Source organism: Amblyomma maculatum, chromosome 4, assembly GCF_055883805.1.
Source record: "Amblyomma maculatum isolate TAMU_Amacu chromosome 4, ASM5588380v1, whole genome shotgun sequence".
Taxonomy (NCBI): domain Eukaryota; kingdom Metazoa; phylum Arthropoda; class Arachnida; order Ixodida; family Ixodidae; genus Amblyomma; species Amblyomma maculatum.
The window spans coordinates 19,651,987-19,773,882 of NC_139347.1; the positions used below are offsets into that span (position 1 = coordinate 19,651,987).

At 43.4% G+C, this 121,896-nt stretch overlaps 4 protein-coding genes across 8 annotated transcripts; 1 reads left to right on the plus strand and 3 right to left on the minus strand.

The window, feature by feature from the left end:
• Positions 1-13,226: 13,226 nt before the first annotated feature.
• NUCB1 (Nucleobindin 1) lies at positions 13,227-30,711 on the minus strand. 3 transcript variants are annotated; one of them, XM_084600863.1, is made up of 13 exons: positions 30,553-30,711; positions 29,725-29,860; positions 29,529-29,630; positions 27,555-27,684; positions 27,293-27,387; positions 26,317-26,502; positions 24,906-24,996; positions 21,886-21,944; positions 21,705-21,797; positions 19,194-19,283; positions 18,091-18,277; positions 16,234-16,694; positions 13,227-14,733 (listed from the first exon to the last, which is right to left on the minus strand). In XM_084600863.1, the coding sequence occupies exons 2-13, from the start codon at positions 29,857-29,859 to the stop codon at positions 14,620-14,622; spliced, it is 1,743 nt and encodes a 580-aa protein (XP_084456989.1). In that variant the 5' UTR covers position 29,860; positions 30,553-30,711; the 3' UTR covers positions 13,227-14,619. The 3 variants fall into 3 exon arrangements, with proteins under 3 accessions (XP_084456989.1, XP_084456987.1, XP_084456988.1); XM_084600861.1 differs by having other exon boundaries at positions 27,293-27,390; XM_084600862.1 differs by lacking the exon at positions 30,553-30,711 and adding an exon at positions 30,060-30,401 and having other exon boundaries at positions 27,293-27,390.
• Positions 30,712-35,257: 4,546 nt separating this feature from the next.
• On the minus strand, positions 35,258-97,219 carry LOC146190389 (NPC intracellular cholesterol transporter 1-like). Its single transcript, XM_084600864.1, has 25 exons — positions 96,843-97,219; positions 89,901-90,060; positions 87,457-87,620; positions 85,264-85,489; positions 83,047-83,337; positions 76,423-76,702; positions 71,229-71,361; positions 70,411-70,616; positions 69,230-69,430; positions 66,502-66,562; positions 60,158-60,286; positions 59,100-59,282; positions 57,415-57,529; positions 56,001-56,128; positions 55,379-55,522; positions 53,428-53,517; positions 51,620-51,810; positions 46,525-46,643; positions 45,277-45,400; positions 43,133-43,194; positions 42,306-42,453; positions 41,503-41,734; positions 40,568-40,681; positions 37,411-37,573; positions 35,258-35,844 (listed from the first exon to the last, which is right to left on the minus strand). Exons 1-25 carry the CDS (start codon positions 96,885-96,887, stop codon positions 35,804-35,806), a joined length of 3,750 nt encoding a protein of 1,249 aa, XP_084456990.1. The 5' UTR covers positions 96,888-97,219; the 3' UTR covers positions 35,258-35,803.
• A 301-nt stretch (positions 97,220-97,520) lies between these two features.
• Positions 97,521-100,107, minus strand: LOC146190390 (elongation factor 1-alpha 1). Of its 2 annotated transcripts, none has more exons than XM_084600865.1 (5): positions 99,997-100,107; positions 99,306-99,474; positions 98,978-99,157; positions 98,059-98,899; positions 97,521-97,987 (listed from the first exon to the last, which is right to left on the minus strand). In XM_084600865.1, exons 2-5 carry the CDS (start codon positions 99,447-99,449, stop codon positions 97,764-97,766), a joined length of 1,389 nt encoding a protein of 462 aa, XP_084456991.1. In that variant the 5' UTR covers positions 99,450-99,474; positions 99,997-100,107; the 3' UTR covers positions 97,521-97,763. The 2 variants fall into 2 exon arrangements, with proteins under 2 accessions (XP_084456991.1, XP_084456992.1); XM_084600866.1 differs by having other exon boundaries at positions 99,929-100,013.
• A 94-nt stretch (positions 100,108-100,201) lies between these two features.
• mRpS14 (mitochondrial ribosomal protein S14) lies at positions 100,202-121,661 on the plus strand. 2 transcript variants are annotated; one of them, XM_084600868.1, is made up of 4 exons: positions 100,202-100,337; positions 100,636-100,797; positions 121,258-121,438; positions 121,481-121,661. In XM_084600868.1, coding segments are annotated over exons 1-4 (408 nt in total). In that variant the 5' UTR covers positions 100,202-100,274; the 3' UTR covers positions 121,483-121,661. The 2 variants fall into 2 exon arrangements, with proteins under 2 accessions (XP_084456994.1, XP_084456993.1); XM_084600867.1 differs by having other exon boundaries at positions 121,258-121,661.
• Positions 121,662-121,896: the final 235 nt, after the last annotated feature.

Consider the following 121,896-nt stretch of genomic DNA (forward strand, 5'->3'; position numbering starts at 1 on the left):
TGCATGCATGAAATAAGTGTGAATGCGTTAGCGCTGCTGTGCTGAGTCGCCAAGGGTATTTTTGCGGATTTGATACGCATGCGACCCTTAGTATCCTTGGCCAGCCGTGTCAAATAAACATCAGCTGTTATTCCAGCGCTGTTCTGCGTACTCCTTGTTGAGATTCCGTCTGTTTGCTGGTTCCAGTATGTTTTATTCGTGCCAACTGGCCCACATTGTCACCATTACTTCGAATAATATTTTCAGGTGCTAAATGTTATTCGCGGGGATTCCTAATCACCTTCTATATATTTAACTTTTTTATTTTTGTATTCCCTAAAGTATTCCCATAAACCCTGACTGCTCATTGGAGGGTCAAATTCTAAAGTTAAAGCTCAGCTACTTTGGTCATCTGATGAGAAGAGAGGAGTCGCTGGAGAAAGATTTGATGTTGGGAAGGTTGAGGGTTACCGGAGAAGGGGTAGGCAGCGAACGCGATGGTTAGATGGCATCCTCGAGGCGCTGCAGATGAAGTTATGTGATGTTAGGAAGATAGTGACAGACCGGAAAGCGTGGCGTGATATGGTCCATAGGGTCACGAAGAGTCGGACACAACTGAATGACTGAACTGAACTGAAAGTTGGCTCTGAGAAATATACTTCTTTAGGAATAATATACTATGGGTAGTATACTCTCAAAAGAAGGATTTATTGCGCGTTCTCTTGAACTCGCTTAAATAAAATAATTACCCTTACGGTGCGTTTATCATGGTGCCAGTAACCTTTTTTTTATTATTATTGTATTACCTCGCTTATTTTCAACCATGCCTTAGCCTTATGTCTTGTTTTATATCTTCTATCTTCTCCAGTTAAAGCGCCGTCTTTCAGCATTAACTATACTTAGTTGCTACGAACATAATTTAGTTGTGGGTTACTCACAGTGTGATGATATCGGTTACTTTATGTTACGCCTCCATCTGTATGCGACCGCTGCTGACTAACTTAACCCCCCCCCCCCCCCTTCCCTTTTGTGATCAGTAGGCAGAACGCCAGTGCCACTAAGTGACGGTGATGGACTAAGAAATTTAAGTACTACCGCATTACTTGCAAAGCGCCGACAACAGCAGTTGTGTAAGTCGACCTGTTCATTTTCAAAATGAATCTTAATACGCTATGCATCTACCTGCACAATTGTGCGGAACCATCGCGCTGCGCTTGTTTCGATAAGGGAACTCCTACCATAGCTAGAATATTGAAAGTCAAACTAGCTATCATTATGCGCCACCTTGCTACGCTCATAAAAGCTTAATAGGCATCAAAAAAGAACGACCTTGTAAACAATGCTCAACGCTTTGCGCACATGGTCTCGACGATGGCCAAAATTAGAAACTAAATTGATCCGTTTCTAGAACTTTATTTTCGTTATATAGGTCATGATACTGCAACATTTATTTTTGTAGTATCGTGTTTTGCTGCCCGTTTCCTTGAAGAGTTTCGATAGGAGGTCTCTGCCGGAGAAACTGCTGCTGGGCGCTTGGCATGGCAAGGGGAAGGGTGTCCAGGCAGCGCGGATTCTTTGCCGTTTTTTGTGCGCCACCGTACTTGATTTGCGCTTGTAAAGCAAGCTGCCGTGCCTGTATGTATTTTCATATGCCTTCTCCCTATCATGATCCGCTTTCTTCTCCCCTTCCCATAACCCAGTGCAGAATAGCAGGCCAGATTTTAATCGTTCTGGCCAACCTCTCTGCCTTTCCTTTCAATAAATCCATCTATCTATCTAACATTTATTGTTGTTGATGGCCGTATAGTGGTGCGAGGGGCAAGCGTTTGTAGCGTTGGTAGTGGACGCAGGATTGAACACAGAAAGACAGGCGTGATTGCGTGCGCCTGCGCATGGGCTTTGTGTGTGTGTGTGTGTGTGTGTGTGTGTGTGTGTGTGTGTGTGTGTGTGTGTGTGTGTGTGTGTGTGTGTGTGTGTGTGTGTGTGTGTGTGTGTGTGTGTGTGTGTGTGTGTGTGTGTGTGTGTGTGTGTGTGTGTGTGTGTGTGTGTGTGTGTGTGTGTGTGTGTGTGTGTGTGTGTGTGTGTGTGTGTGTGTGTGTGTGTGTGTGTGTGTGTGTGTGTGTGTGTGTGTGTGTGTGTGTGTGTGTGTGTGTGTGTGTGTGTGTGTGTGTGTGTGTGTGTGTGTGTGTGTGTGTGTGTGTGTGTGTGTGTGTGTGTGTGTGTGTGTGTGTGTGTGTGTGTGTGTGTGTGTGTGTGTGTGTGTGTGTGTGTGTGTGTGTGTGTGTGTGTGTGTGTGTGTGTGTGTGTGTGTGTGTGTGTGTGTGTGTGTGTGTGTGTGTGTGTGTGTGTGTGTGTGTGTGTGTGTGTGTGTGTGTGTGTGTGTGTGTGTGTGTGTGTGTGTGTGTGTGTGTGTGTGTGTGTGTGTGTGTGTGTGTGTGTGTGTGTGTGTGTGTGTGTGTGTGTGTGTGTGTGTGTGTGTGTGTGTGTGTGTGTGTGTGTGTGTGTGTGTGTGTGTGTGTGTGTGTGTGTGTGTGTGTGTGTGTGTGTGTGTGTGTGTGTGTGTGTGTGTGTGTGTGTGTGTGTGTGTGTGTGTGTGTGTGTGTGTGTGTGTGTGTGTGTGTGTGTGTGTGTGTGTGTGTGTGTGTGTGTGTGTGTGTGTGTGTGTGTGTGTGTGTGTGTGTGTGTGTGTGTGTGTGTGTGTGTGTGTGTGTGTGTGTGTGTGTGTGTGTGTGTGTGTGTGTGTGTGTGTGTGTGTGTGTGTGTGTCTGAGAGAGAGAGAGAAACTATTACGTATGCGTCGACATTCTGTTTCGATTTTATATCTTTATCCTCGCATTCTTCTCTCAATCTCAACAAAGGCTTGACAATGCCCCAAGAAGATTAATTGTATTTCAGACGTGGTTACCTGTCCACCAACAAAGCATGAATCGTACCTAAGCGGGGTGCAGATAGACGAACAAGCCCAGCTGAGACGTGCGCAACAGCTATATATACAAAAACAAAAGTTAAGCAAAAAGCAGAGAACTTCTGCGCATGCGCAGCGTTTCCCCGTCAAAACACGACTTGAATCTGAAGTGCGCTCTGATTCAAAAAAAAAAAAAAAGCCGTCACCTGCGTGTTTTCTTTCGTCCCTTAATTTTTGCCACACATTCAAGCGCAAAATACGTGATGCACTTTCGTTGAACCAACGTCATTTTTCAGCAGGAGCGAAGAAGGAAAGAAATCGCCTTATAATAAAAAAAAAAAAAGAAGAAATCGCCTTCGCCCGACACCTCGCTCTCGTTTGCCGCCTTTGTTCTTCAGAATTTTGAAAAAGCTTTACCTTTTTTTTTTTATTTTCGTCCTTGAAATTTTTGACAGGTAAAGCAGAAGGCCTCTAGGAAAGAGAAGGTGGAAAATGCTGAGAAAGTACTAGAACCAGCGTCGCGGCAAATCATTCTCCCTACGAATCAAAGCATAGCGCGCCACACAATGATTCGTGCTTTTTCTTAATCCTTTTTTTTCTTATTGGGCTTTCTTTCTAGCTATCCCCGTGCCAGTTGTACAAGATGAAAAAGGAAGAAATTCACAATTTCATTCCGCAAATAAAGCGAGAAGAAAAAAAGAAAAATAAGGCAACAGTTGTCACGGTCATTTCTGTCGCGACAGTCCAAAAGAGCAGACAATGCTGTCCGCAGTAATATTTGCGTATGTACGTTCTTGTTCTTTTTATTCTTTTCTTCCTGTGGACGCGGAGCAATTTGATGACAATCACTATACACCACTGCAATTCACACGCGCTCTCTGCGACAAAATAGGTTCACAAGAAAAATAAATGTATGGCACCGTGTACAGGCGTAATACGATGGAAGCAAGTAAAAACCTTACATTTTCTTACATAAGCGAAATGTTTCGGTCCTCTGGAGTGTTTCCTTGCCAGTTCTACCTGACGAGTTCCCTGCCCACTCCTGCAATAGCCTCACCGCGGCTGTGGTATTTCTAAATAAAGAAATAAATAAATTACTTCGAAGAGAGGGCGCACCCACACTGCCAACGTGGCTGGCCGAATGCCGCACTGCATACAGTTCCATGCGACCTGCCCCAAAAAAATCAACTTACAAGAGATTTTGAGGAACGCAAAATTCTGAGAGGTGGATGCGTTACATGTGCGAGGTGCCATATTCGCCCGCAGAAAACAGTGTGGACAAGGTAGCGTTTCTCCACCATGGGTAGTTCAAAGGCACTGGCTTTAGTCACTTTGCTGCGCACCTCGTTTAAGACGGAAGTCCACACCGAAGCTGCTATCCCACGTGCCTCATAATGCGTGCCAAGGAAGCGGATGGTGTTGCTGCGCGTAATTGGGCGCGCTTCTGGTCTGCCAATTAAAAAATATTTAATTTTTTCCAAAAATGAGAGCAGCCCCAGACACCTTGCCATATCTGTCAAAAAGTTGAACGCGGCGCAGCAGGCTCACTTCATCACACAGATACAACGCAATGTCATCCGCGTAAGCAGTCCCGCGCAGCGTCTGACACCCCGGGAGAACGAGGCCACGGATACTTTGGTCTGTAATGATGGCCCTCAAATAAGGCTCTAAGCTGAGACCAAGCAAAAGAGGCGGGAGGGGACAATACCTTGCCGGACACCGCGGGTCACAGGGAAAGGGGCATTTTCCCACCTATCCATCGCCAGTGTGCTTTGAATGCCATCCTTTTAATTAAACGTACGAAATTTCGCGGAAACTGAAAAGCATCCACAACGCCGAATATGTAGCCATGTATGCCTTTTCTTTATCTAAAGAAACAAGGATACCACTAGCTAAGCGTCTCTGCGTGTAATCAGTAATGTCTCGAGTGGCATACGACAACCTATGTATTTCCCTGCCAGGAACAGAGCGCACCTGATGACAACCCGTAAGGGAGGCCATCACATTCCTCAAGCGCCGAACCACGACGGCTGCGAGAGCCATGTAGTCTACGTTTAAAAGGGTGATCGGCCTCCACTCTTCTGGACGAGATGACCCAGGATAACGTTTTGGGATTAAAATTATTCGCCCTCTCCGAAAGCTGGACGGCAAATCTAAATGCTCGAAGCACTGCCGGAGAACATTGGTCAGTGCAGGACCGACAACCCAAATAATATTCCACAGGCAGCCCATCAGGCCCAGGCACTGACCCGCGCTTCATTGACTCTAAAGCTGACTTTACCTTTTCTAAAGAGGGAGGTGCACAAAGCACATCAAGCATCATTCGGGCTGACCAGCGGCAACCCAGCTAACATTGAATGCGTCTCTACAGCTCCTACATCAATCGTAATATCTGAAGACGCCATGTTTTTGAAGTGCGTCAAGAAACGCATACAATCCCGAGTTTCATGGGACGCAGAGGGGGGCGCTTCGACGAGCTGCAAAAAAGTTCTCTGAACTTAAATACTGGCGTAATGACTTCAGTTGCTTGCACTAAAATATTTTTTCTATATTATGCGGGTTACGTTCTTCATTTCACGCAAAATTTGGAGCTCTATAGATTATCAGATAAGTTCCCCACAAGGCTTAATGTCGCCCGAAATTTTAAAACAGCAAAAAAAGGGCAACTTTGATTCTAATTAAAAAAAAAAAAAAAAAAAAAAACCTTTGATTTTTATTAAAGTTCCCCTCAAGAATCCTCAGTACCTCATAAATATTACGGACTGAAATAGCGTTGCTTTGTATTGTTTGAATTGTAGTCGAAGTGTTGTCGCCGACACTTTTTCTATATATTATCCAGGCCTTGTTCTAAGTTTATTTATTTATTTTATTTATTTGATCATACTGCAGACCCAGTGAAGGGTCCTGGCAGGAGGGGCAACAATTCCAAAAGAAAACACAAAAGCATAAAGTGCAAAAACGTGAACATAAAATTTACACAAGTAAAAGCAAGATGCAGAAAAACAGCAAATCAATGCACGGCCTGTTCTAAAGAATCGAAGTCCTGAAGTGATGATAATGGCAGGTTATTCCATTCGGTTATGGTGCGCGGGAAAAAAATAAAATTTGAAGATGTTAGTTCTGGCAAAGTAAAGCGTTAGTGATTCGGTGTGCGTATTTCTTGTTGCCCTAGACGATGCCGGTTTAAGATACAAATCAGGAGCCAGTGATAATTTATTATTTTAGTAGAAAGAGGAATTTTAGCCTTTTTATTCTGCGCCGAGGTTCAAGGGACTGTATGTTATGTTTAAGCATTAGGGCAGATGGTGAGTCAGTGCTGCGATATTTAGAAAATATAAACCGAACAGCCTTGCGTTGAATTCTTTCGAGAGCATTAATGTTAGTTTTTGTGTGTGGATCCCAAACAGTGCACGCGAACTCAAGTTTAGGTCTAATCATGGTGTTATATGCTAGCTGTTTGACGTCGGAAGGAGCTTGTTTTAACTTATCTCTAAGAAAACGAAGGTTACGGAAGGAAGACGAGCATACAGTGTCAATATGTTTGTTCCAGCTAAGGTTATTCGTTAGTGTTGCACCGAGGTATCTGTAATCTTCGACTTCTAAAAGGTTCCGGGTGGGAAGACTCTATGAAAAAGAATGGCGGTTCTTTTTATTCGTAATCTGCATAAATACTGTCTTGTCAGCATTTAATTCCATTCCCCATTTATTACACCATTCGCTAATACTATATAAGTTATAATTAAGTAAAATCTGGTCGCCTGGAGCAATAATTTCATTATACAGAACACAATCATCGACAAACATTCTAATTTGAACAGGGTGAGTAATGACGTCGGTAATATCATTAATATAGATAAGAAAGAGTAGTGGCCCTAGAGGTTAAGAGAAAGAGGAGTTAGGCTCTAGAGTTGCCCGCTCTCTCTCCATATATGTTTAAATCGGCCAAAATCCAAGAATATCAAAAGATGGGCAACTGTGATCCGAAATTAAAAATCTACCCCGACTTCGATATTTAGCGATGTCAACTAAAAACAATCCTAAGTACTTTATAAATATCATCTACTAAAAAGTATTGTATTATGTAAAATAAAAATATAAAAATAAATACGAAACTTAACGCAATTTTTTATTCCATAAAGTGATCAGAGCTTCCCCTTAAGAAGTAGGCGTCAAACTTTGGACGTAGTATTTATTTACTTACATTTTATCTTATGCAGTATCCAAAACCATCTCAATGCTTTTAAAGTCGTTTTCCAGTTGTTGACAGGGTTGATGATGGCTTAAAAAGTAATAAATTAGCTTTTTTTTTTTTTTTTTGCAATTTCATGGGAGAACACAAGTGACGTTTGAACTTTTTCTCTGTCCCGTAATCACTTTTATTAAGGGGTGCCGTGCTATTCAATAAAATTCTTAATATCACTATTTCGTTTCTCGGTTATGACAAAAATTACCAATACTACATTTTTAAGACGATTTTTGTGATATTCACCTATGTACAATCATAAACAAAAAGCTTGGAAGCACGACAGTTTTGCTAGAATTAAATATTGATTTACGGAAGCAGCACGAATGAGTCGAGGTGGTGAGTATTCTTGTCGACAGAGCTATCTACTCACACATATTTCTGGACATCATAAGTGCGGAGAGAAAGCCGACCTTAATCATATCCTGTGGAATTGCTCAGAGGACCCGCCTCCCAAGGCTCTCATAGAAGCTCCCTCACTTGAATCCTGGAAGGAAGTGGTGCGTAACGCGAGCCCCGATATACCATTGGGCGCCGTAAACCGCGCTGAAGAAGTCGCCGCAAGCCACCAGCTAACGGCCACTTGGCTCTTCCACTAAGACCCAGTAAGACTACTCCCGACAATAAAGTTTTCTCTCTCTTCTATACCATAAAAAAATAGTTGTGGTTTAGCTTGTGGTTAAACTGCAAGATAGCGATTCACGATCACCAGTGCCCCGAACAGGCTGGTGTTCCAGGGGCTAGCTGGCACACCATTTGTAAGGGAGGACCCGTTGCGCTGGCCCCTCCCATGAGGAAGGCTTCTGCCCTCCCCCCCCCCCCCCCCCCCCACCACCTGCATTTTAATGGCCAATAAAGTTTACACTACTACTTGAGCTCGTCTGCACGCGACTGTTCCCCCTCTTCCTCATTCTCCTACGCGCGCACGCGCGGCTGCGCCTAGCACGCGCTCCCACGCGAGCGAGCTGCGCACTCCACAGACAGCCGTGCGCTGTGCGGCCGCGAGCTGCGCGTAGGCATGGCCTCCGAGATCACCCCCGCGCACGTGTCGCGCGGAGGTGATCTTGGAGGCCATGGCGTAGGTTTTGTAGTCCAGAAACCGAGCGCTGGCGTCGCGAAGCAAACTCCAGCTTTGGCCGCTGATACCGCTCCGACGGAGTACATTAGGTAACATACATGTTGCGCCGCGGCGCCCTAGAGCACATGATGTCCGTACGCTGTGGTGGCCGGAAGTGGAATCCTCTACACTGCGGCAACTGGAATGCGAAATGCGATCCAAGGACGTGAAAACGGCTGCAGAAAAAAAAAAAAAATGGGACAACACAAATAAAAATGTTTCCGCCCGGGATCGAACCGGGGACCTTGCGCGTGTGAGGCGCACGTGATAACCACACCGTGGTGTATGAACCAAAGCCAGGAAATACACCACGGAAACAAAGATGTGTGCCGATATTCTGTGTTCATTCTGGAGCTTGTGGATGATGGTGGTAGTAGTTGATTTATTTTTCTTTTTTTAATAATCAAAAAGAAGGAAAAGAGTATTCCGCCGCGGCAACTGCTATCTAAAAGAACTGAAGCACTTGAGCTGCGGCCGGCGGGAAGGAAAAGGGGATAGGGAGAGGATAGCGAGGGGAAGATACGACTGGTAATTTCGATGGCGTTGACAGTGTGTAAAGCATTGTTCTTGGTTGGTGGACAGTTATTGTGCCACAGTATTCCGAAGATATGAATTATTTATATAGTAATTAATTTCGCTCAATAAAAAATTATAGGACCTTTAGGTTTCTGGCGTGATTCGAACCCATGACCCATTACTTTGTGTGACAAGCCACACAGGGCACGTATGTACAGTTAGGGACAAGTTTTCGGAACGCAGATTTATGGAAAAACATTTCTTCGTTGCTTCGCTATTTTACCTTTTGATATATTTTTTTTTTTTCTGAATGGGGCGTGCATGTCCCCTCGCGATTCAGCACATTCTCCATATTTGCCATATTTCCATATTTTCCATAAACTCGCGTCCCGCAAACTTTTGTCCCTGACTGATGTACAGGTATAGTTGTCAATGCTGTGAAGCTGAGACATTAACAGGATACTTAAGCGCCGCTTTGACGATCCTTTTTTAATTACACATACTCATTAGCGCAGTCATAAAAATGTCGTGTGGAACTTGTTCCTTGCTGCAGCTTGGGATTTCTTGACCAGTATTGTAGTAGTAGTATAAAAGTTTATTCCGCAAAGTGGGAAGGGGTTCAGAGGTTGGGGTTTTGAGCTGCAGGTAGTGTTCCTAGGTACAGGATCCCACCAGCTTTTGCTTCTTCGCGTTCGCCCTCTGTCCCAAGCGACGGAAGGCCAGAGCTCAATTCCTGTCTCTTGTTAAAAGACCTTCAAAAAAACGATAATCAAGACAACTTGCCGAAAAACATGTAAAAAAAAAGGGGTGCGCTCATGATGACGTCATGCCAACACGGTTGCCATGGAGGCCGGTGACGCCATGGCGTATCCTAGCAACAACGTGACGTCATGGGAGAGTGCGCGGCGGCAGGGTGGAGACAGTGATGGCGCGATAGAAAAAAATCTGCCGCCGGTGACACCATGGCGTATCCTAGCACGTGACGTCATGGAAGAGGGCGGCGGTGAGAGTAGGCGCGATAGAAAATTTCCGCCGGCGGTGACGCCTTGGCCTCGCCTGGAGCCAAGGTGGAAACAGGGCACAATGACCAAAGAGGGCACAATATCAAGCCAGTGAGTGGTATAATTAACTGACCATTAACGCAGCATCATTACTGGCTGATTTTTAAATTGTTCGCATATCCCTTGCATGGAACGCACAGATTTCTTGCGTACTATAATTTCAATTACGTCGAAAACGCGTCGGTTAGGTAACTATCATTGTTGTAATCGAAACAAATGGCTTGCGTATACCTATTTCGTACTCGCGATTATTTTACGTACCGTCACGAGCAGCTCGCAGCCTCAGTTGTGCAATTAGGCTAATCAGTCATGCGCGGAGCCTTTTGCCATGCCACGACCGGCTTGCTTCATGCACAACAAAAAGAAGGCCACTGTTACTTGCCACCCCGGCGGGTGGCGCAGTGGTTACGGCGCTCAACCACTGTTCCCACGGACGCGGGATCGAATCCCGGCCTCGGCGGCGGCTTTTCGATGGAGGCGAAAAGCAAGGCGCCCGTGTGATGTGCGATGTCAGTGCACGTTAAAGAACCCCAGGTGGTCGAAATTTCCGGAGTCCTCCACTACGGCGTCTCTCATAGCCTGAGTTGCTTTGGGACGTTAAACCCCACAAACCACAAACCAAACTGTTACTTCCATGACGAGGAGCACACCCTATTTTTCTGAAAGGAACCTCTTAATTCGTGCTTTTTTTTTTTATTTTTTCGCGCTGATGACTACTGAAAATGACTATCGCTTCTGCACTATTCCCCCTTCCTCCTTTTAATTTATATTCCCTCACCCCTAACTCCTGGCCGCGGCGCATACACCCCGCGATTTCTCTGATCGTGTAGTATTCAACAGTATGAGATAGGTTTTAGCTATGCACAAATTCAAGAATGAAATCTTCGAGTGTAAAACCGAAAACAGAACAGAAACGCTGTACAGCAGACTCGCGATAAGTATCGCATATAAATCATACTTATAATACCAATTTCAGAATTCTGCTTGGCTGCGTATATTTTCAACATCAAAAGTTTGAAGCTGTTTAGTTCGTGCCGCGGTTTCTTTGTCTTGCTCCATGCTCCTGACGTACGAAAAAGCGGCGCCAAGGTCGCGTCCGGGGCACGCACGTCAATTTTGCAGTTCCGCGCGAGCTGAAAATTCTACCTCTTTAATCGATAATCTCAAACGGGGTCCGAAGGGGGCCTTATCGATGTCGGATAGGCACTCCAAAAAACTGCAGGCGACTGCGTAGATCCGTTCTTCTGAGGTTTGCTACCAGCCCGCGGGGAGCCATGCCCAGCTGCGCGCAGTTTCGAACGCCCTTCTATAGTCCACTAGCTCTTCCTCGCTTTCGTCCACGTGGTTCTTCCAATGCGGCCCAGAAATATCACAGGCTGCGCCGTTTGTGAAGTGAAGTCATCTTTACACGGATGCCACCGTTACCTCGGTGGCAGCGGAATTAAGGCAAAACTAATTTGCATCATTGGCTGGTATATGAGGTTCAACTACATGTACGTTCTAAAGTGACATTAGCTATGAAGGACATCTCAGTTGAGGGCTCCGGATAATTGCGACCACCTCAGGCTCTTTAATGCACACTGATGTCGCACAGTAGTACACGGGCGCCTTGTATTCGCCTTCATCTAAAAGCAGCCGCCACGGTCAGGATCGAACCCGGCTCCACTGCACCCTAATTACAGAGCAACCGTGGCTTTTTGCAAGTTTTTGTAGCCATCTGATGACTCAACCTTTGGATAATTTGAGCGTTTTTTCCATTCCCTCGAGGAGTATGGTACGGCTATATTGAGAGAGCAATGAATTACCAATCACTTTTTTAACACAGTTCGTTGGAGACTGCCAGTTGAGTAAGCAAGTCAGTGTCTTCCACCCACACTTAAATATTGTACTTGGTTGTAGCAGTGCTTGAACAAAAAAACAAAAACAAAAAAGTAAGGGTCCCAAAAGGCTTTTAGTATGCACAGATATATCTATAGTGAGAACCATATTTAGCTTTCAGTTGTATGGTGCACCTCTGATAATTCAAATCGAAGTATCTGATCCCCTCAAGTTTGAATTAACAAGTTTACTGCATTGTACTATCAGCTCCTGGATACATGTAAGATACCGCTTGCCACGTGCCACACAAAAGCATCCTCGAGTCAAATGACCCAGTTAAACAATCCATTTGTAAATTACATGCTGTTTTTGTGGCATCTGTGGCAATTCATGCTTTTTCTCGATTCAGCATTGCACACCTTTAGTGTTGTTAGTACTGGGTTTCTCACTGTGCTCCAAAAAAAGGCTATGACAGAATAAGAACATTTCACAAAGTTGCTGCCCCAGTATGAAATGTGGTTGACTGGCTCAACATTCTCAATGTTCCGGACTCCACTACCACGGTGTCAACAACGTCCCGAAACACAAAAAAATCAAAATCGTACCCTTCATTTAGGCCACAAATGTGAGTTGTGGCCAAGCCTACATTGCGATGTTCAGAGTACAGCGACGTCCTTATTGGTCGACCAGTCGCAATGTAAAGGCATGGTGTAAAGGCATGGTGTAAAGGCATGGTGCTCAGCTCTGCATGCTCATCAGTATACCGATAAAAGACACAGTTCATAGTACTTCAATACAGCAGCGGTTCAGCATGCTCAGTAAAGCTTTAAGGCATGCCTGCAAGGCATCTGCAGCAAAGACTTGGAATGAATGGTCAGCATCAGTATGAGCTCAAAGTAGTAGTATTGTAGTTTTCAATGCGTTAGCATTAGGGCTCCCATTGCAGCAATTCCTGTCCAGAGTTGTTTTCTAAAGGTACTAAAAGTGAACTCAATATAAAACTTGCCATACTTATGTCCACGAACAGGGTCCGTACCCGTGGCTGAGCTAACAGGCCAGCTTCACTAGCCAACAGCTTTAGACCGCTCAGCCATTACTGCCTTTCTTCCTAAACTGCCAGACTTCATGTTGTGCGTTGACCGCGGCAGTCTTTATCAGATGCCACTCGCGAGCACGCTAGTACAAACATAAGAGCATGAGGCCATTTACACGTGGGCACTAGTTTATGCAGCTGCGTCAACAGGACACAACACATGCACAGAGTGCAGCACACGCATAAGCTTGCGTCACTGTGCAGAGAAGGCGCCATGAGTCAGTGGACTCATGAAGTTAGAGTCCACATGCTAATACATTCCTAACTGCACAAATTGCAGTGAGCACCCGTTAATACCTTCTTTTTTCCTTTCTTCCTTGCAAGTTGGCACATGCATAAGCTCAGCATTTGAGAATGGTAAATAATAAAGTAATGGCCAAGGCTTGGTATATAATGGCATAGAATAAAAATAGGGAGAACAGTTGTTTACTTCACTAACAGCACTGAATGTAGTAGCTAACATGATTAATTGGAGACAAAGTAATGAGGCCATATTTGTAAGAACATATTTATTAAAATGTTTAGACCTCAGCATTTTCACGAGAATTGGCAACAGCAGCCTGCGAGAGAAAAAATAACTTTGATCCCTCTGAATTGATGTTCAATGGCGAGAGTGGGACCTACTGAGCAGCACCGTCCCAGTTTTGATCTCAGTGGCCTAGGCACACAAGTCCATCGACAGAACAAAAAGGCCGCAACTAATACGCCTAAAAATGTGTTCAGCCATTTAAGATGATACGTGACAGCTACACAAAACTGTTACCATGGCCAAAGATCAATAACCACAGTGAGCATAACTAAGCTTCAGTCCCAACATTAAATTACTAAAACGTTTCAGTGTGCAATTCTTTCTCAGCCACTGAGAGAACATAATAAAATGTCTTATCAACCGTCCCAAGTTTTCGAGACCGTTATTCAAGACAATTGTGATCTTACAAGCCAGCAACAAGGGCCTCTTAAAACCCAAGAAGAAGAGACATTGGCATCAGATGGAACCACCTGTGGAACATTGGAATAAAGCACAGGCGGCTATAACATGGTGCCATGTCTACAAAACCCATTATTTAGTCTGTAAACATGGCCCAGTAAAACAAGATATGAACACACGCAAATAATATCCCCATTACTATTTACAGTGTACTAGCTATAAAGCGTGCTTAAAGCCTGCATCATTTCACGTTAGTGTCAAGGTCACCCCCCATCACAGCAACCACTGCTGTGCAACAAAAAAAAATAAAAATCGGCATAAGTAGAAGTACATCCATCGAGCACTCCTCCCTTTTACATGATGCAGCCGATTCCACATTGTTAGTTCTTACACAAATTAGCAGTGCTTGAAAAGAATGGGCATGATGTTTAGAGATTTCTTCAAGCTGGCCGTATTACAAAAGCCTTGCAAAATTACCATGCATTTGTTATTCTAATGTGGCCCCAGTGTAAGAAAAGCAATGTCGTGCCTGTCAACAGAAGCTCAAATGTGCAGCAGTGCCTCCCCTCCTATACAGCTGCAGAATAAGACAGCACAAACCAGGCTGTGTTCATTTTGCCCTCAGACCTTCACCAGCGGTGTGGTAGAACACCTTAACAGTAACACTGTTTGTGCTACGTTCAAACAGATCCAGATGCAGCCGACCGCGGCTCTGACACTTAGTTCTGACAGCGAATGGACAGAGGGAGCGAGAGAAAAAAAAAAAGAATGAAATGCGTACTGTTCATGCTGCACTCAAAAACCTTCACAACCCAGCGCCCTGCATTTTTTGTTTACGAAAAACGTTGTAAATGAGAAGCCAGAAGACATCTTCTGTCTCGACGCAACCCGGGGCAAAAACAACAGCGACAGTTCACATTTAAAAGTAGGCAGTCCTTGAGTTTCTATCGATGCGAAGCTCAGTGATGCACCACAGTGGGAGCATCGTGTCCGGGGACGGCCTGCGCAGCTGGCGCTGCAGCCGATGGAACCTGAATTTGCTGCTGATGATGCTGCTGCTGTTGACTAACATCCTGCGAGGAGAACAGCACAGACCTTTGAACATACTTCTAAAATATGAACCTCAGTGTCGGCAATAATGGAATGCTATGGCTGCTAACAAGGCCACACCAAAACCTGTCTTCAAGAGTAAAAGGAGCACATTTCCTAGAATGTGGTACCGAAACAAAAGCAATACTGTGTTGTCAGGGTGTTGCAAAGTTTCCTACGATAGCTTATGCGTTCTGATTACTGCCCAAGTGCAACTGCATTGACATCAAGAAAATGACGATGTTATAAGTACAGCAATAGACAATGCTTTTTGTGGCATCTTGTGACATGACCACAACAGATGACATAAAACTGCTGATGGAAATGACACTGCCACAGTTGCACACACTCTATTACCAAACAGAAAAGCAATGCGCTTTGCCATGAGACAGGAGTGCACCCTCTTCGAGTTCAACACTGTTCACAAATCTTAAAGGCTATCAAGTCAGCTGTTGTTAGGAGCCCCATGTGCAAAGCATGCAACGTTACAACTAAAGCTCTTTGGCCTTGGCATAGACTGGAATAAGCAAATGACACTTGACCAGTTATCAAAACAGCTCACCCACAATGCAAGCGAATGCACAGGACTGTTAGCTTGATACATAGAACAGACTTTGAATGCAGACTACGTACAGCCACCCAAATCTTGAACTGGCGTGCGCAACGGCCGCCTTTTATATGCTCCTGCGCCTTAATACGGATAAAACATGCCAGAAAAGGTCAACATTATGCAAGGGCTTGGTAAGCCCTTGTTTATACTTGGATTTTCCGCAGGTTAGCTCCTGTGTCACGCTCAGAATCGCAGAAAATGCGGCAGTCACACACTCCAGTTAGAGATTTGGGCAGCTCTACATGTACTTTCTACAACATATTAATGGGCACTTCCCGCTATGCATGCCACTTCAAACTAACTTCGTGTTCCAGCACAACTGTTTTGTAACCTGCATTGCTCAATAACTGACACTGACTACGTACAGTATCCTATCGACAGTTAGATATGAGGTGCACTGCCTACTTTCGGCTCCATGACAAGGCAACAAATCACCAGTACGACAAAAAGTGCTCCTTTCTGACAAAGAACAGTGGTCTCTTCCACTTTGAGCACAGCTTGGCACTTAGTTTAACAAGATGTTGAAGTTGGCAATGAAAAACAAACCTTTGAGAGCACTGCAGAGATCTGCACTGGAGAAATGCGAAAGCATGTGTGCTGGCTGCTCTTTAGTAGCCCCTAAAGTATCATGACTCAGCACTTTTTTCATGGTAATGACTTTGACTTACACAAGTCCTGGATGATCTGGCTGGCTCATGACTAAACTATTATAACTCAGATGACATGACATTTATATTCCAATTGTCATTACATACACATTCATGACTACCAATCTCATCTTAATGTGACATCATATCACACATTGCATTTTGCTTCCACGTCTTGCAGACAAGTTTTCGCAAACACAGCCAAGTAAGACAAAAGAAAGACGCACCGGCACATGGTGGGACTGAGGTACGGGAATGCCGGGAGCTGCATGGGAAGCCACTGGTTGGCCCACATGAGGCTGCACGACTTGCTGCTGAACCACTGGTGCCTGGTGACCGACCCCAATGTGCTGTGGCTGGGCAACCCCCTGCTGCACCACATGCTGCTGCTGCTGCTGCTGGGCCAAATGCTGTTGCTGTTGTGCCAAATGCTGTTGCTGTTGTGCCAGATGCTGCTGCTGCTGCTGGGCTAGGTGCTGTTGCTGGGCCAAGTGCTGCTGCTGGACTGCCTGGTACTGCTGGGCTGCTGCATGCTGCTGCGCCAGCTGATCAGTTCCATGCGAAGGAGGCTGGGGAACACCACCAGATGGATGTGGCTGCTGCTGGTACTGGGTGTGGTGGGGCTGGTACTGACCCTGGAACTGCTGTACCGGCACCCCTTGCTGGTCTAGGTGGTTGTTGGGAACACCTGAGGAACAGAGATGAACAACGATAGCAGTCTGAAGCACTGCTAGCACATAAAGACGACAACTGATGCATAATCGAGACACCGGTGGGGTTGTGGACATGCTCACATTCCCAACAGCGCATTGCATTAGAAAGGACAAAAGGCAGGCACAGCTTGTAAAAACATAATTTTGTAAAACAGCAATAGTCAGTGTGTTGGTCTTTATACAACACTAGTCTCCCATTCTGTACGATTTGTAATTTCTTTGGGACAGCAAACAAAGAAGCATTAATGCAACATCTGCAGTCTAGACATCTGTCTGGCTTAAGTGATCAGTTGTGGGTGCCTTTTGCAACTGCAAAAATAGTCTAAATCAACTTTTTAAATATCTATGATAAGACTGTCTTGTTACCGAATAAGTCTTTATTCTACAGAACTAGGAAGCAAGGTATAAAAATTGCACAATAAAAATCCGAAATATATAACATTTCTAGGGGAGTGCGAATGTTTAAAATTTTGAATACAAATCAAATATGTTTGTCATTCAATTTGTATTCGAAAAACTGATCATTCAGAATTTTCGCATATTCCAAAATTACCGAATACACCGAAAATTTTTCGAATCCACCGAAGTTTCACCACACTGCGCGCTTCACCGCACTGCTTGACCGCGTGCAGTGAGGCATACTCAAAATGCGATGAGTCTGTTTTGCGGAGAGGGGCCTTCCCTTTTGTGAAAAGGGTCTTCCTGACAGTGTGCGCAATGTGAATAACTTAACCAGAAAAAAAGCATCACTCTCACTCGGGTTTCATCTCAGATGCAGACAATTGTCATGCAGGCATTCATCAGATAAAAATTACTGCAATGCAAACAGCTTTTTGGTGGTTTTTTTCCGGCCCATTCAACAAATCAAGCTTTCGGTTAACTTTTACATTTTTTCTAATCCCTTAAGGGTCGAATTTATGAGAGCTTGCTCTATCCAGCAGAAGTATGACTGCTCCACTCGGTTTCATGCAGGTCCATTCTATACAAAAAATCTGACATGTGGAATCCTGTATAAGTGCCCAGAGGATTTTCCAGTAGCGATATATGCGCTTCTGCGCAATTCTGGTTAAATTTTCAATTTTATTTGCATATACCATGTCAATTTTGAAATATATACGAGCTGAACAATGCTTGCTATTTTTAATTTACAATTATTTTTTCACTGATCAAGTATACATTTATTCGAAGGTATTTATTTCCCATATTCGTATTCAATTCGTATTTGAAAATTTCAACATTCCCTTAAATATTTTCCACTTTGCATTTTTTTTAAATTGTTCAAAGGAATAAAGTCTTTGTTTCAAAGGGCCCCACGGAACAAAACTGCACTGCTGGCTGCTATGGTAATACCCCTATGATGCCAGTCCTGACCTTGGTACTGGGCCCCCTGTGGTGGCATGTGCTGGTACTGCTGCGGGTGTCCCTGCTGCATGTGTGGTGGCGGAGGCATGGGACCACCATGATATGGAGGGTATTGCTGGTACGGGTACTGGTTCATATGTTGCTGCTGGTACTGGCGCAGGTCATCCTCCGAGTAAACTGGTTGCTCCTCGATGCTCTGACAGAGAGGCAGGGGAAACAAGTGCTCAGGTTAGCCACAATTAGTGTGTGCATCGTTGTACCACAGTGTACGGTGCATAAACCATGCACCTGATTTAAGGATAGCTCACTCCTGCTTGCATCAACACTACCTTTTTAATAACAGTACACAGTCCTTAATAATCATTTTTCTTTCATTTCATCAAAGTGGCATGACAAGCAGGATAATTTTCACTGTTGTAGCCTTTAAGGTTAAGAAAATCCAAAGCAACTTAGCAACTTGCCTGCAGCAAAATTCTTTAAACACTTTTAACGACATACTTGGCTGGTATTATCTAATTAAATTGATTATTTGCATCAGCATGAAAAAAAAATGCGTGAGAAATGAATGTGACCTCATTAATACAAAAGTTTAGTCCAAGATTCCATGGACTCCTTAAGTGAACGGAATGCCATCCAATCTTTTATCAATATTATATGCTATGATTCTTTGAGTAAGCAGGCGTTGGAAAGCAAAAGACACACTCATTGCAGAGAACATTGAATTTAAATATATCCCAGTCTCTCCACTAAACCAAGAAGAACTTCATATCAGTATTTTAAAGAGACCAGCATTGTAGCCTATCCTCTGGAATCCTCGCCCAAAAAGTTGTATTGACATATGCAATTACCTTGCAAAATTGGCCAGTGGTGGCAGCATCCACACTGTATATATCCTTTTTAGCTTTATACAAGTTCACACAAGACTGCTTGTATAAGCTCTGTTTTCATTGAAACCAGCATCATTGTCGTTAGAAAAGCGCTATTAACCTATCAATGCAAGCCAACATCCATTTATCCTCAGCATCGTTTCAAGTATTTTCGCATCCCTCGCAAGAATACTCAAGATAACCACATGAGCAACTTCTTCATTCATCAAGAAAAGGTGATCTTACCTTCCAGCCCTCATCTCTCTCAAAGTCTCGTCGATGAGTCATGTCCAAAAACTCCTGGTGGCTGAGAAGGCCGTCTCTGTTGGAGTCACCCTGAATGCAGAAAGAAAAGAAGAGAATGTAGATGCCCAAATTCAAGCTACTAGTACTTGGCAAAGCTATGATAAAAAAGAAGAAGAGAGAGAGAGCAAACTGAAAGTTTGCATACGTGGTTGCCAGACCTACATAAGATATAAGTGAAAGCAGTGTGTTTCTCAGAATCAACACTATAGACCACATTGCTAAAATTAGTTTAGATTAGTTTTGCTCATAGGGTTTAACGCCCTATAACTTGAGTTTGGACAGTGCAGGTTGAAAGCTTCAGATGGCTGTACATAACTTACTTTTCAAATGTTGGCGCATACTACATATACGGCAATCTACGGCAGAGTGCTTTTCTTTTCTCAGTGGATTGTCTAGTGTCTGCACTCATCAGTTACCATATGGTAGACTTCTTGAAAGGCATTTGATGTAGTCAACCACCATCTGTTACCACATAAACTAATTCCATTATGGAATTAGAGGAACAAGCCTATCTTTAATACAACCATCTCTCAAGTGCCATGTCAGGTCATCTAGCTTAGAACCTCTTTTGCTTGGAGTACTACAGAGCAGATTTTCATCTATTATATGTACTCGTGAAATATATATTATATATATATTATATATATATATTAAGACCAACAATGTCACAGTGATGCTGCCGTGTAATACTTCAAATTATTTACCGATCCATTGAAATCAATTTTATTACTTAAGAGGATGGGCTGAAAATAACTGTGTCACAGTAAATGCCAAAAAAATACAAATGCAATAATTTTCTCTCCAACGAAAAAACTAATGCAAATGAATTCTAACCTCAGTTGGGCAGCAGTATGATCAAAGTCAAATCAAGTGTAAAAAGTCAGAACGGTACTCACTGAAGCCCTTAACCGAGATAAACAAAAAAGGTCGCAGAATCCACAGGAAAATAAACTGAACTAACATTACCCTGTGTCACCATAGATATATGTTGCTAATGAAGATAGTAATTTACGTTGCATTTTTACTGCCAATTATTAATTACCGCTCAACTTTGTGCATGAATGAAAATTTGCCCGAGATATTGCTTGAACACATACAGCAGTGAGGTTAATTGCACTCAATAAAAGGTGTATCTGGAAAGCAAGAATACATTGTGTGCCAAATGCTAAGTTACAAAACTAGCCAAGGGCTAGATCATAAACTATGCATTTGCTTCTCGTGCTTAGAAGTATCACAATATCAATCAATACCCATCTTTTGCATTTCTGAAGACACTGCAGCAGTTCTGTAAATAAGCGTGAATTATATTGTAATGCACATACTACTTCTTACCACTGTCTATCAAACTTATTTTGCTGTATAAAGGCTGAGCTCTAGACAATGTTTCTGCTGCATGCTGCAGTACTTTATCTGAACCTAGAATATGTGAGCCTGTCTCCAATGCCCTTTTGACCAGTCTCCTCCTCACAAGGTAGTAAAGTGAGGAAAGGAAATAAATTTTCCATTAACTTCAAAATGTCACAAATCTATGTTAATGAAGCACTCTGCCTTACTTCTTTTGACTAGTTTAAGTTACCACATCCACTTTGCAAAGACATTTTATCTATGAACAGACACCATAGTCCCATGACATGCCCACACCAGAACTCGACTCCCACAGTAGCACTCCCGTTGCCGCAGCTTACAGTGGGCCTGCTGAAAGTTTTAGGACAGTTTCAGAAGTTTTTAAAACATTTTGAGCTGACAGTTGTATCACATTTCTCGGGAATTCTTTACCTCATAGTATGATAACAGCCTCATGCGTATCTTCATTTAAACATGCGCTCCGCTCATTTATTGTTTATTCTTAGTGCTATTTTTTCACCTTATACTATCTGGTTTGCTCCCTTCAATTGTACCTTATCAAAACTTTGCATTTTAGTGTATTGCCTGCTCTTTATAATGCTGTATTTTTTAAATTTCACTAACAAGTTTTAAATCATGCAATGCTGCTTCATGTTGTTATTTGTTCTTTTTTCCATTTGTACATAGAGGTCCCGGTACAGTGTCAAACTTTGGGACCTCTTTCTGTAACCTTCTGTATAATCAAAAGATTTGTACTATTTATTTCTGAATAAACTTTGAAAGTCCCCTCTTTTTGCCACAGCAAACCATTACAAGAAGAACATTACCAGAAAAATACCCACATATGTGTTCACACTCCAAACACACTCTACACATTCACACTCCAAACAAATGTTGTAATAACTTTAAAGACTTAGGATTAGCGCAAGATGCTTATTTCAAGAAGCTAAACCTCTCAGCCTCATTCTAGGCAAAACATTGCCATGAATATGCATCAGTCCTAAGGAAAAGATGTCTATTCCTTATAAGAAAATGTAGGATCAAAATCCCATCAGCAACTCCATATGAATGAGTGACTCCTCACAAAAGCTAGCTGCCCTGTCTTACCTCCTTCAGGACGTGCTCACGCATCCGCTCGACTTCTTCATTTCTTTCCTTCAGGTCAGTTTCATTATCACCTGGCTTGTAGAGCTTTTTCACCTGAAACACCAGAGCCATTTACTTTACAATACTCCCACTCATCACTAGAGTACAAATATAGGTGGAAAGCTGAAAAGAAAATCCGCACCTCCAAGTTCAAGACAGCAGCAATTTCATCTGGGTCCAAGTATCCATCTCCATTGAGGTCTGCAATGCAAAAATAAAAAAAAAAGGCATTCAGAGGCTTAAAGTATACATGACTGAGCACTGATGTTGACCTACAGCAATGACTTTTGCTTCTTACACTAAGAGAAAAAGCCGGGATGCCTAATTTAAGTTTCTTTTTTTTCTAAAACTGAAGTTAATTGACACACACACCCGCATGACACAGCCTTTGCCAAAACATACAGTACTTCTTCAATTGTAACGACACCACAATTGTAAACAAGGGCCGATTTTGTGGCAGCAAAACAGGAAAATGAAAAATGCAATTATAGCATGCGTGTCGATTGCATCCGCACAAAAAAAAGTTAAGTTCCACGAATGTAAAGAGAGGAATGAGACTGCGGTAATTGGGAAGATGGGCAAGGTCAATCTTACTAACAAACGTACCTAAAAAAGTAGTTTAACGTACCTTTTCTGTTTCAAGACAGCTGCACAAAATATATCATCAGATAAGGCTGATGCAAAAGTAATTATGAAGTCCCATTATACTGTCATCATGTAAACAATGCACTTTATAATCCCCGTAAAACAAAAAATTCTCCCAGTCACTTAAATTCATGGCGAGTCATGCTTCCTATATGTCTGCAGAAGCTGTCAGCAACATTTAACGTGTTCACTGCAGCAAATGGGTCACACGACTTACCACTGTGGTTTGAATCACCAATGGCTCACACAAAATGAAGAAGTGGGGCAGATTTTATTCTGTCCCGCTGCTTAAACGAGTGAACCGGTATACGCAGCTGCACAGCATGAATAAATGGCACCCATGCTGTCAAGGTGACCTATGCTGACAAGAACATGTTAAATAAGTCGTCGTTTTAGGACTGGGGCTGCCAGGCAAATTTCAGTGGAATACTCAAGTTCAGCGTCACCCAAAACTGCGTCAGTTACACATACAGAGGAAAGCAGCAACACTGCCTTTTTGCACATGTCAAGCTGTCCATTCAGCTGGAGCCAATTACCTCCGCCAGTGTGCAACATCAGTGACGCTACAAATGTTGAGAAAGTCTGCTGAACTTTGATGCAATAAACAAAGGCCTTTATGTCTCACACATTCTATTCCATTTCATGCATCAAATGCGCACTTAGTACACAAGTGCGCCACCTCCGGATGTATGTGCAATACCTCAATAGCTTCCATCTGTCAACCGATGCAACATCACAACTGCATCTTGTTTCCTTTTTTCATTCCCAGAAGTGTGGAGCAGACATGCCTAAAATGTCAACCAATAAGGGGGCAAATGTGGCATGGTGTGCACGTGTCTCTGCGTAACATTTTAATATAACACAGACAGGTGACTTTTTCCTTAAAATTATCTGGAAAAAAACCATGCCACATTCAAGTAACCACAACACAGTTTAAAGGAAAGACAATGGAATGGATGAATGCAATAATGAGAACAGTGAACAAACTGTAGCGAAAGCCTTTGTACAGTGATGCACCAACACATATCAAGGTGAGATTTACACAGCATAGAAAAACAAAAGACAGGCTGTGACAAGAAAAATTATGCCAACTTTTTTTCCTTGAAAATGAAAAAAATACTCCTTTTCACCAAAGAAAACACAGAACAGTGAACAGTTTGTTTCAAAGCATAAGATACGTTCATAAAACAATTCACCAGCTGCAAAGAAAAAAAGGCCACACCAGAGGCCAACTGCACATGAAAACTAATAATTGTTCCTATCCCGGAAGTGACAACACTGTGCAAAGAATTGAGTTTTCGAAAATGAATGAAGCGCAGCTCAATACCTCCACATCTGCGAAAATAACCAAGATTCCAAACGAAACATGCAAATGAACATTTGGAACCGATAGGTGGTGTATGAGAAATAATGATAGTGAAAATAGTGATGATAGGATTCATTTTATACTTTGCACAAAAGGCACTTCGAGCGTCATCCCAAACTTCCCTGGCTTACAGAGGCGAAAACATTACAGCACAAGACTGTTTCTCCTCTTTCGAGTTGGCCCCCTTTGCCAAGTTGAAAGTGTAATGAGCAAAGAATGTTACCAGAAAACTGTTAGGAAATTATGGTCTCACAGGGATGCAAGAATCAGGGCTTTGGATATCAGTTCAAAAACAACAGTGACTCGAAGCACTCTTCTGTGCTTGTGAGAAATTGGTACAGAAGAAGCATAGAGTTGACTGTATAAAGTGGCCAAGCCAGCCTGCTGAAATTATTGAAATGAAATATCACTGCATAGACTTCCTCCATTGTCTGAGGGACAAAAAAATGCAAACAGAGCTGAAAACATTTTGACCAGCTGGTGTAAGAGACAGCTTCCTGGACTCCACTCCTCGGCTTTGTCAAGCAGTGATCAGCAAAAGAGGCTTGCCCACGAAGTACTGACCACAGTACATTATTGCAAAAAGTCCCTTTTTGAAATTAGTCAGCCATTAGTAAATAAAATCTAGATTACAATATTGTTACACAGTGCAAGATGCAGGCCTTTTGGATAATTTGCTGTAGGAACAAACTGCTTAATACAGTAATATACTTGGTTGTGTATTGTGTAAAAGCTGCGACACAGTCTTCCAACTGCGCTCATGCTCAAGTTTCAGTTCAACAGAAAGAACTGAAGTCGGAAAACTGAAACGCCATACCTTTTTGTTTACTACAGCGCTATACTATGTAACTAAGTTGCATTACACTTCATTAGAAAGCACCAACATAGTAGCAGCACAACAAGTTGAGTCACTTTTCCGCACTATGAGAGAGACTCCTCCTTTTCATTAGATAAAGATATAATAAAACGAGACTTTGGTGAAGTAGATAAAAGAGGTCTTTCTCCTTTGCAGATATCAAAGATTATTCTGAAGCACCCTGCCCACAGAGCCAAGAAAGTAAAGAACCGATCTATATGACAAGCCTTTTTTTTCTCCCAGGACACGGGTGATGCACGCAATAATGCTTGGCATTGAAAGCAGTGCAACTCACCGTGCATGGCAAAGAAGGTGTTGGGGTTGAAGTCTTGAGGATCCATGTGATCCTGCTCCTGCCACACTTCTTCCAGTTGAGGCTTGCTGCCCTGCACAAAATCAAAGCGAAACAAAGTGAATGACCAAGTGCAACCAGTGATGAGGCTGCATTTCTCATGTGGTAGCCCCGTTTATTCAAGCAAATTGGGCACAGGTGATTAATGAGCTACCATACATAAAGATCAGCACCCCCGAATCAGTGTGGCCTGCCTGGTCTAAATACAGGCTAAAAAGGAAAAAGGATGCTCTGTGCCCTTAAGACTTCTATTTCCATCTACACGGTGTCCCTCGCTCCAGCAAATAAATGCTGTTCCCTCTCCCCCAAACATCAACTTTCCGCTCCTCCCTCGCTCTTCTCGGCACCTTTTAACTGCAGTTTGTCTCAATCTGCTTTTCTTCCCAGCATATTTTGCACACAGTGATCCAGAAAACTCCCATATGTGACAAGTATGTAAAATGAAAAATATTTCACTGAAATGGCATGAAGAGGCATGCATTTTTTTACTACGAATCACTTTTCTATTCAATTTGAGCGCAGTCTATATAGATTGCAACATGAGCTCATGTTGCATCATCCCTCTTATATTCACTCGTTTTACGCTCCTCTGAAAATGAATCTCACTTGACTCATCTGCTTTTCCACCCTGCGTAAAGCAGTTTTCCAATGAGTTGACAGAGCAATCCTTGCAAATCCTTATAAAACAAAAGCATGTAAACAGATATTTCATTAAAGAGACAGAGAAGCCCGTTAATGGTAATTTAAATTACTGTTGTTGAATTTACTGTTCTTAGCACTGTTTTTGAATTCTTGCTTATTGCTTTCAACCTTGCACTTAATGTTACACAATACTATTTTAAGTTACTAGTGAATTCAGAGCAGTGCCATGCACAGACCCCAGGCCCATTAGGAGTATTTCTTAACCCTCTAAGTTCCGCACCCAAGCATACACCAATGTACAGCTCTTGCAACGTCTCAGTATACTTGCCTGGCACCTTTCGCTTACTTCTTACAACTCTCTATTTTACTGGGACCAAACTAAATTTTGAACTGGTCCCATTATCTATAGCTATTCGCTAAAACACAAATCTATGCATACTTTCATACACCAAAGGCAGGTGTCGCTGTGATGTTTGCTGAGGTGATTTACACCAGTTGGTTCTTGAAAACCCGACTCTCAGAAAGCGGGTACTTCCGAAATACATGGCACTTGAGGAGTTAAGAACCTTTCTTCACCTCAAGGTACACGATCATAAGCTGAAAATAAAAAGCTGAAATTTGCACGCAGAAACCGAGAATAACGAAGCGGACACACTGCCCCATTGAATGTGACTCTAGCATCTAGCCAGCGTGGTTAACCAGCAGCACGCACCGGCTCGTGGACAACAGGGTGTTCCTTGTGCTTCTGGATGGTCTCATTGTGGTGCTGCTCAGTCTTCAACCGCTCCTCCTCGGTCATGTTAGCCAGGCTGTTGCGGTACTCGAGCTCCTTGCGAATCTCATACTCCTTGAACTCGGCCTTGCGCTGTTCGTCCAGTAGTTCCAGGTCTTTTGTTGCCTGTACATAACGTATTTAGCATGATCATTGCTGCACAATTAGCAGTTCATATCAAGTCAGGCAAGTAAAATAGAAGCTAGCAAAATTCTGAAAGCTAAGGTTGCATGCAGTCTACGACACACTGAAGTGGCTCTGCACCAGCTTCAGTGGCTTCAGCTTCTTGAACTTGGTATAAAAGCTCCCCTTCCCCTCATAATGTGGAGACTGCATCCAGGAAAGAAAACATGAATTTGTGTTCAGCAGCTGATTGTCGCCGGTTCCTTAGCAATAGTTAATAAGTAGCAATAAACAGTGAATTGTGGAAAGAATAAAACAAGTATAGATCAAGCACATTAAAATTTCAATAGCAGTAAATTTATATCAACCAAGAAATAGAATATAAGGCACATGAAGCAATCTCCGAGTAGAAGGTTGTCCAGGCACCTCCGATGGGTAGCCTTACACAGAAAATTTAGCAAAAGAGCATTTTCCTACTTATTGAGACAGGAGAAATTAAGTTCAGTCCTAATAATCGACCTCACAAACAAACAAAAATCTATGGAAATAGCAATAAAGCACTTCCTCTCACATAAGCAGCTCAAGCATTCACTGAGATCAAACCATATGGCCTTTCATAGTTTTTAAATCAGTACTAAATAAGGTGATTTCATAAGCAAGGCAATTACATGGATTCACAAGCATAACACTTTAGAAAGCAGCTGGTCCAAATGCGACCCCTCCCCACCCACCCCCTCACCTAATAGTCAAGAGTATGTTTACATATAAAAATAATGAAAAAATAGACACTTACACTGACAATCAACTTTTTCAGATCTTCAATTTCAAAGGAATGTGGGTTCTGGTGATCTACATGATGAGGCATCTTGACACTGCCACGATCCAGGCCTGCTAGGTAAAAGGAAGGCATGTAATTCAAAATGCACCAAGTTAAAGCAACCAATGATGGAAGGCTGACATCAAAGGAACTCAAATGTGATTGTAATTAAACCTGCAGGTGTGAAACAATAAATGTCAAATCTGAAATCGGAAGTATGCAGCAAAGGGTGACATACCAAGTTCTTGTTTCTCCATTGCCTGCACAGTGAGTTTTCGTAACCGGTCAAGCTCCACTCTCTTGAGCTCGTCCAGCCGGCTCCGAACATCATGCCTAACAAACTCGAGCTCCTCAGCCACTTTGCCACTCTTTTGGAAGAGATAATAAAAAACCAACATTAACAGCTGAATGCGCCAAACTTAAAACTCTTTCACGGTGCACTGCACACAACAAAATAACAAGTCTGAAAAGGTGGGCTCTCCACAGAATCAGGACATTCCGACTGCAGCCCACTAACACTTTTTTGAGAAAAGGCAAGGGACGAAGGAGTTGGCATTTGAATACCACTTCAGCATGCATTGAAGCTTTGCCTATATTCATGACTGCCACACAGGTCCTCCTATCAAAAAAAATATAATAATAATACCTCAGTTGTTCCAGCTTTCCTTGTCTTAGATGCCTCTGGCTTGTTTGTAAGGCATGCAAATACTAAATTCCTTCAATGCCATGAGTGTTTTGCAGAGGAATGCAGCAACCTGCAGTCCATGGGCAGCTGTACTAGTGAATCTTAGTACAGCACTTGAGACACAGTGACTGCTTACAATCTGCAGTACTGTGCTATGTGAACGCTTTTTCAAGAAGCCAAGAAAACAGAAGTCCTGGCTATACTTTCTTTTTAAAAAAAAATGCATCTGCGGTGAAAATTTATTTGCAGCAGCAATTTTTTCACAAAATTCCCAGGAAACTTCTGGTCCATAAAATACATTACCAGAACCAGAATCTAGAAAGAAGTGAGAGGAAGATGTACAGCTGAAATTCCTAAACACCTGCATTATCAATTAGGCATTCCATGGCTCGCCTAGGAATAGTTCAATACAAGCAACATTTCATTGCCTTTTTTATGTAGAGTTTTTGTCAAAAATATACGGCCCAAGAGATGTGCTTTTAAGCCCTGTAACAGGGCTCCTGGCAAGAATACTGGAATATATAAGTAAGCTAGAGAAGAGCAAGGACGTGATTTGTCATCTGCAAGATTTCTACGCTGGATATGCACATTGGGCTCAGTTATAGGGCTTCGAAGCAAATCCTTTGGGCCATATATTTTTGACAAAGACTAATTCTTAACATCATGCACCTTACAGTCTACAAGTGTAGCAAGAAAGTGCTGGACAGTTAAAACTTGCCAAGTAGAATGCAGCTGTTTGTGGTGGTAAGCTGTAGGTAACTAAATGCATAATACTAAGCAGAACCGCTATCATTCTTTTGTTGACGAAGTTTGAACTGAAGCCTGCCTACACATCCGCATCAATCGATCAACAAGTTTATTTCATTTTCCTGGTTTCCCTAAAATTGTATGTCTGGTCCAGTGCAGCACCAATACTATATGCTTTGATAAAGCACTGCAAAAGAAATGAAAAGAAGCATCACGACTGACATGTCATCTTTCAAGCACCACCGTTTGCAGCTATAGATAGCCTCATAACAAAAGAACAATGCAAAATTGCTCCCTGTCACACGTGAGTAGTGTATTCAATGTAAATGAATGAAATGAAATAGGATTAATTTTACATTGAGACTCGAGCAAAGCAAAGCCTGGGGATAATCTAGGCAGCTGTACATTTGGTTCAAGTCTGAATACACCGCACGTGCTAGCACCTACACTGTTACATTACGCTACATTTGCAAACAATTTTGAGCACAAAGCAATTATAACCCACTCTAACAGACAGACCATCCTTTCCATCTCTTCATGCGAGAAGATAGTGAACAGTGATATGCCCTAGTGAACAAAGCTCATTACTAGATTAAACAAAACCCCAGCATTATGCAACCATGAAAAAAAAGGTTTGTTGGTTGGTTTGTAGGGTTGAATGTCTAAAACAAAAGAAGGTGAACATTACAAAGCAAAACACAAAACAGCATGCATTCTATGCAAACAATGAAACGAAAGAATAACAGCATGTATTACATAATACAAAAATGTCGCATATACCTTTATGTCGTCTAAGTTGATACTCTTTAACTTGGCAGAAAAATCGGGGTCCTGCTCAAGCGCTTCTACAACTTGTCCAAGATAGCGGCTGTATTCCAAGCCCTGAACAAAGTAATTAGGACGGTAAGGTTAGCAACATTCGTCACCATGGCCGCATGTTTCAGGAACTAGCAGTAATAATTTTTCGCCAACATACGAAATCTTCAGGTTCTTCCACAGTATTCGCCTCTTTTGCCCCATGTTCTTTTTTCCTCTTGTCCACGGGCGGACCAACAACTCCTTGCAAGATAAGGAGCAGAAGACAAACTGCTTGGTATGCTTTCACAGCCATTCTGAAAAAACAACAAGATGGGAAAAACTGTATAGCTGATTCTTACCTGCGGGAAACACGAGGCATATTTAGGTCACAGGGTCAACAAACGTGCGTACAAACTGTTCATCCTCTGTCAAGCTACACGTACAACGGATGAATTCGACGATTCATACGTCACAGGAAGAAGCAATTTAAATCGTTGGCGCAAGGATTCGTACCTTACGCGCAATAGGTAGCCGGCAAGGGTACTATGCCACAACAGGGACTAAAACAGACCCGGCCGACCGTGATCAATCTGTTGACACTAGATCAGCTGACGTGTTTCTTCACTTCGTGAGGAGATCGACTTTAAAGAAGTCGACCTTCGGACTTCAGTGGCCTTCAGACGGAGATTTCCCACTTTCAAGACGAGACAAAGCGATGTCACAGGCTGATAAAACGCCGGCTAACCTAGTTTAACAATCCAAGGCAACGAAAACATGCGCATCTATCGACTGTAACACGACAGTCCTAAACCGGTTTCCTTCAACGCTGGAAACCCCCAGGCAGCTCCAGACAGTGACGGCTGACGACATTCAGGCAGATATCGCTTAACAGATGCTACACAACTAAGCTCAGCTGCAGCTCGCAAGTGTGAATGCGCGATCCGTCAAGTCACGGCCAAATCATCGCGCAGACAAAGACAGCTGTCTGGCAGCAGAAAGAACTCACACTTCTGATGAACTTTACGGAAGAGCGGGAACGGCGTGCTGTTCAAACAGCCGGCGAATACGAATATCACAGCCACACGACTCATACGCGACGTGGAACTAGCCACCGTCCTTCGGCACCCGCTGGGTTCATTGCGGACAGGTAGCAAAGGTAGCCGCCAGGTGTCGCCCCGCTCAAAACACTATTCATGTTTGAGGTGCTGCTCACTTTAAGCAGAGCAATATCTGCAAAGCATAGTAATAATTTTTTTTAATATTTGTTAAAACATGCATAATGCTTGAATATAACTAATTAAGAATGACAGGCATTTCAAGTGCAAAACACAGGCAAAACTTTGTTTCAGCGATAACGAACGATTCGCGCTCACTGACCTCAAGTTTCGGTTCCGAACTTTTTTTTTGTTTGTTTGTTTGCTTTTACGCGTGTTTCGATGTTCACATTTAGAAAGAGCGGCAAATATTTAAAAAAAATAACAACTTGCATACATAATCAAATGCCAAGTGAGTGCGCAGCACCGTTTAACCCTTTTATACTTTCTATGCATTTTACAGATTTTTCTGCTTTGTTTCGCTTTGATATAAACGTTCTCATTCATATGATTCAACTCTCTGCACATTGTTTATTCTAATAGGTTGTTTACTACACCTGAACAACGCCGTAAGGGAAAGGAGGAAGGTGTGGTTGAAAGCCGAAAGATGGCTTTGTTTGGTTTGGTTTATGGGCTTCTACGTCCCAAAGCGACCCAGGCTATGAGACGCCATAGTGGAGGGCTCCGGAAGTTTCGACCACGTGAGGTTCTTTAACGTGCACTGACATCGCACAGTACACGGAGAAAGTGGAGAGAAAGCGGTGTCGAAGTCTGGGCTTCTGGCGATCTTTAACGTGCACCGACATATCGCACAGCACACCGGACACCTCCTCGTTTCGCCTCTCTCGAAATGCAGCCACCGGCGGTCGAGATCAAACACGGGTAGCCACCCTAGCACGGGCAATCCGGTACAGCAATCGGACGCACCTTAACCACTGCATCACCGCGGCGGTGCCGTTGCCCGCCGCGGCGGGCGCGCGCGCGCGCTCAGTGGGCCGGTATACCTTTGTACAAAGACAAAAAGATTTGATTCAGTAGGTTCTCGTTCAAGAATGATGGCCTCCTTGCCTGTTCGGTGAGATGAGAGGTGAAAAGGGACGGTTTGTTCAAAAAGTGGAAGCTGCCTATTAAATAAAAATGAACTGTTGCTCGCCAAAATCATTTCTTGTGGGTTCATGAATACACCCACTGATTTTACTTAACCATTGCATTATAAAGCATGAATGTTCTTCCAACCCGTGGTTGAAGAGGTCGAAACATTAGCTATTGCCCCACTAGTGCATGAGCTTACTTCACAATAATTTACATCAAGACCACCGCAGCTTAAGTTCAGGCTTTGCAAAGGTATCTTCCGTCTAGAAAGAAAAGCTCAAACTTTCAATGGGATGATTATACCTATGAATAAACAAATGTGAGCAAGCGTTAGTTTTTGCCGTTGTCCTAAATGTGCTATTAGCTTCCAAGACTAATTCCTTAGCAAGTGCTAACCTTGTTAGCATTCCTGCCCAATAAGGCGGGGAGCGGTACAAAGAAACAATAATGCTTTAAAATTTGTTTTAGGGTTTCTTAACATTGTTTCGAATGTGTTAACACTGTTTATTTACACATGCGCATCACGTGCACTGCTTTAGCATCATCTGTGTTATCACAGCCAGCTGTGCACCTGCAATGCCAGTTCTCATAAAACTCCAAGTACAAACCTGGCGTCAGAACCAAAATACGAGACTAGCTTCTTCAGGCCAGCTTCTCAGCCTAGGTTCTTTTCAGATCTAACAGTTCCGCTGCCTCACAGACAATTCAGTGGGTGATACCTCAATGGATAGAAAACATGACTCTTATCTTCCAAGGTTTTTCAGTGGTAGATACCACTGTCCCAGAAAATTGCGTCTCACATGCCATTAGCTTTCATTCCACAGAGAACACGAATACTTATACAAGGATGTCATATAAAAACAATAACGCGTACTCTTCATATTCGACAGCTCAGAACATATTCACCGAGTATGCCATTGGTGCTCAATTCGTAGCGCTTAATGTTCCGTATTTCAAGCTTATACCAAAGATTAAGAGGGCAATCAAGCTCAGCCGTTAACCGTATGACGTGATTGTGTTTCACACACAAATCGATGATGGTTTGTACTTTTTATTTTTGGTTTGGTTTATGGGGTTTAACGTCTAAAAATGACTCAGGCTATCAAAGACGCCGTAGTGGAGGGCTCCGCAAATTTCGACCACACTGGGGTTTTTAACGGGCTCTGACAACAAACAGCACACAGGCTCCTTACTATTTTATTTAAAATTTTTATTTATTTTTTTAAATATACACCGATACTTTGCGTCGTCGAGCATTAGCTTTTCATTCTGAATATTTTGACACCTTTAAATTCATTTTTCCTAATTTTTTTCATTTATTTAATTAATCAAATATTCAATAATTACATTGATTTCATTAACTTGTCATCACCTGTTACACAACAATCTCAATTATCCATCACTAGAGCCAAAAATTACAATGCTACGATTTTTTTTATGCAGCCCCCAATATTACAGACATGTGTGAGACTCCTACTACTAAATACGCCAGCAGCTTTTCAACCGAACGAGCTGTATAAACTATCACTTGCAATGACTAATACCAATGATGCAGCATACGCCATGTGATAATAATTAAGAAATAGGCAAAAAAATGAGCGTTTCAAAGGGGACGCTCCTATATTCCATCCATCCATCCAGCAACACCACCACTTTGGGAGCCAATGTTTTTAGATTCTAAAAAATGTTGTTGGGAGCACATTTTCCTATGCCTGCGTGCCAGGGGTGGGGAGTACTGTACTCACTCTGGGTGCGCTCACTCACGCTGGCGGGACGGGCATGGTGGGGCACCGTCGCGCATGTTCTCTCGATTTTCTTCTCGCACATCATTTTTGATTGCAGATATTATCAGTGTTAATACAGCTAGCTTAAATATTTGTGCTTTGCAAAGAGGACATATGCGGTATACCTATTCGTCGCGCGCTTTTCTAGCTTTGGTAAATATTCATGGGCTCTCTACTTGCTTCAAAATTCACATGAAAACACTGATTCACTTCTCTTCGTTACTTTAATTAGAAGTGAAAATATGCACCCAGATTACTCCGTACAAGGAGATAGCATACAGCATCGAATGACATGGAACTAAAGCATGTTATCTGCATATATTCGTCATTTCATGTCTTGAACGGTGTTTGAGAGTATACATGGTCAGCAGTATTTGAAATAAAAAAAAAAGGAATCACAGCTTTCACATTGTGCGTTACATCAGTGGTTCTCAGCCATGGATGTGTCGAGACCCCTTGTGGCCAGTAGTTCATGGTAAAGTGGTGGACATTTAAGACTGAGGTGGGAGGGAAGCAATCGATTTTGTGCAGTCTGCTGCCGCAGTTCCGGGAGCAGCTTGCGAAATTGGTACTGAGTAGAGGTTAACAACGCGGATTGATAAGCCAGTGCGGCACGGACTGCAGAGGACATGGGGAAGAGGCGACACTCGGTACAAGAGATTCTACTCCTCTGAACAGAGCGCCGCTCACTCGACGGACACCCGAGAGGTTCTGCATTGCAGCCCCGTCCAGCAGCTCAACCAAATCCGGCGCTCGTGATTTGACAAGTCCACTCAAGCCGACGGCAGCATCAACAAATGCCGTAAACGCTTGCTCCCTCACTGCCTCTCTTTCTCTTGCTCGCGCTCTTGGTTCCCGCACTTCTCTCGCGTTTCTTTCGCTTTGAGAAACTAAAGTATGCTGTGAAAACCTCCGTGCTTAATTTTTAACCCCGCAAAACTGTCTAGCTATCGCGCAACCTTTCTCCCCCACCTTTTTTTTTTCATGTGTCTGTGGGTGTGGGTTTTAGAGGACCCCTGAAACTGCTTTGCGGAACCCCTGGGGTATTGGGGACCCCTATTTGAGAAAGATTGGTTTGGCTCTGGGGTTTAACGTCCGAAAGCGACTTAGGCTATGGGAGACTCCTATTTGAGAAAGAGTTACCACAAAATGCAGGTGGAGAAAAATAAATACCACTGACTTCGAATTTTAAGGAAAGAAAAAAGCAGGCAGCTTTCAAGGTAGCACAAGTTTAACAGTGTATGGTTAAGACATACGTCTCAAGACATTTTTCATCGCTCTGCACATAAAACAAGTGTAATTAAAAGATTCCAAATTCAAAAGGCACTGAAAATTTGTTTTAGTAGCAGCAATTTTGAACCCACATGAACCTTTCATGCTTATGCAGCTGCACAACCGAGGGCAATTGAGGCATCTGCGCAGGTGTCTCTAAACCTCACCCTAATTCATGAGTACTCATTGCAACAGCTGTGCGGGAAGAGATGAATGAACAAAGAAACACCCTACTGTCCATAACAGTGACCGCACAACCTACGTACAGAGTATAGCCTATTCGACGGTCTACAGATACAAGGTAGCGGACTGAAGAAAACCATGCCTGTGCATAGCACCAGCAACACCCCGATAACTGCCAGCTCAAGGCCACTGCATGCTTACAAACGATTCAACTGTAGGAAAAACTGACTCTGATCCCTAGATATGTGTGAGAAAATTTGGTACAAATACAAATGCAATAAAAGAATAACAGTTCAACAACTTTATTGCATAAAACGTCATGTGAGTAAGCATGCTAACCAGAAGACCTGAGATTATACAACCAAGGAGCTGTAAAAAAAAAAGAAACAAATTCTGTTCTCAGCACATAATTTAGCTATGTGCAGCCTAACACTTCGGTTTGAACTCGGTGTCCCAGGCACACATGCTCATTCAATTTTCAGCGGTGAAAAAGTGCGAACACGCTACCCGTACATTTTTAAGTATCTGTACACGAAGCGTGCCACTACGTTTCAAATCCCCTGGTTAGGAAAAGGTGTCACACAAAAATGCCCTCTTATATTAACTAATCTAAGAAGTGTCATGAGCAGTTGAGATCCTTACAATAAAATTGTTACTTCAGCAAATAAAAGGAACAAATATGCTGGAAAACAATGAAAAAGTAGTCACTAGATCAACATTCTCTGTGTGGCAACAAAATCCTAATCTACATATATCATTTGTACAATAAAAACATAGCTCTCTGTGCAGAGCGGCAAGATGAGGCTATATAGATTAGCCAGGCACTGGGCATTCACTGAGGTGGTGATGTATGAGGCTTGGACTTGAATGGCCCTGGAAAAAAAAAAAAAAAAAGTAAGTGAGGTTGACAGCACATAGTTTACAAAAGAAAACTTCAAATGCTATGATACTCATTCTTCTCGTCCTGACAATAAAGCTCTCAGGCTGGTCTGATGGTCTGCCTATACATCAATGCCACTTAGTGCTTGGGAGCAACCTCTAACCTTGCCTACGAGAAAGAGAACTTGTTTCCTTTGCATCTCAATATTTGAGATGCACACTCTTAAATATGGGTGCTGCACTGTTAAAACCCTGCAAAAGCAACATTTGATTGAATTTCATAAGGCTTATGGCGCTACAGTAGCACATTAACTTTTCAGGCTCCAAATATCTGAACTAGTGCGTCAAATAGTGTGTGATTTTGGAATATGTCGCAGAACTAGCATACAGCTCATAGGGGCTTGTACATTACTCACGAGTCACAATCAATATTTTGAGCTATGTCGAGACCAAAAGTTTGGTTTTTCAGACTTTTTTCAGACGAAAAAAGAAAAGTAACAAAAGAGTATCTCTGCCATAGTAAGGCCAACTCCTTGCCACCTGTGTACACAGATGCCGTCCGATGCCACCAGCACAAACAGCGCTTCTTTTAGAGAATCCGAACACCGTGGTCCTATGTAGCCACAGCATTGCTCTCTATCCTCATCTTGAATGAAGAATGCTTGTATAAAGTGGTGATATGGTTTGCAACATTGCCGCACACGCTTCTAATCCTCACATGAAGAAAGGATGATCCAGAATCATACATAAGCTAATATCGCTTGTGGGCAAAACATTGGTAGAAAGAAAAATTACTGATATTTTTCAAAAAATTTTATCTTAGTGAAACAATAGTTAGTACATCAAATTTTCAGACAGTTCAGTAAGTCGAACCATTTTTCTGAGTCCCACCAAGTCCGAGAAGTCAAGTGGCAACTGTATTGTAAACTGCAAAGTGGTAACCAAATTGCTCAATAAGCACTGTAGAAATCTCCTAAATATTTTGGCACACCCTCTCACAAGGTGACAAGTGGCAATAACTGTAGCACCAATGCAGAAGCTGCAATAGCATTTTAATAGAAGTATAAAATATAATGTATTCATTCAAGGTTGCAAACATCCCTCACATCTTGATTTAAGGTTTAGGGCAGCCAAGGAGCATGGTCTTGATGCTCATGAAATTATCTCCCTTAATAGAAAAAAATGTATTCGTAAAAATGTAAACAACCTATGGTCTGCTTCACACTAACTATGCTCTCATCAAAACAGCATCAGAGAGCTAATAAGGTCTGAATGAATTTTAGAAATTTCATTTAAAATAGGTGAATGTTAAGCCGCCCATCAATATCTCAATATCACCTAGAGCTTCCCTCTTGAAGACATATTCTCTTGGACAATTACTACTCTTGAGAACATATTCTTCTCTCCTTTATACAAGGTGAATGGACCAATTAATCTTATGAGACTGCAACATAAATTCATACCATTTGCACAATGCGAGAATGTCTTACGATTGCACTCTTTCCATGTCACGAATACACACATACATGCACAAACTACTCAACTAAGCCCACTACACACCTATGTAGCTCAGTAGGACAGGTAGGAAGACTAGCCCATGTGCTGCGCCCACCAGCACGATGGACAGGTACATGCGGAAGTAGAACACCCGGAACAGCTGCGACTTGGAAAAGGCTAGGACCACGACACCGCCAAACTTCGTCAGCGTAATGCCTGACAGCACCTGCAAATACACATGTACGTTGTGGGCCCTGTCATTTGCCATCACTAGGTTGCAGTGTGGAGGCTGCCCTCAAAAGCCAGGTCAGATTCCACTGCTTGAATGCTCGAGGTACACAGCTTATGCTTTAGGAGTTATGACATCAGCTAAGTGCCGAATGCTTATGCCTATTGCACACTGTTGATGCTTGGCTTGTTCGGTCATCCATCTTGGATCAAATTCTCGGACAAGGTGAACAATGTTAGATCATTGGCTGGTTTCTCATGCAACTCAATATATAAAAACAAAACAAGAAAAGAACTCTAAAGAAGTTCTGTTTTGTGCGTTCTTTGGTTAATTTGAAATTTCACAGCACCCCGGAACCACGGCAACCTCACATAACGGCGTTCATGGGATGTTCGCATGGCGCTGTAGCGAAAAAAAGATCTATGTGGCATATGCTCCGGCGCAAGAAAGCGCACTCCCACAAGATGGCTTCTGTACACCGTTGCAGAGAAGAACAGAAAAGCTGTCTTGCAGACGTAAGACAGCTAACTTCTTGGGGAGAAGCTTTCTTGCGGTGTGGAAAAAGCAGGACACCATCGCGTCTATGCTGTATTTGGACACGCTTGGCATGTTCATACTATAATGTTTTTAGGGGCTCTTCTGTTTAGATAAAGTTATAAAGAGATATACTTCTGATAAGATGAACTTGAAAGAGTCTACTGTAATTATACATCAGCACCATTTTTTCTGCCAGTGCCAGCAAGAAATATCGTAACCAGCTAATCCCTGCACATCGAAAAGGCATGGCAATAGCCAGATTAGCCTGACAATTCTTTCAAGCCTTAGTACTACCTGCAGCTGGCAAATCAAGTTACCAATCAATACACCAGGGCCACCTTTATAGTCACTGTTTCAATGCCTTGTAGACTGAGCAAGTGAAATCAATATCTGACAAAGAGACAACCAATAAACTGGCAAGCACATTTGAAGTTACCGAGCTTTTAGTCATTAAATTATGTACTAGAATATTTTGCCAGACAAAATTTTACTAAATCAAAAAATGTATCGTATAAAAGTGTGTAAGGGCAGCACTTTTTTTTCCAGATTCGAGGGCCAATTTTCGAGGTGCGGACCATACATGCAACATACGAAAAACAATTTTTTTTTTTTTCAAGTAAGAACAGACTAATCAGTGAATGTGTGGCATTTATTTCCCATTCAATTGTCACTCGCGAAGTCTTTCGACTCCGAGCTCCATTACTTTCAGTTTAATGCCTGCCGTGTACAGCGCATTGCACAATTAGAGGCGTGCTGTAGAATGCTTCTCTCAGCTAAACCATGGAATCCTCGCAGTTCAAATTTCACACAGACATGGGATTTTATCGTTAGTATTCTTTAATACGAAATTTGTTTGGGGTACTTGCCTGATTCAATCAAAAGAAGTCTGATGTTCTTACTATATGCGGCGGCGGCGAAGCAAAAGAAACCATCATCCCAATGCTAACACAAGAAGTGACATCTTGTGCTGTTTCCCCCAACCTGTCACAACAAAACAAGAGGCGACGGAAGATTATTGCACAAGATGGCGCCACCGGTGTTGTCATTGGGGCAATGGTTTCTTTTGCTTCGCCGCCGCCGCACACAGTAAGAACATCAGACTTCTTTTCATTGAATCAGGCAAACTTGGCATTAAAAAATACTAACGACAAAATGCCATTTCTGTGCGAAATTTGACCTGCGAGGATTCCGTGGTTTTTTATTTATTTATACTGTAAGCCTTTTGACAGGCTCATACAGGAGTGGGCAAAAAAAAGTCACAATTTCACAGACAGTGTACAATATATCCTAGAAGACAAAAAAAAAAAACAACAACAAAGGAATAACAGGGAACATTTTCGTACCGACAATCTATGCACATGAAATACACTCAAAGCACTCCGTGATTTGCTAGGGCAATCCGCATAAATGCCTCTGCTCACATTGTTGCAGTTTGCTGGGAAAAAATATTTCCACCTTGGTGATGAATTCATTTGCAGATGTGGAGGAGACAATGTCGAGTGGCAGATTATTCCAGACTTCTATGATGGACGGAAAGAAGGAATGTTTAAACGTGTTACAGCGGGTGATAAATGGCCTAATCGTCCTGTCATGGTTTGTTCTGGCTGAATGTTTGTATGGTGGTTTTAAGTATTCTTGTTTGTTGATATTAATACAGTCATGATAGAGAAGGTAAAAAAATTTTAAAGAAGCAATGCGTCGCCGGCTGTTCAAAGTTTGGACGTCTGCTCTGTTGCGCAGCGCGGTTGCCGAGACATGCCGCGAGTACTGCGAAAAAATGCACGGTTTAGTTGAGAGAAGCATTCTACAGTGCGCCTCTAATTGTGCAACACGCTATAGGTAGTAATATGTTTGCCCATCATGTTAGAATGACAACGCTCGACGGCAATTCAAGAAAAATAAAGCGGAGAGCCCACAAGAGTCGCAACTACAACATGCGACCACGCCAGCCATGCCGCCACTACTCAGGTGCCTTTGACAGTCGCATATCTAAGCCAGCCTTCTAGAACACTGTAGCCGGGCATAGAGTTTAACCGAGGCTGGCGATGCCGATATGGATTGCGGAAGCTCGCGGCAGAGAGAAAATATGATAGTGATGATGACCCGCGACTTTGGCCGCCATTCGTGGGAAGCATCTGGAAGTTCCTGTGCGTGTGTATTTTGAAAGCTATTCCGGCATGGGTGGTGGAAAGTTTGGGTGCAGCCATTAGACGGATTTTCTTTTTTCTTTTTTAATATCTGCTTCGGGAAATAGGGAGTGCGGCCTTTACACGCATTTATACAGTACACTAACATTTATCTCCAAACCATGGAATGGAAAAAAAGAAAAAATAACAATGAAGGCACACAGCATAGAGATCACGCCACATCAGCTATGCATAAAAGAAGAGGCTTAATTCTGTATGAAAAGAAAAGACAAAACAGTATTCTGTTTAAGAGAAAACAAGTACTCACAGAGCTGCCCATGGTAGCAAGAGATTCCTGCGACCGCATCACACGGCAGGGCTGTCCACTCACGAGGAAAGCCCGGACAATATGAGAGCAGAACTCTACTGATATGCCAACCGCCTGCATGAAGACGAAATCGAAACTGAAGTGCGGCATTCTTCAGGCCGGTAGGGGTCAATATACTGCCCCATATTTAAAAAAAGGATGGAAAGACCTTGAAACAAATCTTGCACGCATAATATTAAAATATGCCCGTCAGTGCTAATGGAGCTAGTTAAAGGAACGAGCCTTTTTTTTCGAAACCCCACAAAGCTAGAATGCAGAAGTTTCTTGTTGTTGTTTTTTTAGCATGCAAAATGCATGCGCCAACACTGACTGATGCTGCTTGCTGGAAAACCTCGCACTAAAATTAATGCCCCTCAAATATGCCAACATACTGCCTTCAAGGTTTCCAAAAAGCATATTGAAATAAAATGTAACATCCTCAAAGAAAGCAACTGTGGTTATTTTTACCCACTCCAGTATTCACGTTTGCGCATCTAAATTTTCTGGGACACATGCTAAAAGAGGATTTTAAGAGTTAGCCAAAAGTACTTATTCAAGACAATTTGCTTCCTTGTGACTTGGGAGGCTGGAAGGGGGGGGGGGGGGGGGGGGGGGGGAGTAGAGAGGCAGTGGCATGTAAGAAGCAAATATAAATAACAACAACCACTCATCCTTTGTTCCTTTCTCTCTGAATTAATCAAGCGACTCTCAAGTTCCTCGTTAGCCTGATGGCCTTGTGTGAGATATGGCCACACCTGCCACAAGGTACTGGACATAAATTGAAGTATACATTTCCTGCTGTGGTGTTTTCCAGACAGCTTTGTCAGGCATACAATACTCAGTGCTCAGTGCAAGCCAATGAATCTAAGCTTGCAGCATGCCTACAAAGTACTCACCATGACCAGGTTGACGAGCGAGATAGCGTTAAGTGCAATGTCCCAGAAGTACATGATGCCCAGCAGGTCGACAAGAATCATGACAATGGTGAAACAGATGATGATGGCTGCTTTCAGGTTCAGGTCCAGCAGCAGGAAGGTGATGCCGAAGATGCCCAGCAGCGAAATGCTCAAGTGCACCGCCGACTCGGTTTCTATGGTGAGGTACTGCTCGTAGAACACGTGGAATATACTGCGAGAAAGCAAGAACAGCAGTAGACACACAAGTGAACCTTAGCGCGCAGCTGGAGAGAAAGCATAATAGCTAGAGTGAGCGCGAATCAGTTTGACCATACACTGCTAAGCAACTACTCGGAGCTTTTGTATTTCAATGTTATCGAAAGCACCCGGAAATTAGGGCAAAGATGATCCTATGTTGAACAAGCGCAGGTTCTGAAAAGAAATATGGCAGTGAGACCTCTGCACAGAAAAAATCGATGAGAGCCACAAGTTATGTTAAATGAGACAACACTCTGCTTTGATTTCCTGCACAAGATTCAAATAATTGAAATTTATCAGTATCAGTACAAACTGCAGCTGACTGTTCATCGTAATCTGTGGAAAAAGGCTGACAAAAAAGAGACGAACTCAACATTGAATAAATTCTGTTCATAGCATTAGGCTAGCACTGCAATAAAAATTAAGGAGAAAATACTGTGAGGCAACCATAGCAACTGCTACCTCATCCTATGCCGCATTTGCCTATAAAGCTTTAAAAAAAGTGCAACACAAAATTATGCAAACAAGCAGAAATAAACACAAACCTGTAGGGAAACACTGTTGCATTATGAGCCGAAGAGAAAGCTTGCAATTCATGTGTGACATTGTCAGCCACAAACCGTGCCATTTTGAGTGCCAGTGTGAAATCCTCAGAGTTTGCCAGGGCTGTGTGGTAGGTCATGAACTGCGTAGCTGCAAAGAGTTTCAAATAAAAAGCAGGGATGGTGAGGACAGTGCAGATATGTGAAAATTATGGGGGGAAACTTAAGCTCCGCCTTTCAGGGTATGACGCACTAGTGTAGGCTATCAGCTATTTTCCAGAGGCAGGCAATAGCCCCAATAAAACAACAGTGAGGACAGTTTGGTTTATATCGTCTAACATGTCAAAGCGACTCAGGCTATGAGAAATTCCATGGTGGAGAGCTCCGGAAATTTTAAACTCCTGAGGCTTGTTAACATGCTATGGCATCGCACAGTACACAGGCACAAGTAGCTTGAGTTTCACAGCCATCGAAAAGAGGCCATCGTGGCCAGGCAGTCTCAAGAAAACGTGCTACACCCAAATCACAATCAGCAATGACCACTTCATTTAGAGACTTTTTCTGTTCGTCATAAGACAACCTTTACTGAGCGTAACAAGCAACCGTGCAGTAATCTCTCCCCTTCTTTCTGTAAAGCTCCAGGAAAAACATCAACGACCTGCAATGCTTACAAAAGTGGTTTAATGTTTGAAATAGAGAAGGGCAAGGGCGACCAATGCTGCTGAAACTGCACTATTACAGTTATCGTTCCTTAAAAAGGTCACAAGTTCAATTTTCAAAACATGATAAGACAAACAAAGATAGACAATATCAAAGAGCAAACAACTCACCTCCAATCTGTGAGGTGTTCTTATTGTAGACTTGTACAGCATTTGCAAAGGCTGCATGACCACTAATTGTGAGAGAAAAAAAAAAGAGGCAAGAAAAATTTATTTCAATGTACAGTACCATACCGGAGTAACGAGCATCCATAACAACAGCTACATGCGGAAGAGTTACTTGCACAGGTGAGCAGCGAAACTGATTAAAAAAAAGGTATCTTGCATATGTCTTATCCTTGAACAATTTAAGAGAGCAGCTTTTTACAGTACAGTTTTGCAGTTTACACCATATTGGTAAAGCCACCACTACAATATAAGCCACCCACAGGAGTTAAATTAAAAAATGGTGCATGGCCCAAGCAAAAAGTTTGGGGCCCTACCTCAATCCCCACTGGGCGTAGGGTGATGTGCAGACAAATGCAACAATGAAACTGATGCAAACACTCAAAGAAAATGTAATAGGAAACTCTAATGCTATAGTGTTCCCTCTCAAGGAGTCTTATGCGGCCATTTTGCCTTACACCATGCCACACCTCTTTACAGTGAGAAGCACTTCTTCAGCTCAACTGCTTTAATGTTCCTACTTTCTAGCCCACAAGATATATTTTTTTCAATGTGTTTAAGGAGAAATTTCCAAGGTAAATTGATCAAATAAATTAATAGCTGAAACTAGTCAGCTGCACTCATGTGAATATTAAGGCCATTATTCCTTTGTTTGTAACCATAGGCTGAAGAGAATCACAAAAAACCTTTTTACCTCAATAAAAGTTTGTTATAAGGATGGGCACACTTTGAGCACATAGATATATTTGACTCAATTTTGTTATATTTTCAGCCAAAGACAAGAGGAACATTATTGGGACACTGAGGACAAATTACAATTTACTTTATCTGCATCACTGCAGAAATCTCGGCAAGTTGGTAGGAATACGTAACTAACATGAGCGCACAAACATGGACAACAAAGACAGCGGTTGTTGTGTCCTTACATTCTCTGCATCCATGTTTATGCACTTATGTCAGCTATGTATCCATGTCACTATCACAAAGGGGCAATTTTTATTAAAGAAGCTTTAACAATCCACAATAAAGTGGGGATGAGGGAATATTTGGAACTTCAAATAGAGTTCAAACAGCTTTTGCTATATGATTCGATTCACGCCGACTTTTAGCTATTTGAACCTGAAATCATCCAGAAACTGCAAATTTTCCCTAAAACGGTGGCGAAACCCTGCAACACTTCCAAAAATGGCAATATCCTGGCCTTGTAACACCAGTTAAGGCCGCACCATGCAGCCCGTCACTATGTTTCCAGCTGACTGTGAACCCAATGCAAGCGATTCTCTCATTTTTTTAGATCACCACAATAACAGATGCAGTGCATACGAAAACAGCCTGACTTGTGTACGAAGAGGTGAGTTTGCGGTACTCACTCACAATTCATTCACAGCTAGAATCTACAAACTGTGCATCTCAGCCCACAATGGACAAAAAAAAAAAAAAAATTCAACAGAAGCACAAGCTCGAAACAAGATTGTGCAACCACACCACGTTCAGCGCAATGTGTGTACTGAGGCCCTGAACAGCCTAGAGCCCACTTTTAAATTTTTTTTCTTGTTGCAAATTTCTGAGGTTATGCCATTCACTTCCAAAAGACAATCATGCCATGCCGTTCTCTTCATTACTGACACTGGAAGGTAGGGAAGAGTGGAAGGTAGGGGAATAGTGCTCAGCTTTTAAAGTATGATTAGTACCTGTAATAAATGCAACTTTGGTCACCAAATAAGCACCAATATAGCTCCCAGGAGGAAGAATGATTTTTACTATGAACAAGAAGATGCAATTGTCACCACTTTAGCAACCATCACAACATAAAACAAACACAAATAAATTACATAATTATGACAACTGATTCTTCGCACGCCAGGGTTACAGTGTGAGTTAGTAAAGTAATTTTCATAATTTAGACCAGCTGCAGCATGCAGAGCAATGTCAGTAAATGAGTACATTTACTTGTTATTAGCTTCGAACAGAACCCAGCTCCCCTGTGGCCAATATCAAACTCACAAACTTGTGCCAAGAAACCAGGCCCCACAGAATGTAGGAGACATCTTTGTATGGTTCCCATGTGTAAAGGAGTCTAAAAACCATACCCTTTGGGGCAAGTGGCATCAGGATTGTCATCCAAGAAATCCAAAAGGAACCTTGAGAATGTACCTCCCACTGGGCGCTCCTGATGCTTCTGCTTGGACAAGCAGGGCACACATGACTTGCTCCCTACAAACATGGTGAATAAAGGAATCATTCCGATATTTGGGGAAAGAAAGAAAGGAACCAGTGTATCAACCTACAAAACGTTATGGGAAGAACAATCACCCCTGGATCCACATCAAATACTAGTGATCAAACAAAAGCAACTGCAGGAGGGATTACAACATACAATGCAGACCTCTCAAACCTGAGCACTACTGGTAAAATGAGTAAAAAAAAAAGCACTAGAAGTGGTGACAATGTGGCTATCCTGAATAATCCAATCAACTGTAGATGATCTTATGGCTTTTGTTTTCCTACAGTAAAATACAAGGACTAAAAACTGCTTCTGAAGAAAGGAAATGCACTGGAACTGATGCCTCTCGGTTGACACCCGAACTGCACCATGAGGGAAAATATGAAGAGGGGAGTGAAAGAAGAAAATAAGAAAGAAGTGCCATTGTGGAAGGCTCCGGATATGAATAAATGTCACCACCTCACATCGCACAACACCGTGCTGTTTCTTGCATTTCTCCTCTATCAAAACATGGCCACAACTGCCAGGACCTGAACCTACCTTCTAGGTCTCAGCGGCTAAGTTGGTTGACCATGACATTTCCCTACTGTAAGAACTGTATGATATGTGGAAAACTAATAACACACCAAAAGAACTGCTCAGTGAAATCTGATCCAGCTCCACGAGTACACTCGAGACACGCCTTAGCTTAGTGCCTCTACCTCAACTGTAGCATACTGAAGCCACAGTTCGGAAAAAGAACACCAATCATCTTTTGACAAGACTGATTTCCAGCCCATCTACATCCCAAAATGTATCACCATTAAAATGACCACAATCTACAATGGTGAAATGGGAACACTTCAACTGTGGGCCTTTGTCTTCTTAGCTACAAACTGTGGAAAGTGTTGCTAGATTAGCACCGCTCGGTTATACTGAAGGCTTTTGAAAAGAAAGCAATGCTTAGCCCCCTTTGTCACAATCTTTAGGCACTGCTTAATAACATGGCAAATACGGCGCATAACCAAACAGCCGCAACCTCACCTACTGCTATGAAGACCACAGTTCCTATAGTATTCTAAGATGAAATCAAAATCGCTCCTTGAATGAGCTCCCCATAGCAAGACTAACTTACTAGTGTGGTTGCGTGGGCAAAAGGCCATTGTGGCATTGTCCATTTCACAACAGGCCGGTGTCTTGGTCCACGTGAAGTAGTCGTCTATCCAGGAAAACGGGGGCTCACTAATTTTTGTCCTGTTGAAGAAATTGGCAACCTGTTAAAGTAATTCAAATGCAGACACCAGGTCTAAAAGCAGAAAATAAAAAAAAGGCAGGGTCAGAACAATATGACATTCGTCAAAAAAAAAAAAAAAAAAAAATCAGCCTACCCGAAGAGAGCATGAAAACAGGTCCATGTGTTCACCCAATTAGGTATGTATGTACTCCCCAACCCAATATTTCGAATGTTACTAAGGGATGTGGCAATACAGGCATCCATTCGGGCTCCCAATTTACCTAAATTTAGAGTTATGATGTTCCAGTCAAGTTTCATCACAGCCTGTAATGCTGCAATGTGCTGTAAAGCATATATACAGTAATATTTAGTTGATATGACCCTGTTAATACATTGACCCTGTTAATGCTCGACACCTTGTAGAAGCATTAATACATTTTTGTATGATTAATATGGTCATGAAAATATTATGACATACTCGAGATATTTCGAATTTCCCTCCAACAGCAGCAAAAAAATGTTATAGTAGCTGCAGTAACAGTAACGCTCCCGACCAATGTTTCTGTACAATCGGCTTGCATAATGAACCCCTCCTCCTACTTTTGTCCCGGAGAATTTATTTATTATTTTTTTTTCTTCAAATTTTTGTAACGGGTCCACGCCAATATTATCTCCAGAGCTCCTGCAAGGATTATGCTCTCGGCGAAGTTGGCAGAGCACCACATTTTAGACGCTCTTCCCAGCTTTGTCTCGAGTGCGGAGCTAAGCGACATACTAACTGTAACTTCTTTCTACAAGTCTCCGAAAAGCTTGCTTCTGGACCATGAGAAACAAAACAAAAACAAAAATAAAAGCAAGTTCTGTGCTAAGTATGTTTCGTTCGCAACCTTTTGGGGACTCTTTTGGATAATAACCCCTTCAGATGCCAATTAAATTTTCTGAAAGGAAAACTTTTTCTTGCACTATGCATGATCAGTAGGCCAGACAGAATTCAAATATTAAAGATTGTGCAAAAATGTTTATATTTTATTCGCATCCACATATATGGACATGGAGCCTCAAAGCTGCTATATGAATGAAAATATTGCAACATTTTTTGCATTTCTTACTAATCATTAAGCATGAATAAATATTTTCCTCTGATAATACCTTGACGCCTTCAAGATTGGGACACCTGCACTCAATCAGTGTATTACCTACTGCTCTTGCACAAATAACGAACTGCCACAGATAGAATGTGGCACTTTAACAATTTTGGCATTAAGACACAGTGTCCACATTTGTGGACGCGAAACGCTGAAAGTCCGCTGAAGCACTTTTTCTATGTCTAAGATAATGAAATCTAGCATGCAACATCTACATTCCCTTGAAGTATCCATTACAATAAATAGTATTATTAGACATCGGTTTAGAAAGAGGCATGCAAAAATAAGAGCTACTGATTCGTCCTGGCGTAAAACGCTGCAACATCCAACTTTACTTGCCGTTTACAAACACATTTCGCTGTTGCAACAAGAGATGGTGCCACGATTCGACAAGACGGGACCAAATGTTACGGGTGCCAAATTCAAAAGCGGAAATTCACACTCCTTGTAAAGATATAATGAAATTTAGGTCGTGTCCACACATATGGAAGCAGCGTCTGAAGGAATTAATATTATTTTTGGACAGCGCGTTTTAATTTCCAATCTCATAAAAATCGTATCAACGAGATTCCAATGTATTACAAAATATCCACTGCATAGCATACACTTCCTGTGCACCCTTGTTGCTTGTTGAACGTTTCCGGACTGGTTATTCAAGTCAGTTCTCTCAAGAAATGTCAAAATTAAACAGCACGTATCACCAGCACTGAATGCTTTTAGTAATGCACTATGTTTAAAAATCAGTTTCTAGACAAACTAAAAAAAAGAAAAAAAAAAAAGAAAGAAAAAAAAAAGAATAAAATGTTTGCTATTATTTGGTATATAAAGCCACAAATCATTTTGTTGCTTCTGTCCCTTGTCAACAGTGCTCATAATAGGCAGATACTACTACATCCATAGAACTGCCCGAACTCATTGACTGCTTGCTACTGCATGAGCAGCAGCTATACTGAAATGGGAATGCACTCCTCAACACAATTCCTACATCTCCTACACCTCCTACACAACAATTCCTACAATTCCTAGGAAGTTCCTCATCCCTCCAGGCCCTAGAAGCTTCCTAGTATCTCGCCTCGATACCATGCAGCTCCTGTCATCCATGCATGAAAGAATGTCTCAGTATTGAAATCCCCGATTTAAGGAATCTGCTGGTTAGTGCCAAGTCCAGTAACCCTTCAAGTGTCACACGTATTGTGCACATTTCACAAGCTCAGAACTTGAACAATACAGTCCAACGAAATTATTCAGTAATGTAAAACCAGACAAGAGAGGTCCAGCACGAGCTGTTCGTGAAGACCTGAAAAATAAAATCTGCGTCCACAGTCACTGTATGCTCAACTATAAGATCATGAAAACTACACTGAGGCTGCATTGTGATTTTTGCCCAAGCTCGGCCGATGCTAGTGGACACTGGGGTAGCATGGATTCCAAGCTGTAAGCAGTGAACGCCCTATCAGCTTTCCTCAGAGGACTACTCTGTAAGGCCCTGGTAAACAACCTGTGAAGGCGCGCCTACAAACTTCTGTGCAAGACTGTTACCTGAGCTGACAATAATTGCAAGAGATATGGGAGCCAGAACCCTGTGTTGTATGTTCCTTATAGAAAAATATAAAACGGAAAAGAGGTGAAAGCCACTAGTCATACTGCAGTATCGCTTCAGAAGCCCCGAGTTACTTCCCAGCTATAGGCTGCATGGAAAATCAGTCAGGAGCATACTGCATCTGTGCCATGATGGTTGGTAAAGACACCTAATCATGTTGTAGGTAACAAAAATGTGTCCCACAGTGTTATACTTCATTGTTGTCCTAATGCTAGAAACTTGGTTGCAATCAAGGTGTCAGCAGAAAGGCGACCACCACAGTACATCACACGGTACATCCGCATTTGCATGCACCATCATCTGCCAGCATCCACTGTACCAATGGGGACAAGGGCTGCTCTGTAAAGACCCACTGAAAGTGGAATGGCTACAAAGAAAAGAAATGACTGAAAGGCAGAAGGCAAAAGAAAAAAGATATGCTCTGGACACTTTGTTAGAAGTGGGAAAATTAAAAGCTATGATTATTCTCTCGCTCAATCAAGCATGCTTATTTTACCCATTTACAGTGCACAATACATCAGAAAAAAAAAAAAAAGGGAAAAAACAGCCATGCACGAGACTGACAAATACTAACAACCATACAAAGAAAAGATGCCACCCTGACCCTTGAAAATGTCAGTCACTCTGAATGCACAGCTGGATGGAGAGCAACGTACCGACAGCAACAGGTGTGCATACAATTGGAGCGAAGAATGGCAAAAGGAAGTAAAAAAAAAAAAAAGAAAAACGAAAGGTACCTGTCAACCTTTCAAAGGCATGAATGCCCTTTGCTCAAGGGGGATGCACTAGAGAACCTTGGTAAACAGTAGGTCTGTTCTATGCTGCGGAAGTTCGCTCCATATTCTCGAAGCCAACTCAAGAAAAGCAACCCACTAATATTCCACTGCCCAACCACGTGGTGAAAAGTCCACTTCTAGCGACAAACATGAGCACCATTAAAGGAAGGAACCACAGAAACTTCTTTCAAATGAACGAGATTTAAAAATAAAAAAAAGCTGTAAGAACAATGCAGAACCACAGCAGGGAGTCAGGTGCAGCCCTATTCAGTTTCTGCAAGAATACTACTTTGGCTAAGGGTGACTAAACCTGCGCAAATATTCCAACCATTTGGATGCAGATTTGCATAATGCTTAATTCAATTCGAAGCTTCAAATTAATGGCCTAATTCAATAACTGAACATTTGATTGGAAGGATGGCTTCATTGGCAAAAAGAGAAAAATATGCACCCTACGCACTGTATTCCACAAAAGCTACTATAACTAATTGACATGCTTTCCCTTTTCCTTCGCCTTAAAGAGATAAAGGCAAAGATGGGAGAGAAGACGACACACAAACATACACAGCAAGTGAGTGCCAGTAAGCATTCTGGTATTGATAAAACAACCAGCTGCACGTGAAAAAGGACCATGAGGCTTCTGCTCAAAATGCAGTCAGTATCCTATACCAAATGCCTACAGTCATGAGATTACTAGATGAGAAAAAGAACAACGGGAACACTTTAAACAGATGCAGTTTGTGATTTCATTTCATCCTGCATTTTATCATGCACACTCTCTTGGATAATTTCAAGGACAAACCGAACTAAACACTTTTCCTATATAGCTTGATGGATTCAATCTCCCAGTACTTTGTCCACCATAACAAGAGTGAAACTGTATTTGCTTTGATTTGAAGCTATCTAAAAGAAAATTATTTACTTCGATTCCCAAGAACCAGCAGTCAGCAATACCCTTAAAAAATACCAATACACTTGCTTATGTTCCACAAACACATAGTAAGCCTGCATCAAGTACATTTTAAACTACATGCCATGTACATTTTAAACTACAAGATATATTGCTGGATATATGTTTGTTTCGACGCATTTAAAATTCTGAAACCAAAATAGCAGTATACTTGGTATTTTGTAATTTGGTAATAAATAAAACAAAGTAAGAATAATTAATCATTTTTGAATATAAATAGCTTATGTAGATTTGAAGCTGAGCAAATATGCAGATACGAGACAAATAGCACCCAAGGAATATTGTCAGACTTCAGAACCATACTAACATATACTCTGAGAGCAGATATGATAGAATGCTCACTTTTTGTATAATATGAACAAAATTGCCAAACTAATACATACATGTGCTTATTTAACATTTCCTGTTTATGCCACAAAGCCAAAGAATTTTATCCACACTGAAGGTGCGTAAGCAATTAGTTGAATAAAATGCCCCAACACAAGGTGAAGAGATGGATGCTCACACATTGGGGTAGACAGCAGCCAAGCTGATCTGTGACTGCAGTGACTGGGAGCTGCAGCCTGGTGAGCCGCAGATGAGGCTCTGGTCCTCAAAGCGGGTGTAATTGTAGCCCGGCTGCACTACAAAGTAGAGCGGCGGACCCACGGCCAGCGCCGTCTTCTGCATATGGAAGTAGTCCTGCAGGTACGAGTCCTGCACAGAAGAGGAAAGTTGAAAGAGGATGATGTTCTACATCTGCAAGTGAAGACAGCGATTCAATTTCCAACTCAGTGGTAAATGGCACACAGAGTGAATTGAACACAAAGGAGAAGGAAGATGCCTTTCTTTGACTCCCATTTTCGTGATCTTTACCAGCTGCTTCCCTAAAGGAAAGCCTATGCTTGTCAAATAAAAAAAGAAGAAACTTGTACTACAATATGTGCACGAAAAATAGCCAAATTTAATTTAACTGATTTCAAAAAAGCATGCTTCCATACATGTTTGAGGCGTATGGGAGTAAAAGCCACTCAAAAGCAGCTTGACAAAGCTATCTCTTATCAGTTTGTTATCAGAAGTGCATCAAAAAAAGACATTCCAAGCATGCTGGTGTGTTCATATGTATGTTACATGAATACTATTCATAATGAATAAAATAGCCTTTCAAACGGAGTTTATTGCAATATTCATGAAGTTAGTTGAAAACGAAGCATGAAACAAGCTCGCATTATCTTGCATGAAGATCGTACTGGTCTAACTTTATTACCTTTCTTTAATCTTTTTTTTTTTCTCACTGTATCCCATAGCGGTTGCTATTTCTGTCCGCATTTTTTCATCTCGTCTTTGCTTTTTATCCTATTCTAGGTGTTTCAAAGGTGCCAGCACGGTAGCTGTGAGAGTCTCTTTATCTTGCTCTTTTTGCAGTCTAGCTGTTAAAAAATCCTTACCATCCACCACAGGCTATGCACAGGGCAATGCGGCACCAATATCTGGCCATCTCAGCACTGTGATAATGCGTATGGCAATGTCATATCAGTCAAAAATGCAGCCCCTGAGCTTTTAAGCCCCAAGACAAAGAGCAGGTGCATTTTGTGCTTAAATGTGTCTTTTTGACCGTAGGAAGCAACGGGCACACAATGCCGATATCAGACCATGTCAGATCTATGCACCGGCATGGCTGCGATGGTGCCCCGACTGTTTTTGCACTGGCAAATAAGCTTAGTCACGAAGTAACACTTCCACAAAATAGCTCTCCTGCAGTTTTACGTGAAGGTACGTGGAAACCATTTTGATATATATATTTTCATATATATTTTTCTTTGCCATGTGAATGTCCCATGAGTGCTGTTGCACAGGTTCGCCGTGGTTCACAATGTGCAAGTTATGTGATATTATGGGTGAACTGACAATGATGAATTTGTCAATTTTTGAATAATGAAAAAAAAAAAAAAAAAAAAAAAAAAAAACACTGGGCTGCAATTATTATAGTCAGAAAGTCACACACAAGGCATAAAAGCGACAACTTGCTTCCTGGATTGCCTTGCAAAAAGAGCAGCATTGAACAAGGGTAAGATTCAAATAACAAGGTTATCAAAATCACGTTGCTTACCAAGATTCTGCATAACAAAAGACAAAACTTTGGCTTGTAGCAATGACTGGCCCCAAGAGCGAATAAAAAACTAGAAATACTTTACTGACTTAGATGAATGACTGTTCGCCTCATAGGTAGCTCGTTTCACTAGCCCTTACACAACAGACTATCAACAGACAAGATACCGTTGAATGCCTGTACTGGTGATCTTCCTCACAGGCTGTGAATAACAAGCTGCTTACCAAAGGCATGGAGATCTCTTGATCCAAACCTATCCTAGTGTTCATTAGAGCTCCACATGAAAAGCATGTCCATGCAACAAACAGCAACAGCTGCAAAAAGATAATAAAAAATACGGAACAATTATGCAAACTGATTCTGATTTAGGCATGGAAAATTGCATTTCACAAAGCTATGAAGCACAACCAGTTTCAAACAAAACTGCTCATATCAGGGCACAGCTGAATTCAATTTTAGCCACAACAAATATAAAAGGTTGCATGAGTTGGTGATTCGTGATGATTAAACAGTGCAAACAAGATGAGCATTTACATAAGAGGGCCACTGAAGAAGTTCTAGCGTCTATGTTCTGGACATAACACAGAACTGTGCAAGATGTTTTGATCATGCCCTGGATAGAGGCATGCAGATGAGGATTGTACATTCATGAGCTCAATGTCTCGTTACTGGCAGAAAAAAAAAAGTTTTTTTTCGAGGTAATCTTAAGTATGAAAGTTCTTCGCATCTGCTGATTAATTCAAACAACAAACATACTTTCAAGTATGTTCACGCGAGAAACACTGAACTTTTCTACCACTTATAACATAACTAGGGGTGTGAGAATATTTAAAACCTTGATTACGGATTTAAACGTGTTTGTTATTCCTTCCACATTCGTATTAAAAAAAAAAAACTGACATTCAAATTTTTCCAAGCATTTGAAAATTACCGAATAGTACACCGAAAATTTTCGAATGCACCGCAGTTTCACTACACTGTGCGCTTCACCACAATGACTAACTACATTGACTGTGCAGTGAAGCATTCTCAAAACGCGATGGGGACATTTTGTGAAGAGGGACCTTCCCTTTTGATTGGTTTGGTTTGGTTTGGTTTGGTTTGCGAGTCTAACCTTCCAATGCGACTTAGGCTATGAGAGACGCCGTAGAGAAAAGCTCCGGAAATTTCAACCACCTGGGGTTCTTTGAGGCGCACTGACATGACATGGCACATGGACACCTTCCTTTTGGCCTCCACCGAAAAGCAGCCGTCGCGGCCAGAATCTGGTCCTGCATTCTTGGACACAGTAGTCGAGCGCCCTAACCACTACATCAGCAAGAGGGGCGCCCTTCCCTTAAGAGAAGAGCGCCTTCCCGACAGTGTGCGCGAAACAAGTGAAGTACTTAACTAAACTGGGAAAAAATGTCATCCTCACTTGGATTTTATCTCAAATGCGGACTATTGTGCAGGCATTCATCAGATATTATTACTGTGATGCAAGATATTTTTCAGCAGTTTTGAGGCCCATTCGACAATTTGAGCTTTCAGTTAATTCAGACATTTTTTTTCTTCAAGGTTCATTATTGAGAGTTTAGTGTATTCAGTAGCAATATGACAACTCCACCCCGTTTCATGAAGGTCATTCCTGCACAAAAACTGTATACAGGATCCTGTATAAAATTTATGCGGGATTTTTCAGTACGATATACACACCTCTGCAATTCTAGTTTAATTTTATTTGCATATAACGTGAATATTGAAATAATCAAGACAAACAATGTTTGCTATTTTTTTCTTTTTTTTTTTTTCACTTATCAGATATTTGGTATCCGAAGGCATTTTCCCCCCTCCCCATATTCGCATTCTATTCGTATTCGAAAATTTCAATATTTGTGCAACCCTAACCATAATGCCTCTTCAATATGAGTGAATTAGTCATACTTCAAACTGTCAGCAAACCATATCTGTTTCATGACTGTGATGGAACATTATGCACAGTGCAATAAAAATGCCAGAATTTCATATGGGGCACTTCACGGTGTGTGCAGAGTGGACATTTCTACATGGAGGTCTCAAATGATACACAATTTTTTAACATGACACAATGTTGACATCACTGTCCATGACTGCACTCCATGTTGGAGCAAGAAAGGAAAAAACAAAAAAGAGAGAGAAAATCTGCTCAATACTAACCACAGTGAGACGCACAGGACCCTTCATCAAGAAGGGAGCATAATGGTGAGCAAAACCCCTGTACAAAAACCCTTCAGACGATTCATCTTCGATCATAACTGACTTTGACCCAGAAATGCAGCAGCATACATCTAGACGCTGGCTCTGAAAAAAAAAAAAAAAAGGAAGGGGAGGGGAAAGGAGACAGAGAAGCCACTTTAAAAAACAGCAATGCAACTGAAAGGAAAAGAGCACAGAACAGAACAGTTATTGAAATGGTTGGATGGTTTGGTTTGGTTTATAGGGCTTAACGTCCCAAAGCGACTCGGGCTACGACTGAAGCAGTAGGGGGAGGGTTCTGGAAGTTTTGACCACCAGGGACTCTTTAGCGTGCACTGATATTGCACAGCACAAAGGCGCCTTGCTTTCTGCTTCCATCAAAAACCAGCAGCCACAGCCAGGATTTGATCCCCTGCCCTGGGTTCAGCAGTAGAGTTCCCCAACCACTGAGCCACCGTGGTGGCGCTGAAGTTAAAAACCTTTGTTCCATAGAAAGCATGAAGATACCTCGTTTAACCAAGTTCCACCTGCCTGCTTACCTCTCTGCTTTTTTTGCGAAGGTAACACGTGGGGAACAACTCACCCGTTGCCTTCGCGCATCGAGTGTGAGCAGAGCAACGAAGCAGGTCATCTGGAGTGCAAAGTCAAGCAGAAGTGCGAGCCCAGCATAGAGGGCAAAAGTCTTCACAGCTGGCATGGTGCTAAGGCCACCTGCAACATCCAGAGATCAGAAATACAGCAGGCTCCCTTTAGGACAAAGTAGAGGGGACCAGAAAACTTGTTTTATCAGAAATTTGTCTTGACAGAAGTGCCCCTAACAAAGATTTCATTCACGCAAGGTGTGTTCATATGTATTTTAAACAAGGAAGTGAATAAAACAGAGAGAGGGAAATTGCAAAAAGAGCCCTATGCATGAAATGAGATAAGAAAGAGTATGAAAGACACTCACGTTATCCTGCTTAAAGATGGCATTAGTTTACCCTTTGTTTTTCATTCCTTTTTTTTCTCTCACCGTATCCCAGCGGGGTAGCCGCACATACCTATCATATAGCTGCTATCAATGCCACAAGCAGGCACATTGCAAACCCGTCTGTATGGCGCAAGAAGTGTTTGTGGTGCCAATAAAACGTTCTGCAGCATATCTGTTGAAAATGTGGCCCTACAGTTTTCACGCCCCAAGTCAATGAGTAGGTGCGCACGCACCTTTTTTTGTGTGTGGGAGGCAATGTGTGGAAGTGTGTGATGTGTGTGTGATGATGATGATGTTTTTCCAGCACCAGCAATGAAGCTTTGCCCCAGAAACATGGGCTACTGCAAGGTGGCTTCTCAGCATTTTTGCTCGAAGGTGCGCAGAAGACATCTGGTAGGAGTTATTTTTATTGTGCAAAAGCATTTTATATATTTCTTTTTTCCATAGTGCTATGTGTACATCGCAGTGAGTGGGCTAGCCATAGTTCACTGTCTATGCAAGAGTTTCATCATAACCGAAGCACTACTAAATTCCTCTAAATGGACAGTGGGAAGATACCTAATCAGAAGAGCTGATAAAGTTAGAGTTTAAATTGTGAATAACATTAGTACTAGAGCATTGAAATAGTGCCTTTATTTGACATTTACACTTAGTTTCTTTGCTCACGCCCCTTACTGATGTAGGCTTAACCACTAGAGCACCTGATCAGCCAAACTTACTCTAGCACAAACTAATACTCCTACTCAACTAAGTCCACAAACCTTCACGAGCCAACAAATAATACATGTCTAACATTTACTGTGCAAAATATGCACATGTACAACAGTATGCACTGTGCAATGTTTCTCTATGACTAAGTAGATGAATAAAATCCCTACTACCCATATCTGCTACACTACTGCTAGTGTCCTGTTGCTACTACCACCACTACTGCTTACGCAGGCACTGCCACTCATATTACCTTCAGTAAGACAAAAAAAAAAAAAAAGGAGAGATGAGATGAGATGCAAATTTTACAACTCCCTACCCAAGAAAAAGCAGGTAGCCTCAGAGAAGCTGGCCAGAAGCAAAGATGGCCCCAGATTGCCCACCACTCGAGCCACTTTGTCCTCAATAGGTTCATCTTCTGAGCCATCGTCTCTCTAAAAAAAAGAAAAAGAAAGAAAATAAAATGGGGATGGATAGGAGCATAACTTATCTCACTGCCTACTATGACAGCAAGCAGGATCACTACAGCAAGTCTTTACAAAATGAGGCCACAGTATGATTGATTGTTCCGCAAACCTCTTGAAGAAGATTAAAGATTTCAATGGAATCTGGCTAGATACACAGGAGATATGTGGGTGAATAAGAAATGGAAATTCATTGAAGGGCAAGACTTCTGCAAGACTACAAGTTCATTTCAGCAGGGACCCTAAAGGATCAGCCTTCAGAGCTCTCCCAAGTGAGAACCATTACTCCAGACCTTGAAAGCAATCTCTCATCAAGAAGGTACATTAAAGAGAAACACTTTGCAGTTATTATGTGAAAAGAAACTTAAAAATTGATGAAGCAGAAATACCAACTAATGGCGCCATCGTAAGTGTCCCAGCCACTACCACCATTTTTTGTCACCTTGACCGCCAGAGCACTGAGAAGAGAAATGATTGCTTAAAACAAAATTGACAGCAACAAGAGAATCACCAAACTGCAGGTTCTTCAGGTTATAAGGTGCAATACATGAACATCCTGGGTTCAACCTGACCGTTCAAATGACACAGGATGCTGTTGCACTGAAAACACAGCTTCCATATACCAGAAAAAAAGTCTGAAAATATACTGAAGATACTGTCATCTCTGGCCATGCTAGCAAGCAAACTTTGGTGCAATACAGCAACCTTTTCTTGCACCAACACCCCAAGGCTAAGCTAAGCTAAGCCATCATACACTTCAAAATGATGATCTCCAGCCCCGACGTCAAGATTGGCCTGAAAATTTTCAAATGCAATTCTCCTACCAATAGGTGTGCCTTAGGCTGCTGGACAAATGCCAAAGTAGCCAGAAAGTATAATTTAGTACTGTCTTAAAAAAAAAACTGTTTAAAAAAAAAAAAGAGAAAAAAGAGAAAGTAAACATTGATGGAGTTGTTTTCTGTGTCCCTTTCAGTGCACCTGGTAAAAAACAAAAATGAGGATTGTGCACTCATTTCCATTGCACAAACTTTTATTAGAGCAAATAATACTGGACACTGCCTCACATTCATTTAAATGGTACTCCGCAGTGTATCTAAAAAAAAAAAAAGATATTTGTTTTCACACAAAAGTTAGCTTTTCAAGAAGCGAGTGCAGTGAATTATTGTCCGTTACACCTTAATGTGTGTGAACTTAAGTGCTGCCAGATGCCGTAGGTCCAGCAAGAGTTAGGCTTGAGCTAGTCTGTCATCATGACAGGCACAAGTAGCAAATACCACATTGCCTGCTTTTGTTAAAACAGCCAACAAAGTTTGAACAAACAAAACTAAGAGAGTTGCAGGTTCTGGTTAGCTTTTTTTCCCCCAGATCTGCAAGCCATTAGGTGCTCAGGGCTGTCTTATAATTGTGCTAGGACTACCGAGATCTCAATAATGAAACAAGGCATTGGAAAGCACAGACCAAATGCATTACAAAAAGTGTTTGGCTTCAACCCTCTGCAGATATTTCCCAGCAGTGATACCTATGCAGTGCTCTTTCTCACCTGAAATCCCTGGACGAGAATGAAGATATTGTCAACGCCGACAGCAAGCACGAGGAATGGGATGACTTCGATGATGATGAGAGTGGCTGGAGTGCCAAAGTAGCTGAACAGACCCAGAGAGGATGCTACAGATGCCAAAACTATCATCACACCAGCCAGGCCCAGGGTCACTTGGGAGTCCACCTGTACACACACAATAAAAGTCATTTACATAGCAATGACTAAGCCAAACAAAGGATTCACCAGTCTATTGCATCACAAGGCAGGTCTAATGCATGAAACACTTACTCTCCAAGGCATGTGATGACGTGCTGTACACAAAAGCATCCTACTGCACTAGTTTCTACAGTTCTTCATATTGCACAGGCAGAAAAAAGAATTTCAGGCATCAAATAAAACATAAATCAGCAATGGCTCAGACAAATCAAATGTTCTGTGATCAGCTATGGTTCATTAACAAATAAAAAAACTCACTATATGATTTCAGCACTCGATGAAGCAAAACTGAGTGCAGCTTCTAATGTATTTGAACCATATTTACACAAAACATGCAGTGCCCAAGAGTGAAGGTGCTATGCGTCCACTTCGGCAGTAGCTCATTTCACAGCAGCCATTACGGACGGCACTGACTGGGCATGTCCCAACCTACCGCTCTAACCATATCCTCCTCTTTCTCTTTCCTCCTACAACTCTTTGCTCCCTCGTACCTTGCTCTAAATTTCTCGTTGTGCTCTCTTTGCTATTGCTGTACCCTTCTACCCTGCCTCCTTTTCACACTCTCTTTATTGCCTTTGTGCTGCCATATTCCACTTGGCTCCTCGTTTGCTCCACCTATTCCGCTGCTTGAAGTGAGCCATTTGTACCCAACCAGTTGTGTTATGGGTTATGCCAAGGGATTTGTAGAACACAGATGGATGCCATGTGGGCTTAACACTGAGATCGCAAGGTCTCTAAGCACTATACACGACAGCTGGAAGCCTGCTGCGCAAGCATGAGAAAACTGTACAGATGCATAGGCTTTGTCGTGCAGCAAACTCAAAATTGAATTCTTTGCTCACCAATGCAGTCCTGCAGGAACGGTACTGACCCAAGGCAAGAGACACATACACGAACATGACAAAGTAGCTAAGCAGGACAGTAAACACGTCCGACCGGCTTTCCCTTTCCAGCTCATCTTCCACAGAACTCTGTTGAAAAAAACAAGAAGAGTGAGGAATGTCACAGTGCCATCAAACAGTGCATACTCAATGCCCTGCTTATATACAACCTCAGAAAGACAAGTAGGTAGTCAAACCTGCTCTTTATTATTTTATCTTTGCACCAGTGTAAACGGCAGATAAAACAACCTAATCTCCAGTCTGTAACATGACATAATGAAGGCACTGTCATCTCTATTTCCTCTGGTCATCAAAAGTTTCCCGGCAAGTTCAGAAAGCATTATATAGTAAGCACTCATTAGCTTGCCGTCCCATATTTTAAAATATTGATTAAGTTAAAGGTTGCCGTATTTTCAAACTGAAATTCAGATACACATCTCAAAGTTTAACCTCAGTAACCTCAAAAAAAAAAAAAAAAAGGAGAAGAAGAAGAAGAAGACTATTAGCCGGCAGTTTTCGCAGAGCACAGGTCATTCAGCAATCAAACAACGAAATCTACATTAATGTGCGATGATACACACCTCTTCTAAACACTATTCAAGCCTCAGCACATGCAGTCACCTCTACCACAGGAAGTGAAACCTCTTGAAGGCCAGTGATTAGTGTTTGGACGTTTTAAACAGAAAAGCCCACTTCTTAAAACAGGCACCAAAGAGAGCCTCTGCAAAATGCTAGAGCCAAGCGCACTTCAAAAAGTAGTAAACATTCAAATCGAAGTCCTTTCACGCATCGTTTCGGAAAGCCAAACTTGTCATTCCCTCCACTGGCGTCCAAGCTGTTGCCCAAGCTTTGATGATGGCGTTCTTTTAGATCAAGCTTCCTTTTTTCCTTTTTGCTAACCAAGGCGTGGCACCACTGCTCATATGCACGTAGGCAGCACTCATGCAGCAGCAACGACAGTGTGTTTTCAATGTTCACGGCATTGTCACAGCAGATCCATTTCTATGTCAGGCTGCAGCCCCAGCCCACCCACTTGGAAGTTGGGGACTGCCCGAGAAACACAAAAGAGTCCCCTAGTTATAACTGGGCATGCCTCCATGCTTTGCCACCATTTTCAGTACCAGAAGATTGAAGCTGTGCAGAACCTCCACAAATGCAAGCACACAGGGTAGAAACAGAAACCTGCCTAGCTTACCTATGAGATATCAGTACTATACTGAGTGTTTCAGTGAATGTTTTCTAATACTATTAAATATAGGAAGCTCGAAAAAAAAAACAAAAAAACTTTAGGAACAAGCTACCGCCAATGGTGGACATCAGATAACATAAAAAATCACATCACATAACTAATTTTAAAAAAATTCATTGAACGTTGTAATAAGCACAGTCATGTAGTTAAAACCTAGGAGGAGTACAAAGCAATGAAGTTATCGATACCACATCAGATGTTTAAATAAAGAAAAAGGTGCTCCTTATATTGTTCCAGTGCAACAAAATCTGATGCTTTTTTTTATACAAAACGCTCAGCGCATCATTCACGCAGAAAGCTGAAAGCAAAAAATAAACATTGGGAGGGAAGTGCGGGGCGGGCAGGGGGAAGTAATGCCCATAAACTCTGGAAACACCATAAAATATACCGGGTAGGAAAAAACAAGAAAAATATACATTTTCCCAAGGTGATGCCCTGACATAGCCAGGCATGTGACCTGCTTCAATAGACACCACCAGGCCTCCAGCTAACATTGAAAGAACTATGCGAATTTGTTTGCCAAAACAACCTTGAGGGGTAACAGAAGACAGAAGCTTGGCAAAACTACCTGAATGCAAAGGCTAAGCTCAACTGTTAACAAGCCCTTTCAAAAACGTCTTGCAGCCACACTTTCCTGGAATGATAGCTCAACCCGCAAGGGTAGCAAACATTTTCAACCGAAAGGTTGGTCAGTCGGGGGCAGAGCCAGGGTGAGGGCTCATGGGGCTTCAGCCCCTCCCCCCTTCCCCCCCGCAAAATTTTTTTGTACTGGCATACACCGCAGACCAAAACAACCACCGGCATCGGAAATCAATCGGGACTCGATCTACAATGTCTGTTCTACGCTCAAAAAGACATTTCGGTGCAAATAAAAACGCAAAAGGTGCATTGAGTTTTCTAAAGCCATACTTTGGACCATACAAAAGAGACAAATCACACTATCCGACAAGCTGACAGAGGACACAGTGAGGACCAATGCATAAAGGCAAAAAAAAAAAAGCTAGGAGGGTATGAGACATCACATGTGCAGTGTCTGCAGGCCAACCTCCTCTTAAAGCCGCTGCCATTTCTTTCTCGGGGCCCTTATTTGCATTGAATCTGTGTTCTTAGTGACTGTGCATGCTCCAGCAGAAAGCCTGTGGAAGTGGCCTGCTGAAAGTCTGCGCCTATTTGTAACACCCCAGTTTATTAGTGTGCAAATGCTACATTATAATCAGTGTTATAGGCACCTGGGGAGAACTGCAGGTAAGCTTTTCAGCTGCGGGTCCGTCGGGAAGACTATGCATTTGAATTGACGTTAATTGCATGCCTGGGAAACTGGCTTTGATGCACTTTCAGCTCTGCATTTGCTAAATTAAACAAACAATTTTCATTTGAAACAATACATGCACAGCATAGTCAACAAAATGAAAGCTCCGGGCAATATTATTCTTCCGAACAGTCCTTGCATCCTAGCATGCAGCATTTATGGCGTGGTTGAGAGATGACAGGTTGGTGATGGGTAGGCCATAACAGATAGCTCAATAAGAAGGAAACTGCGCAACAACGTCAGCCCCCCTCGAAAAAAATTTCTGCCTACACCACTGCGGTCAGTGGCCTTTTAAGGCAGACACCAGGTGAACGAAGTTCATTTCCCCGAGGAATGTGATGGTTAAACAAACTCAGATAACTCAGGCAGGGGTCATGTGGGAACGAGCAGCACCTTCACAAGCACCTCTCTTAACCCCCAACACGAGGGATGGTAATGTCAACTTAAGCTGCAGCAGAGATTGTGGGGATTGCTTAGCTTTCACTTCACAGACCTAGAAATTATTTTCACTCTTTACGACTAAGAGACCACAAGAATTAACTGTACCTTGCCCATCCATTTAATAAAAGCAAATAAGATTTTATGCTGCCCCCCCCCCCCGCATGTTTTTCATCATCATCATCAGCCTGACTGCACCCACTGCAGGGCAAAGGCCTCCTCCATACCACCTAAGTTCATCCAGTCCTGTGCCAGCTGCATTCACACACTAATCTCCATTAACTTTTCTCTTCCGTTACCACGCCTATTCAAATCGATCACCGGTGATCAATGCTTTAAATCACCGATTTCGACATTTTGGAATCATTTCTTGTGCACCTAGTGCCACCTAGTGGTTAGTCTAGGCACTGCACTTATAGAAAAGTTTAAATTTTCTCGCTCTGGCGACATTCTGATCTCTGACAAACCTTTTTGAGAACTAATGTGTATGTGTTGTTTCGAACGAGGGCATAGCGGCCGCACTTGAAAAAAAAATATCCCACTCGTGGTAATGCAGTATTAACATCAAAACATGCATACCGAGCCTTTACAGCCAGAGTGGAAGAACGGCTAGTTGGTAGTTCATCTTGGAATAAAAAAGCAGCGCACTTTTGAGTCATGGAAACAGAAAAAAAACGGCAACACAAATGATAAAAGAAAAAAAGAAAAAAAAAATCAGTGCTCAGTTGCCGTTTCTTTCTTTGTCCATGTCTCAAGAGTGCGCTGTTTTTTTTCCCCGAAGACTTTACAGCCAGTTTGCAGCAGTTTTGTTTTGGTGCCTCACGAAACCCAGTAACTGCTTCACCGCATGGCATGAGAAATAAGGCTGTTTCAACCTGTAGCTTTTTTATGTAGCTGTAAGGACGGCGCTATACAGATACCGTATTTTTTTAGTGTTCCTGGGTCACTGATCTTCAAAGCGTGTATTCTAAATTTTCTTTGTTAATAATGCATCTGCAGATATTGTGCCTTTTCTATATGATTTTTATTAACTTGTCACAAAAATGGCAATTTTCCAAATTTTTTGTGAGTTACCCAATAAAGTTTTTGCTTTTACCTTAAGTTTTTGGAAAGAGCATTCCATTATTTGCCATTCTGTATAGGTGTATTCAGACGAAGGACCACGGACTAGGCCGTGGACCGGTCACCTGGTGTCGACCGTGTACGGTCTGGACCATGGCACCTTCCATACGGCGGGTCAAAATAGCAGCCGACAAACCGGACAACGGTGCAGGCCAAAGGGATAAACTATTCATCTCGCAGTTTCGCGATAAGCTTGTAGCACACTGCCTCCCACTTTTTTAAAGCATTATTTCACAATGGCGAGCTGGGTGTGCATTAGGGCAGTATACTAATACAGTAGTGGCTTCGTCTAAACATGGCCGCATCTAGATCACTAACAACGCACCTACTGCGCATCACTACTCTGTTCAATTCTAGACACAAAGGTGAAGGCGATAAGGACCACGTCGACATAAGCTGCCGAGTTAACCATGGTTACGCTTGACCAGGGTTCCCGAACTTAACTGCAGTTACGCGAATAGCAGCTCATGGTTGTTACACAGCTTACAACCATTGCCCCTCGGCTGTCGCCTGTGCAGCGCCGGCTTACTCGATCTTATACGCCAGCTTCGCTGCAAAGATTTCGCCGAAATGACTATATGTATTTTTTATTTTTTTTTTTCCATGACAGTGGGTGGACCTTTTTGTTTTTTTAATGGTTTGGTTTGGTTTGTGGGGTTTAATGTCCCAAAGCAACTCAGGCTATGAGTGACGCCGTAGTGGAGTACTCCGGAAATTTAGACCACCTGGGGTTCTTTAATGTGCACTGACATCGCACAGCACACGGGCGCCTTGCTTTTCGCCTCGATCGAAAAGCGGCCGCCGAGGCCGGGATTAAATCCCGCGTCCTTGGGAACAGTAGTCGAGCGCCATAACCACTGCGCCACTCCGACAGAGGGCTTTTTCTTTTTTTCTTTTTTTTTTTGTATATCATTTCCTATAGCAATGGTCAAATACAAGCACCATTCACTGTGACTTCGATGCGATACAATTTAGGCCTGGTGACGAGTAAGTAATAGCACGCGGGCAGAAGTCGTCCGCCGCGCTCGCGGCAGCCCCGTTCCGGCAAGCTCGTGGGATTCTGTGTGGTACATACGTGTTCGCATGCGAACTTCCCTACTTTTGTAATGTAGCTGTAGCCTATCTTTTTGACATTTTTCACTAAACACATCGCTGAAAACACTCGTGCGGGACGCGACGGGGAAGCAGTGGTGCAGGTACCATAGGGCAGTGCTTGAAGGCTGTATAAAAACACCATCGGACGCCACTCTAGACACTGCAGATGTCACTTGGTGCTCTTAAGAATAAGCTCAAAGTGCACTTTGTTGATGTGGGCTAGCTCACGCGCTTTAATCGGGCACAAAATGCCTAGCGATTTATCGCCTGCTGCGGTCCGTGGGCCTGGCGCAGACCTCATAAACCAGAAGTGGAACGCCACATGACGCTTGGTCCGTGGACCAAAACAGGTCCATCGTCTGGATGCACCTTATGTGGCAATGTGTGCTGCAATATTATTTGCACTGGCGTTCTTGCCAGCACAAATAATATTGCAGCGCAGACCTGCGAAAAACGGAAACAGAAAAACGGAAAGCTGCAGTGCATTGGAGCAGAATTTCGGATGTTCTGGACACACTCTCGTGCCATGATGGATGACAAGAATGCATAAACTGCCACTGCAACCTCAGACATGACGCGCTGCCCATATATTGTTGACTTCATGATTGCAAGGGGTGCTGTACGCACACCACTGATTCCGTAATAAGTAGTGGTGCGGTAAGCACAGGGCACAGTTAGCAGTGGTGTGCGGCCTGCACATTGCCGATGTCGCAAAGGCCGGTCGTGCTGTACTATAAATAAATAAATTCTGTAAACAAATCATGGTTCTCAAAATAATGGCTTGAGGGGCTAGTTGGTGCTGCATCTTATTCAGAAATGTGGCGCAACAAACACTTTTGACATTTTTGACATTTTTGGCCTGTTTGTTGCGCCACATTTCTGAATAAAATCATGGTTCTGCATATGGATTTTGTTTTTTCAAATAATACAGTATTTAGGATGATCCATATTCGTATCATTATGATCGTACTGTATTTCCGGAATATTTCTAAAGAACCTGATACTCCAGCTGATATATTACCATACACCAATCACGTACACGACTGCAGCTCAATCAAACAGCTGTGACAACAGTGCACACACAAATCTCACCTCTGAAAGAAAGGCAATCGATATGTTCGGGCTGGAGAAGTTCTTGAGAGTCTTGATAAATCTGTATAAAATGAAATCAAATTTCCCATTTTACTTCTTATTGCTGCATATTAGGCCAACATGCTTAGTCTAACTTTCTTTACCCAGACCAAGTGCTACCACTACCAAGCTCAGCAACATAGCATACACATAAACCCTCAAAATGTAACAAGAGGTTCTAGTACAGTAATCTCTCGTTAATTCGGCCCCTAAGAAGCCAGAAGAAATGCTCGAACTAACTAAAAGTTTAGTTATCGAATGGGCCTGAAAAAAATCGTTAAGAACAGTTTGTATCAAAGTAGTTTTATCTATCTAATGAACACCAATGTGGTGGTAGTCTGCATTCAAGATGAAACCCTACTGAGAATGACAGTTTTTCCCTGTTTCGTCGAGTGCTTTACTTTGCAAACACTGACGGGCACATTAAAGGAGTGCACAGTGCAATGCAGTAGCAGTGTTCCCTCTTCAAAAAACAGCCCCGCGGTGTTTTCAGGATGCTTCAACACACAGTCAACATGGTGAAGCATCGCACTGAAGTGTGCAGTGTGGTGAAACTGTGCGCAGCCAACATGCAGTTTCAGCAAACCGGAAGTAGCATGCGGATGCACATGAGCGATATGTGCGTAGACATTAGAATAGCACGTCCCCATTTCTAAGATAAAAACAAAAGAACAGTGACATGCCAAGCAGCGTCGAAAACGGCGTGACTAGCCGACGCGTACGCCCGATAACAGCCATGAAATGGTGTAAAGTTAGGGAAGGCGAAACCGGAAAAGCGCAAATGGACAGGTTCCAGAAATGGGGAACCTTCGATCAACGTCACGCCTGGCACGGTGCACACAAAATGCATGGGGATGCGAGTCTCTGGGTGGTCTGCATTGGTCATCACTGACATTGTGTCTGGACACAAATGCACATCCGAATTAACCGGAGTGAGATCCGCTCATGCCTGAATTAATGAGCCCCCAACGCCATAGACTTGAATGGACGTCGGCCGGGACCACGATCCTAGCTAGAATTAACGACATTTTACTGTACTATATCATTTAGGCAGATATTAAAATGAACACATCAATGGAGTAGATACAACAGACAACTTCCACTGCAATACCACTGCAATACCACAGTTACTCCAAATTTCGAGATTCATATTTTTTTAGATATTGCAGCCAGAATGCACCAAGTTAGAACTGTCAAATAGCAATCTGAGGCTATGCCGACCTTTTGCAAAAAATATATCCAGTATTCAATGAGTCAAACTGCGCACACAGCTAACCTATTTGCAATATCTGACATAGGTTGGGCCATGTTACAGGTGTTATGCACTTTGTGCTAGTACCTGTTCCCTCCATTAATCGTTAAATTCTACATATAAAAAAATTAATTTGTAATAAAAAAACAGTAGCATTAACGAAAATTCAAAATGTGCACAGTATACCCAGCCCAACTGCACTGGTGGTTGCTCTTGCCAAATAAATAAATAAATAAATAAATCTACTAGTATTTGACTTAATGCTAGAAACTGACAAATATTTGCACAAGCCTACATAAAATACTAGTGATGCTTTAGTATGAAGTCTGTATAGGATTCCAAGTAGTTGCGGACAATGTGAATTGATTAATCATTTGACAAGCACTAGTAATTAAACTATTCCCTGCACCCATCTAGTGGGCTACATAATCATGATAAATTGAAATAATCCTACGAAATTAGTAATGGGATGGAATATATTAGACCCAGGTTATGAAGAGGAACTTATCAACATTCCTCATTGGGAATGTGCTACTGATACTGAATGACACAAAAATGGTCAATAGAAATACAAACAGCAAAATGAGAAGGTTTAAGCGTCAGAAGGGCGAATGCCTCAATGATTAATGTTTACACATAGTGTGATAGCCATTCTGAAGTCTTAATGACCTGTGTTTGTTTTCTTGTCATGCTACTATTACTGTGCTTTCATGTTTGCATCTGAATGATCAAGTTAGCATGCTAATATGTACGATCTGTATCCTGTAAGTACACACTTATGAGGCCAAAACTTGGAAGTCGGTGAGAAACTTACAATGACAATAAAGATAAGGTAGTGAATGTCGTAAAGAAGAAGTCCATGCGCAATTAAAGTGGATGATGTGGCTGGGAAACAAGTAGCAAATGACAGTGCCTCGGCTGAAATCAAGAACAGCAAATGGACTTTTCGGGTGTAAAGTCTTTTGATCAGCTATTTAAAGTTACCTATTTAATGTTATCTAGGGGCTTGCATTCAGTGCATTCAGGGGTAACAGTTGCCTTTCAGAGTAACAAGTGAACAGCAAGGTAGACACGGAGGCAGAAGGCCGCACACACTCACGTGAAGAGGAGCATAGGAAGCTTGACGGCATAAAACAACTACAGCTGGCTCGAGACAAGTTAGACAAAATGAGATAGCCAGGAGAGAGGCCTCCGCCCATAAAAAACTTAATTTATCCAATCATGCCAATGAATGAAATGAAGTAAATTCATTTTATTTATTGTGGATCGTCTGAGCTCCCAGAAAATTTTATCATCACAAGATTTTTACCAAACTCTTGAACATTTAAAAAATATTTCAGCATTGCATTCCGTGAGCATTGCTGAACAATGGAAGTACAGTACAGCTAGCACTTGCACAAAAATGTTTGGGAAGGGTAGTGAGTGAGGGTGACTTACTCTCTCTCCCAGGCAATGGCAGGTCCTAAAAGTGAGGCATTCACATTGTTGTTCACTAGAATGGTGAGGACAAGGGCAGATGCTGAAGAGTACTGGTCACCAACAATATTGCCCAAACCCACATATGGCATCACAGGTCCACCATACTGGCCAAGACAGGGCACGCCTCCAAAAGCGTCGTCCATAGGCGACAAGGGAGAGCTGCAGGAAATAGGAGGTTGCAGCCTTAGCATGCTAAAATGACATGCCTGAAGCACCTGACAAGGTAACCAAAGGAAAGGAAATGTGAAGGACTCGGGAATATGGGAAGGGCGGGAACACAAAGAATAGAGTACACTGTTTTCAATGCACCTTCTCAAGTCACAAGATCAGAAACCAAAAAGGCAAATCGGAAAAAATTACGAGACACTTTGGCGACTAAAGTGGTGAAAGGCGAAAGCCTGAGTGCCGTATTCTGCTACGCATTTGTTGCGAATGTGGCGGTGAATGATGCTTCGAGTAAAGAGGGTGACTACTATGTATTTCACATTCCTCCCTTCCTTTATGGCATGGTACACGCGGAGAATTGTGACAGATACTGCGCCTTTTCTAGACTGTAAATCAATTTCAAACGCAGCTGATGCCTGCTGTACTAACGCCTCCTAGACATGTGGGTCTGCTTCTGTTTGCTGTGTGATGAGAAGTTCGAGGAAGCGGCAAATGAAAGGGCGCACGGACACCTGGATCAGATGCCCGCTGGGGTCAGCTTCATATATGCATTAATCGCCTAGTGACATCATGACCTGTCGTGACGGTACATAGCGTACCCTTTGTCGAACAAAACCAGCATCTCATTGAACGCATCAAAGTTCACCGGCGTTCTATAATTCGTCTACAGGAAAGGAAAGGCGATGTATCTGTCACTCGCGGAATGTCACTATCATTCTCACTGTAGACAAGGTGAATTATGAAGAGCGTTTCACGATCCGGGGTGTGGCACAGCACAGTTGGTAAAGCGCTGGGCTGGGGATCCAAGAGATGGAGGTTCGATTCCCCGGTGGGAAACTAGGTTTATTAATTTATTTTTTAAGTATCGGAGCCGCCACAAAAGCTTGACACTTTTTCTGACGAAAACGATGAGCCATCAAAAGCTTTCGCCTTAAAAAAGTAGGCAGCAATCTGGGCCCCTAAACGCTGCCCACCTGAAGCAGTAGTAAAAATGGTCCAGGTAGGTCTTGTCCTTGTACTTCTGATCCAGAAGGGAGGCATTGTTCTGGAACCAGTTGAGTGGTGACTGTATCATGCACTTCCCGTTGCTGAGCGGAGAAAAGCAAATGTCCTCCAGGGTAACATTTTTTCCCCCATGCTTCACACGGAGGCCCAGAAGCTTCTCCTGAAGTGAGGCCACCTGCAGCAGCAGAGATAACGGGATTCCTTCTGAACAGTCTCAGGAAATCCATTCTAATGTGCTCGGGGCAGCTGTGGTTTTACAGACTAACATTGCAAACTAAGAGAACAAAAATGTTAACAAATTCTGCACAAGACATTCAGTATGAAAGTTAATGGTAACAATCAACTTCCGAGTCAACCATGACAGCAATGCATAAAAAAAACTAAAGACATCTTTACGTCCGTCCGAAAAGGCTAATAGGTAATGTAATCCAGAGACACATATAAAAACGCTTTTTTTTGTCCACTACTGCTTTCACCAACTTTTCATCCCTGATCAAGCAAATAAAAACCAGGGCATTCCAAGTTTTTATAGACACCTGTCAACGACATTAAAGGTTACTTTCTCCTTCACTATATGTAACAAGCACAACAAAGTTTGTAAACCGTGCCACCAGGTTGAAACAAAACATATGAGGCCTCAATATGAAATAATCAATAGTGACTGTAACCATGCTTTTCTTCTGGTGTGTCACTTAGGTGCCCTGCACCTGTCACAACTCCCGACTGCTACATTCCCGCAACCATCAAGCTTCTACTCTGGAGGCCCTGCAAATGTACACATTCTCACCTCATGAAGAAAATCCTTGTCGAAGACATTGCCGAAATTGACCGTCAAATTGAACCTTTTCAGATGCAGTGTGTATGGAAACGGCTGGCCACCATTACGAGTGATGACCACCTGCTCAATCCTGTAGAAAGGACTGAACAAAGAACAATGCCCAACATTCAGTCAGCACAGTTTGCAGCAACACAGCATAATTAGCATGTGTGCCACTTCAGCAACCAGGCATCTTACAACCTTGCACACACAAAAACCGCATGTTGGAATAAAATTTTACCGAATGCTCACTCATTTTGTACCAGATCGTATCTACCATCACAAGAGCTTGTGAAGACTCTCCTCAATATGGCGCCTTAAAGTCATCATCCTTGTAAGTCACACACTCTTGCGGAAGAGAAGAAAGGGAATTGAGAGCAATCAATCCACTGCGTTTTTGGCTGCAAGCTGGGCATGCTCCCTCTACACCACTGAGGAGCGTTTGTTCAGTGCAATGGTTTGTACAGGCCTTATGAGACTGCCTCAAGCCACACAGCATCCCATACCATTACACCACAGCAACACTTAGTTGACATCATGTATAGACACACGATTTCTGGTTGCGAGTTTTATGCTTACAATGGAACCTCTTTGATAAAATTCTCACGAGCATTGAAAATTGAAAGGTATCCGAAAATCGTATTATCCAAACAGGCTCTAAGAGATTGCAAATACATATATAGTACTTGGCAAAAAACTTGATTTTATTAAACCACTTTAAAGTAATCCATCACTTTGTGCTGGACTTTTTGTATTTCGATGCCCTGCAGCAAGCTTTTTTTAAACTTGTAGAAGCGAGTAGCAATTTCATCACTCAGTTCCACACACGCTACAAAGCCGCAAAGTGCATCCAAAGCTTTGAGTGCACAGTCGGTAGACACCGGCTGACGATCACCGCTATAGCCTCCTGAGTCGTCGTCATCACCTCCATCACTCTCCTCTTCAGCGTTAACATCGGCTACGATATCTTGAACACTACGTAATTTGCCTATCACCAGTTGGTCGTCTATACAAATTCTTCTGTAGACAAGTCTACGTTGAGATCACCCATAACCGGAATGTCAATCTCGGTGCCATTGTCTTCGTTCTCTACAGCATCGTGAGATGCATAAAAAAAGCCACACTTCTCGAAGCAGTTAACAATTGTTTTCGGTTTGACGCAATCACATGATGTAGCCAGAACATTGATGGCATCAAGGTCTTTCCGGTTGATTTTTGCCAAGAAACATTGCACTAATAAGCTCCTAAAGTGATACCTGACATTTCTTATTATGCCTGCATCAAGGTGTTGCAAGTGGCTGGTGCAGATGGGGGGCAAGAAAATAACTTCCGCATTCTGCAGCCACGGAGTATCAGCAGAATGTGCGGCACAATTGTCGAGAAAAAGAATTTTACAGTTCTCGACATGCATCCGAGCATCCAGAAGGGTGAGGAACTCTGTGAAAAAGGCTCCAGTCATCCATGCGTTCCTATTCACCTTGTAAATGATAGGAAGACGCGGGTTACGGGAGAAGCAGCGCGGCTTCCAAAACTTTCCAATGACTGTAGGCTTAAGCTTTTTAGTCCCATCTGTGTTCCAGCACAACAATAGAGTCACTCTTTCTTTGCTTTTCTTGCCTTCTTGACATGTTTCACCTTTCATCCTGAGACTTTTGTCGGTTTTTGAACAATCCAGCTTCATCTGCATTGCAGATGTCCTTTGGTTGGCATTGCGAAATTACCGCTGGCAGAGCCGAAAGCCAGTTAGGGACCTCACCTTTGTTGGCAGACTATGCTTCGCTAGAAACAGTCTTGTATGACAGGCCACGCAGTGTTTTGAAACGGTGGCGCCTACAGCCAGATGCCTTGAAATTGTCAATGCCCAAACGACAGTGCTGTAAACGGTCATGCCTGCCGCCCTTACTTCTTTGAACCATGCCAGGAGGACCTCTTCCATACTGCCGTCCTGTGTGCCCCTTGTTTGTACAAACAAATGTAAGCTGAGCACACTAAACAACCAACACAAATGGCACTGACGACAGCCTGCCTACATCGTGTACATCGTCATCAACACATGGGCCAATCACTGCTTCTTGGTCTCCGATTCTTGAGATAGACGGCAAAAAAAAAAAAAAGAGCAATCAATCATCATCATCAGGATTATCGCGCAGCCTGCGAACATTGCTCCTAGAGGCCGCCACACTATTGCAGGAGCTCTAGCAGGCACTAAATCTGAGGTTTCGCTTTTACGTACAGCTACTACTGAATCCCGCTGCTGCCTCTTGCAGCAAAAACCGAAACCCAGGAGATTTTTCTAATGTTTTCGCGATCGTATTATCCAAATCCCTGAGGGAGGAAATATGATTGTATTAGCTGTACAAAAATGTATTACCTTGTAAGGCATCGACCGAGAGAAAAAAAAAAAAAGCATTATGCTGAAAAACATAATAAGCATGATCATATCAATTAGATTTCACTGTATAAGGATGTGCAAGGTATTACTTTAGTAGGTGAATCACCATGAGCGATTTGCCTACAGGCTACAACCGCTTAATAATTTAAAATAAAATTTATTTTCTCACCTGTTTCAGACTGTTTCATGTGATGAGTACAAAAACCGATATGAATACTCTTTTGCCATTTTGAATCACTAAAGCCAGCCTGCTTGGAGAACAGGAATCACAACAAATGAAGAAGCATGATTATATTGCAGTTTTTTCATCCGTCAAATGACCTAGCTCCAATTTGACGTCATAGCCGTCGCTCAGCCATTGAAACTAAAACTGAAACTGGTGCAAAAATAAAGTTAAATTATCAATTTTTTAGAGCTTGCGAGATGAAACCATGTACAGTAATATCTTATGTATCGTTTACAAGAAAAATGTAATTAATATTTGGCATCTATGCTCCTTAAGACAACTACTTAGCACTGCTAATAAGCACTACTAGTTAACTCTATTACATAGCTCTACTAAGCCCCCTCTTACCTCAGAGTGGACAGCATCCACACATTACACTACAGCAACACTTTGTTGCAAATGAGACCACTAATAAATGTTGCCACATAGCCCTCCTAAATAGCTCTACTAATCAGTGCTACTACAATAGACAATTACTTAAAACAACGCACAATGTCTACAAAGCAATGCTATAACATCAATTCCTAAGGATACCTAAGTGTCCCCAATTTTTTTGTTGCTAGCCAGCATTATGGTTCTTGTAATAAATTCCCGTCAGTGTTAGCATGTATTGTTCCTTTGTTCTCAAGAGCACAGCCCACGGTGGTCAACATGCATTCGGCATCACTTTGTGATCACTGGGCGGGGTCGGGAGTTTAAAAAGTCTATTCCCTAGTTCAACCCTGCAAGCCCAACCTTACCTGTAACATAAGGAGACATGGAGACTGAATGGCTGGTGCTCAATGCCAAAATAAATTATTACTTTATTAAAAAATATTATGAAATTTCTGGTTCACAACCAAGATTTAATCTTACAACCTGCAGGGCTCTATTTTGGCAGAAGAAATAATTTTTTAGAAAACTATCTGCCAGGATATAGCTACACCCTCTGAGCATAGTCCACACCTGACACATAGAATTGCATTTGGCATTTTGTGCTACATTGGGCGACACTGAAAAATAAAATACTATTGTTAGGAACAAAGTTTTATGGAGACAGCGTCTATAGATAAAAATACAAAGCCCAAATCTTAGCTTTTACACATAGATTACTTGCAGTCCATGTACCAAAATTTGCAATTAATTATAACAGAAGGGTTGATTTTCATTTCTATAATTAGCAAAGAAAGGACATGTACTATTACGTTTGTTATTTACTCCATCAGTGCCTCTGATATCATGAAGATTAAGGTGGATCCTGCTAGCCAGCCAATGATGAAATACAGGAATGCAAACTGCAACAAACATGCGAGGAAGGCCAGCTAATCTCCAAAAATGGATGCCAGGCTCCAAAAAACAGCCTCTCACTCCCAATTCCCATCTCCGCTAAACTGCATTCAACGTCAAAGAACACAACAACCCTCAATTTCAGTGCACTCTCATTTCTAGACGGTAACACATGACCGGATGATTAATATGCCAGAGTATCGCTTCAGCTAATCTGGTCGCAAGCATCAACTAAGGGCCAAACAGATCTCTGTAATGAACATGTCTGTTGCTATCGTAAAAGACATGAAAATATAAATGATCTCTAGAAGGATATAAAAAAAGTGCAAGATTTGTCTTTGATAGATTATTTGTACTCTGCAATATCGCACAAGAGATCTGATTGTGCCCTTGCACAGCCGAGCCCAACAAAGCAGTTCCATGCCACCGATTCATGCTTGCCTCCTCTCCTAAACAATATGCCCCTCCCGACTCACAAATGAAAGCAATAAAGTTGTTAGCACTACACGAGTGGTTCCACAACAGCATACAAATGTGATCATCAACCTTTTCTGGCAGTATACATCCTGCTCACGCACCAAGTACATAGGCCTCCCTGCAGCAGAAGTCGTCTCGCGATCTAGTAGAATATTGTTCACTAAAGGCTCAAAGTTACAAGTCCTTGCAGTCTCCACATCTCCACATTCAGTGCCCAAGAGCCAATTAAGTTGCAGCCCAAATGTGCCAATTGCACCCAAAAGCCTCATTTAAGCATAACTATGGAGCAAAGTATGCAATGCACTTTGCTGATGAATAACTAAGCACACAGTGTCGTCCCCTAGTCTCTATGCAGCACAGTCAAACTACTCAATCCAGGTGGCAGCAGTAACTATGAAACATCTCAGGGGTATCTGTCACATTAAAATTGAATTACACAAACCATAATCTTAAGTGATAAAGGTCCAATAGTTTTATGTTCTACCGTTTCACCCACAAGTTTCACAATACTGCAATCTGTATCGGGTACCTTGTGCAATGTGTTTACACACCCTGCGTGTAGCATTTAATCTGTGGCCCATTGTAAATCTCAACTTCCATTTTATCTGTACTACTCAGATTCCTCCTGTTAGCTAGAACCAAAATATGCATGCTCCTAACTGCTTAAGCTATCTTTTTAAATATAATTTGAAGGTCCCAAAACAACATCTGGTTGCAGAACTGCTGCCTAATTCTGAAAAAGCTAGTTAAGTAACTATTCAAGCAGAGAGCTGCTTTGAGAGATGAAGCAAAAGTGTAGGCACCCAAACTCCTCGTTGAACTGGTTCCGCTCCAGGCGTGCTCTGCTCCCCGGTGCAGACCACAACTCGACAGGGTTGGTGCGGATGGTGAAGAAGGCGAGACCGGCACAACAGATGGCCACGCCAAGCAGGGACACCAGAATGACCGTGAATGGACAGCGTGCACAAAGACGACCCCAATGGGCAAAGCCTGCCACCATTGCTCTCTGAAAGCGGCCACCCTTTGACACCGAGCCCTCCTTTGCATACAGAGGAGCATCGTCAGCACACTCCTCTGAAGTACCTGGGAACAACACAGAAGAAACACTTCAGAGGTCAAGGGCACATTTTTATTCAATACTTATTCAATACTACACTTGAATACAAAACTGAAGCAGAAAAATCTGTGAAGTAATGTGCTTGGAATCCGCCTTTTGCGCGAGGATGTGGCGCCATCATGCGGGAGCGGGTGGGAAATACATTGAGCGGCAGTGTAGCAGACGACGCGAAAGCGCACCATACGAAATGGCCGCGCCAACGCAGGTAGAAAGTGAAAGCTTCCCCCCTTTTTTTGCCTCGGAGCGGAAAGTAGTGACAGTGATTGCAGCATATCATGTTCACGCAGTATGGGGGAAGGTAGAGCGTTTTCACAACCCACTCATAACGCACGTACGCATATACTATCTTCGTATTGTAAGAGCGTGTAGCGCGGGCCGTGTTCGACGTGACAGAATGAGACGCTCTCAGCGTGCAGGTTTTCGGCAGATAGGAGAGCGTGGGGACAGAGAGAGAGAGAGAGAAAGAGGGATCTCAAAGGGCAAAGCAGCCAGGGGTTTGTTGATGCTGCAGAGATAGGTGGAATCGTCTCCTGTGACTTTGAGCGGCGCATATGCGCGGGGTGTCTTGAGTTACCGAGCAAAATGCGGTCACCGCGGCGCCGGCATGGTGCAATGAGCGTCGCTTCCTCCTCGCGTCATCTACAACCGTGCAGCTATAGGATTTCATCCACGAAGATAGGCAGAGAGGCACATATACACACCCCGTGAAAAGGGCATTGTCCCGGCCGGAATGCACACCTGCAGGAAACGCGCTGCATTTTTCTGGCAATGGATGATTCAGAGCTGTAGCCGGTTTCTGGCCTCAGGAGTCAGAACGGATGTGGTCGCAGTGGTGAAAAGGTTCTCGGTGCGCAGAGAATGGTCATTCTGTTGTGAAAGGATCTCCAACGTTCATTTCTGCCTCCGCCGCGATTTCTGCGGAATCAACAACTTGGTGACACATGTGAATCTCCTACATATCGGATCGCATCTCGGTCAGGAACCAACCCTGTTCTACGTCCAGAGCGATCCACTCTGCAAGTGAACGAGCATGAATCCTCCAGGAGACTCATTTATTGTGCCGGGCGGTTTCCTTGCCGTTGCAAACGGTTGGACGTAGACGACGATTATCAAGCTCCCTAACGAAGTGCATCTGATTGCGTACATCAAAGGAACAAAATCTGAATGCTTTGGCGTGCGCGAAGGCGAGCCTTTAATTTAAAAAAAAATATACTGTGCGTTGTGCAAGTGTCAAGTGCGTCATATGCTCCGAGCGGCAAAAACACAGATACTACAGGTATGTATGCATCTAAACGAAATATGCATGATGAAAAGTACCTACTGGAGTTTTCACCCAGGCTGTAGCGCACCAGGGATAGCTGCAATGAGGATTTTTTCGGTGCGTGATTGCTTTAGTTGCGCCGGGGCCTGAAGGCGATGTATTTTGTCTTTTCTTTTCTTTATGTGCGAAAGGGCTAGGTAGCTTAGATATCACAGGCGGCTCTGTGCACTAGGCTGTAATATTTAGCATGTTTTATCGTGACTGCCTAACAAGAAAAAAAATACGGCGTTTTAATGCACTGCCGTTCGCGAGCCTCATGACCAGCTCAACCACTCAGCTCGCGAACGGCGGTGCATCACAACAAACGCAAAATTTTTTTTTTCTTTTTAGTCAGGCGGCAGTCGCGATAAAACATGCTAAATACATGCTAAATATTACGGTCTAGCGCACACAGCCACCTGTGATATCTGCGCTACCCGGCCCCTTCGCACATAAAGAAAACAAACAACAAAATACATCGCCATCAGACGCGCCGAACAAATGCTCATTGCGGCTATCACTGGTGGGTTACAGGATTGGTGCAAACTCCGGTAGATACTTTTCATTATGCACATTTCCTTTAGATGCATACATACCTGTAACGAAGTGTTTTTCGCACAGTCGAGAGTACGCAGTAGGTAGCTAAGGTCGGCCATTCGCATCTTGACGCTTGGTGGCCCTAATTGTAGCTACACGTTGTTGTTGGCCGCGGCTCGGCGAAGGAAACCTGAAAAACCGCGTCTTGCATCTTGGCGCGCTTAGAGAGTGGCAACCGTACGCGGCAGTTGTGGTTGGCATCGCTTTGCCAAGCCTATGACGGCCACCGTGCCGCCCGGTGCCGCCAGCCCCCGTGCACTGGCGGCGCCGAGAAACGCCGTCGACGCCGCTCAATGTGTTTCCATCGGTCGCCGCTACGACTTCGTGCATGCGCAGAAAACTCGCGCAAAAGGCGGATTTGATTCACCCCATTATTTCATCACTGAGAGGACGTTTAAATGCAATTTATGTTGCTACATAATATATGTGGCTCTTGGATCATGCCAGACGCTGCAGAAATGCTCCCCGACTACTACTTCGCATTTCATAACAGTAATACACTGGTCAAAGGCAGTTCAAGCTAACCAATGTTTTTCACAGCAAGAAGGCAATGTGAAATCAGCAATAGCCCTGTAAAGGAAATGCCCTGCCAGAAGTTTACGTATTGAACACAAGGACTACAACCAACTTGAGAAACCTATTTTTGCTGCTGTCTCGTCAAGCTTGCTGCAATGTGTTCACAAAGCCAAATGGCACTTGACAAACTTCGCCCACTATACCTACAGGACCGAGTAGGGGTCCTTTTTTTTTTTATTTCCATGTGACCTCAAAGTGGTACCATACCATACTTGAGCTTTTGATGAGCTGGAAGGCTTGTGTACCCTTGACTTTGGTTCTTTCATGCCATCGGTAAAATCAAGCCTAGCCATTCGAGCCCTGCCACGGTGGCTCAGTGGTTAGAGCACTCAAATGCTGATCCTAAGGATGCAGGTTGTCTCAACCGCATCAGCACCCTTTCAATGCTGATGTTAAGCCCCACAAACAAACCCAACTCAAACCTAAGAAAGAGATTCTATCGCTTGTCAAGCACATAGATGCTGCAAAAGGGAAAGGCAAGAAGGGCAAAGGCTAATTCTAGGCATTCACTAAGCTTAAACCCAATGCTTCCGCGTGGAAATAATGTGCTCACCAGGCAATTAACTAGCCCATTCAGATTGCCAGATTATGGTTTTCGTGTTTTGTGCTAGAATGAATGGATCTCACATAAAAACTACTACAGAAGCAAGAGACTGAATTCAGACACTATACAACATCGCACAGGTGAAAGGTTTTGCGTTTAACCCTGCACACAAACAGTCCATCATTTGCAAGTCAAAGCCGCGATAATACATACATACAGCGCTAATTTTTCACTCAAACGTCACCCATAATGTGAAGTAGCATTCTGTGCTACCTCACGTACGAATGGAAAAGTTGCAAGGAAATGAAACCATGGGACAATGATGTCATGAAAAGATAGCCCTCCATGCCAAACCTGTGGCCACGTCAAATGTGAAGAGTAGCAATTCAACATAAAAAAATATATTTAACGTTTATATTCTTACCAATTATTTTTTTTACCGCACAATAAAACCTCTTCAGTAACCATCAGTAACCTCTTTAAAGCTTGTACCAAGGATTGATTAAAGGCTTGTCCAAGAAGAAACTAGGTTGTTGTCAGGCCTCTAAATGCCATGGAAAGTATTGCAAGCAGGACCTGTACCGAGAGTTTTTTTCATTTCAGTCTTCGCCTGCCGATTGGTAAAAATGCCAGGATCGGACGCTGCTACTCGCAATTGCAACAAATCTGCCATCCGCTCCTGGCGTTTCCACCATTCAGATGAGAGCGAGAACAACGCTTCCCAGAACGTTGTAGACTTTGAATATGGGCCCAGGACTGCTATTTTTCATTGCACATCTTGCTCAATGCACTTGGAGCACGTCACAGCCTGCGAATCTGACCAAGCATTCATTAACCGATTTGCTTCTACCATTCGCTCCACAAAGGCGCAGAACGATCTGGTTGCTGGAAAGGTTCCAATAACTCATGCTAAAAATGCAAGTGAGAAATTTTTATTTCATCTTACTCTCCAGGATAGGCTTTCATGAAAAGTTTTTTTCGTCAAAGAATTAGCAATTTCTTTAAAATTATTAAAGTAAATATCTCAAATAATTTTGGAATGCCAATATATGAAAAGAAGAATGAGTACACCGAGGTTTCGTAATACCCATCCGTTTACAAAAATGACAAACCGAAATTCGCAACACGACCCCCATAGAGAACCATCTAATTTGTGGGGTCTGGGTAGGACGAGCCAAGCCACAGGTGTTACGCACCTCATGTTAGCACCTATGCCACCACGATTAGTGGAAATTCATGTAATACAAAAAAAACAAAAATACTGAGTCGAGTTGTTTTGAGTTGGGCACAAGGCAGAGGAAATCAAGAGATGCGACGAGATTTGACAAGGAAACAAAAAGAGTGGGTTTCCAATAAAGAATTTTAGTTGTCAGTGCAGCTTGTACTAGTCCTGTGTGTTTTTCTGCGTCCCCGTTGATTGATTCTGCTTTTTCAAAAACTCGGAAAAAATACTGAGCCGACGTTGAAGCAGCGGTCGATTATCAAGGATTAGCTGTAGAAATTTGCTTCATTTTTTTCTTTATTGCATAGACTGATTTAGCCAACCTTTTTATATTCGGATAACATGGTGTGTATCCACCTCTGCAGTATCTGGTATACTCCTTCGCTAGGTCCAAAATGAATGCTGTGAGCCAAATTTAGATAGCAATGTGTACAGCGCGAAACGATGAATAGTTTGATGCCATCCAGGCCATCCTTGGCAAATGGTTAGGCTGCAATGGCCATTTGAAAATCCATGCGGGCATGGTTTGGGAGAGCAAAGGTCGCTGGTGCGAATAACCCCATAGCCTAGGCTCCAACTCAACAAGCAGTTTTATGCTCCATGAAGTGCTGAATTGTTTGACGCCCCCTGGTACTTTCTGTGCTAAACGAGTGGCCCACATATTTTATACAAATGGTGGTAGCCAGACTGAGCTATATACAGTGAAACAAAAGTGTATGTCTGAATTCCAGCGCTGAATCACCACTACTATGTGTCCATTGTTGCTATGAAACTGTCGTGTAATCATTCAGTATGCTTCCATTTTGGCCACGTAGTACAGTACCACCCTGGTCACGTGGTATATATATACGTTATTGCTATGTGAAGGGGTTGCCATTTTGAAACTATGGCTCACATGACCTTGGATTGCGGAAAACATGGCCTTGAGAAATGTAACTAGTAGAGCTAACACTCTAATGTGAATTCATACACAAATATTTGGTACCGCTAATAAAAATTAAAACTGCATGCCATCACCTGGCCTACTCATACTGACAGTCGCTTTTACAGACTAGTTGTAGGCAGCCTAAGCACACACTTGCGGTGTTTTGGGCAAGTGGAACCTCATGCAGTCTTGCGCAGGGATTCGAAATAATGCGTCTCTTTGACATCTGGTTTGCTACTTAGCCAGCCAGACTGAGAACAGGTGGAAGGCATGAAAGTTATGCCGTTTTAATGCCTTGGATCTCGTTTGCATCTAAAAGCTTGTCTACATGGCAATTACGTCGTTTACTACTGTTCATAGCTTTGCAAGCAATACCATGCTGCAAGAAGAACAAACCATAGAGAGTGCTCCAGAAATATTCACTTTAGATGAACATCTGCAGATTTCATAAACAAAATATTCAGATTAAATGAAACATAGTATACTTTACTATTTGACAACAAGCAGAAATTATGAAAGGTTTGTGCAAGCTTACCAAAGAAAATTTCGAATCAAGGGCAAGTAAAATTTTCGCCGCTGGAAAGCCTCAAAACAGTCAGGTAGGTGAAGTAGTGCGAGCGGCATTTGACATACTTCTGAAAGCCTTTACTGTTTTTACTAAGTGCTTTGTAATTAAACATTTTCGTAACGGTTTCTGCCGTGCCATCATTCAGAGGTATGTGGGAAGCAAAATAACACCTTGAAAAAGCCTTTAGACACATTTGGAATCCAGGTATGTCTGCCGTCCTCTTGAACTGGGGCAATGCAAGCCGTGAGGCCAGCCAGCAAGTGCCCCTGGCTTTGTTGCAAAGATGTGTGTAGTTCTTTTATTCTTGCACATGACACCGCCCCACGTTTCGGGCGCTGCAGTAGGGTTATGGTCTGTAGTGAAATCTGGACATTAATGCCATGTTCTGTAATGCAGCTTACTGCGCAATGAACATACGTGCTCTCAGTTAATAATACCTTCCTTCCTTCCCTCATACGGTGAACGTTAGTTGTGCCTTCAGTTTGCGTCGTTTTGAACCCGCGTAATGTGGGCAGAAGTGCCAGCCAGCCCATTTTCACTGGTATCCTGCAAGCTAAATAACTGAGAATGCAACTCACTTGCATTTACGCAGCCGCCCAGCGCCCGAGACCTCCTGGACTGTGCAACAAAGTAGAGTGACACGACGACTGCGAAGAAGATGGCATAGATGATGGCGAAGAGCAGGTAGTAACCACTGATGCCAAACACTTTCCAAGGGCCACGAGGCATTGGGTAGTTGGGAAGGGGACACGACTCTCTGCATGTGGCACAGGTGCACGGGGCTTGTCCAGGTGCCCCTGGCTCAGAGCACTTCTTGTAGGTGGCATTCATGGGGTGGTACGTATGGTTGTGCACCACAACAGGAGTATCTGCGCAGCAAAGTAAAACAGGGCCCCCCTTCAAAAGAAGCAGATCGGCAGCAAAAGTGAAAAGGTCACTGGTATGGCACGTGCAAATCTACACCAACGTCCCAGCAAGTGAAAAGGAGGAGGAAGCAGGCAGCCCATACAGCTACCATTTCTCTATGTCACTTTAAATCCAGTTAAAAGTTAAGATTTCTTCTTCTACGACCATGTGAGTTTTTGTTTAAGCATAGTATGTCAATGTAACACTCCCTGTTATGAAGGAAGTCATTCGCAGTCTTGCACTACAGTCTTGTAAAAATTTGCCCCGTACTTTATTACACTCGTGTCCCTTGCCTCACGCAGCCAAAGTGTTACTAAGGCCTCGTGATATCATGACCCAATATCATAAAGAGAGCATTCAGCTAGATTTAATATAAAATAAAAATTTTAAAGTCATTTAGCTCCCATCCCTACTTTTAGTTGCAAAAGACAAGACAAATTATTCCCCAATCTTTCAGCCTTTACTATCTCTAGTCTTCTTGCAATGAGCCAATAGCATGCACAAAAAGTGCAAAATGTTGCACCAAAGCTATACCAAAGAAGCCAAAGATGCTTAACCGTGAGTGACACTGTAGGGCTTGGCAAACAAGTATTAGAGCCCTTTTCTATATCTTCATGGGTTCCATTTTACACTCTGTTTCCTTTAAAATATTATAAAAAAGGACAAAGCACTGTCTCACACACCCTTCTTTCCCATAAGCATAGACAGCCAGGCCTGGGTCACCATGTGGGCCGTAGCGATTGCTACCAGGACGCAACTGACGGCCGTCTGGCGTGGCCAACAACCTCATAATCCCTCACCCCTAAAACCGATGAAAATAAATGTTTTATTATCCATCCACCCACCCATCTGTCCAGAGATTTCAAAAGGCCCACCCTGGCCAGTGCTTGCATCATCAACTAAGACTAGCACTCAAATAAAGAAGCAAATTATATAAAAGCAAAGAAGTTGTCCCTGGTTAAGTAAATTCACTAGCCACTGGCTCGTCACTTTAACATGCTATTTTGACAGCGTGCACTTGAAACAGCAACAGAGTATGACAAGCTAGGTTGAGATATAAGAATGTGAAGCCTCGCTCACTTCGTATACCCCATCACTGGCCAGTGTGAAGCTGTTATCGCAGCAACTTCAAAAGCACAAGCCCTCAGAGCCATCTGCACTCTTCAAATACTGAGGATACTACAAGCATAGAGGAGGGCAATGTGCACAGTGGCGCCACCTGCTGACAAATGCTGGAATAAGAGCTGCATAATCAGCAGGAAAGTTGCTTTGCTTTCTTTTGTTTTCTACAAGAGACCAAGAGATTTTACGCTCCCTACAGTTCACCAGTGGAATGATGCCATAAAAGGGGCGCAACATTATCACCATCCCATGGGCTTCGTTTGTGATTTTCTCTGTAATGTGGTCACCTTTTAGCTGAGAAAAGACTATGGCAGTGTTTGCAGATCACAATCTATCAGCCTAGTGCAGCTTATTGTTCTGATTGTCCTTTCAATGACCGCTTTTAATTTCAACCAATTGGAAACTCTGGGAGGAGTTGAAGTTAACACTAATGCAGAATTTCTTAGTAACCCACAATTTGCACACTAACACATTGAAGTTGTCTTCCTTACCAATTTACGGGATGAAGTGCAAAACATGATAAGGATATGGGCATGCAATGAAGAACAGTGGACCTGAAAATCTAATACAATTTTTAATAGGCCAAATTCTCAGTGCTGTAGCACTTTCGCATTGCTTCTTTCAATAAGCAGTCACCATGCTATGCTGCATTTAGTAGCATAACACCACTAAGTCACATCTTTAACTTAGCAAAAAGTGGATGGCATGCACCAAAAAGTAAAGGTGGCTGTAACGCAGAAAAGGCTATCCACAACAATATGTCTCACCAGTGAACACAAAGTCCATCTGGAATGGAGAATGCAGTCCGTCATGCATCCCCAGACCCATGAGAAGCGTCTCGGGGCCGCAGTCAGTACTGAAGCTGCCACAGAGTAATGCCAAGGTCCCAGAATCCAGTCCTGAACACGATGAAAATGTGCCCTCCGCATAGCGGCGTGTCATGTAGTAGTTGACTTCATTCACTGCTTTGCTGGTCTTGCTGAACTTTGTAACCTGCCCACACAACAATCGATATCCATGTTACTGGAACATGTGTAACATATATGAACATGTCAATAGAAGAGTACCTCAAGTTAAGCCTAGCCCCTGTTGAATGCACTTGTTCATACGTTGAGCGGTTAAACATTTACAGCAGGAAGGAAAAAGAGGTCAACCAGAGCCAGCAGGACCTACTTCTGCATGGGGGCAAAGTGAAAGAGAAGGGGTAGTAATGGCTCACAGTGGAGAGTTTAAAGGATGTGCATAAATGCACAGTATAGCAGTTTGTTAAATTTTAAAACCCATGAGCTACAGCTGGCACAATCATAAAAGCACTGCGAACAATTCCACCAAAACTAAGTCCTAGTAATCCTTGATTGCTCAGCTCTTCATAGATATACATTCATTTCTGCTGATCTACAATGGACGTCTATCACCGAGAAAAGTATCTGAAACACTTTTTTCCTCTGCCACTTGGTTCAAACACACGATGCCAATAATGAGAAAGGGTCATACATCCAGGAAAATGTATGATCCAGACTGCTGAATGAGGTGCAAGATTTTTCACTTCATAGATAACAACAAGCAACCCTTAGCACTAAGTCTTGTGCTGCATTCCTCACACCTGGACCACTCTATGTGTTAGCGGTTGACTTATTGCGCCGGAAATTCCCGCCTGTGTAAGTGAGTGCGATCATGGGGCTATAAAAGGCAGTGCGCCGTTACCGAGAGCAGATGCTTGATATGGGAAAGTGCGCGATGAAGAAAGAGTGAAATTGTAACCAGCTAAATTTTTAAATGTAACATCTGTGCTTTTTTATCTTTTAATTGTGCGTTGGGTGTTTCCTTTTCCATTTTTTTTTTCCCTAACATATGTAAGCCCAACATTGTAGCCTTCATATGCTTTGTCCCTTTGCACTAAGGTACTCCAGAGAAGCAGCCATCTTTTTCTTTTTCGTGCTTTGTCCTCATGAAAACAGCCACTCTTCTTATGCATAATTTTTTTATTGTTTTGGGTTCCTAACTCTTAGTACTAAGCCCATGACAGCAGGCGACTGCCATTCTAGCTTTTCATGTCACGAGCGCTCAGGTTTGGCCCATTTGTGTATAAGCATGTGCATTTAGCCACTAAACATATTACAGGGCCACAATTTGTTAAATTTTTGCAGGTACCAGCCGGGAAGTTATGTTATCTGGGAACATACTAATTGGAGAAGAGACATTGTAACTCTATGGGGGATTTTTTATTGTCTGCAGTTTGATGAATATGAACTGGGAAACTGTATAGACTGGAAATATCATCAATAATGTTTCACCATATCAGTTAGTTATCCAAACTCAAATTGAAAAACAACACCAATGGACAATTTCTAGCTGTTGATTTATTTACTTATGAGTATCTCTCATTGTCATGCATACAGCCCTTCAACAATCTATGCCCAATTTTCCTTTTCTGGCAAAGATTCTTTTGTACCACAAGGGCTCAAGCCAGAAATGCAACAACCCTTTTGTAATGTTGCACTGATAGCTTTAAATTCTTGGCATTCAAAAAGTGTAACAGCATTGGAAAAAAACAACTAAAAAAAATCATATGATAGTGCTGTTTACATAAAAGTGCTATTACAATACTTCCCTAATAGTTACAAGTATTCCAGTTGTGTAATAAATATCAACAGCTCAATACAGCAAAGACCACCCCAAAAGTCAGTGAGCAGAATACTGAGCAGTACCACTGACAAGCTCTTCACTAAAGAAATAATGCATTGTAAATTAAAAAAAAAAAAAAAAGAGTCTGCAAAGCTGGTTACCTCCATTTCTGCCATCCACTTATTCCCTGGCACATTGCATCAAAGGCATAGGAGGTATTGATGACAAATACCAGAATAATGGCAAGCATCTTTTCAGCACCATGACATCTGCACAGAACCCCAGCACTCAACATGCACAAGACAGCTTGTGAAAAAAAATGAGCAGTGTCTTGCCTCGAGAAAAGTGTCCTGCTGAGGGGAACAAGTGACAGCGCAGAATACACGGGCCAAGTTGAAGAAGCAAGATGGACAGCCGGCCACCATATCCCGCATAAGTTCTAGATTACCAGCAAGGGCAGCAACCTGGCCATCATTACAGCACAACAAATTCTCTCCTCCTGCAATAGGGATGATTAAACTTCACACCTTGCACTGTGTGCAGGAGATAGCACTAAATCCCCAAACTGCCCGGAACACAGGTCTCCTGACGCTGCAAGGTGAACCATTGTGTTTGATTTTGTTGCCACTTTGTGAGTCACACTCAAGCATGACAATGAAAGAGACTGGAATAGATCACATGACCCTACATAGTGAGTTCTGACTGGCCTGCAGCCAAACATTATAGGTTTCAGTTAGGACTAGGCCGTGTACTTTTTGGCTTTAACCGAAAAACAGCAATAAAGATCTGTCGGAAAAAAAAAAAAAGATTTAATTCGTAAAAGCTGGAAAAAAAGAACGGTTTTAGGACCCCTTTTTAATGAAAAACTTTATAGTAAACACACGGGCTAGCAGGTGTTTAAAAAAGCAGTTCAAGCAGGGGAAACGCACGAGGCTCAAATTCAATCAACATGAACAGATCTAGGAACTAGTAGTGTGGGATACGTGCAATATGAAAGAGCTCAAGTCCGAGTTCCGCAGTTACCGCCAGAACACGGCAAGTGCTTTTGTTCAGCCTCCTTTGTTTTGGAAACTGAATGCATATGACTGGCCAGTATTAGTTCAAGCGTCTTTGGACACTTTACGTTCTCCTATGTCATGCACTAATGCTGAGGGAGCATTTTCAAAACTGTGTGCTATCATCACAAAAGAGCTCGCCGGCATGGTTGACAGTCTAAGTTGCTCGTAAATAATATAATCAACAGCATTTGATCCAAGGTCAATAAAATTTTTGCCTTTTTGCTTCTATAATCTGGTGCACTTTCAAAATTCCTCTTACCGATAATCGCTACATTTTACAGTTTGCACTAAGCAACTGGTCGAAAAACATCTGATTTCAAACAGTAATATGCACCACATTTTATCGCAAGGTACACGGCCTAGTTATGACATACATATACCATGATGCAAGCTTTAGTTAAAAAACATATATATATATATATATATATATATATATATATATATCTGGCTGTTCTCATACTCCCCCCTGGGAAAATGCTACTGAACGACTAACTGATTGAGTGCGGTACAGAGTGACAGATTGCACGATGATAATAATGATTTGATTTTAATAAACCAAAGACAGTTTGGCAAAAGGGCACCCTGGCAAATAAGTTTAGGCAGATGTGTTTGCATGTGCCTGCATATACATTATGCATGCGAATGAACTGCAACTAGGTATGGCACTTTCTTCAGGGTCACAGCAACACTATCACTATATGTCACTGCTTTTGTCACCCGTGTCAATTAACTGCTGCATTTGACTGCAAAACAACGGAGTGCTCAAACCATGTAAGTTAATTTCTTTAATCAAGTACCAGGCTGTTTAAAAATCTAGCAGTAAGCCAGCGGCTGGACGAATCTATAAAACAAGACCCAAAGTTATCTTCCAGACGAACTAGTAATGAGCTAAGCAAAGAAAATAAAATAGTTTTTTTTTTTTTTTTTTTTTTCAATAACGCAGTTTATTGCCTCAAGGCATAATGGAATATGTAAAAATTTTTAGAGGGGTATTAAATGAAAGAATAAATGTTGGCTGTTCTATTAAAGTTCAAGCGAGAGCGATGTACGAAGATGAGTTGTTCAGCGAAAGGCCCACTGCCGTCAGGTGCCAAATAAAATTTTTAGAGGGGTATTAAATGAAAGAATAAATGTTGGCTGTTCTATTAGAGTTCAAGCGAGAGCGATGTACGAAGATGAGTTGTTCAGCGAAAGGCCCACTGCCGTCAGGTGCCAAATTCTCGTTGGCTTCAGTGCCGGGCAAACCCACAAGTGGTGAATATCTGCCTCATGATTTTGTTGCTTTCGCATCTTTTATAGGAAGTGTTGAAGCATGCCTGATTAAAGCAAGCATAAATTAACTGAAATACAGGCCTCCTCCCATTCAGAACTCCCAAGCTTTGATGATGGAGACCAAGGAAAAAAAAACAAAAAAAAAAACAGCTGTGACTGTACATGCAGAATGGCATTCATTTAAGCTGACACAGCTCTGGAATTTCAGGTAAGCCTACGCATCTGGAGTAAATTTACAAGAAAAAATTAATACTGTTCGTAGGCTTCACAGCAAAGCAAAATGCCATTCCACCTAGACCAGAGGACAAACTTAAATGCCCGGATAAATCTGCACAGCCTGTCACTGATGATGCTGTCCATATCTCTGCATTTCATGGCAAAACATGCGTGCATACCTAGCTCTGACTAGCAACATGTTTAACTTTGTTCAGCCACAGCCACATGCACACCTGACACCAAGTCTGGACAGATTCCTTCGAGAGCCTTCCATGAACTACTGCTGATAGCTTCAGGTGGGCCATGGTCGACACAGGGCATCTCCTTGCTTGTCAGTGGATCAATTCCACAGGAGCCCCTCATGACACACTGGGGGGCAGCGGAAGTGGCCAGCTGCATATGCAGAACGAAACAAGTACAACCAGAGTCACAATCCATTGTTTAAGGCGACAAAACAATCTGGCATGAAGGCAGCATAGAGTCCAGCTTCGTTGCTCAAAACAAAGCAGCTCTAAAGGGCAATTGTTTAGCAGATCATCGCTGCATTTGCCATACGCTGAAAATTTTAGCAGCTGCAAGGTAGGGAGGCAAGGACTTAGAAGTTTGAAAATAGTTTACTTAGGAAATTGATTTCATTGAAAAAAAAAAAATTGAGAACACAGGTTAATTCAACAAGGGCATTTTATCCGAGGAGAAGGTTTAGGTGGAGTGGGATGTGTTCATTACAGAGAGCTATGAAATGTATTTTTCTTATTTCTTCGAGCTTCGTGCATGATACCAAAAGATGACTGATTGTGAGCTCATCCCCACATGCTTCACATGTAGGTTTCTCTTGCTGCAGGAATAAAAAGTTGTGCGTGAGGTGTGTGTGTCCGATGCGGAGACTACATAGGATCACTTTGACAAAGCGCTCTTGATGGCTGCATGACTTTCATTCTCTAATTATAGGCTTAATGAAGTGTAGTTTGTTGTTCACCTCATTGTCCTGCGAAGTCTGCCATTTCGTTCTTAGTTTACTGAATTACCTTTAAAAATTCACCATGACGTATATTTCAGATGTAAAATGCTGTTCTCTTATCACAGAGTAAACAAAAGCAAAATGCCTCTTGTGCTGATGGTGAAACATTGCAGTGGAAACTTCACAGTTTAGTGGTTTGGTTTGGTTTGTTGGGTTTAACGTCCCAAAGCAACTCGGGCTATGAGAGACGCCGTAGTGGAGGACTCCGAAAATTTCGACCACCTGGGGTTCTTTAACGTGCACTGACATCACACAGCACACGGGCGCCTTTGCTTTTTGCCTCCACCGAAAAGCGGCTCGATCCCGCATCCTTGGGAACAGTAGTCGAGCGCCGTAACCACTGCACCACCCCGGCGGGGCTCACAGTTTAGTGCTGTTCAACGCAACTCCACAGCACTACACCTAGCATACAAATGTCACATAGGATGCAGGAATTGTCCAGCTCTTGGGGTCACCCAAACCGCACCACGAGGGAACGAATGATGGAAAGAGAGAGAGCTGTCATAGTGGAGGACACTCTAAATTTGTTTACACCCCCTGTAGGTCTTCACCATGCCCTGACACTGCATACATTGTTTTTGCATTCTGCGTTTATCAAAATGCAGTTGCCATCGCCAGGACTTTGTCCTGTGACCATATGCTCAGCAGCTGAATGCTACAGCCACTGAATTACCTCAATGGGTGTATCTTATATCACTGTACGACTTGCTTTGCTACACACAGGGCTATGCTCACACACGAAAAAAATGCAAAGGAGATAATTGAAAAACAAAAAAACAAATACATCTTGAGAAGTACCTCATTTTTTTTGTTTTAGAAAGATAGATCACTATCACAAGTGCCCACCAAATAAAAATCAACCCCAAAATACTGAATTTATGAGCAAGTGCATATAGGAAGTCACTGTTCATATTATGCAATTTTATGTGCCAAATAGACGAGGATACTTTCCAGCAGCTAATGCTAGAATTTGAAGGATGTCATCGTCTGAAAAATCAGGTAACTTCAAAAAGCAAGAGCAAGTGCAAAAAACCAGTCACTGGATTTGGGTCCAAGCTCCTAGCAAGAAATATGGTTTTACTACTTCATAATCAAACACTGAGCCAAAAGAGCCTTGCTTTTAGGGGTGAGCAAATAGTGCTTTTACCAAACACTACTGAATATTAATAGCGTAGGTAAAGAGCAAAACAAATATTTGTAGCCACAGTTGCTATATGTGTAAATATTTGTACAAAATGAGCAATCATGCAAAAATTGAAGCTCCAGCTCTGGCCCTGCAGTAAGTAGCCACAGTTGCTATATGTGTAAATATTTGTACAAAATGAGCAATCATGCAAAAATTGAAGCTCCAGCTCTGGCCCTGCAGTAAGTAGCCATAATGCATGAAGTTAAAGCTATAGAGCTTATTCACGTGAAGTCATTGTTACTTTACTGGCAACCATGGCACACACAATGCAACATGAGAGAGGGAGAAAGAAAGAGAGAGAGCCTACTGCGAATCAGGGTACAGCGTAGGTGAAATCAGAGCTCTGGTCGGACGGTGTTGCAAACGGCGTCTCAAGTATCTGACAAATGAGCAGCGCGCAGCAGGGAGGACGCTGGTAGACTGGCACCGACGCGTTGGAAGCATTTTTTGTATGCTTTTAGTTTCGAACCAACCAACATTATGGCGTCTCCGCAAAACGGTTGCCACAATGGCTGCCTGCTAAACCTGAGAGTGAATAGGGTCTACAGCTGTTAAAAGACAATACTAATCTCCACTAAGGTATCTCGATAAAGGTTTAGTTAGGTGTTTAACCTCCTAAAGCGACTCGGGCAACACGAAGTCTGTGCATTAAATCTTTGAATGTCGAGTTATACATGCAAGAAAGTACATTTTCTTACTGATAAAAATAGAAACTAAGCTAAAGCCATATTCGAGAACATAAGACAGGTGACAGATATATGTACGAGTTATGGCTTCTGAGTTCAAGCATCGAGGTAGGGTTTCTCAAACTTGCCACATCTCCTTGTCACGGTGACCACGTATCAGTATTATGAACGCTGCCATATGGACGGTCCACATCACAGCACTGAACCCTTCATCCTAATAATCGCGGCCGGATTGTATGTGGTGTCAGTCCTATGTTTAAAACAGTTGTCAAAAAGAAAGGCTATGGCAGGCCTTATTTGAACCATGTGGCATTTATTTGAAAAGTATTCAAAAAGTTGAGGACACAATCAATTGGCTTTCAATAATTTTGAATTTACATCAGCTGATTTCTCAAGACTAATCGAAATAGACGCTATCTGAATCACTGTACAGACTAATTTATGAGGGTAAAGGAAGCAAGGACAACATTAAATCTTACAGACCAATCACAGTCACCTCAGTCATATATAGACTGGCAATGCAACTTGTTAAGTGTAGACTAGAAGAATGGGCAGAGGGTAAGGAGATACTAGGTGAGCTGCAGAATGGGTTCCGCAAGGACAGAAGACTGGAGGATAACTTGTTTATAGTAAACCAGTGCATAGAGATAGCAGCTACAAGTAAGAGACCTCTATGGCTAGCCTTTCTAGACATTAAGGGGGCATATGATAATGCAGATCAAGGTAAGCTGTGGGACCAATTAAAGAGGTATGGATTGGATGGTAGCATAGTCAGATTCCTAGAAAGGGCATATACAGATAATGAGGCTGTCATAACATAGGAGGGAGAAACAACAAAGCCAGCAAAAAGGACTCAGACAAGGCTGCCCCTTGTCGCCCCTGCTATTCGTGATATATATGGGTCAGATGGAAAAAAAGCCTTGAAAATAGTGATGTAGGAGTAGACCTGGGATATATGCAGGGAGGACAGAAAGTAAGCCAAGTGCTACCGGGATTGATGTACGCAGATGGCACTGTCTTGCTGGCAGATAAGCGAGATGGGTTGCAGGAGCTAATAAGAATCTGTGGGACAGAGGGTGCTAAGTTGGAACTGCAATTCATAAGAGAAATCAGGGATAATGATATATAACGATGACAAAGGCGACCCAATAGAGATACAGGAAAAAAATGATTGACCATGTGGAGAAATATAAATATCTGGGCATATGGCTAAATGAAGGCAAATACTATCTGGAAGAGCAAGAAAGAACTATCAATGACAAGGAAAGAGGAATTCAGATATGAAACGCAGGGTGCTTTGGAACTATGATAGGTAAGAGGTAGGTAAAGGGGCATGGAAAGAAATTATGGTACCAGGCCTCACTTTTGGGAATGCAGTCCTGTGCTTGAAATTGGAAGTACAGTCAAACCTTGAAACCAGTCAGAGACGGGTGGGCAGGTTAGAAACACTCCGAATGAGGGTGTCCAGGGGGACATGGACTGGTCGTCTTTTGAGGTGGGAGAGGCAATTGGGAAACTAAAATACGATCAGAGACTGTCTGGAATGGAAGAAAAAAGGTGGGCAAGAAAGGTATACAAGTACTTATACATGAAAAGCCTAAATACGAAGTGGACAAACAAAACCTGAAAGCTAAGGTTTAAGTGCATACAGATGACTGACGGGACACAGCAAAATACTAACGTGGAAAGGGAGGTAAAGGAGACAGAAAGACAGTTCTGAGAGGCAAGAATGCAAGAAAAATCGGCGCTGAGTCTGTATAGAAATCAGAAGCACGAAATGAGGAAAAATCTATTTGACAACTCACGAGGCAGCTCACTGTTATTCGGAGCTAGAACAGGGGTCCTGCAAACGAAAACGTACAGGGAAAAATTTGAGGAAGTAGATATACTATGTGCGGTTTGTGGAGTTCAGCCGACCATCCCAGACGGAAAAGAAACCAATTTGGAGAGGGCGCTGGGATTTGACGGGGAAGGTGCACAAATAGACGAGAAACAAATTAGTATAATGAAGGGGCGGTTGGGAGATTGGTGGAGTAGGGCTAGGGAAAGGAGAAATTGCAAAACCACGGGCTCACAAGCTGCCGCCAGATACAAAGGGTAAAGCCACCATCCATCCATCCTATTTGAAATTTTCAAATATCTCACACATCCATACATGCTCCCCTCCCCCTACACTCCCAGGTGCTTAATCTTCCATAGAGTCAGCAATCCAGGCTACATACCACAAATTAATATTATCAAGCATACAGATGTGCAGCTTGCCTAAGAAGGGAGTGAAAAAACCACCAGGCACAGCAATGTATTTTTTTTAATGAACAGTACAAGGTCATTAAATAGCTGGAGTTGTATGGCTAGAACAGTTATAAGAAAAGTTACGCACAATTAACACAGCGAGATCATGATTGCAGTTATGAGAGAAAAGTGAAACAAAAGCTAGTTTAGCCGAGTAGCAGGCTCATGGACAGCCTGCTATTACAAAAAGAAAGAGAGAAACATCTTTGAGCTGTCTCCTTTCACACGCCTCCGGCAGTAGAAACTACTATCTCAGCACATGGTGCCCCTTCTAATCGCCTTCAAACTTATCTAAAACATGATGAATAAACAGCGCTACAGACTAGGACGGAGGTCAAGAACAGCGCCCGTCCTGTTTGTTCTTGACCTCCGTCCTAGTCTGTAGCGCTGTTTATTCATCATGTCACTGTACCAACTCGCCCAGATGTCTCTTCTATTACAGTTTATCTAAAAGCCTGTTTGCAACTAAGATTTGGACCTGCTATGGCTCATCAGTTGATTGAGAAAACAGCTTTCGCAAAGCAAAGATGTGATATTTTAATTGCGTACTTGTCAAAGTCACATGAATTTGGGGGGCTGTGGACAATAAGCACACAGGAAGGCTGCATAATTATGGCGACAAAATTCTCAGCAATGATCCAAATTCCAGAGGCAAGTTATAAAGGGAAAATACTTAATTACAGCTATCACTCAAGCTCTGTGCAGAGAACAATGTGTGAAAGCCAATTATCATCGATCAGTGCCAAGATAATCACTGAATGCATTTATCAAGAAAGGAAATGCCAACTGTTAGTCTCAGCATCATGTGACAAGTATGCAAAAAAAAATGTCATGAATAAACTCACCAGCCCAGATATAAACTACGGCAAGTGGAGCTCAAGAAGCTACAGGTACTGTCACAAGACGTCATGGCTTCAACAGCACTCCAAGCAGTAAGGTTACGAGTTTTGCAAGCACAAAATTCCCGGATCACAGGTGAAATATACAGCACACATTCATTTGCTTATTTTGGTTAATGTGCTTGAATTGAACCAAGCTGCAGTACTAGCTGCAATCCCAAACAAGTTAGCCCAGCCTGCAAATTTCAGAACAGAAGCTTTCATGCTGCTTGGAGTGCAGATTCAAGAACTTTGAAAAACATGGCAATACCTCGCACAAAGTTGGTGGAACACCTGCGACTGTTCACATCTTTGGTAAGTTCATAAAAGCATTGGAAAAAGGCAAGACCAAGAAGCTATAAACGCAACTGCTCCCTCGTTCCAGAGAGTGAACTGTTAACTTGCAGCTGCGACGAAACAATGAATGCGCTCTTCTTTACAACATACATTTTATGGGAAGAAATGACCATTATCTATGCAGGAAGCATATGCAAACAGTATTAAAAAAAGTGCAAAAATGCCGTTTCTTCTGGCGTCAAGCGAAAATTAGCGGGAGCAAGGTAAACCAACCACATCCTTGAACTGGACGCTGCAACGATTGTTTTGCTGCACCCATTGGCCGGCCAAATCACTGCCACATCTGGTAAGTAGTGCGCCAGCATTTCAGTGCGGTTGTCTTGTCATGCAGACGAAACAAGACAAATGATGGATCGACGTTTTCATGTGACCGCGCGTGCGAAAACGAGAGCGAGGTCTGCGTGCACCTGATCGTAGCAATATTTTAAACCAACGTGAAAGCGAACTGTATGAATACACCTTAATGAGCTCGGAATTTGCGTGACTGCAGATGCACAGACGTATTCTAGTTCACTCTGACATAAGCAACAATCAGTTTCTTTTTTCTCCATGAGTTTCTTTTTTCTCCATGACGGAGCTGTTCACAAAGCACAAGCCTCGAAAAATGCGTTGCAGCTGCAGTAACAGACTATGTGAGCTCGCGAATACGCCCCGTCCTGTACCGTCCCGTCAGAGAAATAACACACATCACCGCATTAGGTTTAGAGTTGCATGTTACTGCTGCGAGAATGAATGGAAACCCTAGAAAGGAAACTTACGCCGCAGGTAAACACTGCCAAAACGCAGGCGATGAGCCGACGCATGTCTTTCCGGACTCCGCAGTTGAACGAACCGTCCGTGCAGACTCGATGCCTTCCACACAACTGCCGTCCAGCAAATCAGTCTTACAACATATCCACCACCGAAATGTTGCCGTTATCGTCCTGTTCACTACACGTCAAACGAAGATACAACAGCACGACGAACGCAACAGCCCATTGCTCGCCGACTACAGCGACACCTCAGCACTCACTGCCTGCAGCACTCAGTCTGACGTCTCTCGATCATGCAGTCGCAACAGACGCCCCGACGGCCGCTTAAATCACGTGTGCCGCATTGGCATCACATGACTCACTAAGCTGCCGCGACACTAACGCCACCGTCTGGTAAACAACCAAACTACCAAAGCAATTTGCCTTCACCACGGTGCCACGATCGCCTCGCTACAGCAAGTTTTCACAAATGATTCACTGAACACGCAAGATCTAGCAGCAATCCACACTTCGACCTATTAACACCGCCGCAGCACGACTTCACACTCCGATCTGCATCCACAGCTTTAAGCCGTATTCACTGAACTTACCATTCCGCACCCGAGTCTGATACGGCTGCAGCGCTTCTGAATTCGTCCTACACAACATGCAGACATGCTAGAGATATCAAACGGAACCACATGGTCAGGGCGATACAGCTTGGCTTTATTTGCGTCACTTTTAAAATAGAAACACCCAATGACAACATCTCAACAGGTAGGGGGCACAGACTTTTTTCTTTTTCCTCCTGAACTCTTTGCGGTGACACTGACACAGCAACCAAAGGTTGAGAAACAGGGTAACCAAAAAGTGAGCTAGGAGCCATTTCCCAGCTTGGGGCCAGCATGCGTGCTGCTGCTCTTCAGAGGCCCTGCCAAGCAGCCATAGTTATTTCTTCTTCTGGGCCTTCTCAGCGGCCTTGGTGACCTTGCCACCAGATGCCTCCTTGGGCTTCACAGACTTGATGACGCCGACGGCCACCGTTTGCCTCATGTCACGGACAGCGAAGCGACCCAGGGGAGGGAAGTCAGTGAAGGTCTCCACGCACATGGGCTTGGAGGGCACCAGGTCGATAATGGCGGCATCACCAGACTTGATGAACTTGGGGTTGTCTGCAAAGAGAACCAAGCAACACCGTCAGGCACCCCTGCCGAGACGCCTTGCACACAGACACACAACCTACCTTCCAGCTTCTTGCCGGAACGACGGTCGCACTTTTCCTTGATCTCCCTGAACTTGCAAGCAATGTGGGCTGTGTGGCAGTCCAGCACAGGCGTGTAGCCGTTGGCGATCTGGCCGGGGTGGTTCAGCACAATAACCTGGGCGGTGAACTCCTCGGTCGACTTAGGTGGAGTGTCCTTAGAATCTCCGCACACATAACCTCGGCGCAGCTCTTTCACAGACACGTTCTTGACGTTGAAGCCGACGTTGTCACCAGGCACGGCCTCGACAAGGGCCTCGTGGTGCATCTCCACAGACTTGACCTCAGTGGTCAGGTTGGCAGGGGCAAAAGTGACGACCATGCCAGGCTTCAGGACACCTGTCTCCACACGGCCGACGGGCACCGTGCCAATGCCACCAATCTTGTAGACATCCTGCAGGGGAAGTCGGAGGGGCTTGTCCGTGGGCCTGGTCGGCGGCTCCATGGCATCAAGAGCCTGGAGGAGGGTCTTGCCCTCAGACTTTCCAGACTTTCGCTCAATGGACCACCCCTTGTACCAGGGCATGTTCGTGCTGGGCTCAAGCATGTTGTCGCCGTTCCAGCCGGAGATAGGAACGAAGGGTACGGTAGCCGGGTTGTAGCCGATCTTCTTGATGTAAGCCGACACTTCCTTCTGGATTTCCTCGAATCGAGACTGGGAGAAGGGCGGCTCAGTAGTATCCATCTTGTTCACACCAACGATCATCTGCTTCACACCCAGGGTGTAAGCCAGAAGAGCGTGCTCTCGAGTCTGGCCGTTCTTGGAGATTCCAGCCTCGAACTCGCCAGTACCGGCAGCCACAATTAGCACAGCACAGTCAGCCTGCACACAGTTAAATATACGTGTTTCAGGAATACGAACAACATACACACAGGCAAAGCGTAATCAAGATTGGCTGACCTGCGACGTTCCAGTGATCATGTTCTTGATGAAATCACGATGTCCGGGGGCGTCGATGACAGTCACGTAGTACTTTGGCGTCTCGAACTTCCAGAGGGTGATATCAATGGTGATACCACGCTCACGCTCTGCCTTAAGCTTGTCCAGCACCCAGGCGTACTTGAAGGATCCCTTCCCCATCTGCGCAAAGGAAAGCACGACCCGGCCATGTGTTAACGACCCGACCACGCCGGCCGGCACGCCGGGCAATATGGCGAACACTAGACGCCCGCCGCAGCACCACTGCAAGGGTTAGGCAGCGATAAAAAGAATCGAACGATGCACTGACCTCTTGGGCTTCCTTCTCGAACTTCTCGATGGTACGCTTGTCAATGCCACCGCATTTGTAGATCAAGTGTCCGGTAGTCGTAGACTTTCCGGAATCGACGTGGCCGATGACGACGATGTTAATGTGGGTCTTTTCCTTTCCCATGGTCGCGGTTTTTGCGTGTCCCTGTCTACGGAAGAAGCAAGCGAACAGCCACGAGGCCAAGAACAGGCGTTAGCGAGAAACCAAAAGGCACTGGCTCCGACAGTCGCGACTCTCCACGCCCTGCAACGCAGCCGGCACCAGACAAAAGCACGTCGGAATGGCGTGCGGCCAAAATGGCGACGCGAGGATTCATTACCACGAGGCTTCAAATCAATCAATTAGCTCCAAAACTCTAAATAAAATACGACAATATGGTCCAGACTTAATCGAACACAAGTCCGAAAGAGGCCCAATAGGTGCCCTAGCAGTGCCGATACGAAGGAACCGGCATGAGAACGCAGGGCCTATGTGAACGCCATGATTGACGAATTCACCGGCTACCCCAGCCACTACCAATTCTCAATAGATTTTAAAATACATTCCTCAAGATGAAATATCAATGAAGCAAGTAACATAAACTTCAACCGGACAAAACGTACTCAAAATTTCTTACGGATGACACTTGCCAATACCGGGACGACACGGATAAAGAGCGACCGCAACTTACCAACACAACCGACGGAGAACGAAGAGGAATGACGGTGGCAGGTCACGTGCTATATATCGACTGCCATATGACGTCATTAAAAAACCTTATTTAATTTTAGTTATAAAAATTGTACACAAATAATTGATGAAAGTATTATTATAATTTTTATTTTATTTTCAACTTAGTAAAAATTTTAATTATTTTGTATTATTTGACTGCGAACCTACATTCTTTTCATGTGATGGCGGCGTACTTGTCGCCCGTTTATTGATTCGACGTTCAGTTCATTTCTCAATATGGCATTGAATAAAGGCATCAATATCTTCAAATTTATGATAGGCGCCAGGTTACCGAGCCAGGCAAGTTCTGCATTTGTTTGCCTGACCTTTGTTTGTTTTTGTTTTTTTAATTGGCTGTATGGGCATAGTCGTACTTTGTCATTCCTCTCTACTTCACGTCGCATGATGCGTCTCGAGATTTGAGCATGCCCTTCACCGTAGCCTTCTCAGAAGAGGAGGCATTGTTTACTGCATTCTTGGCGTGGCGCTTCTCTAAATCGGCACCGGTTACCTAATCATCCCACTGTTGCAAGCGGCGTGCTTAGAGCACGTTGTGTACTGCGCGGCACGTGAAACTAACGCACGCTGCGCTTTGCAGAATGCCACGCCGTTGGGAGGGCTACTATCCTGTCGAAGCATGTACACCGACTGGCGAATGGCTCGAGATGCCAAGAGGAGAAGAGTGGTCAAAGAGTACGCACGCCTAAGGCTAAACATCAACTCTCTCAGGAAGAATGACATTCTGCCGAAAAGCTTGCAGGTACCGTTCGTTGCATTTGTCTGATACGCGCCTTTGTACTACCTGCCTGTGCTGTATTGTTTTGCTTGCGAACCGTTCATATTCTTTATGGTTTGCTGCCTACGCAGTGAAGTTTGTGTCGGCGTGTCATCCGCTGTATTTGCGTAGCAAATGCTTCACCGCCGTTTCATTTACTGAGGCTTATCTACAGAAGCCTTTCATGTTGAAAAAAAAAAAAAAAAAAGCAAGAGCATTGGGGCGTGACACCTCGTAGAAATGGCAAAGGTCGCCTCGCGGTTGAGGAGACGACACGATCGTATTTCGTAATAACTGATGTGATAGTGCATAGCACCCTCGTTTCTTTTATCCTTGGGAACACTTCGTAGCTGACGCTGCTCGCCACGTGAGACGAGGAGCTGCTGTTTCTGCTTGCTTTGCTGTTTGGAATTCGGCGCAGTCATCAGTGTTTCGCTTCAAAAACACCGTTTTATTGGGAATACGGCAGTGCCCGGCGAAAATTACAAAGCCGGCCCCATCAGATACGCCGCGTCCTTTTCATTGCGTTTCACTTGCTTGCAGTTCGGAAAACACGTGGGTGCCTTATCCAGAAAAAGGAAAATTATTCTCGGCGATGTAATTTGGCTAGCATTAATCATCCTTCCAACTGGGTATGCCTTTATCACTCAACACAGCCAGGTCATTTCGTTTGTTTTTTTCATACTCAGAACCAGAAACTGTTTACCATAGTCATTGTCATGACACACGACTTAAGTGCGCTATCAAACGGGGTAGGATAAAGGAGAAACACATGCCTTATTATGAACCAACCAGCTCTGCAGCCCTTGTATCCATTATTACCATTTTCCAAGTTTCGGCTTCCATGAGATGATCACAGAAAATAGTCGGGCCAGTGGTTCAGCAAACTAGTGTGCAATGTAACAGGACATTGTTATGAAGGCGCAGGTGCAGCACTGACTACGAACTGAGGAATTTACTGCTTGCTGGCAATAAATACTGGTAGGTGATCTAAAGGACGAATGAGTCATGTAGTTGTCATTTTGTCAATCCTGTTGTCTTTACTTGTCTAGGTAGCCAATTTTTATTTTTTTGTTAATGTCAGTAAAGGAGTGCTTGCATGTGTTGAATTGTTCTTATGTATGATATACGCTTCGTATATCTCGCACACGAGCTGCTGATTATCATTCTTCAGAATCTTGCATTGCCTAAATTGCGGAATGCGTTTTCACTTTGGCATGTGTCTGGCTAGCCTGCTACCATATTCAGTATCAATGTTGCTAACATGTTTCATTAAACAAATGTTGATGTGCAAATCTGATTTCCCAACGTAAGGTACTCCTTAAGATAAAGGAATCTCATTGACTACCTGAGTCGCTTTGAGACGTTAAATCCCACAAAGAAACAAACTCGTTGACTGTCACTGTCACAAGCTGCAGATTGTCTCTGTGCCTCACCTTGTAGCGATTTCTTTTTGAAGTACCTTGGTTAACATTTTGCACAACGTAGATAATTTGTAAGGAATAAATTCCTCAGTTGCTGGTCAGCGCTGTGTCTGTGTCTTTTTGACTTTGTTCTGTTACCCTACGTGCTGTTTTGCTATTCGGTCGTTTTAGCGACAGTGACGGTGGCGCGCGGCCTGTTTTTGAAGCAGCGAGCCGGTGGTCGCTCTTCGCGGCATGGGCGACCGCACTGGTTTGGAGCGTGGAGATGCGAGAAGAAATCTAATATTTTGCGATTGCGAGATGTGCAAATCAATAAACTGTTCGACAAAGCAAATATGTTGTTCCTGCCATAGCGCAAATGTGAAAAAGGCAGCGTTTTGGTTTGCTGGGCCGGTTTGTAAGACGTTTTAACTTGGCGACCCATGTGGATTCTGAGCGACATATTTTGTTGAGGCAAAAAGCTGCATCGTCAGTGCAATCATGCTCACGGATCGCATTAAATTTGGCCTTAATATCATGTAATCGTAGCTGCACGAAAGCGCTGCACTGTTTAAACACCAAGCTGATATGAAACGTATGGCGATATCTTTTAAGGTGGACGTGCAAAAGAGGGAGCCCTTTTTCTCGTTAATAACCGCCTATATTTCTTCACGCGCAGCTGTTCGTTACGGCTGTCGTTCAGATTTAGTTTATTCTGATTCATCACCTTGAGGTTAATTGAAAACAAAATTAAAAACGATGGATAAGATTTGTAAGTATGGCTTCCTGGCCATACCGCGTCTACGCAACAATATGAAATTCGCACATTTTTCAGATGTATTTTACTTTTTTCAACGGTGTGAGCAATGGGAGCGATATATTTGAAATGCACTAACTTTTAAGTTGTATTTTAATTTTTCAGACGGGATGAGCAGTGGGTCTGAACAAACGCAATCATTTCTTTGCAGATGTCCTCTCCCCACTTGATCGCGCGCCTTTCTTGCGGTAGTGCAAAGAACACACATCGAGTGTTAATTTCGGCTGTTTCACTAAGCTGAAGTAGCCATTTCGCTACTGTTTCGAACAGTTGCATACAACTGCTTCTTAGACTGCCTCATGATTTATGCTGAGGACAAACAAGCTGTTATATACACGGTATATGAGCACGTGAACAATATTTACACTCAATCGCCGCGCTGAAATATGCCATAAAATAAAATTTAAATATTGTAAAAACGGCCGCGTAAAGAGCTTGTCGGCCTTTAATGCGGCATGTTTGGTACATGCGGCAATGCTGAAAGAGTTTTCACTTGCGAGGTAGCGAATACATGCGCACTCATATTGACGAACATTTCAAACTAATGTAGCCAAACTCATAGGTAGCTTCATATTTATGTCTTATGACTTACTGCTGCTTATCTAAATGCCAAATCTCACACGAACGATGCCACAACATCGGGAAGCAAGCGCGCTTGTCAAAACATGCGCTATACGGCAGCGGCGCTATCACCGACTTAGCCGCCATGTCGTGCTGCCGCTGCACCACCTATAGGAGCTGGAACGACCGAATAGAAAAATGAGATGGGTCAGACCTACATGAGCTTAGCCTGCTGGAAGCAGAATTCTGTCATGTGTAGTTGCTCGTTATGTGTTCTTGTCTATTCTAACTGCCGAGACTCAAACATTCTCACGTCTCGCTGGGAAAAATGAACACTTCACTCGGCTTTACCCCTTTTTGCGCATTGACTGTATGCACATGTTAATTGCTCATGTTGCAACACTGCTGTGTGTGCACTTGGATCGAAATGTAAGATGTGGGAGCAGTGTCCTTCAAACCATGCTTGCACTGAGCTGAAGGGAGTTGACCTGAAGTTTTCGCAGCAGCTGCATGTGCTGCTGAGAGACTGAAAAGAAAGAACCACAGCAGAGCTGCGCTAGTCTTCAATAGGATACAGTATACATAGCCATGTCCGGGATTCTTGTCTTCAAGCTCTAAGCCAATCTCTTAGTCTCTTCATTGTCCACTACAACAAAGAAGTGACTGCTATAGTGAACCTGCGCTGGAGTTAGAATGGATGGAATAAAGGAGCGTCCCCTTTGAAACGGGGTGGTAGCAGTTGCTATCACGTTCATTTTTTCTCCCTATATCCTAATTATTATTTTAGGTTAGTTAACTATACATCATTCTATTTGTTGAATTTTTCTTTCTACATTACTAACATGTCACTTTCCTGCTTTTAAGCCACCAATCTTTCAGTCGTTTTTTGCTAGCTTCCACCGGAGGTTCATTCACCCGGCCACTGGTATCTCTAAACCCCAGAGCTTCAGGAAGAGTGACTGCGCCTGCATAGACTTCCGGATGGATACCATTACATTCAAGTATAATATGGTTAATTGTTTCTGTGGATTTACCACATACTGCAGATGTCATCTTCCTTGTTAAATTTCTTTTTGTAGCTGCGTGTTCTTGGTAGGGCGGCTTAGACTGCCGCGGCTGGAGGCGCTGAAGAGCATCTAATTTATCATGAAACCAAAGGCATGCTGCTGCGTTCAGAAGCACTCTGTTATGATAAAAAGATTGCTCTGTACTCAATTCCACTGCAGCTGTACAAAACACAGTGGCAGTATAATTCAGCTGAATTCAGGAGACTGAATGAGTACGAGGGATTGTTGAGCTTCTCGTTCGTGGCTTCGTGTGCCTACCATACGCATAAAGTTCTGTTTATTTGCTTTTATCATTTGCGCAACCTGATGAGAACGTGCTGTGAAGAGTGCCTTTTTGAAGTGGGCATGAGTGGGGCATTGCAAGATGGACTGCAACTACTGCAACTCAAAGTAAACAAAGGGTGAACGTAAGTGGCATCCTGATACGCATATTGCGATCATCTAGATGACAAACCAAGAGAGTTAACAACCTATCTGAATACGCATTATTTTGCCGGAATTGCGAAAAGTCTGTTAATGCCCTAACCAGCATGCTTTCAGACTTCTTCCTGCATTAAACTATCGCTACTCACCTAGTGACCCTTCAATGTATAATCGCACCTTTAAATGGTGCCTGCAGCAGTTTTCATCGTGTGCAAGGAACAAAGCATAGCAACTTTGCTTTTTCAAGATCGCACTGATATTTTTTTTATCAATCATCACCAATACTGACACCATCCTTCGATGCAGTTCATTCTTGGCTCTTAAGATAGAAACCGCGGATTTAGACTAAGGAGATTTATGGTATGGCATCTCTCCCGCGCGCTCTCACATTGTAGAGCACCGATAATTTTCGCCCAACATTTATGAACAGGAAAATTGCTGCCACTTAACTATTTACAGTGCTAGCAGTGTGAGCCTTTTAGATGCATGCTTCACAGCGGATCTTGGTATTATTCGCTTGCAATTGCTTTCGTTCGCTGTTGTAAATAAGCAATTGTCGAAACTGGAGGCACCATTTTAGTGAGCTAATTTTCTCATCATGAAGCTAGTTTAATCATAACTGTTCCTCAAAAGGGTAGCAGGTAAGTACTGCACATGCTAAATGCGCTTAACGCACACAGCATTCTCAAATCCTACTGACTGTTAATATAGCAGTGAGGTTGTTCTATTTTGCTGTGATGTATTTACCTTTCACTAGAGATGCCTCATCGCAGGTGAATCTTATTTGCTAGAAAGTGTGCCCGGAATTCGCGGTGCAGAGACGTTCCACTTTGCGAGTGCCACTCACTCCTGTGTTCTTAACCCCTTTTGGTCAGCAATGCTTGCATAAGCTTGTTTTTTGCCTTTGCGGTAATCATAGCACCATCCAGTTACCTATCGTTACAGCTTGCATCACTAATTAGAATAAGAGTGTGTTCTCTTTCTAACAGGTCACAATTAGAGTTCAAACGAAGTTTTCAAAAGCATTAAGGTAATGTCAGGTCACACATGTACATGCACACGTTCGCCATCTTTCTTTTCGTTTGTTTGTGTGAGGGGGGGGGGGGGACTTTTTTGTCTTTCCCAATAGGAAGTGCTGAGCCCCATACCTTGCTCCCTTTGTTCTAAATAATGTTTTTGTTTTTTTTTTTAATCACCATAGTTAGAGATGGGCTGAGGAGTGATCAAGTAACATTGTACCCTCAGTGATATTATTTCGAGCGATAACAGTTGCAGCCACTCGACACATAACTCTCTCCAAGATGGGCTGAGGAGTGATCAAGTAACATTGTACCCTCAGTGATATTATTTCGAGCGATAACAGTTGCAGCCACTCGACACGTAACTCTCTCCAAGTTGCAGCAAAAGCACGGTTTCCTGAATTCCTCAAAATTTGTTCGAAATTATGGTAATTGCATTAATATTGAAGACAAAAAGTTTTAGTGACTTTTCTTCATGTCGTAATATAAGATTGAAAATCGGCTTTATTGCAGTGCGCTGCTCCTAAACCAGAGTTTGCAATTTTTTAGTAAAACAAACACGGCAAGAAAAATTTATTTTTATTCACTCTCCTTAATAGTTGCGTAGATTTAGTAAGAAATAATGAACGACCAAGTCTTAATGATCAAGCAGCAGGGCTCCAAACTTGCAACTTTTTGAAATGGCAAAAGCAGCGTTTTCCACCTGTAGTGGTATACGATTTTTTCCATGAAAACTATGCTGTATCTTGCAAAACTAAAAAGCCCTTCACTTTATGTCAAGACATCTGCCCACCACATATAAGGATCTCATTAAAAACAAAAAATGGTCATGGGACCTTGATTACAGTTCTTATCTGAACACACCCATATATCTTCATCATCAGCCGGACTATACCCACTGCAGGGTGAAGGCCCCTCCCATTTTCCTCCAATTAACCCGGTCCTGTGCTGCTAGCTGCATCCGCTTGACCCCTGCAAGTTTCTTAATCTCATTCACCCGCCAAATTTTCTGCTGCCCCCTGCTACGCTTAAAGAATTTCATTCATCGGCCAAATTTTCTGCTGCCCCCTGCTACGCTTAGCTTCCCTTGGAATCCAAATGGTTACTCTTAGAGACCATGGGTTATCCTCTCTTCGAACTACATGTCCTGCCCATTCCTATTTCTTAATTTTGACTAGAATATGAGTAACTTGAGTTATTTCTCTGACCCACTCTGCACGCTTCCTCTCTCTTAACAATACACCTACCATTTTCTTCCGTGGCCCTCTGTGCTGTCCTCAGCATAAGTAGAACCCTTTTCGTTAACATCCATGTTTCAGCCCCATAGGTCAGTACCGGTAGTATGCAACTGTTATACACTTTCCTCTTGAGTAATACCAGTAAGCTGCTAGTTATGTTTGAGTACCTTCCAAATGCGCTCCATTCCAATCTTATTCTCCTAGTTATTTCCCTTTCGTGTTCCGGATCTGCAGTCACTACCTGCCCTAAGTAGACATATTTGCCTACCATTTCCAACGCTTCGCTACCTATTTTAAACTGCTGTTCCTTTCCCAAGCTGTTCAGCATTACCTTAGTATTCTTCAAGTTTATCTTTAGGCCTACCTTTCTGCTTCTCCTATCTGGATCATTTATTATTAGTTGCAGTTGGCCCCTGAGTTACTTAACAAGGCAATGTCATCAGTGAATCTCAGATTATTGAGATATTCTCCATCGACCCTGATGCCTAACTGCTCCCATTCCATTGCCTTTGAATACACTCTCTAAGCAAGCTGTAAATAGCACTGGGGAGGTCTCGTCTCCTTGCCTAACACCTTTCTTAATTGGAATTTTATCACTTTCTTTATGCAAAACTATAGTTGCTGTGCAGCCACTAGTATAGATATCTTCCAGTATTTTCACATATGGCTTACCTACCCCCTGATCCCTCAATGCCTGCATGACCGCTGAGGTTTCGGCCGAATCAAATGCTTTCTCGTAGGGGCTGGTTATATTCCGAGCACTTTTCTATCGCCTGGATTATAGTGTGGATAAGATCAATGGTAGAGTACCCTTTTCAAAAAACCTGCTTGATACTTTGGTTGATTAAAGTCTAAGGTTGTCCTGGTCCTATCAGCGATTACCTTGATAAATACCTTGTACGTGACTGATAGTAAGCTGATTGGTCTGTAATTTTTCAAGTCATTGGCATCCCCTTTCTTATCAATTAGGATAATGTTAGTGTTCTTCCATGGTTCCAGTTTCGTTGATGACACCAAACATTGCGTATACAGGGTGGCCAGGTTTTCTAGCACTATATCCCCTCCGTCCTTCAACAAATCTGTAGTTACCTCACTCTCCCCAGCTGCTTTCCCCCTTTTCATAGCTTCTACAGCTTTCTTAACCTCGTCTTTCGTTACTGGCGGAACGTCTGATTGCTCTTTATTACAGCCAATTTCATTCTTGTCCTGAATACAATGGCTACTGTAGAGGTTCGTATAGAACTCCTCAGCTACCTTGATTATCTTGTCAATGTTAGTAATGACATTGCCCGTTTTGTCTTTCAGTGCATGCATCTAATTTTTGCCTATGCCTAATTTTATCTTTACAGCTTTCAGGCTACGACTGTTCTTAGAGCATGCTCAATTTTCCCCATGTTATACTTTCTTATGTTGGCCACCTTGCGCCTATTGATTAGCTTTGATATCTCTGTCAGTTCTATCCGGTCTGTTGGGTTGGATGGAGGTTTTCATACTTTGGCATTTCTTAATCCAATCTTTCGTCTCCTTAAACAGCTTACCAGCATCCTCTCTAACAATTCGACTGCCTACTTCACATTCAGTAATGATATCTCTGAAATTATTGTTCATTGCTTCTAGGCAAAGGTCGGCTTTCTCGGATAGCACTGAGTATCCTACACACACAAACGCACACACACAGAGGATTTATTCAGTAAGCTTAATGTGCATTTGACTACTTATAATATTCTCCCTTGCATTGTTATAATCCTGGCTTGAGATAACATTCTGCAACCATTCCAGGTTATTATTTAATTTTCCACCTTTAACCGTTGGGCAAAGTGATGCCAAGCTCCTCATTCGCTCATATATATAGGCTGAAGCTTAGGGTTTGGCGTGGTTTCAGTTTTCAGCCAATAGCAGAAGATGGGAAAGTCATTTTTAATGCGAAAGCATTACTTCGCTATGTTCACAGATTTGTCTGCAGACCACGTTCGTAGACCGCGTCAGCAAAAAATTATGTCCGCAGCAGTTGTGAGTAATCAAGAAGTGCGAGAGGTTAATGAGGGGTGTCAATTGATAGAGGGGGACGTAATGTTGTGTCTGCAAATATATTTAGGCCAAAAAGTTAATTAGGTCATTAATTAGAGGCAGAACACGCTGAATCGTGTTCGCGGCAGTTGTGAGTAATTGAGAAGTGGTAGAGGTTAATGAGTGGTGTCAATCGATAGAGGGTGACATAATGTGTCCAAAAAAATGATTAGGCCAAAAGTTAATTAGGTAATTAATTAGAGGCAAAAATGTTAGAGTAAAGGCAAAAAATAGTATCAGCCTAATCATTTGATACATTTGAATGTATCAAATACTAAAATAGGTAATTAAATCAATCAGTTAAGATGACGTCAAGGATGCGACGTCACGCAACCTGAAGTCGAGCCAAAAAAGGGCATAAGAAGGGATTGGCGCGCAATTTCAAAGTACCAAAGACTAAAGTAGTCGATTAAGGTGATGTCAAGGATGTGACGTCACGCTACCGGAAGTAGAGCCGAAAAAGGGCATAGTTTTGAAAGTACCAAGGTCTAAAGTAGTTGATTAAGGCAGTCAATTAGGGTGATGTCAATGGTGTGACATCACGCAATCGGAAGTAGAGCCGAAAAAGGGCATAAGAAGGGATCGGCGCGCAATTTGTAATTACCAGAGACTACAATGGGTAAACAAGAAATGAATTAAGCAACTAGAAGTAACTAGAAGCAACCAATAGCAGTATCTGTGCTTTCGCATTACTCCAATGCAGATTCTGTAGTGCTCTTTATTTATTTTTTTTTTTTTGCATAATGACTAACTGTACCAACATTTATCATTTGCTGGATTTTGCAAAAAAAAATTCTCGCTAGCCTCCATTCCTGTCATTAACTGCAGCTTTTAAATTCCTCACAGTCATTAAAGGCTTCAACACATATTAGGATGTGAGGTTAGGTTGGTTTAGTTACCGGTTTCTACGTTTGCATTATTCTAGTTCCCTATACCACTGAAACGTGTTCGTGTGCCATTTCTGACATAACCTTCAGACTAGCAAGTCCGAAGATTTGCTTGTTGTCAAGTGGCAGATGTTTTCCTCCACTTGAGCCTCAACTTCATGAAAAGATCGTGCCACTGTTCTTATTATATTTGTTGGCAGTCGTGCCTTAACTATTCACCTTATCAACTAATGGCCAACGCTTTTCTTCCTTTTTTATTTTTGCGTAAGCCGAGCATGCTTATCCGAATCTGACCTTGGTTTCGAACAAATATCTCTCGGCACGTTCTTCTTTCCTTTTTTATTTTCTTTGTCGCGTGCCTTCGATACCTGACGCAGTGGAAGGTATTGAAGGCGACCGAGCACTGGACGGTTTATGAGTAACCTTAATGATAAACCGAGTCCATAACGCGCGTTGTCCACGTCTATAACTGGCCGTCAGAGCGCTTGGCGACTTCTATGGTCGGTATGCAGCGGCAGTAAGGTATTAGAGTACGGGCCGGCGCGTCTCAGCGCGGTTCCCAGAGTATCTTTTTTCATTTGTAACGTTTTTTCTGGTTCACGAAACAGGTTCAAGTGTGCCATCCGAAGTGGGGCGCATCTGCACGCAGTGCTATTCAAGCACGAGCGTCCGCCGGCGCAGGATTTTTTTTTTTTTTTTTTTTACACTTTTGTGTATCGCCTTTTGGGGCGAGCGGTCAAGCAGAAAGGGTGGAGTCCGCCGTCGCTTAGTTGCGCCGAATGCTTCAGCATTCGAAAGAACGCCCCAAGGGCGAGCTTTCCTTTTATTTTATTGGCAGTTGCTCGCTCAAGTGATGTTAGAACTGTCAGAATTTTAAATTAACGCCCGCTTGACGTCATTGTTGACGCGTGATAATTTTCGAGAATTTGTCTCGCATCTGCGCCCTTACTGCGGTTTTGCCGGTTAATCCGTAGTGTCGATTGACAGTTAAGCGGATTGCATTTTTTTTTTTTTTTTGAATGCGGCTCATCAGAAAAGAATAAATCGCTTGTCAGAACAAGGATACAGCGACGCTAGCAACAGCGTTGCATCGATCTGGTTCGGCGCCTGCCGGTTGTGTAACAATGCCTTCGGAGTGGCTTTACTAGTTCGATCGGTTTATCCCTCCCTGGCTTTCGGTCTCTGGATGCTACATAATTCCGTCCTCTCTTGGAGCAGCCGTATACGCGGCTTCCCATATATTCGAAGCGAGATGCGAGTGCTCGCGACATAGGGGCTGAGCTTTCCGCTCCGCACCTCGTTTTTAAAAGTGGATTTGCGCATTGCGTGGTCTCCCTGGGATGCCGTGTATACGAGGCGGTCGCGGGCCTACGCGTCAACTATAGGGGGTATTCACTGGCGCGCTGTGCGCGGTGCACTGTGGGTAACTGAGGCGCAGTCAGCCATTTTTGTGTCCACCGAACGAGCAGGGCGAACGTACGTATCAAGTAGTGCCGTGCGGTTCCACGAGTGGTGGCATCCGCCGCTATGGTTTATTGAGTTATCGTAAACAGTTGTAGCCGTGCACAGTGCAAGCAACGGAAGCTGAAGAGCTGCGCGAACGACCTCGACATTTTCCGGTTCTGAAAATACAGATGAACGACTCCGCCCAAACGAAAGAACTCACCGAGATGCGACGTCACGTATGGCTCGCACGGCTCAACCGCGCAAGTAGTACCATGAAAAATACGAAATATATGTCGAAAATCGGCTGGGCTGGAACCTTTCGGATGTTATCTGGCAGGGAGCTGTTGCCACAATCCGGGCATGGCTGCTTTTTTCGCACTCGCAAGTCATATTCCAGGTAAAAGAGCAGCACACCAACATGACAACATGCATCACAGTGTCCAGCCAGGCGCATGCAGTGCGCCGCCAACACCTCCTCGTCGTATTTTGTGACAATCCAAGCCCTCGGAAGGCTCGACAAACTCTGGCGTACCCGACTCATTTGATCCGAAGTCGGACGATCGCATCGTCTGTGTCGTCTGCGAAGCAATATTCGCTGAAGGAACGTAGGCGGGCAAAGTTGTTTTGCGGAAGGCTTAAAGAGCTTTATAAAATTATTTAGAAATAATAAGCGAAACTTAGTTTGGCAAAAAACAGCACGGTATTTGAAGAGATTTTTGCTGCAAAAATTCATTTCGTGTCTGCAACGCAACGAGGTGGGGCCACCGGCTCCATCGCTGTGGCAGCGGTTTCGTTTGCTTCGTTACCGTCACAGACGATGCAAACATCCGACTTCTTCTGATCGAATGAGGCAAGTACACCAAACAGGTTCTGTACAAAAAATACTGACTACAAAATGCTATTTCTGTGCTAATTTAAGCTAGAAGGACTCAGCGGTTTAGCTGGGATAAGTATTGTACGGCACGCATGCAACTGCGCAAAGCGCGAGTTCGTCTGCTTAAACCGCGGCTCAGCCGCTTGTAACGTAGTTGTGTTCTTCGAGTGGTGTGTAGCCTTTCAGTTGGTTTCTTGTGACGAAGTTCGTTCGTATAGCGCAATGAACACATGAATGTTGCACATATTTATGCGCGGCCGACGGTCGACGCTTACCGTGCTCAGCGCTCATCGACTGCAAATGGGTCGGTGCCGAATTTGTTTTTTTTTTTTTTTTTACAGGTCTCTGTCCGCATCACGCAGACGACAGATAATTCGAACTGTTACTCATGATGCCGAGTGAGTTTTGATTAAAAGGTGCTAGCATAAGGTAGAGCGGCACAGCAAACGGACGCACACCAGCTAACCTAAGCCGCCGACCATACTAGTCAGAACAGGACGCAAAGATGGCGTCGACTGCATACTGACGTCAGCTGTGACATCACGTGAATACCCCCTATAGCCACGCAGGCAGTAAAGTACGTAGTGGCAACGTTTGCCCTTGCTAAGGGAAGCTAAGCGAGCGGTAGTTGTATAGATGTTTGCACAATCACTGCAGGTGCGCGATCGCGTTCGAGATAGCGGGAAAATTGTGCGGCTGTCTACGGTGCATACCGGATGAATCCTGGTGCTTGCATGGTCCGGCTCCTGTGTTACGGTACTTACCGAGACAGGTTCACCACCGGAACGGCATATATGGTTTCTGATAAGCAGGACGTGACAAAAGGTGACCCGGGCGTCTGCATATAAAATTCAGTCGCAATTGTCATTCAAGACGGAGACGAAAATTTTCAATTGTGTTTTGATCTTTGTACGCATGGAAGCATGCGGCCTGACTTGGAGGGTGCGAATCACATGATGCACCATTAAACTGTCGGTAATGAACAGTTATGCTCGTTCGTCCTCGACGCGCTTCATATCTTGTATGCTGCCGCGGTGGCTAGCGTGTTCGGCTACTGGGCCGGAGTGGCTCATTATGCATCCATAGTTTCTTAACCTGAAGTAGAGACTTGCACTGGTAGCACTGCTCCAGCGTTGGTGTCCTATAGTTCGTGCCTGTGATGGCAGTGTGGTGTACAGATGGCCTCCCCCATTTTATTTCGGAGTGGATATTATCATTTATCCCTGGTGGTGCAGACAAAGCAAGGGAGGACAGAACAGGCTATGCTTTCTTTTTCTGTTTTAGGACTGAAAATGTTGTCATTGTGGCTGTGTTAATTCCTGGTGTTGAGAGAGGAGAGAAAGCTGGAGCATATTGTGATTAAACTGCAGCTGCTAAATATTAATGTGTGATAATGATAGCAACGAACAAACCAACCGAACGCCATCAGTAGATAAAAAGCTAACGAAAGTTAGCGTACGCAGCTTCATAGAGCCCCGCCGCCAAGTGCGCCTCCATTGAGCGGCCGTAGCCCCGCTCTGTGTGCAGGTCTGTAGCTCATATTTTTACTGAAATCTGGTGAATGGTGGGAAAAAAAAAATACATCAGCTTCAGGCCGCCACCGTCAACGCGAGATTCTTATAAAGACAACTTCAGCCACTGCCCTAAGCATCATGGATGGGTACACCGACTGCGGAACAACTTTTGGCCAAAAAAAAAAAAAAAAAAAATGAAGCGTCGTTTTGCAATCACAAATGTCTTAATATTTCAGTATGGTAGCTATAAGTTTCAGCAAACGAGCATGAAACCACCGGAGTGGCAACAATGATGTAGCCTCTTCTTTAATAGCGAGGAATTCACTTGACGTCATGCGCTAGGAGCGCTAGCGGCTGGTGGGCCGCCAGAGAAATGCAGAGCTATAGCAGACGATGCGATTGTTTTGTTCTCTGCGTAAATATGCGGCTCAGTGGATACGCACGAGATCTGCGTGGAGCAGAGAAAGGCCGATATCGTGAAAATGTCCGGCTTTGCAGCGACGTCGACGTGTACGACTCCGAGCGGTCAACGCCTTTGCGATTGATACGCCGAAACCATTCCGCTCTGTCTTTTGGCGAGCTCCTCAGTTTTTTATTGCACTGGTCGGGGTAACAACTTTGGGAATGAAAAAAAAATCGACCAGGGCAGCGCCACCCCCCCCCCCCCCCTCCTTTTTTTTTTTTTTTTTTTAGTGATTTAATACAGCACAGTTCACCATTGGTGTCACTCGGCAGCCGCACTGGATAACGTGGACATCGTACAAAGACCGCGAAAATGGTGCGCTAGTCCGTACCGCTTCACGCGCCGTCAACGACCATGGTATCCACTACCTGCTACCTTTTTCCGGCCCAGGCTGAAAGGAACCAATCACAGTTGAGAAATCCGACCTGGACTTGAACCATCCACCTTTAGAAGCTTATAAAACGCGCACCTGCAAAAGGTATTCAGTCTTCGCCACAAAGCAAGAATTCATAAAGCTATTCAATAGCACCGAAAATATCTGCGATCGAAACCGACATCCCTCCTTCCCTCTTGAATTCAGCGCACGCCGGCGAGCAAGAAAAAAAAAAAAAATTGTCGCGACGGCCAATTGCCCTCCGTCCCGCCCGGGTCACTTTGGGAGCCTGCAATGAGTGGGCGCACCCAAAAAGCCCCACTGACGTCATCGGGAAGGGAGCGCGTGGGGAGCTGTCGGCCTAATCGGTGGCGAGCGGCCGCCAGGAGCGCTTTAAAAAATTATTTGTAAATTATAAGTTCCCGCAGACTTTTATATTTGGCTCAAATACTCACAAACCTACACCACCTCTATGGATTTCTCGCGTTAAATTAGTATCGCTATTACCGTTTCAGAAGCCTTTTAACCAGAGCTGAGAAATTTCTTATATGGACTCACAAAAGCATCTCGTATTCTGCTTTTCGCTGGAACGGTATGTCGGTACACTTACGCAAGCAGAAAGAGCGTCTTCTGAATGAGGCATCTCAATAATGCCCTTCTGTGCGCCGGAAAGTGTCTCGCACCAGCTAGTGTTCCGGCCCATGATGCTTGGAGCGTCCATGGCGGCTGAAGCGCAGACAGAACAGCCAGAATCCACACTTTCCGCTGTTGTCTCAGGATAAAGTGCTGCGTCGCCAGATTTCCCTCTAGGAAAGAGTAATTGAAACTATGTATTTGCATCACCAGCCTGCCAGATATCTCGGAAGTCAGGGAAACTCTCGTCCTCTGACCTTTGAGAACTAAAAACTTTGGAGCGGCATTAGCTGGATTAGAAGTAGCTTTTTGGGCTACTGGCTTTTTAGAAACGCTACACTTAAATTGAAAGGCATACAACTGGAGGTACATATGTCGGCAGTTCGAACCCATATCCCTGGTGCCTTCAACAGGACTATACCATGATTGAGAAGCGAAATGGTACGACACCACCCTGAGCGTTGCACAAAGAACGCTTGCGTCACAATTATGATATACCAAATCGCGTTATGCTGCTACTATCGCTTCCCGCTCACTTCACTCGCGAGAAAAGTAAGGCTTTCTCCCTAAAAAGAAAAGACGAGATTCCGGCACGTCAATCAGGAGAAAAGGAAAGTGTGTCAGGCTGTCGGGAAATAACTGCATACTGTTTTTGTTGCATGAGTTTCTTTATTTCGTTTTTTTTTTCTCTCAGAAAAGAAAGGGCCATGTTCTAAATATAGAACATGGCCCACATAACACACAAAAAACCCTGTGTGCAGTTGGTCGAAATTGTTTTCTTCCTGCCTGAGCTGGGACGTTAAACCTCATAAACCAACCAACCAAGCAACCTTTGCCATGAGGGGAGGCACTGAGTTCCGGGATAGCGAGGGGGCTGAAACTTTGCATGCGGGGAATTTGGGCTTCGCTGTGAACCCGCCCCTAGTGCAAGAATCGGCGTTGCTTTCAACGGTCATTAATTGGTTGCTTTGGTGGGAGTGCCACTGTTGTGTGGGTGGCCGGAACGGTCGAAGTTCCACCGAAAGGACGCGTTGAGTTGAATGTTCTGCTAAATTACGCCAACGGGGGGGATTTCATCGAGCTGCAGAAGCCACGTAATCCCGCTTCGCAACCGTGGTCGTGTGTCTGGCCTTATGTAAGCTATATATGCGCTGCTTCCAATAATAGCTCAATTATTTGCGCGTTTTATTGGACAGCGAGCATGGTTACGCAAAAACGATCTCTCGCAGGCAGGTGGGACCCCTTTTCGGCGCAATTTTAACTAATGCCGCATGCAGCGTTATCGGCACCCGTGGGCGTCCGTTGTAAATTAGATAACGCCCTGCTGACGGTAATTATCTTTAGAGTTCAGAGAAAAAAAACAGTGGACTTAGTTGGATATATATCGTGCATGGAGCAGATAACTGACGCTCTTTAAGGCTGACACTGGTGGATACGATAGGGCAGGCAGCCGGCGCGGATCAGGAGGAGTGATTATTAGATTAGATTGGATTGACTGATTAGGACTCCTTTGGTGAGAGGGGCCTCTAATTTCGCAAAGTATACTTATTTACTCTTGGCTGATTGCGACATGTGATGGTTTTTGTAATTTGACGAAAGGCAGTCAAGTGCGGAGGGGACCACGCATGTGGTGCATCGATCGTGCTCTTGCCTGCGTATACGGTGAAAAAAAAAAAAATCTGAGCTTTGCGCAGTTTTTTTGCATGTTTTCTGCTGCAAGGGAACATTTGGCATCGGAGCCAGTTCACTGCGTCTTCACTGTCTGTCTTGTTGCTGCTTTCTATGCGAGAATGATTGGCGATTTCCTTCAAGTTCGTTTCCGAATGCATGTGCAGCTCTCCGTTACAGGCTATCTTAACCAAAATGAATGAAAAAATGTTTGAGGGCCGGGTCGTGTTGTAACGAATAGTTAACGTTGTGGCCATATAATTATGTCGTCTCATTATCAGGCAACAGCCGCGTTGCTTTTAGCAAATCTGGGAGTTGATGGTTGGAGGGGTCCATGTCTGACTTGATTAGTAATACGTTCCGGAGTCGAACTCTGGTGGTAACACACTTGCGCCGCGAGGAAATGATAGGTGCAGTTGCCATTTCTCTGGGTTGACGCCCGAAGCGCGGATTGCGGGGCACAATGGATGGAAGGGGGAGAGAATCGCGTCGTGCCTCGTATCCGTTTCGACCCCCGGTGTTTTTTTAACGTTCCCTGGCACCCCACAGCACGCGGGCGTTTGTTCACCTCCGTTCGAAGTTGCGATCTTCGTGGTTTGCACTGCGTACTTAATTGAGTTAGCGGTGGGAAGCGCTAGAGACTAGGTACAATGGGGGGGGGGGGGGGGGGGGTGAGCCCTGTTTCTCCCCCCTCTCGCTGCCGCACCGACTACCGCATGGACTGCAGCCTCAGTACTATGAAATCCTTGTAATCCCTGTGAAAAAAAAAATTAGCTGGGGTTAGCTTTAGTTAAGCCCAGTAGGTTGCGAAAGCAATAATATGGCTACGCTATAGTTCCGATGCCGTTCTTCATCTGTTTCCTGAACGCATCGTTGCCGCCTAGTTGCATTCCTACGTTCTTGATTGCTGAGTGAACACGTTGACAAAGAGTCTTCACTGTTCAAAGCGTCCATTACATTCCATTCGGAGTCGTCACCGGTTGAGGACGATTCAAGAGAGGCGCGACGCGCTCGTCTAGCTGCATCTTGAGCGCGCCGTCGAGCGAGACGCTGTTCCCGTTTTTCACCTGTCTCTGTAGCCCGCTGTCGCTTCCTGGCTTCATCCGGACGGGGTGATTTTTCTTTTTTTATCAGGATGCATAGCGAGTGCCTCAGCTGAGCAAGCGCGAGCATTTATTTCCTCCTCCTCCTCCTTTCAACTGCGAGGAAGAGGTGACAACAGCGCCTCCACTCGGTAGCAGCGTGCCGTGCCTACCATCCGCCGCCACCCAACGACTCTAGACGACTCGACTTGGTAGCCCATTTCTCGCAGCTGGTATGACGTCACTGTGACGTCATCTCATCCGCGGCGCGCCGTGCCTACCGACCGCCGCCGCCCTACGACTCGACTTGGTAGCCCATCTCTCGCAGCTGCTATGACGTCACAGCCATCTGGAGTCATTAAAGGTCAAACGTGCCCACCCACCGTGGCTACGCGAAGGGCTGGAAATGGGAGTAGTATTGCTTTCGCAATAAAAAAAAGATGGTCTGGCAGTTTATCTTGGAGATAATCACGCATTACCGTGCGCTAGCGTGGTTAGACCTGGTTTTGCATACTTTATATTGACTTTCCATGGTTTGCCTTTACTTGAACTGGCTTACCTCGGCATGTCTGACTTGCAAGGTACAAGGGGTTGATTATCTCGTAGAGCTGCTCAAGTTGACAGCTCCTGCCACTTCGCCCATGAGATGTCTCGTGACGTCACACTGCCTGCCAATCAATGCCCGGTCATATCTGCCAACAGGAATCACTACAAGTGAAGAATGTGCGATTATGTCTCTGTTTTTTCATACCGCGAATCAAGACATGATTGTGACGTCACAGCTATATCTCGGGTGTCGAAACCGAAACTGGTGAAAGAAAATTCAGTTATTTAGCGGTCGAGGCGAAAACTGCGTGCGGATCAATATACAGGAATGGCTTATGCATCATTAAGAAGAAAAATGCCATCAAAATTTGGTGTCTATGGTCCTTTAACGTCCGAAAGCGACTCATGGCTATGAGAGACTCCGTAGTGGAGGGGTCCGGAAATTTCGAACATAGTATTTTGACGCAGCCTTCCGATTGGCTGGCTGTGTGACATTATGGCATCATCGACTAATACCCGCGGTTGTGAAGTCATCGAGTTATGGCGCCGCATGAGGCGTTTCCGTCACAATGCCTGACAGCGAGTACAAGTCACATGACTAATGACTATAGCAATGACGGCGATTAGTAGTTATATTAATGATTATCATTAATTACTACTAATTGACCCAGCCGGGGTGGCGCAGTGGCTACGGCGCTCGACTGCTGTTCTCAGGGACGCGGGATCACATCCCGGCCTCGGCGGCCGCTTTTCGATGGAAGCGAAAAGTAAGGCGCCCGTCTGCTGTGCCATGTCAGTGCACGTTAAAGAACCCCAGGTGGTCGAAATTTCCGGAGTCCTCCACTACGGCGTCTCTCATAGCCTGAGTCGCTTTGTGACGTTAAACCCCACAAACCAAACCATACTACTATTATTATTATCACCTTTAAGGACTAGTGATTCTATTTCCAACTTCTTTATACCTTGTCTCACAGCCCACTTCCGGTCATGATTGCTGACGTCATATCCGGCGACACATTTTGCGGACACAGCATAGTCTAATAAGGCTTTCATCACAAGTCGCACGAGCGTGCATCGGTGGTCTATAGGGGTAGCGTGTCTGACTAGCGACTCATCTGTGAAAAGTTTGATTCGCATCTTATATTACACCTACTTCCTTTTCAACGACAGTAATATACATTTTTACATGCCACAATGATCGTGTTGCTACCTTATATCGCAATTTGTGAAATCAGTTTCGCATGACGTCAGGACGACCCTCTCGATAAATCCGGGTTTCCTCGGCACAACTGGGCTAATCAGTAGCGGTTTTTATTGCGATAGCAATACTGCTCCAGGTTTCGCCTCGTCGCGTAGCACCGGCCGTAGCCACGGTAAAAGGAGAACAACAACGCTCGGTCACCGGTAGCTAATGCTTTCGCTCCACATTCGGTTCAGCAGCATTGAACCCTTCTCATTTATATGTGGGCTGGTAGCTTACGCTCTCGCGTCATACTCTTAAAGGATGAGCTTAAGTGTCCCCAATAATGTAGCACCTGACACTGATACGACGTGATAGGGAATAATGTAGCAGGCAAAAGAAGCTTCCGCCGTTGTTATCGCAATTCAACTAGGGTTAACCAGATTTAAACCTCAACTAATTTTTTTTTAGGATGCACACACAAGTAGTAGACGACACAGGACGCGTGTTTGCGTCTTTAAAAAAACTGGTTCATAACTGAAGTTATCAAACCAATACCAACTCGCTTAACTCAATTAAGCGTCAACTACGCGTGAGTTACCGCTAACGAGTTAAAAAAAAAAAAAAGTGGCTGTCGTACCATCCTCTTCGCGCCGCCGGGTCGTGGCAATTAATATAGCACTTAATTTAACTCTGCATAGTGCTCAAAATAATATAAATTCTCGCAGCATCGCTCGACTTTGGTTTTGGTATTTGGTGGCGATTTATATGTACCATGATATGCATGCCCAATCTTGTTTTAAGACAGCTTCTTTATTCGCTTTTTAATACACAAACATATATCCCCTTGGTACGAAAACCGACATTGTTGCATCAGTGACACGAAATTCTTTTGACGTCGCTGCCCCGCTCTACGATTTCACAGTACATTAAGAATACAATGTTTACAGTGTAGTCACTGGTCACGAATGATGAAACAACGTACTGCGACCTGACAGTCACGATATGATACAGGATGACCCGTAGCATTAGCAATTCACAGAATAAGTACTGTAAGGTGCAAAGTCTATACAAACGTTATACTCGGTCATCGTGATGACTACACGTTATGGGTACAGTAGCATCACGCAGCAGTTATAAGGTCTATAGCTGCAAGTGCCATGTTGTTCTCTCCCCGTTCGCAGGAAGTGGCTGACAAGGAGATTGCGGCGCTCCCCCTGAACAGCTGCTATACCCGCATCCACGGTCGCTGCGTCATCACCTCGCGGGCGCGCAGCTTCGTGCGCCCCTGGCGGGTATCTCGCATCATGTTCCGCCATCTGGCCGACTACAACAACCTGTCCGGGGTGCAGAGGGCTATGTGGTAGCACCCATGTGGTAGCACCCATGTGGTAGCACCCATGTGGCAGCACCCATGTGGCTGCAGCTTGGTTGGTGCCAGTTATGGACAAGATTGTTTTCTCATCTTCATCGGATTCCTTGGAGAGCGCTACTGTGTCGCGCTGTGTTGCTTGCTGGGAGCTTTTGAGTAGTATTTTTTTTCTTTAGTCTAGACGAGGAGCAATAAAGAGCGAAGATTGTTATCATTTTTACTTGCTTGTTCATTACCCTCCAACAGGGACGCTCCAGCTCAAGAAAGGGGGGGGGGGGGGGTTACTCCTGGCCTTATGGGGCTGGGACTGGTAGGTCACTGCTTGCGGCTGGGGCTAGCCTGCCACCATATCTTTATCTGTTGTAGGCCGTCTTTGCACCCGCTACCGTTTTGATGGTGGACGACAGCTGTTGCGACGCGCGTCTTTCTCCCTCTCTTCTTTATTTTTTCT

What these genes read in the sequence shown, in the direction of transcription:
- mRpS14 (XM_084600867.1), top strand. Translation starts at nt 100,275, where the DNA reads ATGGCATTGAATAAAGGCATCAATATCTTCAAATTTATGATAGGCGCC. An exon ending in GCGCCAGGTTACCGAGCCAG is followed by an intron (nt 100,338 to 100,635) that starts GCAAGTTCTGCA and finishes TGCGCTTTGCAG; the next exon opens with AATGCCACGCCGTTGGGAGG. An exon ending in TTCTGCCGAAAAGCTTGCAG is followed by an intron (nt 100,798 to 121,257) that starts GTACCGTTCGTT and finishes CCCCGTTCGCAG; the next exon opens with GAAGTGGCTGACAAGGAGAT.
- LOC146190390 (XM_084600865.1), bottom strand. Translation starts at nt 99,449, where the DNA reads ATGGGAAAGGAAAAGACCCACATTAACATCGTCGTCATCGGCCACGTC. An exon ending in TGATCACTGGAACGTCGCAG is followed by an intron (nt 98,900 to 98,977) that starts GTCAGCCAATCT and finishes AACTGTGTGCAG; the next exon opens with GCTGACTGTGCTGTGCTAAT. An exon ending in TTCCGGCAAGAAGCTGGAAG is followed by an intron (nt 97,988 to 98,058) that starts GTAGGTTGTGTG and finishes TTCTCTTTGCAG; the next exon opens with ACAACCCCAAGTTCATCAAG.
- LOC146190389 (XM_084600864.1), bottom strand. Translation starts at nt 96,887, where the DNA reads ATGCGTCGGCTCATCGCCTGCGTTTTGGCAGTGTTTACCTGCGGC. An exon ending in CAGTTCAACGAGGAGTTTGG is followed by an intron (nt 71,362 to 76,422) that starts GTGCCTACACTT and finishes TTCTTTGTTCAG; the next exon opens with TCCTTTCTACAGGATTGAGC. An exon ending in TTCTCGTCCAGGGATTTCAG is followed by an intron (nt 57,530 to 59,099) that starts GTGAGAAAGAGC and finishes TCTTTTTTTTAG; the next exon opens with AGAGACGATGGCTCAGAAGA.
- NUCB1 (XM_084600861.1), bottom strand. Translation starts at nt 29,859, where the DNA reads ATGGCTGTGAAAGCATACCAAGCAGTTTGTCTTCTGCTCCTTATCTTG. An exon ending in TCAACTTAGACGACATAAAG is followed by an intron (nt 27,685 to 29,528) that starts GTATATGCGACA and finishes CTCTTCCAAAAG; the next exon opens with AGTGGCAAAGTGGCTGAGGA. An exon ending in AATGGAGAAACAAGAACTTG is followed by an intron (nt 27,391 to 27,554) that starts GTATGTCACCCT and finishes CCTTTTACCTAG; the next exon opens with CAGGCCTGGATCGTGGCAGT.